The sequence below is a fragment of the Vulpes lagopus genome, chromosome 4, assembly GCF_018345385.1.
Source record: "Vulpes lagopus strain Blue_001 chromosome 4, ASM1834538v1, whole genome shotgun sequence".
Taxonomy (NCBI): domain Eukaryota; kingdom Metazoa; phylum Chordata; class Mammalia; order Carnivora; family Canidae; genus Vulpes; species Vulpes lagopus.
The window spans coordinates 50,744,909-50,861,141 of record NC_054827.1 but is presented as its reverse complement, the minus strand read 5'-3'; the positions used below and the strand labels follow the sequence as shown (position 1 = coordinate 50,861,141).

The window sequence follows — 116,233 nt, the reverse complement described above, 5'->3', positions numbered from 1 at the left end:
AGATGGTGGAAGGAAGATTATTTTTGTTTGTTTGTTTTCTGTCCTTCTGAATGTTTAACTGGGCACCTGCACATTTTCATTAAACATCCACTGACCAAGTCTCACCTTTAAGTTGCATTCAGAACATCTATGTTAGGATTTTTGCCTCATAGCCACCGGAGACGATCGCGGGGTGCGTGTAATCTGTGACCTGGCTGAGATTTTGATTGAGAGGCAATTGGCCTGGGATAGCCAAGCTTGGGGGCCACAGACCAGGAGCTGGGCAAAGCAGAGCTAACTGTCATGTGCCTTGGTCAAGAGAGGGAAGCAGAGGGCTTGGCTCTGGGAGCTCAGGGTGGGGATTTTACTCCTTTCAAGAAACAGGGGCCTGGATCTGGAATCCAAAAGGTCTCTGGAGGGATCTCAGGCAGCTGCAAGCCCACTGGGGCATTTTTTTGGCACCCTGGTCCCAAGGATGCCCTAGAGGTGCTTGATTTTGCTTTGGCCATTAACACGACTTACCAAGAGGGTGATTAATGTTTATATCTAGTTCACACTTATCAGAAACATACCACAAATCACCAAGACATGTCACATCAACTCCATGGTATTGTTTCTGGGTCCAGGGAGGGTGTCTGTTGCTATGTTAAAACCTCACCAGTTGCCATGTGGGTGGTCAGGCTTACAAACCTTACAAAATGGGGAGCCTGAGGCACAACCCTGACTCACCACCCAGGAACTGCCAGCCACATTCTCAGACACCCTGCTTGCCCGCCCTACATGAAAATCAAGTCGACAGGAATAAAAAAATTCCTCCTTAAACAAATTCATTCAACAATTACTGAGCATTGGGGCATCTGGGTGGCTCAGTAGGGGATGCATCTGCCTTCGGGTCAGGTCATGATCCAGGGGTCCTGGGATTGAGTCCTGCATTAGGCTACCTACTCAGTGGGGAACCTCCTTCTCCTTCTCCCTCATCCTCCCCAGCCCGGATCATGTCCTCCCTCTCTCTCTCTCTCTCAAATAAATAAAATCTGAAAAAAAAAAAAGAAAGAAAGAAAGAAAAGAAACTATGGATCATCAGTGACCTGCTGGGGACCGTGTTGGGTGCTGGGAATACAGAGGTTGACAGTCTACCCAGTCCTGACCCTTAGAGCTTCCTGATGAGGGTCCCACCAGTGGGTGGAGGCTGAGCCTCAGTGGTCTCTCTTTGCCTTTAGAGGTTCCTGGGTGCTCTCATCCACCACAAGGGTGAGTGCCCTGGGTACCAGCTCGGAGAGTGACCAAGGCAACTATGTTTAGCATTTCCTGATGGAACCAAAATCTGCAGGCAAGAAAAGCTGGTCCTGGCCAAAAGATTGACTTTTGGATAAGAATGATGTCTTCAATAATAATCCTGCCAAAAACCACTGCCTCATGCATTAGCCCTCTCCCTAGAGGGTAATAGGAACCCGTAAGTGACAGAAAACTCAATTTGTACAGACTAGGGAAAAAACCCAATCTGATTTCGTGTCTTTTTTCCTACAAGGACAAAAATAAACACTTCTTTTATTGCAAAATGAATGCATAGGATGTTTTCATGCAAACAATGTATACATTTTAAAGATAAGTTTTCTTTAGTGTTTGTATGCACATACATGTATGCACATACAGTATGTGCTCCTAAGCACTTCTAAATATATATAAAATAAATGACTATATTTTTTTTGCAAAAGTAGATCTAATACATTCTGCAACTTGCTTCTTATGTCATTTCATATAGCTCTATTGCATTCCTTGTCAACACTAACAAAGAATTACATAGTGTGGAGGTATCAATATTTTTATTCCTTCATTATTTGTCTACTGGTGGACATGGAAATTGTTTCTAATTTTTTAATAGTACAAACAACACTGCAAGGAACATTCTAGCACATCTAATTTTGTGCCCTTGTAGAAGTGTTTCTGTGCAAGAGATTTCTAGAAGTGGAATCAGTGGGGCAAAACTTCTCCGAGATGGCTCAACTTGATTTTGAGGTGAAGAATACTGTCTAAGCGAACGTCTGCAGATCAGAGAGTTATCAAATAATAGACAAGATTAATTATTCAGAGTAACCTGGAAAGTTTGCCCAAGGGTATGCTTTGGGCTGTTGGGCTGGCCGGGTCAGGAATGTTCCAATCCGTTTTCTCATGAGGATAGAAAACCAGCAGCACAGGATTCCTGAGTCAGCCTCCCTCATCCCCCTGACATGAAGTGGAGAAAAGTTTTGCTGTCAGCATCAGGATTAGTCATGAACTGAACACATCCGGAGACCCCACGTGAGGACGACTCACACAGAGGGAGACAAACCCTCAGACTAGAGGGTTCTGGAGAGAGAGCAGCGCCGGGAGGCGCTTGGATGTCAGCACCTGCGCTTACACAACTGAGACTGATCCCCGGCCTGTTAGACAATAAGCTGGGGGTCAGTTTCTCGCTTATTCTTAAACTCACCTAGAAATATTTGCTATCTATCTATCATCTATCATCTATCTTTTATTTATTTATTATTTATTTATTTATTTATTTATCTATTTATTTATTTATTTAGGAATATTTGCTGTCTAAACCTCTTAGGGGCACCATAAGAGGGTGGCTCAGTTGGTTAAGCGCCTGCTTCCGCACAGGTTATTATTCCAGGATCCTGGGATCGAGCCCTGGGTCGGGCTCCTTGCTCAGCCGGGAGTCGGCTTCTCCCTCTCACTGGGCCCGCTGCTCCCCCTGCTTGTGCTGTCTCTATCAAATAAAATCTTTTTAAAATTTTTAAATAAACTTCTTTTTAAATAAAATTAATACAATATAACACAATAAGACCCTGAGTAAGTCTTAGTGTTTTCCTCTTATGAGTGACCCAGAGGTCTATGATAAGCAGTCACGTGTGACTTTTCAGGGAACCGTGTAGAACCTTCACCTGATCTAGGGGTCAGGGCCCTGCAGTTTTGCTGTTGTCCCAACATCACTGAATATTCAGCAATGCTCCAGAAACCATAGGAAGTAATGCAACTGTTTGGAAGAGGGTCATGAGGTAAGAATAGGTGGTTAACTTATAGAATGAGAATAAGCACAAGAACAGCTCTGGACTGAGATTTCTTTAAAAGATTTATTTATTTTTGTGTTAGAGAGAGCGAGCATGAGGAGGGGGAGGGGCAGAGGGAGAAGCAGACTCCCCCATGAGCAGGGAGCCCGACAGAGGACTCGAGGACTCGATCCCAGGAGCCCAGGATCATGAACTGAGCAGAAGGCAGACAGTTAACTGACTGAGCCACCCAGGCACCCTGAGAATTCTTTTTAAGGAGCAACATAGGAACCGAAGAAACATTCCCATGTTCCAGGGTTGCGCGACTTCCACACTGTCAACTTTTTGGGCCAGAGAGTCTTTGTCATGGAGGGCTGTCCTGCACACGGTCTACCCACCGGATGGTCACAAGCACCTCCACTCGGTTGTGACCATCGTGATGTCTCTAGAACTACTGCCATGTTGGAACATTTGGAGATCCTAGAAGCTCGAGGGAAGTCTCCTGTTCGGTGTGTTCCCTGGTCCAGACCAGAAGCCGAATCCAGCTACCACGCGGCGGAGCGGCCGGCGTGCAGGAGAGCGGCTCGGAGGACCAGAAGCCCACGACAAGAGCCCCTACCTTGGTCCGGAGCCGCAGTGCGCGCTCGCAGGGAACCCTTCCAGAAAACTGGAAGCTCCAGGGCGGCCCTGCCCGCAGCGAGACCGAGGGCGGAACCCCAGGTGAGGGGCCGCTGTGGGCGCCGCAGGCAGCTCGGTGCGCCGCCGAGTATTTACTGAGCGCCTGCGCGGGGGGTGTGAGCTGGGGGGGGACAGGCCTATCAAGGTGGGGAGTGCGGCCGGATCGTGCAGTTCACGCACAGCTCCCCCCTTGGCGTGGCCTTGAGCCCCGGGTCCGTGCCTCGGGGGCTCCTGCCCGGCCCGCGTGCTTTGTGTCCCCGCCCCCCCGGGCTCACATCCCGCCCGACAGAGCGCTTCACCTAAAACCCGGCTCCCCACCCAGCGCTGCGGACGGGAAGGGGATAGAGCACGGGGGAGGCGGGGGGGGGGGGGGGGGGGGGACGGAGGGTGGTGGAGAAGGCAGGGGGAGGCAGGTGGGAGAGCACGGGGAGGGGGAGGGGGCGGAGCACAGGGAGGGGGCGGAGCACAGGGAGGGCCCTGGGCGGGGGGAGGTAGGGGGCGGGGCACAGGGAGGGCGGGGGAGAGGGGGAGGGGGCGGAGCACCAGGCAGGGCGGAGGGAGGGGAGGGAGCACACGGGAGGGCGGGGGGAAGGGGGCGGAGCACACGGGAGGGCGGGGGAAGGGGGCGGAGCACACGGGAGGGCGGGGGAAGGGGGCGGAGCACACGGGAGGGAGGGGGGAGGGGCGGAGCACACGGGAGGGAGGGGGAGGGGGCGGAGCACACCGGAGGGCGGGGGAAGGGGGCGGAGCACACGGGAGGGAGGGGGAGGGGGCGGAGCACACGGGAGGGAGGGGGAGGGGGCGGAGCACACGGGAGGGAGGGGGGAGGGGGCGGAGCACACGGGAGGGCGGGGGCGAGGGGGCGGAGCACACGGGAGGGCGGGGGGGAGGGGGCGGAGCACACGGGAGGGCGGGGGAAGGGGGCGGAGCACACGGGAGGGCGGGGGAAGGGGGCGGAGCACACGGGAGGGAGGGGGAGGGGGCGGAGCACACGGGAGGGAGGGGGAGGGGGCGGAGCACACCGGAGGGCGGGGAAGGGGGCGGAGCACACGGGAGGGAGGGGGAGGGGGCGGAGCACACGGGAGGGCGGGGGGGAGGGGGCGGAGCACACGGGAGGGCGGGGGAAGGGGGCGGAGCACACGGGAGGGAGAGGGAGGGGGCGGAGCACACCGGAGGGCGGGGGAGAGGGTGGAGGGGGCGGAGCACACGGGAGGGAGGGGGAGGGGGCGGAGCACACCGGAGGGCGGGGGAGAGGGTGGAGGGGGCGGAGCACACGGGAGGGAGGGGGAGGGGGCGGAGCACACCGGAGGGCGGGGGGAGGGGGCGGAGTACACAGGAGGGCGGGTTGAGGGTGGAGGAGGCGGAGCACACCGGAGGGCGGGGAAAGGGGGCGGAGCACACCGGAGGGCGGGGGGAGCTCCGTGCTCAGCCCCGCCCCCTGCTCGACCCGGGCCCTCCCTGTGCTCCGCCCCCTCCCCCTCTCCCCCCTCCGGGAAGGCGCCGGGCGTTCCCTTTTCCTCCTCAGGCCGCCTGCGGGGCAGCGCCGAGTGGCGACGGGTGCGCCACCTTGACACACGTCGCCACCTAGTGACAGCGGGATGCGCTGCGGCGTCCGGACGCGGAGCCGCCCGCCCTTAGGGGCTCGGCCGGTCGGGTCAGTGCGGGAAGGCGTCGCGGTGGGCAGGGGCCACGCCCAGGCCCTGCGGGGGCGGCGGAGGGTGGCCCTCGGCTCGCCCGCTCCCCGCTCCCCGCTCCCCGCTCCCCGCGGCCCGAGGACGAGGACGAGGACGGCGGCCTGGCCAGGGCCCCGCGTTGAGCGCCGGGTCTTCCGGGGGACTTCCGGGGGGCTCGCCCACGGCCGCGGGACACTGCGCGAGCAGGCCTGGCCTGGGGGAGCTCGCTGTCGTCGGAGCCGGGAAGGGGCCGGGCCCGGAGGAGCTCCTCAGGGTCTCCGAGCCCGCGGCAGGCCTGCCCTCCCGAAGTGCCAGCGCCCGGGGACAGCCCCGGAGAGCCCGCCCCCCGCCCCCGCCGCGCAGACGCAGCGGACACGTGCCCGGCCGCATGGTTCGCGTGGGCAGACCCCGGGCCCTGCTTTTAGACGCCCCCTGGACCTCACGACGGGTTTCTCGCATGCCCCGGGCTGGCTTCGTGGAGGGAAGCTGCTACCGGCAGAGAACCCGGTGGGAACTCAGCTTGGGCCGCTCGCTGCTGGATGAGGGGTGGAGGGAAAGGGAAGGTCGCTTTATTCTGGAAGCCGGCAGCTGGGCCGCCGCTGGGCTAGTCAGCACCTTCGCCATCCCCTGAGGGGTGAAGCCGGGGGGGTTGCAGGGGAGGGAAGGCGGCTGCACGCTGGAGAGGAGGTGACCTGGTCCTTAGTCCCATGTTGTCGGCACGACCCCGAGCAGACTTGCTGGTGGCTGCGGCCGCTGATCTTACCTTCCGAGGTGGTCTGGAGCTTCACCCCCCCCCCCCCCCCCCCCCCCCCCGCCAAGCCCTGCAAATCTCAAAGTTCTGCGGCCGACCAAGGGACTTCGGTCCGCAAGCACCGAGGCCATAAGCTTGAAGCGAGGTAACCCTTAGGACTGGTTGGCATGCTGATACAAAATCACCCACACCCTTTAAGGGAGCAGCTGCATTCCAAGCACTGTCCTCCCAAGGGCTGATGACCCCCTTCCCTGCGTGAACTTGAACTGAGAGAGAAAGAAAATTCTCAATAGGCACCACTCAATAAGCCCTGCAGAGAGAGAGCCTTGGCCTGACTGCTGGGGTTCCTCAGATTTAGAATATGGGGTATTCAGCAACTCTTACCCACAGCTTTGGACCTTCGCTGCCATTCTTGGGCAACAGGAGAAACCCCCCACCCATATAGGAGAAGTGCAAGTAGATGCAAAGATAGATGCAAACTGAGGACAGAAAGGGCAGTCAGAGCTGCCATGGCTGTTTGTGCAAGTTGCTCACTGCACAAGGGCACCTGATGGGGGGTGAGGGGTGAGAGGTGGGTACCCGGCGCTCGGATCTGGATCTCAGCCCTTACCTGACCACAAAGCCCCCCAGCCTGGCAAGGGCTGTGGCTGCCCAGAGGAGGGTGAGGACTCTTCAGATGCCCCGAGGGTGTGCCTTTTCCTTCCTGCCACCCTTGGGGAGTTTCATGACTTCTTTGGTGAAAAGGCTCCTGCGTGGAGCCCCAGCCCAGGATTCTTTGGTTTCTATGGGCCACAACTCACGGCACTTCTCCCACAAGTAGTAACTCCCTTGGAGGTACACAGTGTGTTAGCTGGGGGTGCAAACTTTTCCAGTGTTTGTGGTCTTCATCGGGGGCACTGCTGAGGAATAATGTCAGTGCTTTTGTAGAAGCCTGGTATTTGGTTATGAGGTTTTTCAGGTAGAAAATATGTATTTGCACTGTTCTCTTGATTCTGACCTGGTTCCTTAAACCAAGCTGTGAACAGCTTGCCCTCATTTCTCTTGTTCCCAGAATACTTTTCTTTAAAGATTTTTTTTATTTTTTTTTAATTTTTTTTTTTAAGATTTTATTTATTTATTTGACAGAAAGAGAGAGAGTGTGTGTGCGCATAAGCAGGGGGAGGGGCAGAGGGAGAGGGAGAAGCAGGCTCCCCGCTGAGCAGGGAGCCCCGATTCCATGGGAGGGGGTTTCCGTCCCAGGACTCTGGGATCATTACCAGAGTCCAAGGCAGACCCTTGGCCAAGTGAGCCACCCTGGCATCCTCCCAGCCCCCCACCCACCATAACACTTTAGGCAAAGACACTCCACTAGACTAAAAGGTCATGATAGTCCCTGTGGACAGAGATTAAGGTGGGCCCAAAGGTGGATTTATATTTCTTCCATCTGGTCTATAAAATCTGAGTGCTTAAGCACTTTTTGATGTTTGAAATGGGTGAGGTATTTCCCCCTGACCTACCAGAGGACCAGGTAAACATACGCATTTCCTAAGGCTGCTGCAGGAAAGTACTAGGTAGTCCCAGGTGGTGTGGACCACAGAAACGTCCCACCTCACACAGCTGGAGTCTTGAAATCCAGGATCAGGCAGTCACCAGGGATGGCCCCTTCTGAGGGCTATCAGGGAAAACCTGCTCCTTGCCTCTCTCCCAGCCTCCAGTGGTTTCCTGGTAATCTTTGGTGTTTTCTGGCTGTAGATACGTCACACCAGTCTGCCTTTGTGTTCACATGGTGCTCTCCCAGTACGTGGGTCTGTGTCCAGATCTCCCCTTTGTTAATTTACAGTTCTACTGAGTTAGGGCCACCCTAATGGCCTCACCTTGACTAATGGCATCTGGGTGACCCGATCTCCCAATCAGGTCACATTCTGAGGTTCCGGGGGTTGGGATTTGCACATAGGAATTTGTGAGGACATAATTCAGGTGACAACACCAAGAACTGCAAACAGGACAGCACTAAGATCCGCATATTCTACTCACTGCCATGGTGACAGGAAAAGGGATGTTGGAAGGAAGGGCAAGTTCAGCTCATAAAAGCTGTGAGCAGGATGCCTGGGTGGCTCAGTTGGTTAAGTGTCTGCCTTCAGCTCAGGTCATGATCTCAGGGTCCTGGGATTGAGCCCCATGTTGGGCTCCCTGCTCTACAGATAGCCTGCTTCTTCCTCTCCTGCTCCCCGAGCTTGTGCTCTCTCTCTCTGTCAAATAAATAAGTAAAATCTTTAAAAAATAAAAGCCACAAGTAAATTTTTCTTTCTGCATTAGGTTTGTATCAGGATTGTGTCTTATCTGCAGGTAACCAATAAAATCTCCAAGTCAGACAGACAAGCCAAGCCAGTCTCTTACTCCTGTGTTCCCAGACTGTAAAGAAGAGGAGGGGTTTCAAAAGGCAGGATAGAGGATCCCTGGGTGGCTCAGCAGTTTAGCGCCTGCCTTTGGCCCAGGGCGTGATCCTGGAGTCCCGGGATCGAGTCCCATGTCAGGCTCCCTGCATGGAGCCTGCTTCTCCCTCTGCCTGTGTATCTGCCTCTATTTCTCTCTGTGTTTCTCATGAATAAATAAATAAAATCTTAAAAAAAAAAAAAAAAAAAAAGCCAGGATAGAGCCTGAGCTGCCTCCATGGCCAGGGAAATGTATGTGTCTAGAAGGCCTGGCCAATCTGGACTGCCTGAACCATCATGGACCTTGCAGATCGTTATCCCTTTGGCTTTTCAAATCATAAGTTTTCTTAATCATCATTGTGAAGTGTCCTTAAAGTTAACAATAACTGCTTGTTGTAGTTTAGTAGGAGTTTTGCTTGCAGAAATAACTCTGGCTGCAAATCAGTGTTTATTTTTACTTTTTTTTTTTTAAAGATGTTATTTATTTGAGATAGAGCACAAGCCAGGGGGCAGAAGGAGAGGAGAAGCAGACTCCCCACCAAGCAGGGAGCCCGACATGGGGCTCGATCCCAGGACCCTGGGATCATGACCCGAGGGCTGACTCTGACCCAGGCACCTTTGCAAATCAGTGTTTAATTCTTGAGCATGTGGCCAGAATGACTATCATGCTATCTGAGTCATGGTGTTTGAGTCATTTAAATCTGTCACATATAAAGTCATCCATAAACCCAGTTTGGGGCTCTGATGACACAGATGGAGAACAATCCGCCACCAATGGCCTGTGAAAGCTTCATGGGCAAAGATGCGGTGGAATCAATAAGCCACTAGTTAGAGCTTTGTCCTGTAGACCAAAGGTCCTTGCGTTGCTGTTCGTGGGTGGCCTTCAGGGAATTTGTGACCCCCCTGAAAACTGCAAAAATACACGTATTTTACTACAGAGAGGAAAAGACTCCCAGCTTTCATCAGACTCTCACAGGAATCTATATACAAATCAGTTAAAAACATCCAACCTTCCTGACTGTCATGCCCTCACCCATCTTTATGCTAAAACAGTAAATCCAATTTTCTTCTAATGTGTAGGTGTTCATCATGAAATTTAGAATTGTTAGCGAAGGGAGCAAGACCTTTAAACTTGACGGTGGTCAGTCTCCCGGTTTGGACCTTGAATTTCCTGTCAGGGTTTTATATATATGGATTTATAATTTAGAATGTGCAGGGTAGGTTCTTGTGGACGTGAATTGGCATATGATGTGGTCCCCTGTGGCCTGGGATCTCTGATGGGTCCCCACTAATAGAAATGTCTATTCCTTTAGGGAGAAGCAAGGACCTTGATGGAGCCCGTGGACTTGGTTCCAAGACTGTCAGGGACATAAGACCCTTCCCCAAGAAGTTTGCGTCTGTAGAGGGTTTTTGTTCATGTCAGCTAGAGTTGTGTGGCAGACGACTTCTGCTTGGCCAAAGGATGCGTATGTTTGTAATTAGGACAGAAACGCGTCCAATATAATCTGTCTCTCTGTGTCTCTCTCTATCATGCTCTTACTTGTTTGACCCTCCTCCACCAACTCTACCCTATTACATATGTATGATATTATATGTATGTATAATGGATAGTATTCATGGTACACAGTAGAGAAAGTTCTGTCTGCATTATAAAAAGGACAACCAAATACCAACTTTTAAAGAAACAAAATAGGAAATTTTAGCAAACTGTTTTAATTATTTTCTTTAGTAGATTTCCTTCACAGCCAGAGATCTTCAATAGCCTCCCCATCAGACATTACTTCTTAACTAATGGGTTTGACTTTTACTTTGGGGAGAGAAGCTTCTTTTTCTCTACTTGCTTGCATTTTTACTTCAATGTCTTCTAGAAGGCTTGGGTCATTTTGATGCACGTGTACAGTTTCCCAAGATCTCCGCCTTACTGTGTGCTGTGACTGTCTCTCTCTGGCCTTCCCTCTCCTTGTGTTTGACAGGCTGGCAATCATATTAGGCTCATTACTATGCAGAACTGTACACCATCTGCCCAAATATTCTAGCTGTTTGGGAAGCGTTTGCACAATACCACCAACAGGCAGTATGGCCTAATGACATGCCCGTCCCTGGCCAAGCCTTGTGCAGCAGGGTTAGCATCAATGTTCTTCCTGTTGTGTGCTCCTGGTCTCTGTTAAATGCCTGTGTTGTTAACCTGGGCCTTGGAAGGTCCTTACAACTCCCACTTCCAGGGCAGTGAGGGGACTTCAGGCTCTTTCTGGGCCGTGGTAGGTCAGATATGAAGAGTCTACACCTTGAGGGTGGTCACAACAGGTGCAGGAGAGGTTGGCCCAAGTGTCCATGGTCGTGCAATGTCCAGGCTGTGGGTTTCCCCTGAGGGGGAACGGCTCGGTCTGTGGGTCAGAGGTGGGGTCAGACTCTGTCAGACTCCTCAGGCCCTAGGGACACATGCTTTGGATTAAAGCCTGAGGGAAGATCTGGCTGTGAGGTGTTCTGGTATCAGGACTGGCAGGGAGGAGTGGCCGTGACGTGGGGACAGCATGTGGAGAATCCCTGAATTCTGGGGCTGTTCCCTTGTGAGGGGAGAGGGTGTCCCTGGGGAGTCACAGTGCTCATGCAGGACCCTCCTTTCTCTCGCATGGACAAGTCCTTGAGTGTTCGAGGCCCTTCAGATATCTGAGACAAGTGTCGGGAAGCAGGCCCACCTATCCTGAGGTGAGCAGAGGGGGTGGAGGGGACGTTTAGAGGCAGGTGAGAGGGAGCCATCACAGAAGCAGAACAGGACTGAGAAGGACCAGGGCCCAGCAGGGCACGGAACTCTAAGCTTTGGGCAGGCGACCCCACACCTCAGACAGGGACCCCATGCCTTGGACAGGCAGAGGCAGCCAGGTCAGTTCAGTTCTGATAGAGCCAATTTCAGCCCAACCCAGGGGAGACCGACCCCCAGCTGGTTATGGGGTTGCCAAGGCCTTGTGTCTGGTCTTTCATCCTGAGCAGCCCAGAGCTGCCTGTCGGCTCCAGCGCTGCTATCTAGCCTGGCATCAAGCGGCCCTGCTTCCCTGGGGGCACCCCCCTTTTAGATCCAGGTGGACCCAGAATCAGGCTCTTGTCCTCCCTGAGCTCTGCACAGTCTAGCCTGGAGTGGGTAGTCAGGGCCGTGCAGAAAAACCCCCTCACATCTTCTCCGTAGCGAGTTACCCACCGGGGCCCCGGGCACAGGGTCCAGTAGAGGGGCTCTTGACCAGGGTGTGCCCCAGCAGCGCCGGCTCTGAGTGCTTAGCCCAGGGGCACACTTACCTAGACTGTACTGTGAGGACTGAGCCCCCCTGGAGCCGAGCACCTCCTCATGCCTGCTCCAGCCAATGGATGGGAATAGTCTGATTCGCGGTTAGCCATCTTACTCTCCTATTGACTCGACACCAAAAAAGAGGATTTTCTGCTTCTTTCTCTTCGCAGGACAGTTGGACTTTTTGTCCTGAAAATGACAGTGTTCCTAGCCCCAAGGGAGAACTGAGTGTCTTATTTTTAAAAGCCTTGATTTATAAAATAATCATAGCACAGGAGATTTGGGATAGAGGAGGGAGGACTTGGGATTGAGTCCAAATAACAGCCCAAGGCTGGAGGATACTGGGTGAGGACAGGTGTTCCCACAGTGCCAGAGACCTGCTCCCAAAGGGCGGGGTGGCAGCAGGGCCTTCCAGGGGCAGGAGGGGGCGTGGGGGGATGAACAGGCATGTGTGGAGGCTGCCTCTGCATCGTGCAGCTCGGGAAGGCGGGCCAGGAAGAGGAGTCCATGACACTCACACACAAAGGTTGTACTAGGGTTCTTTAGAGAAATAGACTCAATAGGACATACCTTGGAATTTCTCAGCCTCTATCATTGGGTGAGCCAATTCCTCATACATATTGTAAAGGATTATATTTATTACAGGATATTAAAAGAAGTAGCTCACCCAATGATAGAGGCTAAAAAAAATCCCAAGATCTGTATTCAACAGGCTAGAGACCCCGTAGGCCAAATTTAGGGCCTCCTCACCAAGGTGCTCCTGGGCATTTGCTCTCAGACCTGGTGATGAGGGTCTCCCCCCAGCCCATGGGAGTCTTTTACACACTTGTGATATGAGGTGATGGTTGCTGCTTCTCTGAGTCTCATGTCCCCTGCCTCCCCCTAGTCTCCCGGTGCTTGCACCTGCCGGCATCCAGATTGTTTCAAGTGCTGAGCCCAGATGCATAGAGAGTAGCCACGGTGGGAACCATGGGGCTGTTATCCACAGGAGGGTTAGGTCCACCCCAGATGTTACCGAGGGCTGTGTATTCACACACACACACACACACACACACACACACTAGTTGCTCATGATCCAACATGCATGCACTGCTTTCCATGGGAACATTTCTAGGGGTGGAGCTCCCAGCAAGAGAGGATCTTTGTTTTGACTTGCAAGCAGGTAGCTGATGACTCAGGGAGATGTTTTCCTGCTCTTCTAGAAGTCTCCTTGGATGAGTTTGCGTGCATCCAGGTGGAATGTTTTTTCAGTCCCCGTTGCAGCTGAACCCACACACCTGACTAAAAGGCACTTTTGTCCCTCCATCGGAGCCATGTTAGGCTCTCCTCTGCCCAGCCTAATGCAGGCAGATCCTCCCCTAAATGAGGCACAAACTGGACTGCCTGTCACTCCCAACTGATGGCTAAGGTCTCAGAGAGCAACAGAGACAAGGCCAGGGCTGCAGAGTGGGTGTGCGGCCAGAGGAGCTTGAAAGTGAGCCTGCTGAGTAACTGGGCCAGTACCTCAACCTCAGCCCATCTCCTGACTCACATGGACCAGATCAGTGAGAGTGGGGGGTGAAGCCTCTAGGGCACTGAGGTGTGGGGTTAGGCCGGCCAGATGCGGGGAAGGAGGGAGAAGAGATAACTTTGGGAGTCAGAGATGCGTGAAGGCATCCTGGGCAAGCTCCTCCAGCTCTCCAACTGTTTCCTCACCCCTACAGTAGGAATTCTAGTGCCTTCCTCACAGTTATGACACAGTAAACAGACACAAGAGCTGAATGCGATGTACAAACTTGATTGCATCCTGGTTTGAAAAAAATTGGGGCAATTTAAATATGATCTCTTTAGTATCGTCTAGTATGGAGTATTTGTTCATTTGTTGGTTCGAGAATGGTATTATACTCATATACTCATTTAGGAGAACAAGAATTCTTTTCTTTTTTAAAAGATTTTATTATTTATTCATGAGAGACGCACAGAGAGAGGCAGAGACACAGGCAGAGGGAGAAGCAGGCTCCGTGCAGGGAGCCCCAGGCGGGACTCCATCCTGGGACTCCAGGATCACACCCTGGGCCGAAGGCAGCCGCTCAACCACTGAGCCAGCCAGGCGCCCCGGAGAACATGAATTCTTAGGAAATGCATGCTGAAGTATTTAAGGGCGAAGTTTCCTGAGGTGTGCAGTGCACGGAGATGGTTCAACAAGCAAAAGCGTGTTTGCAAGGAGACAAAGACAAAGCAAATATGGTGAAATGCTACCTGCTGAAGCTAGGAAGAAGGTATTCAAGGGCTCACTGTTTATTCTTTCCATTTTTTTCTTAATGTTTAAAATGTGTCAAGAGTTGGAGAGAGGGACGCCTGAGTGGCTCAGTGGTTGAGCGTCTGCCTTCGACTCAGAGCCTGATCCCGAGGTCCTGGGATCGAGTCCTGCATTGGGCTCCCAGCAGGCCACCTGCTTCTCCCTCTGCCTGTGTCTCTGCCTCTCTCTGTGACTCTAATGAATAAAATTTGAAGAAAAAACAGGGGAGAAAAAGAATAAATGAACAAGGTATGCCAAGCAGCCTACACAGCGCCCATTCGGCAGTATTGTATAAATATTCACTAAGCCACTGGGGGTGACAGCAGCCAAGAACCAGAGACGAACATGCCAAAGTCTGTTCTGGGAATACAGCAATGATTTCTAGAAGGCCAGAGACAAACGCTAAACAGCAAAACAAGTTTGTGAATTTGTTAACTAAGCTAGTGCTGAAGTGCTCTGAAGACAGTCCCCAGGTGAGGGACAGGGGACCAGGGGAGTGGGAGTGCCTCTGACAGGTGGAATGTGAGCTGAGGAGAGACTGTGCCAGGGAGCTGGCCATGCAGAAACTACCCCCCCGCCATCTGTGTGTCCAGGAGCCCTAGAAGGGCTCAGAATGTCGGAGGGGACATCAGCCAAGAGCCTGTGGGAGGGGGGTGTTTGCTTCCTCCCTAGGAGAAACCAGCCATGCTTTAGTTTATGCTTTTATAACTCTTGGGTCTGTTCAGACAAGTCAGATACCATCACTGTCCCTGGCCCAGTGAACTCCATGGTGCGAGGGCAGGAAGGAGTGACAGGGTGCCTGCGGAGCCACTTCCTGGAAGCCGCCCATGATCTGGAACTGGCCCCACAGGCAGTCTCAGTGGCCCTTTACACAGACCATGAGACTGGTAAAGACACTTCTCGGTAACACGATTAACAAATGGAGGTGTGGTCAACTTCATAACTAAAGAAATGCAAGTTTTGTATTTTCACCCAGCAGATTGCTAAAGACTGAGAAAAATCATATCAGAGCGCCTGGGTGGCTCAGTGGTTGAGCGTCTGCCTTTGGCTCAGGGGGTGATCCTGGGGTCCTGGGAGTCTTGCATCGGGCTCCCTGCAGGGAGCCTGCTTCTCCCTCTGCCTGTGTCTCTGCCTCTCATTCTGTGTCTCTCATAAATAAATAAATAAATAATCTTAAAAAAGAAAAGAAAATTGATAATATCCAGTGCTGGGGTGGGGGTGGGGCTTTGGGGAACAGCCCGTCATCTGTGGTTCCTTTAGTTTCTTATATAGAATTTGGGGAATTTTGACCACACTTGGGCTCAGCAGTTCCATTTTGTTTTTTGTTTTTTGTTTTTTGTTTTTTTAGCAGTTCCATTTTGAAGAAGCTGTCCTGAAGATGTCATCAGTTGAATTTTTAAAAACAAGGCACAGGGATGGCACTGAATTATAACTGTAGCTTTTGCAGTGATTTTGCAGAAACAGGACTGCCTGTCCAAATGTCCGCCGGCAGGAGACTGCTTGAATACATGATGTCTGCGTATGGATTTAATATGAGTAAAGTTTTGGAAATATATGTATAGGGCAGCCCCGGTGGCTCAGTGGTTTACTGCCGCCTTCAGTCCCGGGCCTGATCCTGGAGACCCCGGATCGAGTCCCACGTCGGGCTCCCTGCATGGATCCTGCTTCTCCCTCTGCCTGTGTCTCTGCCTCTCTCTCTGTGTGTCTCTCATGAATAAATAAATAAAATCTTAAAAAAAAAAAAGGAAATATATGTATATATAATAATGACATAGGTAAGATAGGCATAGAAAAAATCCGGAAGACTCTATATTGAAATATTAATAACAGAGATGTCTGGGGCATGAAATCACTTTCCATAGCATGTATTTCTGTAATATTTAAATTTTGTATCACAAGCATGTATTGCTGTTATAAGCAGAAAAAAAAAAAAAGGCTTTTGACGTGGGAGAGAAGGATGGAAGGAAGGATGACGACAGCAGACAGTGGTTCTCCTCTGGGGGCAGCCAGGATCTGACCCCAACTTGAAACAGCTGGAGAATTCATCTGCCTTAGGGCCTCCCACCAAAGTTGTCAGTGGCCTTCTGACGACAGCACCTGCAAAGCTGGGCCTTCTCCCCAGGGAGCCCCGCCAAGCCCAAGGCAGCCAGTGGTTGAATTTGGGCTTTCTGCCACTTGCAGTCGGGAGTGGCCAATGATGTCCTAACTTGAGGTAAAGAACGGAGGTAGGGGGAAGATAGTCCAGGGGCTCTTGGAATCCAGACCTGTGGACAAGCAGGCTCTAGGAAGGGCTGAAACCAGGGAAACTCCAGGGACCTGAGGAGGGGTTTGCGGGTCCTCTCCCCAGGGAGTGGCCCTACTGGAGTTTTGACAACTCCTCGCCCTGGGTCTCTCAGATCAAGTGTCAGAATTCCTTCGAGGGACAGTCTGATTGGCCTGGCTGTGTCGGCCACAGGATGGGGGTGCAGTGGGGGCGCAGAGACCACCTGCATCCGTCCAGGTCCAGGGCAGGCAGCCATGTGGACGGGTGACTTGTTTGTTGTGGCTGCCTGCAGTAACACGGTGACACAGACGGGGCCGCATAAACAACACAAGCATGTTATCTCACAGCTCTGGAGGCAGGAAGTCCAAGGTCAGGGCGCAGGCAGGGTTGGTTCCTTCTGAGGTCTGTGGGAAGAGAATCTGTCCTGGGCCTGTCTCCTGTCTTTGGGGGCTTGCCAGTATCTTTGGCCTTCCCTGGCTGGTAGACACATTGCCCTGATCTCCACCTTCATGTTCTCACAGCGTGCTCCCTGTGTGTGTGTCCCAACATCCCCTTTATATAAGGACACCCCTCATAATGGATTACGGAACCAGCCTACTCTGGGAGGACCGCATCATCAGTCACTGCCCTAATTTCAAAGTCACATTCTGAAGCTTGGGGGATTAAGACTTTAACATATGAATTTGGGGCAGGGCAGGGTGGAGAGACAAAACTCAACCCATACGTAACTGTTGTGGTCCAGGTCCAGAGAAAGATTTGGGCTGCAGGGAGAGCTGGAGGAGAGTCAGTGACCTCCTGGAGAGTGAGAAGCCTCTGGGAGCAGATGGGAAACCAGCAGAGTGCAGTGTTAGGAGAGCCACAGACCTGTGGCTTCTGAAGAAGAAATCCGCTGGATTTGGTGATGCGTGGTGCCCTTCACAGGGAACATGTGGGTGGACTCGCCAGGGCAGAAACGCTGCAGTGGTGTAGGAGGGCTTGGGATATGATGGAGTGGAGAAAGTGAGTGTTAAAGTATGTTGGGTGTGCAAGGAAGAAATAAGTGTTACCTGGAGGAGATAGGGACCAAGGAGGCATTTACAACCTGCTCGTGTTTACTGACGATGGGAAAGAAGCTGTAGAAAGGGAGAGACTAAAGGGGAGATCATCATTGTGCCAGCTCACCAGAGTGTGCCCAAGCTGTGAACCCACAGGCCAGGGACCCTGCTCAGTAAATATTTGTGAAATGCAAGTGTGCCTGCACACCAGAGGAGACAGGATCCTGAAAACAGGTTCGAAAGACTGGGCAGGGCCACATTTTGAGTCCACTGTAGCTTCTGCTCCCACTTCTTGCTGCCAGTGTTCACTTCACTTCCAGTGCTGTTTGATGCCAGTGCCAACCGTGGTCCAAATTCAAGATGGAATGTAGATGCCCTTGGGCGCCTCTGAGTCAGGAGCCCAGCCCAGTTCAGTGAGCTGTGGCCAGGGGAGCCAGGCTCTGGGGTATCCCCCCACAAGGTCACAGTAGCGTGTCTAAATTTTAAGCACATTGTGTTTTCCTCACTGACTCTTTCTGAGTCCAAACACCTGGAAGGTTAGAGATCCTTGATTTTATAAACTATTTGATAATTATTATCCCAGGAGGAGATACGTAAGGAGGAAGGCAAGTCAGGGTGCTCCTCTCCTAGCTCCAGGTCACACGATAAATAGACAAGCAGCCAATCTCAGCTTGGACAGTGACTACCTCTGAGAGGTAAAAAGGAGAGTAGGGACCTTTCCTTTATTTTTTATACTTTATATACTTGTGAATTAATTTTTACAATAATCTTTATCAGCTCTAAAAAAACCTTATAATATGCCATCTTTTTAAAACTGGATTTTTATTTAAGAATACACATAAATACATTCTCTTTCTAGAAAGTGGAAACATTACTGATAAGATTAAAATCTACACTATCTCCTCTGCCAACCCCCCAATCTGCAGCAGAATCCACGATTATTATCACTTTGATGCATATCATTTCACACCTTTAAAATGTATTTTCATGCATGGATATGTCCCCACATTAAATATATAGTCCAGATTTCTGAAGGGATGAAACATATTTTCATAGAGTACTTTTTTTCCACTGGACTTTTTCTCGCAATTACTTGTCTTCAGGGGCCATCCTTTCCTAGTATTCCAACTCCCGGTCCTCCTTCCTTCCTTCTCCCCTAGGAGTAACAAGTCCATGGTCTTAACAAATGCTGCTCCTAAAACCAATCCAATAGAAGTCCTCGGGGTAAGGTGGTCAGATTTAGCAAATAAAAATATAGGATGCCAGGGGCACCTGGGTGGTTCAATCAGGTAAGTGTCTGACTTGATTTCAGCTCAGCTCATGATCTCTGGGTCATGAGGTCGAGCCTCATGTCCTTGGGCTCTGTGCTCAGCAGGGAGTCTGCTTCTCTCTCTCTCTCTCTCTCCCTCTCTCTGCCCCTCCTCCACTCTCTGTCTCTCTAAAATAAATATCTTAATAGGTGGTAGATTGAATTTTAAGTTCAGATAATAATTTTTTAAAAGATTTTATTTATTCATGAGAGACAGAGACAGAGGGAGAAGCAGAGAGGACTCCATGTAGGGAGCCTGATGTGGGACTTGATCCGCGGCCTACTGGATTACGCCCTGGGCCGAACGCAGGCGCTAAACCGCTGAGCCACGAAGGGATCCCAATGAATAGTTTTTGTTTTTTTTTTTAAAGATTTTATTTATTTATTTATGATAGTCACACACAGAGAGAGAGAGAGGCAGAGACAGGCAGAGGGAGAAGCAGGCTCCATGCACCGGGAGCCCGATGTGGGATTCGATCCCGGGTCTCCAGGATCGCGCCCCGGGCCAAAGGCAGGCGCCAAACCGCTGCGCCACCCAGGGATCCCCCAATGAATAGTTTTTAAATAGAAGTACACACAGTGCTTGGGATATACTAAAAAGTATTGTGTTTCTGAAATTCAGAGTTAACAGAGTGTCTTCTGTTGTTTTCAATCCGACCTTAGGGTGCTTGTTAAAAATACCACTGGCCTCATCCCCTTGTGAGATGCAGTAGGTCCAGGTGAAGCCCAACCAGGAGTATGTGTACTTTTAAATGGTATTCAGGTCACTAGGCAGGCTTGGGAACCCTGTCCTGCACCACATCAGGCTGACTGGCCACCAGGCTCCTCTCCCTGTGAAAATACATCTTCATGCTTATTTATCCCTACTACCCTAACTCATTAAAAATGAGTTTTTAGTGAGTTAGGGTAATAGGAGTCATGCCTCCAAGAGTGGCTGTCCCTAGAGCTTCTGTGGGTGGGGAAGGCCTCTCCGCTGTGGTGCCTCTTCTGCACTGCACGGTCAGGACAACCAGCTCTGCTGCTGTTCCTCAGGCCGCCCAATTTCTTTTGGACCCGCTGATTTTCTTTTTTTTTTTTTTTTTAGGTCCCAGGATCTGTTACAGACTTGGCCAACAGCTCTCAGGCTATAACCCTCAAAATCAACAAAATGGCAGAGGGCCGTGGGGCTGGGGACAAAAGAAGAGGAAGGAGTCAGGCGGGGCTCTGGGTTCGCCCGCAAGCGCCCGATTCCCGTTCTGTGACCCCCGACGGCCCGCCCTCCCCCCTCCCCCCTCCGGCCCTCCCCCCTCCCGCCGCCAGGTGCGGGCGGCCCCGGGAGCCCGAGGGGCGTGGCCAGCAGAGCCCGCCCGGCCCGTCGCAGCGGGGGCCCTTGGGTGGGCGGGGGAAGCGGGGGGCGTGGCCTGGGAGCTTGACCCGCCTGGACCAATTCCGACCCGGGAGGAGAAATTGACTGGCTCCGGGGCTCAGGTGCGCTCGCTCGGCATCTCTCGGCCGCTCCGCTCGCCGGATGGAGCGGGCCCAGGCGGCTGCCGGAGGAGACCGAGCCGGGGCCGCGCTCCCAATGGAGCCCTTGGGGCGCCAGGTGCCCGGGCCGGAGCCGCCGCAGGTCCCCGCGGAGGAGCGACGGCCCGACAGTCCCGAGAGCAGCCCGAGTCCGGCCCGGGCCGCAAGGCAGGCGGCGGGTGCGGCCCAGGACCTCTCCGGCGGGAAGCAGGTGCCGTCGCCGCGTCCCGCGCGCCTGCGGCTCCCGCCCCCCGGCCTGGGCTACGGCGCCTTCCGCCGCCAGGCGTCCGCGGGCTCCGAGCCGCCGTCGCCCGGCCCCGCCGCGGCCGAGCCGGTGCCGGGGGAGCCGCCGGGCGTCTGGGCCCCGGTGGAGCTGCAGGTGGACGTGCGCGTGAAGTCCGTGGGCGCGGCGGGGGGCAGCCGCGCGCCCTCGCCCGCGCCGTCCACGCGCTTCCTCACCGTGCCGGTGCCCGAGTCCCCCGCCTGCCCGCGCCGCGCCTTCCCCGCGCCCCCGCTCCTGCAGCGGCCGCCGGCCCGGCCCGAGCGCGGCCCCGACGCCGAGCCCCCGGGCGCCCCCCCGGGCCGCGGCCGCTGCCGGGAGCCGGGGCCGCGCGGCAAAGAGGACGCCGCGCTGCTGCCGGGCGCCGACCAGAAGCTGCCCCGGGCGGTGGAGCTCGTAGGTAAGCGCGCCCCGCCCCCCGACGGCCCCCCTGCGCCCCGCCCCCCGACGGCCCCCCCGCGCCCCGCCCCCCGACGGCCCCCCCCCGGCGCCCCGCCCCCCGACGGCCCCCCGGCGCCCCGCCCCCCGACGGCCCCCCCGGCGCCGCGTCCCCCGACGGCCCCCCGCGCCCCGCCCCCCGACGGCCCCCCGGCGCCCCGCCCCCCGACGGCCCCCCGGCGCCCCGCCCCCCGACGGCCCCCCCGGCGCCCCGCCCCCCGCCCCCGACGGCCCCCCGGCCCCCGCCCCCCGTCCCCCGGCGGCCCCCTGCGCCCCGCCCCCGTCGGCCCCCCAATGGCACCCCGCCCCCCCCGACGGCCCCCGGCGCCCCGCCCCCCGACGGCCCCCCCGGCGCCCCCGCCCCCCGACGGCCCCCCCGGCGCCCCGCCCCCCCGACGGCCCCCCCGGCGCCCCGCCCCCCGACGGCCCCCCTGCGCCCCGCACACACCCCGCCCCCGGCGGCCCCGGCGCCCCGTCCCCCGGCGGCCCCCTGCGCCCCGCCCCCGTCGGCCCCCCAATGGCACCCCGCCCCCCCCGACGGCCCCCGGCGCCCCGCCCCCCCGACGTCCCCCCCCCCCCCCCCCCGCGGCCCCCGGCGCCCCGCCCCGCTGCCCGGGGTCCGCCTGGCCCGCACCGCCGGAACTGCACTGCGTCATGGCGATGAACAGCTAAAATCTCTTTCCACCGCCCCCCCCCCCCCCCCCCCGCGAGGACTGTCACCTCCCCTCGGAGTGTGCGTGCTCGGTGGAGCAGGAGGGGGGAGGTTTCCAGGGGCCGGGCGCGAACCCGGGCCCCGGACTCCCGGCCCTCTCGCAGACCCCCGGCTCCGTCTTCCCCCGACGGCTGTTGAGGAGCCTTTGGCCCCAGACACTCCCCGAATCACTAGCTGCTGCGCGGGGGCTCGGGCCCAGGCTGCTGGGGGCGGTGTGGCGTGGAGGGGGCCAGAGGAGGGGGGCGCTGGGGGAACCAGGAGGCCGGAGGGGCGCCCGGGGGCTCACTTGGTTCTGCCTCGAGTCTTGACTTCAGCTCAGGTCATGAGCTCAGGGTCGTGAGATCGAGCCCCTCCCCAGCTCTCTGCTGGGCGTGGAGCCTGCTTAGGATTCTTTCTCCCCCTGCCCCTCTCCCCTTAAAAAAACAAAGAGAGAGAAAAAGAGACTGGAAAAGAGGTAAGGAGTCCTGGACAAGGAGCCAGGAGGGAGCGGTGGGTGGACTTGGAGCCATGGGCAGCCTTCTCCGAGTAAGCGTGGAAAATGAGTGGGATTTGGGGGTGGCGGAGGCCACTTCTACCTGGAAACCTCGGGAACAGAGGCCAGGACACAGAGTGCCAGAAGCTGGGCCAGGTGAGGGGAGGACCAGGCCAGACAGGCCGCAAAGCCCAGGGTCTCTGCTGTGTCTTAGTCTTGTGTGGCGTTCGCAGACACGAATCACTTGGGCTTTTGCAGGGTTTGATGTGAGCGCATTTTCTGAATGATGGTATAGTGTCCTTTTATTTTTATTTATTTTTAAAGACGAGAGAGAGGCAGAGGGAAAAGGAGAGAGAATCTTAAGCAGGCTGCACGCCCAGTGTGGAGCCCCCCATGGGGCTCCATCTCACCTCCCTGAGATCGTGACCTGAGCCAAAACTAAGAGTCGCAGGCTCACCCCACTGAGCCACCCAGGCGCCCTGGTGATGTGTTTTCTATCGCTGCCGTAACAAATTGCCACAAACTTTGTGGTTTTAAACAACGCAGATTTATCATCTCACATTTCTGTAGGTCAGAAGGCTGATGTGGGCTCACGGGTGTAAAGCCAAGTTGGCAGCAGCACTGTGTTCCTTCCCGGGGGCTCTGGGGGGAGATTCTGTTTCCTTGCCTTTTGTAGCTGGAAGACTCTGCATTCCATAGTTCATGCCTCTCAGAATATTCAAAGTCCGCAATGTTTGGCTGATTCCTTCTCCTGCCCTCTCTGGCTCTCCTCTTCTGCCTCCCTCTTCTGTTTATAAGGACCCTTGTGGTCCTGTGAGGCCTACCCAGAAGATCCAGGAAAAATCTCTGATAAGCAACCTTAACTCCAACCAGAACCTTAAGTCCCCTTTGCCACGTAACCTAACTTACTCATAGGTTACGGGGTTTAAGACATGGGTGTCTTTGGGGGGAGGACATGATTCTTCACAATGCATCTACAGCTCCGTGTCCGATTAATTCAACCGCCTAGGGGACACCTGGGTGGCTCAGGACATGATTCCAGATTCCTGGGATCGAGTCCCACATCAGGATCCTTACATGGAGCCTGCTTCTTCCTCTGCCTGTGTCTCTGCCCCTCTCTCTGTGTCTCTCATGAATAAATAAATAAAATATTTTTTAAAAATTTCGGGGATCCCTGGGTGGCTCAGTGGTTTAGAGCAGCCTTCGGCCCAGGGCGTGATCCTGGGGTCCCGGGATCAAGTCTCACATCAGGCTCCCTGCATGGAGCCTGCCTGCTTCTCCCTCTGCCTGTGTCTCTGCTTCTCTCTCTGTGTCTCTCATGAATAAATAAATAAAATCTTTAAAAAATAAAAATAAAAAATAAAAAAATATAAAAAATAAAAAATAAATTCAACCGCATAGGACTAAAACAGCCCAAGGACAGGTCAGCCTGCGATGGAGCCAGGAGGGCTATGGGCAGGGAGGACTCTGGAGCTGAGAGGGAGAACAGAGGCTCCGGGAGGAGGTGTCTTTCGGAGAAAGTGGGGCGGCCTAGGAACTCCAGAGGTAGTTAGAATCGTGGTGGGATTGGGCAGGAAGCATGTGCTCAGTGCTGGGTGCATGGGGGAAATGGGACCCAAATGGGAGGGTGATGCCCAGCATGGTCCGGTCCAGCTGGAGGAGCAGGGGTTTGTGGTAGACTGCTCTGGAGGCGATGGCACGAGAGCAGACCCTCACTGGCACGAGCCCTCTGAGTCCACCCGTGCCAAGCTTTTTATTTGGAAGTTTCCATTATTTTTTTTTAAGATGCCTCCCCTCACATTGAATAGCCTTTAAGTCCTACAAAACCTGGTTCCACCCTGGGCCACCGGATTTGACTAAGAGGAAGCAGTGTTGCAGCCACGGGTAGAGAATGTGGCAAATTTCAAGATGGACTGGCAGCTGGAGAGTAAACAGGGTGTAACATCAGGGATGTCATTCCAAGATTTGGGAAGGAAATTGAGTGGAAGCCAGAGTGGGGCTGAAGGGAGGGTGCTGGAGAGAATAGGGAATGTGTGTTATTCTTCCCATGTGGGACCGGGTGTGTTCGCAGCCACGGAGATTGGAAGCGGGGAGAAACAGGGTTGAGAGGGGACTCGAGCTTTCTCTGTATTGCCATGCTTATGTAAGGAGAATGTCTTGGCCTCCCTGTGAAATTCGGAATTGCTTTTGCAAGGGGGCAGGCGGGGCTTCCTCTGCCTGGAGGTTGGCAAGGTGTGTGGGGCTGCCTAACCCACTGTATTTCTTTTATCCATTCTTTTCTGAAAGGCCAGGGCTGAGTTCAGTGTCGGGTCACGGTAATTCTACTGACCGAGGTGATGGGTAGATTTGTTTTCCTTTTCTTCTCCAGGCCTTTTAGTTCTGCTTTTATTTTAAGACTCTCAACTTCTATGTATCTTTTATTTATTTATTTTAATGCTTTAAAAAAAAAAAATTCATTAGAGACACAGAGAGACAGAGACCCAGGCAGAGGGAGAAGGAGAATCAGGCTCCATGCAGGGAGCCCGATGTGGGACTCGATCCCCAGACTCCGGGATCACTCCCTGGGCTGAAGGCAGGCGCTTAACCACTGAACCACCTGGGCCTCCCTGTATCTTTTACTCCAAGCAATTTCAAATCCCCTTTTTTTGGTAGCAGCTCCATCGAGTTGTAATTCATATAATGGTACAATGCACCCCCTCCTAGTGTAGCATCCAGGGGTCAGCAGTACAGACACAGAGGTGCACAATCATCCCCAGTGTTCATCGGGTTCAGTGTGTTTTCAACAACCTGAAAAAAAATGCTGTACCTTTTAGCCATCGACCCCCCAACCTCTCACAGGCAACCCATCTGTGCACTTCCTGTCCCCATGGGTTGGCCTATTCTGAACACCTCCATAAATAGACTCCTATAATGTGTGTCCTTTTGTGACAGGCTTCTTTAGGCCTTCTTTTAGGCCTAAAGTTCTCAGTGTTCAGCCACGTTTCAACATGTACCAGCACTTCCTACCTTTTATGGCTGAATATTCTGATGGATATACCACATTTTGTTTATCCATGTATCAGTTGATGAAGATTTGGGTCAAATCCCTTTAAGAAACCAATTATCGGGATCCCTGGGTGGCGCAGCGGTTTAGCACCTGCCTTCAGCCCAGGGCCTGATCCTGGAGACTGGAGATCGAGTCCCACACCAGACTCCCTGCATGGAGCCTGCCTGCTTCTTCTCCCTCTGCCTGTGTCTCTGCCTCTCTCTCTCTGTGTGTCTCATAAATAAATAAAATCTTAAAAAAAAAAAAAAAAAGAAAAAGAAACCGATTATGTATTTAAAAAAAAAAACAACAAACTCCAAAAAGGTCACAGATGGAATGTGACTCTTCATCTAGCAGCATAACACACTTCCCTGTTCAGTCTTTGAAGCAAGTGTTTTTTTTTTAATGAAAATGGGAAATCAGGGACTTCAGAAGTGCCTATGCTTTGAAAGTTGAGTTATGATTGAAAACATGTTTTATGAAAAACCTTGGAAATGTGTCCCAGCTCTTTTGATGTGTGTGTTGTATGTATTCATGTGAAGGTATATATGAATATGCATGTGGTTTTAAGAATGGAATTAATCTTTTCAAAATAATAAAGTGTTTGCTGGAGAAGTAACTTCTGCTGTTTCAGGCTTTGGCAAAACCATGATGATTGAGTTCTAGGGACCCTTCCGCTGGATATGTGGCATACTCAGCCTTCATCCCTGAGATGTGGGTCCTACATGCCCTGGCAGCCAAGTGTCTGGGAAATTTAAATTGTACCTGAATCTAAAGAGAGGCCTCGGGGCGCCTGGGTGGCTGTCAGTTAAGCATCTGCCTTAGGCCAGGTCAAGATCCTGGGGCCCTGGGATTGAGCCCTGCATAGGAGGAAAAAAAAAATCCCTGCTCAGCAGGCAGCCTGCTTCTCCCTTTCTCTGCCTGCCGCTCCCCCTGCTTGTGCTCTGCTCTCTCTCTCTCTCTCTCTCTCAAATAAGTTTAAATTCTTTTTTTAAAAAAGTAAATAAATAGACTTCCTCTTGCATTAATTGATTTCATGCTTCTGTGTCCTGGTAGAGATCAAATTCAGAAGCGCTCGGTTCCCTTAGATGTTTCCGGGTGGGTAGCTGCTTAGAACTGCCGATGGCCGGGATTAACCATTTACTGTGTTTTCTTCTCCTTGTTCTCGCCTCTGGGCTTCCTGGTTCCTCACTCCATCACCAGAGCAGCATCTGGCATTCGAGTATGTTCTCTCTCGGAGCCTTCACCGGCGCCTTTCCTTCTGCCTGTCTCTGGAGATCCTTTCCTCTCTGCAGCCTCATTCCAGCTCTCTGGTCCCCAGGCCCTTGAGCGGCTAGTGACTGCCATCTGTCTACTGCTCTGCCACCTGCAAAGCCCGCCCGGCCAGATGCCTATGTACAGTGGCCCCCCGTGATCTGGAGAGATAGAAGAGGCAGGTGATTGCACTGTCAAAAGGGGCAAACACCAGGGCAGCCCAGGTGGCTCAGCGGTTTAGCGCCACCTTCAGCCCAGGGCCCAATCCTGGAGACCTGGGATCGAGTCCCACATCGGGCTCCCTGCATGGAGCCTGCTTCTCCCTCTGCCTGTCTCTCTCTCAATCTCTCTCTGCCTCTCATGAATAAATTAATAAAATCTTTTTTTAAAAAAAAAAGGGCAAACACCAAAACGTGTGTGGGGAGGCCCCCATCGAGTCAAGACTTGAACCCAGGTCTATGGAAGTTTAAACTGGACCTGCAATCCTCTCTTGTTTGGAACTTCATCTCCTGGCACCGTTTTGAGTTCAGAGGCCTTGCCCTGTCCTGGGTGGTGTTTGTTCCTTGTGTCTGCTGCATGTCAAGTGCTCAGCAGATGGTTGTCAGCCAATCGTTTGTTCTTTTTCTCGAAACAGACTCCCAGGTCTTCTGGTTATTTGAAAAGCCGAGTATCTCCTAGCATTTTTCTCCCAAATAGGAAGGTCTAGCCTGAATTGAGTAGATTTTCATGGTGTCTTGGGCTGGGGGTGGGGGGGTGCTGGTGTATGGGCAACCATGGTTCTGAGTTGGGTGTGGTTGGGACTGGCTCCCTCTAACCTGTCTCTCCTGGTTGTCCCCTCCCCCAGGGCTGCCTATGTACATGAAGTCCCTGCGCTGGGCCCTGGCGGTCATGGCTGTGTTTCTGGCCGTGTCCGCAGTCGCCATTGTGGCTCTGGCTTCTAGAGCAGGTATGGTGCCTCCTCTCCTGTCCTCCTCTGTCTACCACCAGGGCATCTAGTCCTTATAGCGGCTTGGTGACAATTAGAAAAAGACATCCCCACTGGGCAGATGTAACATGAAGACATGGGGCTCGGTGAGCAAAGAGAAGGAGAGAGAGCTCCTGTCTCCCCCGGACATGGCCCAGTGCCCTGACAAGCAGAGGTTGACAGCGGCCTCCCCGGGGGCGGGGGCCTTGGTGCACTGCACAGGCTCTACAGCCTGCCCAGGGCTCTGCCCACCCTGCTTGCCATCCCGTGGCTTGCCAGCCCCATGCTCCAGATTTGCCCCCTCACTCAATACGGTAGTCAGATTTTGATTTTTTTTTTTTTAACATGCGTACGTTCGGCTCTTCAGAGTGGTCTGTGTGCTTGCAGGGGCCAGGTGCCAGCCTTGCCCCCAGGGCTGGATGTGGTCTGAGGAGCACTGCTACTACCTCTCCACCGAAGCTCAGGCCTGGGAGGCCAGCCAGGCCTTCTGCTCGACTCACCATGCTACCCTCCCACTGCTGAGCCACACCCAGGTGAGGAGGGAGCAGTGGGCAGGGGGAGGTTGGAGGTATCGGTATAGAGCACAGATTCCTAGCGAAGATCTAGTCCAACTCCGCATTACAGAAAAAATCACCCAGGCCTGGGGAAACAAAGCAACATGCAGGAAGACGGGACATCAGGGCTCCAAGGTCTTCAACTTCCTCTTCATTCTAAGCAGTAGAGGTGGAGCTGGGCAGATGGGAGCAGGGATGCTCCCACCCAGCCTGTGGCCACACAGTAAACAGGGAGCAATCCCTCAGTCAGTGGTTCCATAAATATTTATCGAGCACCTACGCCGTGCTTGGCACTGGGGATTCAGCGATGATCCAGATCCCCCAGCCTACATCTCACACGGCTCACAGAGCAGTGAGTGAGGCAGACGTTAAGCAAGAAACCAGAGAGGGGCACCTGGCTGAGGGGCTCAGTCGGTAAAGCATCTGCCTTTGGTTCATGATCAGGTCATGATCTCAGGGTCGTGGGATCAAGCCCCCTTCTGCCTCTCCTCGTGCTTGTGCGCTTTCTCTTTCTCTGTCAGACAAAGAATCAAGTCAGAAAGAAAGAAAGAAAAAAAAAGAAAGAAAGAAAGAGAAAGAGAAAAATAAAGAAATAATAGAAATAGGTGTTCAATCATGATATTGATCTGTCCTGTGGAGAGGTATGTGGTGCTCAGGGCACATGACAGGAAGATGTGATCTGAAGGTCAAGGTGGGCCAGGGCAGCCTGGACCTAAAATTAACAAGAAAACCACAGAAAACATGTCAGGTAGCTGGCCAGACAGCCTCCTGGAGTGCTCCTTTCTTGGCTCCAGTCAGGACTGGTTTCTAACTAGGCCTTCTACACAGCTGTCGGCTTGGAATCTCGTCTCCATCCTTGGTATGTTTTTGCCTCTTTCCTGTGTGGGATGCCCATTTCCTACACCTTAAGACTTTTTCTTGGTTTATAGCCTTTTCTTGGTGGAGCACATACACTGTAAGTTTCCTAGAAAAAAAAGCGCATGCCTGGTAAATTTCTTGAGACCTGTCATATCTGAAGATACTCTTATTCTAGGCTCTTTTGACTGATAGCTTGGCTGGGTATAGAATTCTGGGGTAGAAATAGTTTTCCCCAAGAATTGTGCCAGATTCGCTCCATTACTTTCCAGCGTTCAATCTTACCATTTAATAAGTCTGATCCCCCGATCCTTTGTATGTGACCTTTCCCTCCTTAGCCCCCCACCCCCACATTTAGGGCCTTCACTTCTGTTCCCCCTCTGTTCTGATATTGAACAGTCATATCCCTTTGTCAGTCCTTTTCCTTTTCTTCTGCGTTGTTTGTAATTTTGAGAAGTCTTCTGGGTTCTTCAGATGTTCCTTGTTTCTGGTGCCCTGTTCGATTCAAGGATGCGATATCCTCTCTCATCTCCTTATAGATAGTACTTATATCTAACTTTGTTTTTGAAATTCGTTCTGTATTTCTGTATTCGTTCTGTATTCGTTCTGTATTATGTCTGTTTTTTCTGCAGTTACCTTTCATTCTATGTATTGGGTTGTTGTGGGGTGGGGTTTTTTTGTCTTTTCATGTTAGAAAATTTCCTAAAATATCTGATGATCCTTAGCTGTCATAATCAAGAGGAAGACACTAAAGAACAGATTGGAAGCTCTATGTCGGGGATGTCCAGGTGGAGGTGAGGGGATGCATTGGGCTTTCTTAGAGGCAGGCTTTGCAGTGGAGGAATAGCTGGGGCTCAATTTTTTTTTCTTTTAAGTGATGCTAAGATGTCAGCATTCCAGGAGCCGTGAAGAAAGAGAGCCAAGATTTCAGTTGTAAGGAGGAAGCACTTAATTCCTCCCCCTTTTTAGTGTGAGTATCTCTAACCCTCAGCCAAACCTGGTGCTCTGGATTCCCCAGCCCCCTATGGTTTCTCTCAAAGTTTACTGTGCCCTGGCTGTATGGGAGGCATGAGTGGATTTTGTGGGCAGGGGGAGCAGAGAGGACTTAATTACTCCCTTTATAGACTTTTAACTAGAGCTGTCTTTCCAGGCCCTTTCCCTGTACCTTGACCTCCAAAAGGACCTCTTTCCTCTAATATGTGAGCATTTGGGGGCTTTGCAATTCCAACTGGCATCTTTCTTGGCTTCCTTTCTACCTTTTCCTTGAAAAACCACCGAGCTTTCTTGGATCTGCTCAGCAGATTACAGTTGTCTGGCTACCAAAGTTTTGTTGACATTACTCATATGCTGTCATCTTCTCCCATTCTTGTCTTTTATTTTCCCCTTTGTGATCATTTAAAGAAACTCCTGGACAGCCCAGGTGGCTCAGCGGTTTAGCGCCACCTTTGGCCCAGGGTGTGATCCTGGAGTCCCGGGATCGAGTCCTGTGTTGGGCTCCCTGCATGGAGCCTGCTTCTCCCTCTGCCTGTGTCTCTGCCTCTGTGTGTGTGTGTGTCTCTCTCATGAGTAAATACATAAAATCTTAAAAAAAAAAAGAAATTCCTTTCTATTACTATTTTATTAAGAGTTTTAAATATGAATAAGTTTAATTTCACTGGATGCTTTTTTGTGTGTCTACTGAGAATACCTTTTTGTTTACTCCTTTTTATGTGAATTACATTGATTTTATTTTTTTATTCTAGGCCTCCTGTAATAGTTAACCGAGCCATGATTTTTTTATTCCCCCAGTACTTCTGGATTTGACTTGTTAATATTTTTACTTAGGATTTCTTATATCTGTTTTCTTGGACTGCTCTTGCTCAGTCCTGACCCCAAAGCTATTCTACACCGTACAGTAGGGAAGGAGGTTCCTGCCTTTTTCTTTCTGGGAGAGTTCCCTGGTGGTGGATATAAACCTGTGCTGGAGAAAATGTTTACAGTGGCTTATTTTATTACCAGGAATAGCACTTATGTTTCAGAAAACATGGGGAAATGAAAAAGTTATGATGTAGATTGAAAAACATCAAATCTGCAATTTCAGTATGGTAAAAATATACATGCAAAGAAAACACATGGAAAGGAAATATGTATATTAATTATTCTAATCCTGGTTACCACTCGGGCCAAGATTATGAGTGATTTTTTTCTTTGTTTTAATTTCTTTTAATGTGCTAAACGTTCTGTAAATGTGTGCTGTGTATAATTGGGAGGAAATGCCAGGGGGATGGTAGCCTGAGGAAGATCAGTATATAGGGTTTTGCTAGGGCCCCAAGTTTGTTTGTTTGCCAGTTAAGAATGGGCAGGGCTGGGGAACCTTACCAGGCCCCTGGTTGCATCTGCAAAGTGAAGGCCAGTGGGAATGGGAAGGGAGGTGGGTCCCTAGACAGCAGGGGAGCTGGGGGGTTGCCGAACTTGGCAGGGACCCACTGAGCACAGCAAGTGTCCTCAGAAAGCCTGTCCCTGCCCTCTAGCCTCTAAGTACACAGGTTCAGTCCAGAATGACCTCAGCCCTCAGAGCAAAAACCTCCCTGTGGGCTGGTGGGTCTTCCAAGGGGGTGATGGGCTTAAACTATCCAAACTGCAAGCTTGAGATGAAGAATTCCTTTAAAACTAAGCATTACAGGATCAATTATTTGGAACTTAAGTAAGTATATAGAAAACTCTGGGTAAGCTCCTTGCAAAACGATCAAGGTGAAGATTTGAGTCCTGGGCAGTTAAAATCTGGAATAGGATGACTGTAGAACTCTGGAATCCTTTCAAGCTCTGGAAGAGAGCCAGACACTCCAGGAGGCACTGGGGTGGGGGTGGGGAGGAGCAGCTGAGGACAGGCTGGCCGAGGGAGCTGGGACACACACTCCCAGGGACAAACCACAGTGCCAGTGGTACGCACAGCCCTCGGAGGAGCAGGTCTCATTCCCCCCAAGAGCTGGTTTTGCTCAGGGTTAGAGAAAGCGAGAACCTTTAAGTGCTGTCTGTGTCATCAGACTCCCTCCACTGGTTCCAGAACAGCTGTGTTTTCAAGGGTGCAGGAACAAGAAGCCACCGTAAGTGTCATACACTGGAAGCCACACATGTCGACTGCAGAAAGGTGGAAAAAACACGAAGAAATGCTCATCATAGGATTAAGAAAATTAACTTGGCCATTTAAATATTAAGGTAGAAGCGTATGAAGGCAGAAAGCAGGGATGCTTGGGGGTCGCAGGAGTGGTGGGTGCACATGAGGTTTCTGTCTGAGCAGATGGAAGGGTTCTGGAGGCAGTGGCAGTGATGGGCACACAACAGTGTGGCTGGCCCTGATGCCACCAACCCGTACCCCTAAGAATGGTTAAAGTGCTGAATTCCATGATAGGTATTTTACCACAATTTTTTTTTTACTACAATTTTTTAAAAAGAAATGTTTGAAGGCAGAGCAGATAATTTCCCTCCACTTGAGATTTTAAGTACATTCTTCTCATGGCCTGGGACATCAGTGGCATCACGACAGAGCAGTTCTTGGAACCCTAAATGACTCACAGATTTCTAGAATTTAGGTCTCTGGATGATGCTTTTCCCACGCCGTCATTTCTGCCAGCCGTGAGAGTAAGTCCATGGAGTTGGAGGAAAGAGGGTGGAAGGAGCGAGTGGGCAGGGACAGGCCATGCCTCCCATCAGTGGGCCTGGAGGTAGGGGGGGACAGCCAGGCGGCCTGGGGCCAGGATGGACAGATGGCTGGAAGGCAGGAGCCCTTGGCAAGGCTGGGCACGTCTGTGTGTGCACAGCCCCCGGCCCAGAGCGGCAGGTGCCCACTACTGAGAGCGGACCACAGGCCCTTGGCTTTCTACACACCCTCTCAGGCCTCCTAGCCGACATGCCCTGTCTTGGAGGAAAGCCTGGGTGCTGGCCTAAGGCCGCCCAGACCCGGGGTTTGAATACGGGGTGGCCCGGCCAGGGAGAAGCCCCGGACCCTGCTCTGCCTTCCTGCATAGGCAACAGGGCTCCCAGGCGGAGGGTGCTGCTGGCAGGCGCCCAGCTCTGCTGCAGCCCCTGCCCAGGGCTGGCCCACCCTGCCGCCGCTGGCCCTCGGCCTCCCCCAGGTCCCCTGCACAGCCCTGCTCGCGGGCCCCGCCTCCGCCTCCACGCTCGGCCTGCCCTCCGGCCTTTGGGAAGGGGTGAGCTCAGCAGCCCCCCGGCCCAAGGTTCCTGGGTCTCCCTCTGCTGCTCCCTGGCCGGTGGCCCCTTGAGGACGGGACATGGGACCCACACTTGGCCTGAGCGCTCACTGGGTCCTGGCGGGGAGCAGGGGGCCGCTGCGGGGCACTGGCTGGCTGTGCAAAGGGCTGTCACCGCCGCGGTGCACAGGACGCCCCAGCCTCACCTCGGTCACTGCCCCATGTGGGAGAGGGACAGGCCGTGGGCTTCGTGCACAAGCTCCCAAGGGCGGCCACAGCCCTGGGGGTGCGGGGGGAGCTCACCCTAGACGGGTCAGCACTGTGTCCCCGCAGGAAGGGACCTTGGCACGGAGACCCAAGGGACGGTGAGGAGTGGCACCAAGGGGACCGTCATTACTTGTGCTTCCTTTCTGATAACCAGGGACAGATATTAGAGGTTTGGCTTTCCCAGCTTTCTAGGGAAAAGCTGGGCGTGCATTGAACTCCCTTAGGCCGGCGTACTTCTAACTTTCTCATGAATAGAGGCTTCTGGATGTTGTGAGCAACGTGTACTTGCTGGTGTGATCGTTTTTCTTCACTCAGTGTAATTATCTATTTACACTTTCTTAAATTTTCTACGTTACTTGGAATCTTTTGTTTAAACCTTTTAAAAATTTTTTTAAATTTAAATTCAATTAACATATAACGTATTACTGGTTTCAGAGGTGGAGTTCAGTGATTCATCAGTTGCACCTAACACCCAGTGCTCATCACATCACGTGCCCTCCTTAATGCCCATCACTCAGTTACCCCAACCACCCCCCGCCCCCCCGCAAGCAACTCTGTTTCCTATGATTAAGAGTCTCTTACGGTTTGTCTCCCTCTCTGGTTTCATCTTGGTTTCATTTCTTCCTCTCTTCCCCTGTGATCCTGTTTTGTTTCTTAACTCCCACATGGAAGTGAAATCATATAATAATTGTCTTTCTTTAACTGACTGACTTCGCTTAGCATAATGCCCTCTGGTTCCATCCACGTCATTGTAAATGGCAAGATTTCTTTTTTTTTTTTTCTTTTTTGAATGGCTGAGTAATATTCCATTGTATATACAAACCACATCTTTATCTTTTCATCTGTCAATGGACATCTGGGCTCTTTCCATAGTTGGCTACAGTGGACATTGCTGACAAACACTGGGGTGCAGGTGTCCCAGCATTTCACTGCATCTGTATCTTTGGGGTAAACACCCAGGAGTGCCATTGCTGGCTCATAGGGTAGCTCTATTTCTAACTCCGTGAGGCCCCTCCACACTGTGCTCCAGGGCGGCCGCACCAGCCTGCATTCCCACCCACAGTGCACGAGGGTTCCCCTCTCTCCGCATCCTCACCGACATGCCGCTTGGCGTCTTTATCAGCAATGTGACTTCCCGTCGTGTTGCTATCTTGTAATTTGCCCAGTTAGTTCGAGGCCTGAGCATTTGGGTGGTTTCCATTTTTTCTTTCTAGATAACACTGTGTTATCTTGGGGTAAGTTCATTTTCTCCCCTTTATGTTCTTGGGTTTATTCTCCAAAGCAGCATCACTCGTCCAAGTGGTAGCCAGGATGTTAGGGCTCCTGTGCTGTGGCAGCAAGTCGCGGTCTGGAACTGCCCCAGCTTTGCTGCCCCACAACTCATCTTTTTACAAGTTAAACATTTTTAAATACCGTTTTCTGCTTTAACTTGTTGCTAAAAACAAGATGATGTCAAGGACAAATATTTAAGAGAAAGGTCATCTCTAGAAGCTCTCTAACATACTTTTTGGTTTTTGTTCCATGTGTGTCCACATTCTTGTGCGAGCACATTTTGTCGTCACTGTAATCATGCCACAACTCTGGTTCAGCGTTTTTATTGGCTGTAACCCTTTATGTGCCATAATGTTCCTCTTACTGCTCCACGGTCTCCATACTTGTCTTTTTTTTTTTTTTTTTTTTTTTTTTTTTTAATGATCTAATATTGGGCACCTGGGTGGCTCAGTGGTTGAGCGTCTGCCTTTGGCCCAGGGCGTGATCCCAGGGTCCTGGGGTCGAGTTCTGCATCGGGCTTCCTGCATGGAGCCTGCTTCTCCCTCTGCCTGTGTCTCTGCCTCTTTGTCTCTCGTGAATAAATAAAATCTTAAAAAAATAAATAAAGAAAAGGCCTAATACTGTGCTGTAACTGGCAAGTGCACTGCTGACCCTCTGCTCAGGCCACGTCTGCAGCCCTGCCCCTCGCCTCCGGCCCAGGCAGGCTGTTGGCTATCGGCTTACCCGGTGCGCTTTCTCCCCTCGTCTCTGTCCACGCAGTACCCATCACACGCTGCTCGGTGGGGACCGGCGTTAACAAGCTGTCTCCCTCGAGGCTGAGATGGGATCACCCCGGTCCCCAGGCCCAAGCATCGTGTCTGGCACCCAGCAAGCAGCCGATAAGGCTTTCCAATTCCCGGTGTGCTGGTAGAGCTGGGTTGAGCGCAGGCAGTTCCCTGGCGTGTGAGCTGGGAACTTGCTGGACGCAGGGCAGAGAGGGGGACAACACAGCCCCAGGTGGGAGGAGGGGTGACCAGCTGCTTTTCTCCTTCAGGACTTCCTGAGCAGATACCCAGTCAGCAAGCACTCCTGGGTGGGAGCCCGGCGAGGCCGCCACGGCTGGCACTGGATCGACGGGGCCCCAGTATCGCCCCAGCTGTGAGTGACTGTGTGCTTGGGTGGGTGGCCCCTCGGGCTCTGGTATGACCAGACCGACATCACAGCAGATGCCAAAGAAGGGATGGAGGCCTTTCCCTCTGCGGACACCTGCCCCACTGTTGATGTGATCCTCCATGTGTTCCCCCACCAGCCTCGGGTACCTCTTGGGAGACAGCCTACCCTTCTCACCCCACCTGGCTTGGGGCCTTAGTTTCGTTTAGTCTCGGTCACCCCATCCCTGTTTGGGCACAGTGTGTCCACCCAAGCAGGATTGTCACCCTGCTCCGTAGATAAGGGGAGCTGCACAGAGGCGTTGGGGTGGTGCCCTTGAGCTATAGGCATCCTCGTGACCACTGCCCCTGCCCCAGAGCCCTCTCCAGACTCCCCCGGCCCCGTGCAGCGTCCACGCGGCCAGCAGGCTCTGTCATCCTGAGCCCCGTCCCCTCTTCTCACCCTCGCAGACTCCCGGAGGACGATGAGGACCGGCTGGATCCCCAGTGTGGAGGCCTGGAGGAGGGCAAGCTCGTGGCCCTGGACTGCGCCTCGCCAAGACCGTGGGTCTGTGCCAAGGGGGCCAAGTGACCTGGGGGCCGGCGCCCGGGGGCAGCCAGCTGGCCGGCTGGGGCGGCCTCTTGCTGGACCCAGGCTTCCAGGTCTCCCTGCCCAACGCCCGGGGGGCCGGTCCTGACGCGGGCAGGTCACGTCCAAGGGCAGGGCGGCTTTCCAGGCCCTGAGCTCAGTGTCCAGCTTCTGAGGCAGATTTGTTGAGTTACCCGGGGATGGTTTCTTAGCATTTTGAGCCGATGTTTCTCCCTCATTAAAGTGGCCGTTTCCTATCCTCTGCGTCACCTGCTTAGTCACTCGTGCAAGCCCCTGGCCTCAGGGGCCCAGGAGACCCCAGCACCCACGGGTGCTGCCCCCTGGCTGTCATGATCACAGGGAGTGAGGCTTCGCCTGGGGCGGCAGCGACAACATCCCAGCAGTGTCTGGGGGACAGCAAATGTGAGGTGCCCCCCGGGGGGTGAGGGCGGTGCTGGGGGGCTTCTGAGCCGCTGAGGCTGGAGGCTGGGAAGATGCGGAGGGGGGCCCTGCCCAGGCAGGGGAAGCCCAGGGAGCTGCAGCAACAAAGGAAATCAGAAGCGTGGGAGGTGGGGATCCAGGGGGCCCCCCGGTTTAGGGCCTGAGCCTGGAGCCCCCGGGGTCGAGGCCTGCTTCTCCCTCTGCCTGTGTCTCTCATGAATAAATAAAATCTTAAAAAAAAAAAAAAAAAAGCGTGGGAGGCTGGAGGCAGCTCTTCTGCCCACGGGCGGGGCTCCCAGGCCAGACGGGGTGGCCGCGGGGTGGCCCGGAGGGCTGCTTTCGCCCAGCGGCCCCTCCCGGTGACCGCCCGGGGCTGCACCCCGCACCTGGCCTGGGCGCCCGGCACCCCGCGCGGCGCTGCGCCGGCAGGACGGGCCGAGCCCAGGCACGGCAAGCGGGACAGCGGCCCCTCCACCTGCGGGAGGCCTCCGGCCGTGTGCGGCTGGGCCAGGGACCCTGGGGAGCACCTGTGCAGGTAGAAAGACACGGGCGGCCGCGGTGAGGGGCTGGTGCACCCCGAAGCCCAGAGTGGGTCAGCATCACGTGGCGAGGAAGGGGAAGAGCCGGGAACTTCCGATGTGCGGCCCTGGGAAGCCCCCAGCCCTGTCCTGGGGGGGCCGGGCAAGAAACAGCAGTGCCAGCATGTTATTTAGAAATACGGAAGCAGGGCAGTCCGGTGGCCCTGCGGTTTAGCGCCGCCCTCAGCCCCGGGCCTGACCCTGGAGACCCGGATCGAGTCCCACGTCGGGCTCCCTGCACGGAGCCTGCTTCTCCCTCTGCCTGTGTCTCTGCCTCTCTGTGTGTGTGTCTCTCATGAATGAATAAAAATCTTAATAAAGAAAAATAAAAAAATAAAAAACCTCAGTGTCTCCAAGGAGCAGGAGTTAGATCACTGAGGGACCAAACCTGTTTAATCCTGTGTACACTAGTATTACTAAAGCCACATGCGCGCGTGTGTTTAAGAACCCGTATTTATGTACTACTAGGATTAAAAGAGGAATTAAGGGGCGCCTGGGTGGTGCAGCGGTTGAGCATCTGCCTTCAGGTCAGGGCAGGATCCTGGGGTCCTGGGATCGAGCCCTGCTCAGCAGGGAGCCTGCTTCTCCCTCTCCCTCTGCTGTTCCCCCTGCTTGTTGGCTCTCTCTCTCTCTCTCTCTGTCAAATAAATAAAATCTTAAAAAATAAAATAAAATAAAGGATTAGACTTTTTAAAAGGTCCACAAGATTCCGATGCGCAGCCCAGCTTGAGAATTGCAGGCTTCAAGGTGAGCCTGGGCCACCCCTTCTCACAGCCTGTGCACACCCCCTTCGCCAAGGGGCATCTTGCCTTTTCTACGAAGCAGGAGCTGGGGAGGCTACAGTGCAGTCGGTCTGCACAGAATTCCTCTGAGTAATTGCTCTAGTCTCTCCTCCCCCCGGGACTGCCCGCTGCTCGCGTGTGACATCCACACGTCACCATGGCACTGCCAGCACTGGCTGGTGGCACCGGCAGGTCCCTTCCATGGTGCAGGAGCCGCCTGCGGCAGGTGCACATGACTCTTCCACCCAGGCCTGAGCTGCTGATTTTTACCAGCTTTCCTGGTGATGCTGATGCAGAGGGTCCAGAAACCACATTTTGAGAAACCCTGTCTAAAAGAGCCCATGGAAGGGAAAAAAAAAAAGTAAATATATTTTATTTTTTTTTAAAGATTTATTCATGAGAGACACATAGAGAGAGAGGCAGAGACACAGGCGGAGGGAGAAGCAGGCTCCCTGCAGGGAGCCCAACGTGGGACTCAATCCCAGGACCCTGGGATCATGACCTGAGCCAAAGAAGACACTCAACCGCTGAGCCATCCAGAGATCCCACGTAAATATATTTTAAATGCACTTTATTGAGATATAATTTACCCAAAGGAAAATGTACCTGTCTCAAGAGGACCTTCTGACAAATGTAGTTATGCGTGTCATCAGGGCCACACACAATATGGGACATGTTCTCCAAGCCCCAGAAAGTTCCCTGCTGTCCCTTTGCAGCTGATCCTCTCTGACCTCCAGCCCCAGGTAAATCTGTGTTCTGTCTCTATAGGTAAGTTTATTTTATTTTATTTTTTAAGATTTAATTTTTTGAGAGAGAAAGAGAACACAAGCGAGGTGATGGTAGAAGCAGCAGACTCCCCACTGAGCAGGGAGCCTGACGTGGGGCTTGATCCCAGGACCCTGGGATCATGACCTGAGCTGAAGGCAGAAGCTTAACTGATTGAGCCACCGCAGGTGCCCCTCTAGATAAGTTTAGCTTGTTCTAGGATTTCATGTGCCGGGGCGCCTCGTACATCGTCCTTGTGCCTGCTGCCGCTTGCCGGCTTGCTGCTCAGAGCCGAGCTGCCTGCCTGCGGTGTAGCCCAGTTTAGCTTTACTCCAGCTGGCGATCTAACGGTCATCTCCAGGTTTGGGCCGTTGTGAATCCAGCTACTATGAACATGGGAATCCAAGCCTTTGGAGGTAGGTTTTGCCTACCGTCCTGTAATCCCCACACCAGCACACCACAAGAGTTCCCGCTGCTCCACACCTTCCTACCCTGACGTTGCCAGTCTTCTGGGTGGCCGTTCTCGTCGGTGTGTGCATGGCTAGCTCAGTGTGTTTTTTTTTTTTTTTTTTTTTTTATTGGGGATCCCTGGGTGGCTCAGCGGTTTAGCGCCTGCCTTCGGCCCAGGGCACGATCCTGGAGACCCCAGATTGAGTCCCACATTGGGCTCCCTGCATGGAGCCTGCTTCTCCCTCTGCCTGTGTCTCTGCCTCTCTCTCTCTCTATGTCTATCATGAATAAATAAATAAATAATTTAAAAAAAAGATTTTTATTAATGAGAGAGAAAGGCAGAAACACAGGCAGAGGGAGAAGCAGGCTCCATGCAGGGAGCCCGAGGTGGGACTTGATCCCAGGATCACACCTCAGAGTGAAAGCAGCCGCCAAACTGCCGAGCCACCCGGGCTACCCCCTCAGTGTGGTTTCTACTTCACTTTTTTTTCAGTCTAGTGTCACTGATACACATATTACATTAGTTTCAGTGCACTACAGTGATACCACAAGTCTATCAATTACATTGGCCTTTTTTTTTAATATTTTATTTTTTATTCATGAGACACAGAGAAAGGCAGAGATATAGGCAGAGGGAGAAGCAGGCCGAGGGGAGCCAGATGTGGGAGTTGATCCCAGGACCCTGGGATCACACCCTGAGCCAAAGGCAGACACTCAACCGCTGAGCCACCCAAGAGCACCGCCCCCCACACTAAGGTATTTTATTTTATTTTATTTTATTTATTTTATTTATTTTATTTTATTTATTTTATTATTTTATTTTTATTTTATTATTTTATTTTATTTTATTTTATTTTATTTTATTTATTTTATTTTATTTTATTTTATTTTAAAAACTGTATTTATTTACTCATGAGAGACACACAGAGAGAGAGAGGCAGAGACACAAGCAGAGGGAGAAGCAGGCTCCATGCAGGGAGCCCGACGTGGGACCCGATCCCGGGTCTCCAGGATAATGCCCTGGACTGAAGGCGGCACTAAACCACTCAGCCACCCGGGCTGCCCCCGACTAAGGTATTTTAAACAAAGATCCAGTCAGGGTCTCGCACTGTTATTGGTCCCTTTCATCTCTTTAAACCTAGAACTTATTTTCTGCAACACTGACTTTTTGAATGGACAAAGCCAGGTGTCTCGTAGAGTGACAGATATTCTGGATTTCTTTCATTTCCTGTAAGCTGCGGGAGTTAGGCTCAGTATAAATACATTTTTGACAGGAATGTGACACTGGGTACTTAATTTTTTAAGATTTTATTTATTTGAGAGAGAGAGAAAACACAAGCGGCGGGGGCAGCAGAGGCAGAGGGAGAAGCAGGCTCCATGCAGGGAGCCCGATGTGGAGCTCAATCCCAGGACCCCAGGATCGTGACCTGAGCTGAAGGCTTAACCGACTGAACCACCCCGGTGCCCCGACCCTGGGTACTTCTTTATTTATCACTCGATAGATTTTTAACACTGATTTCAGTAATTGGACCAAAACTTTCTCAAAAAATTCCGGGGACTAAATTTATGTATCCCAGTTTGGACACATATGGGCTTGTCATCTGTTCTTCTCAGCTACAGGCAGGGTAAAAGTAGGGTAAGACTATGAGACTTTGAAAAGCGCTTTAGAAACAGTGCAGTACCATACACAGTGCTGCACGTCATTCCACCTGCATTTGATTGGGCATTGGGCCTCCTTTGCTCCCTCTTGGGCTGTCTGTTCGTTCCCTCTTGCCTCTCCTAGCCCAGGACATACCTGTCATAAAGTTAGGCCAGTTAGAGCCTTGGGCTCACTAACAAAAAGGTATACACTTTGTTGTGACTTTTTTTTTTTTTTTTTTATGTAGGCTCCACACCCAGCATGGAGCCCGACATGGGGCTTGAACTCACAACCCTGCGATCAAGTACTGAGTGAAGCTCAAGAGTCGGGGGGGTTTTGTTGTGTTTTAGGATTTTATTTATTTATTCATGAGAGGCAGAGAGAGAGAAGCAGGCTCCCTGCAGGGAGGCCGATGTGGGACTTGATCCCAGGACCCTGGGATCATGACCTGGGCCAAAGGCAGACCCTGTTGTGACTCTGGTTAGTCACTCCGCATGGCTAGGTTTCCTACCATGTACAATGGGTGTGGTGATACGGATTAAGGGATGTCTGAATCCACTGAAATTGTGATTAATGAGGCACTTCTTTCATTCCACATTTCTTGAACATCGGCTGTGTCTCTACCAGGCTCATGGGAGGATGCAGAAAACAGGGTCTAGTCTCTGCACTTGGTCTGGCTGCCACCCCACAGTGGGTGCTCAAGCAGAGGAATCGCTACGGAGACTGGGGTTGTCTCTCCCCCGTCCACTTCACTCCCCTATCCCCTCCACTGTGCAGCACCTGTGTGGTCTGGCAGTGACCCCAGTCTGGGAGCAGGAGCAAGTGGGGGGTACAGTTTGGGAGGCACCTGATACTCCTAAGCCAGTCCTGCCAACCTTGCGATCCCAGGCCCCTGGCCAGGGTCTGGTTCAGAAGCCCTGGCCTCATGCAGTTGGGGATGTCACTGCTCTGCTCACTTCAGTTCCCAGATGGGAACACAACCCAGTCTGGGGCACAGAGATGGGAGGGAAAGCGTGCCCAAGGCTTCTGGGAAAAGGTGCCTTGCTCTTTGAGATACGAAATGTAATGGTTTCTCCCCATCTGGCTGTCAAAGCTTAGGTGCCAACCACAGTTGGAGCGGTCACATGGAACCCATCACGGGAGCCAGCAGAGACCAGGGTCAAAGCCCACTGGAGTTGAATGTAATGTTACAGCCGTAACATTGGTATCCAGGGACAGGAGCGCACGGATTTGTGCCCTTGACAGCCACTCTTCCGAAGCAGTATCGGAGCAGATTCTGGTGCTGGTGCCAGCTTTTGGCTTCTGTGTGGCCTTGTGGTGCTGGACCCTTGACCGAGAGCCCAGTTCTGCGAGGCTGAGTGCCCTGCTTTCAGCCTAAGCCCTGCCCTGCTGGCCAGTAGCTTGGTCTGATCTCCACAGGTACCTGTAGACCCAGAACATCTGACATCCCCTGCTCGAGCCAGTTCCCCACAAGGCCCTCCGCACCGCGGCCCCTGCACCACTCTGCTGGTGGACCTGTCTGGTTGGGTCCCCCAGGCCGGCCTCCGCCATGAACATCCAGTCCTCTCAGCCCTCTCCTGCCCTTCCTAACTGCCCTGAAGCTGGGGTTTGGTTTGGTTTGGTTTTTCAAATTAGAACAAGCAACAGAAAGGAAAACAGAGGGCGACTTTGTATTGCCTTATACTCTGGGAAAATCTCAATTACCAATAGTCAAGGTATTAATAGAATCATGTTGTAAATGGCTTTGTTTTTTTTCAGATGGGAAAGACAATGTTTTTCAAAATATTTGTGTCGGTAGAGCGTGTTGTGGTGGACCAAGATTCTGCAGATCCTCCGCTGTGCCAGACATCAACCTCGAGAGACGGGAGGACGGGCTTCGGGGTGCGGGCAGGGCATTCAGGGTCAGGGCAGCCGCTAATTACCGGTGGGAGGGACGTGCTTCCATGGTGTATCCCCACCAGCACACACCAGCTGAATACCCATCGTGGATATGTATATATCTTTTAAACTATATAATATTTACTTGGATTTTTAACGTTAGAAAGCCTAAAATGAATTCTGATTGTTAGAACTGTCACCAACATTTATAAAAACTTAGCATAATAAAGATGGGCCATTACGTAAAACCATCATTTTACAAGATACCACGCTGAATAATCTCATTTGTCACACTGACAAACGACCACGCGGACAGAGGTGCTGAAACGGCAGTGCACACTGGCTCAATGGGATAATGCTGAAAGCTATTATTAAACAGTTAATAAAAGCAGACTCTTGAAATGAGACTTGGAGAGAAAAAAACAGGAACTTGGAAACGATAAAGTAAACTTTAGTTTTAGGGTTATCAAAGGAGTAAGAAAGTCTTTCTTGAAAAAAAAAAAACAACAAAGTTTTAGGGTTACCAGAGGATTAAGAAAGTTTTTCTTGCAAAAAACAAAACAAAACAAACAAGTCTACTTAGAAACAGAGGGGTTTTTTTCCTTGAGTTTCAGCTTTGAGGGAACTGCTTGATGACAGCAGAACAAAGGCCTCGACAGAGGAAACACGCATGATGTCCCCAGGGGACCAAAGGCTTTTAACAAAGGTGACCAAACGTATCCTCTCTGCTACAGGCACCAGATACACAGCAGTGCCAGGAATGTACAGGAGAAAGACGGCGGAGGAGTGCCAATGACACGGACGCCGTCTGCGGCCCCTGGCACAGGGCCACCCCGAAGGTAACCACCCCGGGGCCTCCCCCGCATGCTCCTGGGAGGGGGGTTAAGGTCTGGACGGCTGTGGGGGGCGAGGCGCAGAGAGCAGCAGTGGCGCACAGCTGCCCAGTGCTCTGCACAGCCGTCCTGTCCGCAGAAATTACCTTGCGTAAAACTCAGTGGCTGGCTTCGGTTTTCTAGAAGTCCCTTCTGAGGCTGGAGGATACGTTAGTGACCCTCCTCCACCTTTTAACAATTGGTGTGGTCAGCAAGATACTGTAGACAAAGCAAGCTTGGGTCAAGGCCCGTGCTGGGGGAGAGCAGGTGGTCTCTGGGGAGGGCGGGGGAGGGGCCGGCTGGGGGGCCCCACGTCCCAAGGTGGCCAACCATGGCCACGTGGGGAGAGATGGCCGGGTCTCTGGAGCATTTCGGGCCAGTGCGTGAATGCGGAGACGCGTTAAAATGCCCAAGGAGTTGTCATGTATGCTACCTGAGAGGCGGAGGAAGCAGAAGGGTGAGGGCGATGGCAGCTTGGGTGTTAGACTGTGGGATACTGGGGGGACAGTACCATGTTACATGGGTTTCCTATGTCAAAAAAAAAGGCCTTGGTCACTGCTCAACCCGCCCTGCAACGAGGATTCCATGCCTCTGGCACTGGTGAGCATCGCAGGCGCTTAGCTAATTTGACTGGATAAGTGCTGGCATTAAGACAGCCTGGCTTCTGTCGAAGAACTACGAGAAATTACACGTGAACTGGTCATGCAACGTGCCGGTTACGTCCAACATTCAGAGGCCTGGGGGGATGATGCTCTTCCTTGGGCTGGAGCCCTGAATCTGCCAGTCAGCCCCCGTGGCGGAGGACCTGGGTCTGTCCTCGCGGCTATGCTTGATCGGCCCATTTCTCTGGTAGCTACGTGGTGATTTAAGCAAAACTTGAAGATTCCCTCCTAAGGGAAATAGGGTGAAAAACAGAGGCTCCTGCCCACGACAGAGTGGTGGACAGGGGGCCATCTGGGCTGCTTGTGAGTAACTGTGGCAGGGTCTGCTGTCTGGGACCCCAAGAGAAAATACAACCCAGTTCAGTCTTGCTGAGCGGCTGGAAGGCATTGCCTAAGGCAAAGTAGTTACTCCCTTGAAGGAAGTTCAAAACCTCCAGGTGTGTCAGCAACCAGCTGCCTCTGCTAACCCCCATCCCTAGAGAGGAGGGGCAGGCGAGTGTTGTCCCCTAGTGCATGCAATCAAGAGGCTCTGGGCAGAGGCCCCAGGCTGAATTAACCATTTACTGGTCTCGCACTAACAGACTGTACCTGCTCTAACAATGTGCTGACTACACACTGATCTATGGAAACCCCTCAAAATTTGGGGGAGAAGGTCAAGTTATCAAGGTCAGACAAGTTGGTCTCTACCTACAGATCAGCAGGCTTCCTCCCCAGTGTTTTCTCATGCATATTTCCCCCATTCCTCAGTGTATTGGGAGGGGTCTACAGGACCGGGGTCTAACTACAACCGGTGAATTCAGCTTGTGTAGCTAAGTAGTGAAGCCTCTCCTCGTGGGTCACACAAATTGGGAACCTATACAGCTGCTGGTTCCCTAGATGAATGCTGCTGGAGGCAACGGTGCTTTATCATTATGTAGATGATGTTAACACGTGTTGACTTGTCCTTGGTCACTAGGATGGGAGGGAAATACCGACAAGATTCAAGGTCTGATTCAGTCAGTCAAGTTCCTGGGCATCATCTAGTCAGTAGACAAAAGTAATGCTGAAGTGGTCACTGATAAAATACAAACCTTCCCATTCTCTCAGTGAAGGGATTACAGGCTTGGACATCTTTTATTCTCCATCTACTGCGAATGTTAAGACCTTCAAGGGGCACCTGGCTGGCTCAGTTGGAAGAGCATGTGATTCTAGATCTCGGGGCTGTAAGTTCAAGCCCCATGTTGAGTGTAGAGATCTTAAAAATAAAAAACCTTTAAAAAAAAAAAAAACAAAGGATCTCTATATGCCTTGGTTAAAAAGGGAAGCCAATTGGGTTGCTAACCAACAAGAGGCATTCTTTTCTTTTTCTTACTTTTAAGTAATCGCTACACCCAACATGGGGCTTGAATTTACAACCTCAAGATCAAGAATCACATGCTTTACCAACTGAGCTAGCCAGGCGCCCCCAACAAGGGGCTTTCTTTAAAAAACGGTAGTAGAACAACTACAGGCCCTGGGGGGGTCCTTAATGCCAGGTGTGAGTTGTGAATTACAAGGAATTTCATATTCGGAAGGGTTTGGCTGCAGCTTGCATCAATGACAAAATGGGAAATCAACTGAAGTTACTTGAATAAACCCCAGAAGATTCTGTTCTCCTTGGAACAGGACACCATTGGAAACACTGGTTATATTACCAAGGGTTTGACTGGAATGTCCTATTTTTTTTAAAGATTCATTTATTTATGATAGACATATATATATGTGTGTGTGTGTATATATATATATATATATATAGAGAGAGAGAGAGAGAGAGAGAGAGAGAGACAGGCAGGGACACAGGAGGAGGGAGAAGCTCCATGCCGGGAGCCCGACATGGGACTCGATCCTGGGACTCCAGGGTTGCGCCCCGGGCCAAAGGCAGGTGCTAAACCGCTGAGCTACCCAGGGATCCCCTGGAATGTCCTATTTGAGAGAGACGTGCATAGGCTCAAATATGACCATACAGCATGAAGGAACTACGGTTGATGTTATGGAGCCCAAGAAGCCCTGTGGAAATAATCAGTCTTACCTTGCTTACAAAGACTCCCAGGAGCCCTACCAGGTGAGTAAGGAGGGTCATTTCCTGGCAGCCTCAAGAACTTCAGGATATTTTAGGGACCTTGAGAAGGAAGTAACCCAATTCTACAGGTATCCATAGGCAAGTCAAGGTGGCAAGTACTTGGCTTGGCTCTTAGCCTTGAAAAACTGTTATAGGCTCAATCTGAAATTGCTTATGAGATGCTTTAGCAAAGTGGGTTTAAAAGAACCTATACAGCCAATAACTACTCTTGCTGCACATATGTAAATAATTGGACCAAGTTTGTTAAAACTGGATTTGCTTTACAAACAAAAAAAATTTTTTTTTAAAGATTTTATTTACTTGACAGAGAGACAGCATGACCAGGGGGAACAGAAAAGGGAGAAGCAGGTCCCCTGCCAAGCAGGGAACCCAATGTGGGGCTCAGTCCCAGGATCCTGTAGACAAGCCAAAGGCAGACACCCAACGAACCGAGCCATGCAGGCACCCCACAAACATGTAACTCTTAACTTGGCTACCTTTGACAGAGCGATTTTAGAGAGGGAATAAAAAAGTTTCCGTAACACATCTTTATGGGAGCTACATTCTAGTCCTGATCATCCTTGAATGACTGTTTACCTATAAAATAGGCTGGATCCTGAATTCCTCTGGTTTCCTTGCAGATCTGGCTAATTTTCTACTGAACTGCACAGGACAGGCCTGACTTTGAGAACCCACTGGCAGGACAGCCTTCTGAAAGGAGACAACCCTTTAACTGAACTGACTTAACTGACCACATTATGAAATACAGAATAATGGGATCCCTGGGTGGCGCAGCGGTTTGGCGCCTGCCTTTGTCCCAGGGCGCGATCCTGGAGACCCGGGATCGAATCCCACGTCGGGCTCCCAGTGCATGGAGCCTGCTTCTCCCTCTGCCTGTGTCTCTGCCTCTCTCTCTATCTCTCTGTGACTATCATAAATAAATAAAAATTAAATAAAAATTAAAAAAAAAAAAGAAATACAGAATAAGATGCTAAGTCTATACACCAGAGCTCCAAAATAATGGCTCCATGAAGGCTGAGGATTCAAGTTGGTACTAGGGAATGTCTGCAATTAGATGCAAGGCACTTTCATCCGTCAGATCTTATCTATGCTGCTTTTCAGCAGGAAGTAGCTAGAGTGGTCATCAAAAATGAAGAATGTTGAAAAGCCAGGGCGGGTATTAGCTAATGAGGACCGAACACCCACCTGTTGTCTGTGGTCTATAAGAAAGATTTGCCATGTCTGTGGTCTATAAGACATTTGTATTATCGTCCCTAGGCTTGCATTCATGTCCCTTCCTCCTACATTGGGTAACGTCTTCCTGTCATGGACCACCACTTATGCTGAAGTTCACAATCCCTCCAATGGCTGGGTGAGGAAAGGACCTCTTTACTGGGTGGCTGGGGCATTTCCTGTTGCAGTTTATATTACAACAGCCCTGCTGTGGCTTAGGGCTGCAACTCATTTCCCAGTATCGGGCTCTAGGGTCAGAGAGAGAATGGCACACAAATGTTACATGGGCCATAAAGATATAGGGGGTGGAGTGTAGGAGTGCTGACAACACTGACTCCATCTTTGGCCTTCCATCTTGTGCTACCTACTGGCACACAGGTGGTGACACTTTTTAAATTTAAATTGAAGTTAACATGGGGTGCCTGGGTGGCTCAGTTGAGCATTTGACTCTTGGTTTTGGCCTGGAACATGATCTCAGAGTTGTGAAATAGAGCCCCACTTCTGGCTCTGTGCTCAGTGTGGAGTCGGCTTGCAGAGTCTTTCTCTCCCTCTCCCCCTCCCTCCTATGCATGCTGTCTCTAAAATATGTAAATCTTAAACAAAAAATTCCAGGGGCACCTGGGTGGTGCAGTCAGTTAGGTGTCTGACTCTTGGTTTCGGCTCAGGTGGTGATCTCAGGGTTGTGAGGTCAAGATCCTTGTCGGGCTCTGTACTCATTAAGGAATCTGCTTAAGAGTCTCCTTCTCTCTCTGCCCCTCCATCCCTACTCGCTCTAAGGTAAGTAAATCTTGAAATTCCAGTCAACATACAACATAATATCAGTTTCAGGTGTATAACATAGTGACTCAACATGCCAATACATCACCTGGTGCTTCTCAGAAGGGTACTCCTTAACCCCATCACCTATTTAAACCATTCCCCACCCCCCTTCTGGTAACCATCAGTTTGTTCTCTACAGTTATAAGTCTATTTCTTGGTTTGCCACCCCTACCCCCTACCCCCACCCCACCCCCATGCTGCCCTATCCCGTTTATCCTGTTGCTTGTTTTTCCTTAAATTCTACATGAGTGAAATCATATGGTACTCATCCTGGACTGACTTAACTTGCTTATTAGCATTATACTCTGGATCCATCCATGTTGTTGCAAATGGCAAGATTTCATTATTTTTTATGGCTGAGTACTATTCCATTGTATCACATCTTCTTGATCTGCCAATCTATGGACACCTGGGCTGTTTCCATAATTTGGCCAACATAGTACATAATGCTCCCAATAGGCACTGGCTACATGTGTCCATTTGAGTTAGTGTACTTGTATTCTCTGGGAAAATACACAGCAGTGTGACTGCGGGATCCTGGGATAGTTTTATTTTTTAACTTCTTGAGGAACTTCCATATGGTGCACTTTTCCACAGTGCATCAGTCTTGCATTCCTATCAACAGTGCAAGAGAAAAAAAAAAACAACAAAAAACAGTGCAAGAGGATTCCTTTTTCTCCACACCCTCACCAACACTTGTTTCCTGTGTTGTTGACTTTACCCATTCTGACAGGTGTGAGGTGACATCTCCTTGTAGTTGTGACTTGCATTTCCTTGATAATGAGTGATGTTCAGCATCTTTTCATGTGTCTGCTGGCCATCTTTGGAGAGAAATGGTCTTTGAAGAAATGCCTGTTCATGTCTTTTGCCCATTTTTAAATTGGATTATTTATTTTTGGGGTGTGGAATTAAATAAGTTATTTATACATTTTGGATACTAACACCTTACTGGACAGGTCATTTGCAAATATCTTCTCCCATTCAGTAGTCTTTTTGTTCTGTTTCCTTGGCTGTGCAGCTTTTAATTTTGATGTAGTCTCAATAGTTTATTTTTTTGTTTTTCTTTGCCTCAGGAGACCTCTCTAGATAAACACTGCTATGGCCAATGTCAGAGAGATTACTGCCTGTAGTCTCTGCGAGGCTTTTTATGGTTTCAGGTCTCACATTTAGGTCTTTAATGGATTTTGAGTTTTTCTGTAAGATATAAGAATGTGGTCCAGTTTCATTATTTTGCATGTTGCTCTCTAGTTTTCCCAACACCAGCTGTTGAAGAGATGTTTTTTCTCCATTGGATATCCTTGCCTCCTTTGTCGAAGATTAACTGACCATATAATTGTGGGCTTATATCTGGGTTTTCTATTCTATTGATCTATATGTCTATTTTTATGCCAGCACCATACTGTTTGATTACTACAACTTTCTAATACAACTCAAAGTCCAGAATTCTGATGCTTCTGGCTTTGTTCTTCCTATGACTGTTTTGGCTATTCAAGGTCTTTTGTGGTTCTATACACATTTAAGCATTGTTTGTTCTAGTTTCATGAAAAATGCTGTTGGTATTTTGATAGGGATTGCATTAAATGTGTAGATTGCTTTGGGTAATATAGGCATTTTAACAATATTTGTTCCAATCTATAGGCATGGAATGTCTCTCCATTTCTTTGTGTTAGCCTCAATTTCTTTTATTGGTATTTTATGGTTTTGAGAGTCTTTCACCTCTTTGGTTGTTTATTCCTAGGTATCTTACTATTTTTGGTACAAATATAAATGAGATTCCTTCTCTTTCTGCTTCTTTGTTGTAGGTGTACAGAAATGTAACAGATTTCTGTATGCTGATTTTTGTGTCCTGTGACTTTACTGAATTCGTTTATCAGTCTTTGTTTTAAAGTCCAGTTTGTCCAATATAAATATTGCTACTCCTGCTTTCTTTTGACATCCACTTGAATGATAAATGTTTCTCCGTTCACTCCATTTTTTTTTTTTAAGTTCTAAAATTTAATGGTAAAGATCAGGCAATGGTTATTGGTCAAGTGAACCCACATCAAGAGCTGTGAAGTGTGCAGACACTAGTTCTTAAATAAAGGTGACAAGTACCAATGAGATTCTTAAAACACTGTTCAGGATCTAAATAAATGTGATTCTGGACATAATTCAATCCACAAGGCTAATTGAATGATAATGAAATAATTAATAATTAAACCAAAGGCATAATTTTCCAAATCACTTTTAGTTAAATGGAGTAAATTCTAGCTTTTTTAAAGTCTAAAGTTACAAAAAACTCAAAGCAACCTATTTTTCTACCTGAGATTAAAACAAGTTTCTTTTTTCCTGTCTAAACATAATTCTTGGCATTGAGGTAAATCTGAATTCACACAGTATACTTTGTCAAGCTTTTCCAAAAAATGTTAAGCCCTGCTTTATAAGCTCTCATGTTACAATACATATTTACATTTTTTTTTTCTTCAAAGACTGACAAATTTACCAGGCTAACAGGCATGTAATAGGACCATGATACTACTATTGTGAATAGAAAAAAGCCGTTCATTTATACAAAGTGTTCCTATATGGTGCAATATGAAATGAGATTACTATGTACATACACAAATCACCAAAATTCAGAAACTGAGCTTTGAGAAAATTCTTTTTGGAGCAAAGGTGGTCAGGTTGTGACCTATAACGAAAATATTGTGTATAAGAGTTCTGAAACCAAGTATTAGCCTAAATTGGCAATAACTGCAACTTAAAGTAAAAACTAAACTTGGGAGTCCCTGGGTGGCTCAGTGGTTTAGCACCTGCCTTCAGCTCAGGGCAAGGTCCTGGAGTCCTGGGATTGAGTCCCGCATCAGGCTCCTTGCATGGAGCCTGCTTCTCCCTCTGCCTGTGTCTCTGCCCCCTCCCTCTCTCTGTGTCTCTCATGAATAAATAAAATCTTAAAAAAAAAAAACAAAAACCCAAACCCAACTAGATCTTTACTGTGGCTATGCAACTTTTGCTTTGTGGCCTGCAGGAACTTTACTTTTTTTACTGTTTACTTGTTTACTGAGGTAACAACCTCTTATTTCTTGCCTCTCTTCGCACTCCACCCCTGCCTCCAGCCTCCTCCTTCATGGCTGTCTTTGGCACTGCTTCCAAATCTTGAAAACAAAAGAACCTGCTAACGTAAATGTGGAGGGAGAATATGAACCAAGAAAAAAAAATATTACAAGGAAGTCTGGGCGGTAGTATACCTTTCAAGGGAAAGGGAATCTAAAAAAATAGCGGATCAGTACTCCTGGCCCTTCTTGCATTGTCTCCTGATTTAGAAGAGCATGAAACCAAACTGTCAAACTCTGTAAAGGTAATGACTTTGAAGGACGAGCTACAGAAGTGAATATAGGATAAAGAATACAGAAGTGAATATAGGATAAAGAAACCAAACTGTCAAACTCTGTAAAGGTAATGACTTTGAAGGAGGAGCTACAGAAGTGAATATAGATAAAGAAATACAGCAGCAGCTTTAGCTGTCAATGAGTTTCTTTGCTCTGGCATTGGCAACATCAAGACAGTCTTTGTTGGTGTCAGCCTTTTCTGTGACCCAGTCTACATGTTCATTTTGAGTGTCAATCTCATTGGCTAATTCAGGACCATGTTTTTTAGGTTTCCTAAGATACTGCCCATTTGAGTCAGGTTCTCTTCCATCTCATCTTTCTGGCATCATTAGTTATAAGTAATGTATCTACCACCAGCTGCTCCAGAGGTTGGTTGTTGAGGCTGATTGTCGCTTGGCTGGCTGCTTATATATTCAATTACTAGAATATATTCATTACTAATATTCTTCAATTACTAGAAGAGTTGTCTCCACAATCTCCCCATGTTGCCTTGTAGGCCTTACCAGATTCAAAGTTCTTTGTCCTACTAAGGGAGCAGACACAAAGGCCACAGAACTTACTGAGTTCCATTAAAGTCTTCTCTGCTTCTCTCGTTCTTTATTTGGTTCATGCCTTCTATGCGGTTTAGTTCCCCTTGTTCATCCAGCATAGTGATAATCTTGATTCCTGTATCCTAAGACTCAATAGCTAAACCCAGGATTCTCCTGGTACTTTCCAGAAACTCATCAATAACTTGGTGGGCTCTGAGCTGAATTTCTTCTGATGACAGATTATCCATGATGAATTAAAACTTTCAGTAAGCACAGAAACTGAAATGCAGATATTCAAGCAGTTTGGCCATGCCTCTTTGAGCCGCAGCTACTTGTACACTGCCCAGACTGGACCTGGAGTTGTGTACTCCTAGCACCTATGCACACCAGATCCCCCATCCTCTAACTTTGAACCTGCAGGTGTCTTTAGGTCTAAAAGTCTCTTGGGGCACGTGGCTGGCTCAGTCGGTGGAGCATGAAACTCTTGATCTTGGGGTTGTGAGTTTAAGCCCACTGTTGGGTGTGGAGATTACTTCAAAGTAAAATCTTAAAATTTTTTTAAGACTCTTGTAGGCAACATTTGGATGGGTCTTGTTTTTTGTTTTTTTATCCATTCAGTCACCCTATGTCTTATGATTGGAGCATTTAGTCCATTTATATTCAAATTATTGATTGACAAGCATTTATTGTCACTTTATTGTTTTGTGGTGGTTTATGGGATTTCCTCTGATGCTTTTTTTTTTTTCATGCTTTGCTGGTTTTCTTAAGCAGTCTGAATTTCTCCTTTGCATATTTATATTATGATTTATGGTTACCATTAGGGTTGCATATAACCCCTTTTGCATATAGCAGTCTAATACATATTAAGTTGATGGCTTCCTGTTTGAACCCATGCTAGACTCCTATCCTGCCCCACATTTTAGTATGTGTTGTCATATTTTGCATCTTTTATTTTGTGAGTTCCTTGAAAGATTTTAATAGAAAGTCACTTTCACGCTTTTGTTTCCTACCTCCACAGTTACTTTAGATCTCTTCTATGAAGAGTCTCCTTTAGTATTTCTTGCAGGGTTGGCTTAATGGTCCTGAACCTTAATTTTTGTCTGGGAAATGCTTTATTTCTCATTTTGAATGCTAGCTTTGCTGGGTAGAGTATTGATGGCTGCATTTTCCCCTTTTAGCACTTGGGAGCAGATCATGCCTTCCCTTCCAGCTTGGAGACTGACTGATGAAAAACCTGATAGCCTATGGGTTTTTCCTTGTAAGTAACAGATTTATTTTGTCTTGGTGCTTTTAAGATTTTATCAATATATTTTGCAAATTTAATTACAATGTCTTGGTGTTGGCCAGCTTCTGTTGATTTTGATGGGTGTTTTGTGTGTCTCCTGCAACTAGATGTCTGATTCCTTCCCCAGAGTAGGAAATTTTTCAGCTACTACAAGCTTTGTGTCCCCTTCTCTCTCTCTCTTTTAAAAGATTTTATTTATTCATGAGAGAGGCTGAGACATAGGCAAAGGGAAGCAGGCTCCCCACGGGGAGCCCAGTGCAGGACTCGATCCCAGGACCCTGGGATCACACCCTGAGCCGAAGGCAGACAATCAACCACTGAACCACCCAGGTATCCCTGTCTTTTCTTCTGGGACTTCTATAATATGAATGTTATTACATTTGATGGAGACAAGGAGTTCCCTAAGTCTTGTAGAATTTGTTTTGTAAAATTTCTCTCTTGTTCAGCTATTACTTGAAATCATTGATTTGTTGCTCTTTTTCCAGCCTGTTCATTAAATCATGCATGCTTCTAATCTCATTTATTGCACTCATCTTTTATTCTTTTTTAACTACTGTGTTAAGGGTCTCACTGATGTCTTCCAGCTCAATCCCAGTGAATATCCTTATGATCCCTGGTTTAAATTCTTCATCAGGCACGTTACTTCTTTTACACTTAGAGGTCTCTGGTCATGACCTGGCCTTGTTCTTTGATTTGGGATAAATTCATCTGCCTTCTCATTTTCTCTAAGTCCCTGCCTGGTTCTCTGGGTTCGCCAATTATGTCTCTTACTCCTGAAAGTAATAGCCTTATAAAGAATTCATGTAGTGCCCAGGGCCTGGTTGGTGCTTCACACAGTGCTGTGTGCTGTGTTTTGTACTTTTGTGTTCTGGCTCAGCTTTCCTTTAGGCCCTTTGTCTGAAGAAGTTCTCTTTGCCTGCTGTGGGCAGTGTTTGGCCCCTGGCCTGAATGTTTTGGTTGGAGAGTTTTAGGTGTGCTTCGATCAGCTTGTGAGATGAAACTTGTCACCACCTTCACTGGAAATGAGGCCCTGTAAAACTGGTTGGGAGACGTGGTATGGACAAGGGGTTGTGCTGGTCTTCTGGATAAGGGGGGCCCACTCCACTTGGACTAAAGCAGGCTTGACTGAGAAGAGCAGTTCTACTGAAGCACAGGGGTGTGGGGCAGTTAGGCAATCAGTGTAGGTGCCGCACTGGTTCCTGCAGGTGTTTATACTGAGGGGTGTGAGCGGGCAAGGGCCGGCCAGCTTCTCTGCTCTTAGAGAGATAGCTCTGTGAATGCTGTCTTCGGTCACACTGTGAGAAGATAAAATAATCTCCCTGCTGGGTTCCACCGGTTCAAACTCTTCGGATTCCCGTTTCCACAGTGTCCGTCCTCAGGTTGTCTGCCTTCTTTCCAAGAGAAGCTGCAATGCCTCCAGACTGAACTCTCTCAGAGCCCCACCTGCTAACACAACTTCTGGCTTTAAGTCTTACTGGTTCCAAGAACTCAAGAAATTGAGTGGGAGAAATTTGTGGGATGAGGCAAGCCTAGGGTCTTCTGCTGCCATCTTTCCCCTCCACACTTTAGATAACTGTGACCTCACCATCATGTTCCTTGCTCCAAAAAATTGGGAGGATTAAGGTCCAGATAGCTGAAAATATGGCTTAGAAAATAGGGGTAGAAGACAGCTGCCCAGTGCCCGGGATCATCTATCCACCCACCCAATTGCCTCTGTCAATAAGTTGCCCTGAATAAAACTGTGTGTAAATAGTATATAACAGGTTTGATTGTTATTTTAGTCTTAAGGTCCTTCTCAGTATGGAGGATGTGGTACTGACCTTCTAAAGGATAATGAGATTTTAGGGTTATTCTAATTCAGAGTAGCCGCCCTGGCTTAAGAATGATTAAAAATGTAGATTGTTCATTCCAAATACTAGAAGTACCTAAGCAACAAAATTGTTCTAAAAGGATTTTTAAGATGGGATTGTTAGAGAGCCAGGCAGCTGAAGTTATCTAACATGGTAGCCTAACCCCAAGTGATGTCCTTCACTGGCTACTGCTGTCCTGTAGATGGTCATGTAGCCTGTACTACCTACAAATGAGAACTGCATTAACAGCTAATAAACATTTATATAATTAGGCAGAGAAGTATAAGCTTCACTTAAACAATGCTAAAACATTTCCCAATGTTTTAGAGTTTGGTCAGTCTTCTTGCACATACCAGCTCAACCTGTTTGATCTTACTCCATACCCCAAGGTATTACATCCAAAGTAGACAGATACAAAATAATTTTTCAGAAACCAAGATTAAAAGAAAGTGGGCCACTAAGGGAGATGGGTCTCAGATTAAACTCTGCATAAACTGGAGTGTGTGGAACTAAATACGGCAAGAAACCTTCAGTTATTGATGCACAACTTAGTAAACTTAGAATTAGTTTACCTCTGTGGCCCACGTACCTGAGTCATACTAAATTTGTCACACTCGCGACCAAAGACAACTCTTGGAAGGTGAGGGGAGGTTAGTTTACTGTAACACAGATAGTAAATATTTGTTACTAGATTTTCTAGAATCACAAGTGTGATATCTGCCAACTACTGTTTAAAATCACTGGTATAGGGATCCCTGGGTGGCGCAGCGGTTTGGCGCCTGCCTTTGGCCCAGGGCGCGATCCTGGAGACCGGGGATCGAATCCCACGTCGGGCTCCCGGTGCATGGAGCCTGCTTCTCCCTCTGCCTGTCTCTGCCTCTCTCTCTCTCTCTCTGTGACTATCATAAATAAATAAAAATTAAAAAAAAAATAAATAAATAAAATAAAATAAAATAAAATCACTGGTATAAAATGACTAGTAAGTACGTAGCTCTTCAGTGGAGAAAGTGTTATCACACCATGTTTGCTGAATGAAAAAAAAAAAGCCCAGAAAAACTCCATTGCTTTTGCAGGTCTAGTCCTTCTCCACAGCAATTGTTACAGTCCTGAAGAGGCTAGAGTACAGTCAGCAAGGGGCCCAAGTGGACCAACAGTTCATCTTGGCAAGTATATGTTTTATTTCCTTTGGTGCCTTGCACGGTAAGGCACTAATAATGATATAACAGAATAGAAGAAATGCCCACAGCAAATAGTTCTAGTGACAATTTACTAGACAAGTTACAGTTTAATGACGGTGGTGGTGATTGTTTCATTTTATTATTTTTTACAATAAGGTTGTAACCTTTATACTCCACACACACAAAATAAAACAAGTGCTTATGAAAGAGTCCCTGCCCCCACCCCCCTTTCCAAAACATCCTGAACATAGCAATAGAACAGAAAAATCAAGACATGTTTGATTTCAAAATTTCAATAAAAAAGCAAAGTATGTAATGCAACAGCTGTTCAACTTCCAACTCTAAATAGGCACCGTAAAACAAAACAAAACCTCTCAGTATTTAAATTTCTCCAGCACACTTTCCAGTATAAATGCTCTGTAATCAGCTAGTAATAAATGAGAACAGAACCTTAGAACAGAAGTTATATTGCTTCCCTGCTCCCCCTTTCTCTTATAATTAGAGGGTGGAGGTATTAGGGGATACAAAAGTCAGAGGAAGAAGAATTAAAAAGAAAAATTCTGAAAGCTGTTGTTTGTGGACTAGAAAGGAAGACAGCATTTTACAAATGTTCAAAAATTCCCAAGGCAAGCAACACAATTCGTTCACTATCACTCCTACTAGAAAGAATAAAGATATCGGCATCTTATTATATAAAACTGTACTTTCAGAATCGCATTACAGGTTCACCAGAAACTATGGATGTAGTTTTTAGGCTTCATCAGGGAAACAAGTTCAGTTCAGATCAAGTTAGATACTGTGCATCTAGCCTATTTGGATCGGAGTCTGGAACTTCTCACTGTTACCCCCAACAGCTGTAAACTAAACAATAGTATGTAACTCCATAGGAAGCTTAAGGATTGAGGATATGTACACAGCTAATTATATCTCCCCTGCTTCGCGCTCTTCAGAGCTCCTCCTGTCTTCTGATCTGCCATTAGCGCTCTCATAGGACCGCTTCTTATCTTTTCGATCTCTGTCACGAGGTGATCTGTCTCTTGAATTCCTGTCTCTGTCACGTGATGCTAAGTCTTGGTCTCTGAATCTTTCTTTTGAGGATCTGAAAAATATTAATTTGAGGAGCAAAATGTGTTGGGAAACCCAATATCCAAATGAAAGAATCGGATAAATATTAAGGTACTGATAGCTGAAGTTATACAGAATACATCCAAGAAAGACAAGAGGAGCCAGTTTTCTGACCGAAAGGAGCACTCACTACCTACCCATTCTGACAAGGGAGATGGGTGAAAACAAATAGCTAAGGGTCAGAAACCATAAGCTAAAATAATGACTTAATGGAGGATATTCTCATTATCTGAGGCAATCATAAAGGTTTTCCAATTAATGGCAAATATATTTGATATAAAAATAGTATAGAGACAATACCTTAAAAAAAAAATCAAAGTGTTAACTAATTTTTTAAAAAACAAAACAGAGGTTCCAAATTGGGTGGAAACTAAGGATGTAGAATGGGGGGGGGGGGTCAGCAGACCTTTTTCTCTTTGCTGTCTGGCCAGAGATTCAATTATTTTAGGGGGTATTCTTCTTCCTTTTCTTTTTATCAACCCTTTAACAATGCAAAAACCACCCATAGCTCCCTAGCTATTCAAAGAACAGGTTATGAGGCCAGATTGGCCTGCAGGCAACAGTCTGCCAATACTTGACTTGGATAAGAGAACTAATCAATGACATGGCTTTAAATAACCCTTTATTATTTTTGCAATCTTCTTTATTCTTCCTGAGTGAGCTTATTCAACCAAAATAAGAATGGAAGACACAGAAAGATGATCATCTTATATCCTGATTAACCATAATGGTTTCTTCATATCATCTCTCCATTCCCATATTCAATTTCATTAAGAAAGGTAAGTGATAACAAGCTCATATCAGAGATTCAATCAGAAGGAAAAGCAAAGGATATTATGGGATCAGAATATAAAATCTATACTTTCAACATCTAGAATGAATCTGAATCTGTAATATATAATACATTTATTTGGTTCTTAAAGGTGACATAGTACTTTTTATATAATCATCTCACTTAACCAGGCCTCAGATCCTAATTCTGAACACGGGTCAAGTAATACTTTGAACTTCTAAGGCAGGAAAAACTTTCTCAACATTATTTCTAAAACTGAGTATAGATTAAACCAAAATTGTCAACTTTGAGTATTCTACTTGTTTTTTAATAAGCATGATTTTTAAAAAGATGTGTGTGTGTGGGGGGGAGTCACAGTGCATATCTGGTTATACTAATCCTCTCCAAAATCTTTCTAAGAATGGAATACGGAGAGAGATGATGCCTAAGAATTAAGGACACAGTTGCAGGTAAGTCTCAGGTCAGTACTAACTGGAAAATAACCATGAGATGAGCATCAACTAGGATTTTGTGAGAGATTACAACATCCCATCCATAAGCAGTTTACTTACACTATGTCAATCAAATTACCACTAATCCTGATAACACAGGTACTTCAAAGATGGGGAAAGGACAGGATAATGATCTTTGGCCAAAGGCCACTGAACCCAAGTAGTCTCTCAAGTCTGCACTAGGTGTTTGAACAGACCAGGAAGTAGAAAAATGCAAATAAGTCCTCATTTATTAAGATAGCTGTTGCCAAGGAAATGTCACCAACAGAATTATATCAGACCAGTATTTCACAGTTGGGGAAAAGCATATAGTAATAAGACTTGTAACTTGGACCTTTACCTTGAAAATTAAACTCAAATATATAGCAATTGGCTGCTAATTTTTGGTAAAAACACAGAAGATTGCTTTGAAAGAGAGTAAGTTGCCGAGATTAGAATTGCTCTTGAGAAAAGCAAAAACTTTTAATAGTTATACAAAAATAAACCTGTTTATGAACATGCTGAAAATATTAAGGGTGTCATGTAGGATAATGAAAAACTGTCCTATACAACTTCAAAAATGCAGGAATCATTAGGGACTAGGATAACACAATCCCCAGTGAGGAGACATGCCTCTCCCTTCCATCCCCACCCCCATTTAATAAAGACATTTAAGAGTTCACAGATACCAGAAACAATGACCAGTGGGCAGGTTCACAAAACAAACTCCCTAGGCCTTCCATCAACCAGTAGGGTGACTCTTAAAATATACAGTTCAGGTAAACCACAGGGGAAAATTTCTACATTGATCTGTGATATTCAGTCCATCTCAAATATCTTTTTACTACCTGGTTTTACCTACTAGCTGAAGCCATTTTTATTTCTCTGGTATTTCCCTCATCTAAACTCTTGTATTACTCTGGATGTACACAGTAGCACTTTATATGTTAAAAGATGTTAGTCTTATGTTCTAACTTGAATAAAGTTGCTCAACTATGGTATACTTCTTGGGTTATTTTTTTACTAGGCCTAGTATAGAAGCAAGTATATAATTCTTACTGATTAATGTTACTTGAACTAGTTTGCTAACAAGAGTAGAACAAATGTTCTCACCAAAAAAAAAAAAAAAAAAAAGGATAAACACCTGAGGTGAAGGATGTGTTAATTAACCACTGGTGGGACCCCTCTCATAATGTGTGTGTGTGTGTGTGTGTGTGTACACATACACACACATCTCAAATCACTACAATGTACACCTTAAATATCTTTTAATTTTGTCAATCATACCTCAATAAAGCTGGGGGAGGGGGGAAAAGAACTACCTGGAACAAGGCAAAAATATAAGGAAGAAAATATTTAGTGAAAGCCTATTCAACAACTCCACCTATGAGTGGTTTTAAGGAAAGGCTTCCCTCTCCTCCACCCCCTCCCCCAAAGACTCTGTGAATTCTACCATGGGCTTTATGGAGAGTAAGTGATAGAAAATTTAAGACTAGTAGGTGCTAGGCACTCAAAAAAGGTTTATTACATATATGCTCAAGAAGAATTGACATGAAAAAAGCAATTATAAGCATGGTTCATGTTCCATAGAAATAACCTGGCTTAAGGACCATCTTGTGACCTGAGAAGTTTTGGGAGCTTGTGAGTGCTAAGGCTCTACCACATTCCAATCCTTTGTCCTGACATTCAGGTCCTTCAACACACCACACTCTAGATCTGCCCTCCTTGCACCTTTCAAGTTTTCATGCCAAGAAAGTCTAATCTCAAATTCTGAATCCACCCCACCAAGCTAACTATATATAGCAATGCATACCTATACTGCAGATAAAACAATATACCAGAATGTGTCTGCTCTGAAAAAGTGCACCAGCTCAAAGAGGTTTGGAAAACAGTAAGTCAAACAAAGCTAAACTCTTTAAATGAAAGGACTTCTCAGAACTCCCAATCCGCCAATACACACTGAAAAACTGAGTACTGGTACCTAAAATTGCCCACAAAGTACTTTTTTTTTTCCAAAATACACTGAGCAGAGAAAAAGCAATAACCTCTGCAGCACATATTGGTTCCAATTTCTTACTCTGGCTCCTAAGTGTATTCTTTAACTACCCATATAATCAGGGAAAAAAATGTTATACACTCACAAATGTGTACATGTGACCAGATGCAAGTTTCAAACCAATAGTATTCCAACTCTAAACCATAAAGGTAGTTCCATATCCTTTTATGGACACCTCAGTACCTCCTCCTGGATCGCTCTCTGCTCCTGTCTCTAGAACTGTGCCCACTTCGCTGGTGGCTGCGGCTACGGCTTCGGCTGCTAGAGCGGGATCTGTGGCGATGGCGTTTCTCCCGAGATTTGGATCGAGTTCTCCTCTTCCGTTCCCGTGACATGGAGCGAGACCGATGTCTGCGATGCTCTCTGGACCTGGACCTACAAAAAACATTTGCTTTACTTTTTAACTTTCTCAGCAATGCATTTCTCCTTTACTTAAAGCCTCTTCTTTTAAGACAAATGATTTCTCAACATCCTGACTTAATGCCATTTCTATTTCTAGTTCGCTAAATCTACACCAAAATAAGATGCTGACATAGTAACTACATACTAGAATTTCAAAATAAAAAAACACTAATTTCAGAGTCAATCAATATTGTACAGATTTAAATCAAGAATATCATAAAAATGGGATCCTTGGGTGGCTCAGCGGTTTGGCGCCTGCCTTCGGCCCAGGGCATGATCCTGGGATTGAGTCCCACATAAGGATCCCTGTGAGGAGCCTGCTTCTCCCTCTGCCTATGTCTCTGCCTTTCTCAGGTTCTCTCATGGATAAAAAAGTAAAATCTTTAAAAAAAATAAATAAAAATAAAAAGGTAAAGGTCAACAGAGAAATGAGGTGGTCATCTTTTATAAAGAATAGGTAGAAAAACAAATAGGTAGAAAAGGCTTTTCTGGTAAAATGGCATTTAACAAAGATAAACTAAAGTAATCAGCTAATCAGCCATCTCAAAATAAGGTGCTTCAGATAGAGGGAACACAGGAGCAAAGGCCCTGAGGTTGAAGAAAGTTCAGAATGCTAGAGAACCTAAAAATACCTGTTTGCCTAAAATGAAGTGAGCACCAGGAATAAATCAGGGGTCTTACAGGCAGGATGACCACATACCTTTTAATGCAAACCAGGATGCTCTCTCAATGATAAATTATATGAAGGGCAGGGGGAAGCTATTAAATATGCTGACACAAAATATAAACTGGTACCTACCACCCCATTCTTAGACTGATCACTCTACTTTTAAAAGCTATAGTGAGGATTTCCACTTCCCCTAAGTGAAATGGAAAACCTTTGGAGAATTTGAACAGAGGGTTGATATAATTTACTTCACTTTTTAAAGGGTTCATTCAGGCTGATTTGTGAAAAACAGAGGTAATGAAGGGGATTGGACAAGTCCAGAAATGAAGAGACAGCAAAGAGACTATGGTAATCACAAGAAAAGTGGCTGGGAATGGAACGGTAGAAAATAAATTCCTAGCTTCAGTATCTGAAGATGTTCTATGTACACAGTTTAAGTAACTTTTTTTTTTTCAACAAAAGGACTAATTTGCATTGATCAACCAGTAAACAAGAATAGTATCACCAAATAACATTTCCACTTCTCATCCTAGATTTCAGAAACAAAATAAATTGGCTGACACAACTGGGCATGTTTTTCTTTTATAACAACAAATGCTCTAGTTTATAGAGAAAAGTTCTCGAGAAATAGTTACTCTTTAAACTTAAGAGTACTTAGATTCTGACAATAAGAAAGGGCGTTCTACGTGGGGATGGACTCATGGGAACTGCACATGAAAAGTTAAAAATGAGATAAACCATGTTTTCCCCACCTTCCTCAGTTAGCAAAAAACTGTCAGCAGCTAGTGAATACTAAAGCCTTCTAAAAGCCCTAAAATTTTAGTTCCAAAAGTCAACAGAAAGTGTTTTCTTATCCTCTTTAAGGATTTTTTTTTTATTTTTATTTATTTATGATAGTCACAGAGAGAGAGAGAGAGAGAGAGAGAGAGAGGCAGAGACATAGGCAGAGGGAGAAGCAGGCTCCATGCACCAGGAGCCCAATGTGGGATTCGATCCCGGGTCTCCAGGATCGCGCCCTAGGCCAAAGGCAAGCGCCAAACCACTGCGCCACCCAGGGATCCCCCTCTTTAAGGATTTAAGCACTCTTTAAAGTTTTTGGTCATCTCTGTACAAAGGGATAAGTAATAATAAACTTATATAAAGTGAAAATAAAGATATAAACTAATAAAAATTTTAGTTTCCCTTCAATAACCCACTCCCTTTCAAAAATGTATTCAACTAGGGGTGCCTGGGTAGCTCAGTCAGCTAGGCATCTGGCAGAGTTGGGCTCCCTGCTCAGTGGGGTCTGCTTCTCCCTCTCCCTCAGCCCCACTTCCTACTCGCCCCCGTGTTCACTCACTCTCTCACTTGCTCTATAAATAAAATCTTTAAAAAAATGTATTCAGCTATTTAACCTTATATTTTCAACATTTTTAACCTCTTCAACCTGTATTTCTGACACTTAACCACCCAAAATCATTTTTAAAATAAATTCTGTAGTATATTTAACCTGCACTTTCCCCAGTAGGCTCTATACCCAACATGGGGATTGAACTCACAACCCCAAGATCAGGAAGTCACATGCTCCAACTGAGCCAGCCAGAGCCCCAGTGTTTTTAGCTTTAACTCCAGGGTACTGTATATCATTTTACTCTAATAAAATTAAGTTGAAGTTCATGAGTATCTTCTGACCAATTTCATCTTTTTTTTTTTTTTTAAAGATTTATTTATTCATGAGACACAGAAAGAGAGAGAAGGAGGGCAGCAGAGACACAGGCAGAGGGAGAAGCAGGCTCCATGCAGGGAGCCCAAAGCAGTACTCGATCCCAGGATCTCCAGGATCATGTCCTGGGCTGAAGGCAGGCACTAAACTTCTGAGCCACCCAGGCTGCCCCAACCAATTTCACCTTAAACCATAATGCCCAAACTTGAACTACAAAAGAATGGAGTACTAATCTAGTAATTCTCATTCATTTTTAAAAGATATTTAATCTATAAAAACTACCTCTGAAAAAACCTAACTTCACTACTTATATTTTGTGTAACACTTACCTTTTGGGATTCTTGCTATGTGATCGAGACCTAAAAAAAGAGAATATCTATTTTTAGAAAAAAAGAAGTGAGAAAAAGTACAATGTACTATTAAATTTACATCCTTCCTGATTTCTAATCTTTTTATTAATTCTATAAATATAAGGCACATATAAATGCACACCAATTTTTCCAAAATATACCATAAACCATACAGACTTGCCCACCATGGCTATGAGATCCCCTAACTAGGATACCTGACTCTTAAAAAAGAACAGGCTCCAAGGAGACTAAAACATGGTACATCACCACTCAATAACTCTACAGAAATGACTTCCCAACCTGGAAAAAATTCTGTGTTATTTTTATCTCTGTCATTTCTTCTTTCTCTCCAGAAAGAGAAAATTTTCCATAATCTGAGATGTATTCATTTTCAAACTATAACTTCACATAGCATTCAATCTTACAGCATCTGTTTCTTAACAGGACACATGATAACCCTTATTAAAGCACTCTTTACATTTCTTAGCACATACTTAAAAGTCAATAAATAGTAATGACTAGTACTATGGGCACTAGGAAACTACAGTTGTCTCGTGGGGAATATACAGCACAACTGAGGGTGGCTTGGGACTCAGCCTAATTTGAGTTTTAAAACTCCGGCTGCACCACTATCTGTGACCTGGACAGATTACAGATCTCTCAGCTTTGCTTGTCATTTGCAAAAGAAGGACAGTAATATAAATTTCACAGGCAGGGGATCCCTGGGTGGCGCAGTGGTTTGGCGCCTGCCTTTGGCCCAGGGAGCGATCCTGGAGACCCGGGATCGAGTCCCACGTCAGGCTCCCGGTGCATGGAGCCTGCTTCTCCCTCTGCCTGTGTCTCTGCCTCTCTCTGTGTGACTATCATTAATTAATTAATTAATTAATTAAAAAATTAAAAAAATAAATTTCACAGGGAGATCGTAAGGATTAGATGAGCTAATATAGGCAAATTCTTAGCACTGTACCTGATACATAACAGGCACTTAGTGACATTTTTATCATTATCCTTTTCAATACCATAGTTAGAATCCCACCTTGTGTAACCATGTACTTGCTTGTCATTTCTTCATCTTTCATTCTTGGTTACATTTCCTCAAGTTCACAAAGGGATTAAAAAATTGTGTTTTTTATTTACCGGTTTATTTTTAAACACATTTCTAAATCTCATTACTTTTTTTTTTTTTAAATCTCATTACATTTTAAAATCAATCTTAAATTTGTCAGTTGGCAACAAAGGAGTAGGAGGTTATCTACAGATAAGAAAATGTAGTCATGGCAAAGAATTTTTTTCTCATTTGACTATCACTTCACAGTTGAATTATATAAATCAGTGGCACTACACTCAGAATTTTAACAGATTTCTATATGGTCTTATATTACAATGCCGGGCAATATTCCCATAGAAACTCAGTGTACATAAAAGAGAATAGTGATAAAACTATGAGACAAAATTTATAGTAAATGAACATTCAGCAATGGATTTATGACAGCACTTCTCCTAAAAAGGCAAATATCCACATGTACTTTTCATTTTTTTCATTACAGTGCAAAAATATTACTGCTATAAGCCATGTAACACAAAGTCAGTTTAAATACTTTGAAATAGACCAAGTATAACATGCTCAAAGCTTAGGGGAGGCTGGCATGACCAAGTCACATATTATAAAGGGTTTTAATTAGGCACAAAATCTGCTGTAGATAAAGGATTTAAATTTCAGAGATGTGTAAGATAATTAAAGGAACACTATAAATTAAAACTACAAGTAACTCTTTAGTGACATACCTATCATATACATTGTTTAAAAAAGTTATGTACGTAAGTTCAAAAAAGGTTGCTACCAGGATGAGACACAATTTGTTGCCAATGGGTCACTCAGAACATTTTAACATTCTAAATATGAAGAATATGATTTTATCAACTAATGAATACCAATATAAAAAGAACTGCATATACTTAGCTATTATTAATACAATCTTAATAGTTTATAGCTCCTAGGGGTAAAAATTATAGAATCAAAATTATAGCTGAAACTGCTGAACCACCCGGGCTGTACTCTTCCATACTTTTTGAAAGAAATCACTTTGACTGGGACTCCTGGGTGGCTCAGCGGTTGAGCGTCTGCCTTTGGCCCAGGGCGTAATTCCGGGATCCAAGATCGAGTCCTACACATCAGGCTCCCTGCACGGAGCCTGCTTCTTCCTCTGCCTGTGTCTCTGCCTCTCTCTCTCTCTCTCTCGCTGTGTCTCTCATGAATAAATAAAAATTTAAAAAAAGAATCACCTTGACTTAAATTGGCTGTAACTTAACATATTTGTATAAGCATTTTCACATGGTAACATTTTCAAAAGTAAACAAATCTCTCATGTCTAGATTTATTAACACCTAAAATCTTGTATCAATCACCTCTCTTTTTAGAGCCAGGGAGATTCAACTTCACATACTTGGACTATTCAATTAATTACTCCATACCTCCTCAGCTTCTCCCTTTCTTCTCTCTCCCTTTCTTCTCTTCGTTTCAGGCGTTCCTGATTTCTTTTCTCCTGTTTCTCAGCTACAACTCTCTTAAAAGACAATGACAGTTCAAATAATAAAAAATGAGGAGCATTATTTACTGGGTCCACTCTTAACAAGAATTATCCTAAACTCTACCATATCTGGTTCCCAATACAGTACAAGTAACATCAAAATCTGTTTAGTAACAATTAAAAGTTCTGCTGCGTAAAATCACTACGCTTACAAGTCTAGTTTCCAAAATCTTTCGCCCTTCTGGGGAACATTTGTAAAATTTTTTATTTCTTCATGACTTAATATTTCAAAATCATTTCTACAAGATTCTTCTCCTTTGTTTTCTAACATTATTTTGTATTTTTCTTAAAGTTTATTTTTTTTTAGTAATTCCTACACCCAATGTGGAGTTCCAACTCATGGCCCTGAGATCAAGAGGCACACACTCTACCAACTGAGCCAAGATGTGCCTATTTTTGTATTTCTTTTATTTTTGTATTTTTTAAAGGACATTACGTATTATAAATCACAAGTTCCCATTCTCTAATTTCCAAAATAAAATGTCTTCTGTCACTTCCAATTACCATCCCAATTTTATTGCTTCAAAAAAAAAAACCACACAGTAAAGTGCCAAACAGTCCTGTTGCTATGTCTGTATCTGCAAAGATTCCCAAATACGTAGCATTTTTGAGTTTTAATTTCGAGCTCACTAACCATTATATAGTGCAACTTACTTTGTCATTTTAAATAAAAATTTACCCAAAATCATCCTAGCTGCTCAGAATACTTAGAAGAGCTCACTGTTAATTATGAATATGGAGATATCCCTAAGTGTTTCTGACTCCACATTATTTTAAATGTCAAACTACAGATCTTGGGTTAATTTGAGCAAAAAAAGTCACTATCCAGTGTTTGCTACCTCTGAACCTATCTTCTATTCATGACAAAATGCTACACTGCCATAATTTTTTAAAGATTAGCCTCATGAGGGGCAGCCCTGGTGGCTCAGCGGTTTAGTGCTGCCTTCAGCCCAGGGTGGGATCCTGGAGACCTGGGATCGAGTCGCATGTTGGGCTCCCGGCAAGGAGCCTGCTTCTCCCTCTGTCTGTGTCTCTGCCTCTCTCTCTATGTCTCTCATGCATAAATAAATAAAACCTTAAAAAAAAATTAGCCTCATGAGACTGATGGAAAGTAAACTGATTATATACATTTACTCTGATTTTATTTACATCTTTAGAAATACCCTATGTTTGCTGTTTCCTTATCTTCTCAAAATAATTCACCACATGAGTAATAACTGTATTGCCTTTCTCACGATAGCCATGTATGTGATGGTAACTGTCCTTTTTTAAAAGATAGATTTCATCGAATTCCTTTCTGAAATGGGAGCAGGAGCAAAAAATAAAACTAGAAATCCAACAAGCTTGCTATTTAGTGAAGAACTGCAAAATATTTCAAATAAATACTAGTCTCATTTTCTGTCTTCCTTTAAACTTGTATGAAAGAGTTAGTTTAGAACTCAGTTTGCAAGGCCCATAATTCAATGTCATCATCAAAACAAAATACTACCTCCCAAAATAAGGGGACAGTATTAATAAGTCTTGTTTCTCAGACATTATCCATTAAACCAGTTATTTCCATTTGTAATTCTATACTATCTGGTATGAATTTTTAGCAAGAGCACAGTCAAGAATATGATACAAAAAGATAACTAATACACATCAAAACAATGAGTGGTTAAATAAGATTAAGCACATAGTATTAATTTACCAATGTACCTTTAATTCTTCAAGCTTCTCTCTTATTTCAATAAATCCCAGGTGCAGTTTACCCCCAAAATGATCAGCCAGTCGTCTGTCATTATCATGAAGACCTAAATAGGCAGAGCAAACTTCACAGACTCGAAGTTTCTGTTGTTGGAAACTGGAAGCTGGCATAGAATTCCGATAAACTTCCTAAACAAAAGTGAAAAAAACAATGTTCATATAAATCTGAGTCATACCATTACACAAAATACACTGTTTATACAAAAAAAAAGTTTTCTAACGAATACATAAAAGAATGGCTATTTTTGTCATAAAAAAGATGGCTTCCAAAAAAAAAAAAAATGGCTTCCACATATCCCTATCCTCTGTCCTTGGGACTTCTCCACTGGAGGTAAAAGATGGAGACTCAACTGTATTTTGCCAAGAACTACTCTAAGAATTCTATCATGGTAAAGAATATGACTGTCGGAAACCGTTTTCTGTGTTCTACTATGTTTTGTTTTCTACAACTTTTGTTAAAAATGAAATGTAGTGGGGCACCTGGGTGGCTCAGTGTTTAGTGTCATTATCCTAGGGTCCAGGGATCAAGTCCCACATCAGGCTCCCCAGAGGAAGCCTGCTTCTCCTTCTGCCTATGTCTCTGCCTCTGTGTTTCTCATGAATAAATTTTTTAAAAATCTCTATTTCCACTAAGAGAAATAGTTCTATATGACAAGCAATGAAAAGTGCCTTAATGAGAGTAAATGTCTAACACTCAACCATTTGATTTATAATAAGTTCATTAATGAGGGATGCCTGGGTGGCTCAGTGGCTGAGCATCTGCCTTCGGCTCAGGCGGTGATCCCAGGGTTCTGGGATTGAGTTCCGCATCAGGTTCCCTGCAGGGAGCCTGCTTCTCCCTCTGCCTGTGTCTCTGCCTCTCTCTGTATCTCATAAATAAAATCTTAAAAAAAATTTTATTAATGAAATAATAATTAGTAGGTTTGTGTATCTGCTGTATTCTTTTTTCCCTTTTATCTGAGGCCAACAGCATGTTCAGCTAAAATACATTACATTTCAAAGTCCCCACAGAGCTTTGGCTAAGGCTCTTCAAGTGGACATTGCTGGATGGAATCTATAGAAAAGTTCTTTCAAAGGGAGTCAATAGACTGAGACAAAAAATATCACCAATAGCTGCTATCATTTGTGGATCAGAAACTAATGGAAAGCAATGTTTACAGTTTTAAAAATGTCTCAATACCAACACATTTATTAATTACAAAAAGAAAGCACTGTAACTTCAATTTTCCAGTGGAAAAATAGACCAATCACCAGAAATGGGACAAATCACTAACATGTGCCTTCTGATGGGATGTAACATTACTGCAATGGTACTGTCAAAAATATAACCAGAAAGAAAAATCAGAAAAACCCAAACTGAAGGACATTTTACAAATGAGCCTGTATTTTTTCAAAACTGTCAAGAATATGTCAAACAAAGACTGAAGTTCCAGACTAAAGAAAACAAGAGGGACAGTAACTAAATGCAGTACATGATCCTGAACTGGGCCTTAAACGAAGAAAAAAAATGTTTCAGTAAAGAAGATTTTTGTTTTTTTAAAGATTTTATTTATTTACTCATGAGAGACACAGGGACGGAGGCAGAGATATAGGCAGAGAAAGAAGCAGGCTCCATGCAGGGAGCCCGATGTGGAACTTGATCCCGGGTCTCCGGGATCACACCCTGGGCCGAAGGCAAGCGCACAACCTCTTTAGCCACCCTAAAGAAGAATATTATTGAGTCAACTGGAAAAATCTGAGTAAAGATTTCATTAACTATATCAGATTTCATTAACTCTATCAGTGTTAATTTCTGATTCAGATCATTATACTGTGGTATATCCTTGTTTTGAGAAAATACGCATTGGAGTATTTGGGGTTAAAGAGGCATCATACAAAAAAAAAGGGGGGGGGGATGCCTGGGTGGCTCAGGGGTTGAGCATCTGCTTTTGGCTCAGGGCATGATCCCAGAGTCCCAGGATCGAGTCCCACACTGGGCTTCGTGCATGGAGCCTGCTTCTCCCTCTGCCTATGTCTCCTGCCTCTCTCTCTCTGAATAATAAAATGTGTCTTCATGAATAATAAAATCTTTAAAGAAAAAAAAGAGGCATCATATCTATAACCTAATGTCAAACAGCTCAAACACACACACACAAGAAGAGAAAGACAAAACAAGTATGATAAAATATTAACATTTGGAGCCTGGGTGAAGGATATAGGGGAATTCTTTATACTATTTCTTTTACCTTTCTGAAAATATTTCCAAATAAAAGTTTGTTTTGTTTGGTTTTTTAAAAAACAGGGTGTCTCGGTAGCTCAGTTGGTTAAGTGTCTGCCTTTGGCTCAGGTCATGATCCTGGTGTCCTGAAATTTGCCTCATTGTCTCCCTGCTCAGCGGGAGTCTGCTTCTGCTTCTCCCACTCTGTGTCCCTCCCCACCCAGCTCATGCTCTCTCTCAAATAAAGTTTAAAAAAAAAAAAAAAAGAAAAACAAATGTATGACACTAGGAGGCAAGTTAACTCAATTTTTGTGCCTTGTTATTCTTCTTCCTCTTTCTAGTTATGTACAGAGAAAAGGCTTTAGGCAGATAGCCATATTGCCACCACAAATTGATAAGCATAAAGATGAATCCATTTAGTATGGATGGCTGAATATAAAGCCAGAAATAGCCTGTGTACTTGATAGAATCATGGAACTGCTGTACCAGCTCCAGACTCCCTAACTACAATTATTTATTAAATGAGAAAAAACCGGGCAGCCCAGGTGGCTCAGCGGTTTGGCGCCGCCTTCAGCCCAAGGTGTGATCCTGGAGACCAGGGATCGAGTCCCACGTCGGGCCCCCTGCATGGAGCTTGCCTCTCCCTCTGCCTGTGTCTGTGCCTCTCTGTGTGTGTGTGTCTCTCATGAATAAATAAATAAAATCTTAAAAAAAAATAAAAATAAAAATAAATAAGAAAAAACCCTTTCTTGGTTAAGTCATCATAAGTTTTCTATTATGTACAGTTGAACACAATCTATAATGAGCAAGTAAATTTTTTAATGCATTGTCCCTAGTAAAAATCAACTATGATAAAACATAACAGGCTAAAGATGCCACTGTGTGATACTAGAAAATCTTCAAAAACATATATATATGAAATTTTATGAAAACTGCAAAATAGGGGCAGTCCCGGTGGCTCAGCGGTTTAGCACTGCCTTCAGCCCAGAGCCTGATCCTGGAGACCCAGGATCAAGTCCCACGTCGGGCTTCCTGTGTGGAGCCTGCTTCTCCCTCTGCCTGTGTCTCTGCCTCTCTCTCTCTCTCTGTCATGAATAAATAAAATCTTAAAAAAAAAAAAAAAGATTAAAAAAAAAAGAAAACTGCAAAATATATAACCAATAATAGTTACTTAGGTTCATTACTTGAGTCTTTTGGGGAAATAAGCTATAGAATACTAAGCATTTTAAAATTCATAGTGTTTATTTTCTAGAATGGTATTAATTAGATTTAAACAAATCCTAAGTATTTAGACTTCAAAATTAACAAGAATGGCTACACGGTATGTCTTTTTCCATCCTATTAATGTCTCTATATTTAAGGTAGATTTCTTGTAGCTAGCATATAGTTAAGTCTTGCTTTTATTGAAGATTTGAGAGAGAGCATGTGCACACAAGCACAAACAAGAAGGAAGGGCAGAGGAGGAGGGAGATACAGGCTCTCCACTGAGCAGGAAGCCGGACATGGAGCTCAATCCCAGGACCCTGGGATCACGACTTGAGCTGAAGGCAGACGCTTAACCAGCTAAGCCACCCAGGTACCCTAAGTCTTTCTTTAAAAAAACAAAAAACAGGGGCGCCTGGGTGGCTCAGTGGTTGAGTGTCTGCCTTTGGCTTAGGGTGTGATCCTGGAGTTCAGGGATCGAGTCCCACATCGGGCTCCCTGCGAGGAGCCTGCTTCTCCCTCTGCTTATGTCTCTGCCTTCTTTCTGTGTCTCTCATGAATAAATAAAATTAAAAAAAAAAAAAAAAAAAAGTCTCACGATCTGCCTTTTATGTCCAATCTGGGGTTTGTTCCTTTCCTCCTTCCTTCTTTTGATTAAGTATTTTTTAGGATTCATTTTATTTCTATGATTAGTTATACTTTCCTCCCCCCACTGGTTTATCTAGAGTTCACAGTATTCAACTTTAACTTATAAAAAGAAGCTAGACAGACTTTTTATTAATATCAAAGGAGATTTCTTTTTTTTTTTTAAGATTTTATTTATTCATGAGAGACAGAGAGAGAGAGAGAGGCAGAGACACAGGCAGAGGGAGAAGCAGGCTCCACACAGGGAGCCCAACGTGGGACTCGATCCTGGGTCTCCAGGATCAGGCCCTGGGCCAAAGGTGGCACTAAACCACTGAGCCAACAGGGCTACGCCCTCAAAGGAGATTTCAAAGCAAAAGACATTACTAGGACAGTTTAAAATAATAAAGGGTTTAATTATTAAAAAAAAGACACAACAAACCTAAACGTGGATTAACCTAGTAACAGAACTTCAAAATACACAAAGCAAAACCTGACAAAATGGAAAGGGTAAGTAAATAAATCCACAGTTCGAGATGAAGACTTTAATACTCCTCAGTAAACAGAACAGAAAATCAATAGGATATGGAAGATGTGAATAACCAATCAACTATCTTGACTCAATTAACATTTATGAACACTCCACTTAGTAACACAGAGCATCATTCTTTTCAAATGTAGAGTGGACATTCACCGAGACCATGTGCAGGCACAAAACAGGTACTGATGTAGCTAAGAGACCTGAAATCACACAAATGTTCTCTCACTGCAACTGAACTAAATTAAAATCCAATCAGAAAAATACTTGGAAAAAGCATCAAATATACAAAAATACACACTCCTAAATAATCCGTAGGTCAAAGAAACCACAAGTAATTAGCAAATATACAAATTGAAATGAAAATAACATATTTAAAAAAAAGAATTAACGTATGAAAATACGTGGGATGCAGCTACAATTATGTCTAGAAGAAAATCTGTAGCATTCAATGGGCTAAAATCAATTATCTAAGCTTCGTCTTTAAGAGGGCAGAATAAGAATTAAACTGAGGTGTGATACAGTTAAGAGCAATGGAGACTATGGCAAAACGGGAGAATACAATCCCATATGAAGGTATATGATTTTCTAACAAATATCAGATGGTCCGAACAAAATAGAACTTTGTCTGCAGGGTATGAGATTTTGACCTGTGCTATGGAGATTTTGACCTGTGCTATGGAGAAAGAATGATAGGAGGCTCCTAAAGTACCAGCAGACTGTACTGAGATGGGAAGAGAAGGGAGAATGCTACAGGGGTAAAATCAAAGGAGAGAAGGGTACCATAGGAACCACATTTATGCATTGTGTGTGTGTGTGTGTGTGTGTGTGTGTGTGAGACTGTTAATGACAAACTGGTTTAATTTCATTCACTAGTTATACATTTCAACAGATCAAAGCCTCTAAAGTAAAAAAAAAAAAAAAAAAGACCACCCACAACTTTGATGCACGATCCAGTACTATGGTACAGACTAAATTTTTTTTTTCTTTTCTTTTTCTTTTTTCTAAATTTCTTTAAATTGGTTTAAATTGTCTTTACTAGCAATAACTTTTCAATAATTTTCAATCTAATATGTTCTGACAGTAAGGCTATACATATTACCATTAAGAATCTTCTCACCTCTGCTTCTCTTTTTTTTGCCCGTGCTTTCTCTACTTCATCCATTACTTTCTGGGATTCTTCGACATTTCCTTCAGCTCCCAGTTGTTCCACCTTGGCCAACAACTTACCAATTTCTTCATTTAATTCGTGAACACGTTCTGCCTAGAAAGAAACAGAAAAGAAGATCACGAATAAAAAGCAGAATTATCCAAGTTCAAAATATTTCATAAATGCTTAGAAAAAACAAGTTATCTAAGGCAATAGAGTATAACTAATGCTTTCTGAGTATATCATAAATGAACTGATGGAATATGAGGATGTTTTACGCCTACCTGTCCTCACTACAATGAAGTCAGGAACATAACTGAACTCAATTTAACTATTACTTTATAACCTCTACTTTGGCAGTGTATTCCAAATATAAAATACCACTTCTTCCATAATCTACCCCTGTGTACCTTCCCAAACTATCTTTTGCTGTTCTCTCATTCATAACATAATCTATATCTAGTTTCCCAAATTTACTGTTTTTTGCCTTTGTGACTTTGCAGAGTGATGCCATCCCTCTTCCTGGGCTATCATCCCTTACCTCCCCTTGCCTGAACTCATGTATATCTATTCATTCAGCAAAATCCAACTATTCTGTGAAACATTCTTAATCAATCACATCTAAACTCCACTTAAACATAAGAGTGCCAAAACCTCCTTTGTGTCATCTTTTTATTTTTCATAACATTCTTATGTACATACCATACTTTTAAATATATACTTTAAAAAAAAAGATTTATTTATTCATTCAGAGAGAGAGAGAGAGAGAGAGAGGGGCAGGCAGAGACACAGGCAGAGGGAGAACCAGGCCCCATGCAGGGAGCCCGATGCGGGACTCGATCCTGGGTCTCCAGAATCACGCCCTGGACTGCAGGCGGCGCTAAACCGCTGCGCCACTGGGGCTGCCCTAAATATATACTTTTCTACACACATACACACACACTTATGTATATACTTTTATATACATATCTTAACACTCTGTAGAGAGCGATTTTTATTTCCCATCTTTAGGGACACCTAGGTGGCTCAGGGTATTATACCGGAGTCCAGGAATCAAGTCCCACATCAGACTCCCTGAGGGAAGCCTGCTTCTCCCTCTGCGTGTGTCTCTACTTCTCTGGGTCTCTCATGAACAAATAAATAAAATCTTAAAAAAAAAGAAAAAAATATGTATGTATTTCTCATCTTTTATTTCCAACGTCCAACAAATAGCATAGGCTCAAACAGGAGTTATAGGAACGAACTGGCAGATCTTCTTTAAGACAAATATATTACTTTAGAGTCCAACAAGCCTGGCTTATTGCCAAACCAATTACCAGCTATGTAATTTTGACCACAATTGCTTAACCTGAATCCACTTCCTCATCTGAGAAAAAAGAATAATACCTATCTCACAAAGTTGTGAGAAATGAGAAAATGTGCCTTACACACACTGCACAGCACATTACTTTCAGTACACTACCATAGCACTCTGTCTCCCTTAGCCTTAGTTCATGTCTTTCCCTTGGGATTACTTTTTGCCTTATGATCTCTGTCTTCCTCCTCCTCACCATCATCCTGAGAATATAGTTCATTCCTATTGTTTTAATGGCATGATACCTATAGTCTTTTTATTGGCCACAAAGTAAGTATTCAGGCTGTGTAGCCAATCATATTAGCAAAAATTTCAATTTCTATGGACATTCAATCACAACAAACTAGTGTGCTAATAATCTTTAATTCTCAAATACCCTTCAATCCAAAATATTCATCCCTCAAAGAAATTTTCAATTCTATTTTCATTTTATTTCTTTAGCAAGGCGGTATTTTTCTCTCAATATCTGTTACAGAATGATTGGATTATGCCCTAAACTCTTCACCATTCCCTATATCCATTTCTTTGCTATATAATTAGTACTATCATATTCTGTTCTGACTTCGGCCATGTAACTGACTTTAGTTTAATAGAACAGTAGCAAACATGACAGAAGGAAAGGCTTAAAAAGCACTTGTGTGGCTTTTTTTTTTTTTTTTTAAATCTCTTCCACTACCATAAGAACATGGCCAGGCTAGCCTTCTAGGTTTAATGGCCTTTGATCAGAAGACATGTGAGTTAGCCCAACTGAGATAGCAGTAACTTCTCCATCAAGTTCAACCTAAACTCATGGGCTAATAAACACTTAATTGTTTTAAGTCACTGAGTTTTTTTTTTAAGATTTTATTTATTCATTCACAAAAGACAGAGAGACAGAGAGAGAGAGAGAGGCAGAGATACAGGCAGAGGGAGAAGCAGGCCCCATGCAGGGAGCCTGAACCAAGACTCAATCCCGGGACTCCAGGATCATGCCCTGGGCCAAAGGCAGACGCTAAACCTCTGAGCCACCCAGGGATTCCCTAAGTCACTGAGTTTTGAGGTAATTTGTTAAACAGCACTTTTGTAGTGACAGATAACCAACTATAATGCCACATAAACCAAGATAGCACTTGTGGATCTTTTTCAACCATGACATTAGATCTCCACACTTTAGGATCCCATCTTTAGAGAACTTTTCAGAAAAAGTTGATTAAAAATAACTGCTTCCTCAGAGCACCTGGCTAAGTCGGAAGAGCATGCAACTCTTGATCTTGAGGCTATGAATTCAAAGTCCCATATAGTGTGCAGAGATTGTTTAAAACAAAACCACATCCTTTCCACAAAGGAATCCACTTCCCTTTGTACATACATCTCTGAGAACTATATTTAATGTTGTCATCCAAACTCTATCTGGGTAAACTCTTTGTCTCCATTCTGCATTTGCATAAAATGTACAACCTATACTGAACAGCACAAAATATTTCAAAGTATTAAGTCATCAAATCAACAAAACACAAAGTATGGGTTTTTTTGTTTTTTTTTTTTAAGATTCTGATTAGAGGGATGCCTGGGTGGCTCAGCAATTGAGCGTCTGCCTTTGGCTCAGAGCACGATCCCAGAGTTCCAGGATCGAGTCCCACACCAGGCTTCATGCAGGGAGCCTGCTTCTCCCTCAGCCTATGTCTGAACAAACTCTGGATATTAGATAATATTAAATTGTTAACTTTATGGATGTGATTTTATGGTTCTGTTTTAGAGGTGATAAGATGTGACATCTGGAATTTGCTTTTAAAATAATCAAACGAGAAAAAAAAAACTGATTACGAACCCTTTGGGATTTATTGTTCCTTTCTTTCTAGATTTCTTAATTTGTATTTTTAAAGTTTATTTAAGTCATCTCCATACCCAACGTGGGGCTCAGACTCACAATCCAGAGATCAAGAGGTGCACGCTCTACTGACTGAGCCAGCCAGGCACAACTCTTTCTACTTTTTGCATACTAAGTTTACAACAAAACCAAAATTTTTTTAAGTAGGCTTCACACCCAGCTTAGAGCCCAACTCAGGGTTTGAACTTATGACCCTGAAATCACGACCTGAGCTAACAGATCAAGAGTTGGATGCTTAACCACCCAAGTGCTCCCACAACAAAATATTTTTTTAAAAAGTGGTGGGTATAACAGAACATCTAAAGATCACTCAAAACTCAACATTAAAAATAAGCAATCCATTTGGAAAATGGGTATAAGACATAGACATTTTACTAAAGAGAGAACATGTGCTGAGTGAAATCAATCTCAAAAGGATACATGATTCCATTTATGTAATATTCAGTAAAATAGCATAATTATAGAACTGGAGAATACATTAGTGGTTGCCAGAAGATAAGGAAAGGACGAATTGATATGGCTACAGAGATGTAAGAGGGAGTCTCATAGTGATGCTAGAGTGAAATAATTATGGTGGTAGTTACTCAAGTTACTTACATGTGATAAAACTGCAGAGACCTACACATGCACACACAAGTACACAAATAACTGGTAAAAGCTAAATAAAATGTTGTGATCGAAAGTGTACTACCGTTGTATAAAATATGAACATAAGGGGAGCCTAAGGAAGAGTTCAGAGAATTCCCTATATGTCTTTGCAATCTGCGAATATAATAATTTTAAAATAAAAAGTTAAAATTAGTGAGCTGAAATTATATTTTGTAGTACTAATGAAATGACTGAAATTCTTACCTTTGCTGCCACTTCAGCACTAATCTCTTCTTGAGTTTCTGCTAGTCTTTTCTTAGCCACTTCTGTTCTTCGATCACAATCTGCAATGAATGACTGCAGATGATCCATAGCCTGCAAAGTTTAATTAAAAGACAATTATTGCCAGAAAAACCAACTTTATTCAGAAATATCTTTACTCTACGGAACACTTGGGTGGTTCAGAGGTTGGGCGCCTGCCTTCAGCTCAAGATCCCGGGATCGAGTCCCACATCAGACTCCCTGCATGGAGCCTGCTTCTCCCTCTGTCTATGTCTCTGCCTCTCTCTCTCTCTGTTTGTGTCACTCATGAATATCTTTACTCTAAAATTATACTTAATTTTCTGTTTTTTTAAAGTAGAGGAGCCCAATGCAAAGCTTGAACTCACGGCCTTGAGATCAAGACCTGAGCTGACATCAGGAGTCAGACACTTAGGAACGCCTAGGTGGCTCAGCGATTGAGCATCTGCCTTTGGCTCAGGGAGTAATAGTAATTCATCTAAAAGGAAACTTTTTAAGATTTATACCCGAGTCAAGCAATTTGGACTTTCGTATCTTACTGTACAGAAATATAGCTAATTTAAAATACAAATGTTTATTTTATTTTTTTTTAATTTTTATTTATTTATGATAGTCACACAAAGAGAGAGGCAGAGACACAGGCAGAGGGAGAAGCAGGCTCCATGCACCGGAAGCCCGACATGGGATTCGATCCTGGATCCCCAGGATCGCGCCCTGGGCCAAAGGCAGGCGCTAAGCCGCTGCGCCATTAAACATTTGTATCCCAAAATACAAATGTTTAATTAAAAATACCAATTTATTTAGCACATAGCAAATTCTAAGAATTTCTTGAAAGTGAAAAGCAACAGGCTCATTTGAAAGCTCTTATCTGTGATGACAAATAGCTAGTTAGCTCTTTTAATTTAAAATTAAACTTTATGGGGCACCTCAGTGAGTCATTGGGTTAAGCATCTGCCTTTAGCTCAGGTATGATCTCAGGCTCCTAGGATGGAGCCCTGAGTCAAGTGGCTTTTTTTATTACAGTTTTTTTTTTTTTTAAAGATTTATTTATTTATTCCCGAGAGACACAGAGAGAGAGAGGCAGAAACACATAGGCAGGGAGAGAAGCAGGCTTCTCAAGGGGAGCCCAATGTGGGACTTGATCCTGGGGCTCTGGGACCACCTATTGAGCCAGAGGCAGATGCTCAACCGCTGAGCTACCCAGGTGTCCCAAAAAATTGTTTTAAATAAAATTCATCTTTAAATTCACAACATTAATCTATTAAAATTTCCTTATAGGAAGATAAAAGTGGCATTTCAAAGCAGTGAGAGGAAAAAGATGGACTAATCAATAATGCTGGGTCAACTAAACAGCTATCTTGAAAAAGAAAGTTAAATCTATACCTCAATTCCTTAGACCAGCACAAATTTAAGTTGGTTCAAAGATCTAAGTGTTTAAAATGAAGCCATAAAAATATAAGAAACCATGAGAACTCTAATCACCTCAAAATAGGGAAGAGCTTTTGAATTAACACACTAGAAATTTTTAAAGCATTGATAAATGAAACAACTATAAAAATATTCTGCCAAGGCCCACACCAACTAAAAGAAAAACTGGGGAAAAAAATCCAATATATTATCTATGAGAAGGAGCCGATTTTCATAACATGTAAAGTTAGACAAGTTAGAAAAATGTAAATATCCAAGATTAGCCAACAGCCAAAAACTAATTGTACATGAATAGTTCACTAAAAAAGATATTAAATATAATAAGTATGTTTAAACTCACTCATAAGACAAATGCAAATTAAAATTACATTTATATTCCACATTTCATCTACCAAAGTTGCAAAGGAATCTTTGACAAACACACCATGTCACCATATAGGAAATAATTTCATGAATTACTGGTAGAAGTATAAATTGATGTCTCATAGAGAATAACTTGGCAAAACTTTTCTTGGACTTGGTTATTCTATTTCTAGAAATTTATTCTATAGGTACTTGATATGTAGAAATAATATATTACCATACTATAATGGTAAAATATGGAAAATGACCTAAATATCCATACCCTTAGATCTAGATGATGGTTTCTGCTGTATTTTATGCCCAGAATATATTAAATCAAAATCCAATTAATTTAAGATGTCTCCCACCCGACTATTTAGCCTCATGTTAAATTATGTTTACATAGATTTTTTTTTTTTTTTTAACAGAGAAAACAAAGAGAGAGAACGTGCAGGGGCAAGGAAAGGGAGAGAGAATCTTAAGCAGGCTCCACGCCAAGCGTAGAAGCAGATGTGGAGGAGTTGTCTGGCTGGCTCACTCAGTTAAGTATCTACCCGCCTTTGGCTCAGATCATGATCCTGGGCTCCTGGGATCCTACCTCACATTGAGCTCCCTGCTCCGCAGGGAGTCTACTTCTCCATCTGCCCCTCAACCTCACTTGTGCTCTCTCTCAAATAAATAAAATCTTAAAAAAAAAAAAAAAAAAAGCCAATGCGTAGCTTGATCTCTTGACCCTGAGATTATAACCTGAGCTGAAATCAAGCTGAACACTTAACTGACTGAGCCACCCAGGTACCCCTGATTTTCATTTCAGTTAGCAGAAATTCTTAGAAAAGAAGTAAATGGGGGTGCCTACTGACTGTTTTATCTTTCAAAACAAGTAAAATACCTATCACATCTTACTAATAAAAAGTTATAAGATGTATGCTCATTGTTCATGTAATGCTAATTGGTATGTTCTATATAAATTTTTAAAAAGTTATTTAAAACAATTATTTGTATCAACAATCAGATTTTGAGCCTTTAAGGTACCTAAATGGTACCTTCTGAGATTTCTTCTATTAGTTTCACTTAATATCACCCCCATAAATACATTTACAGATACAAAAATAAAAATGAATGTAAAACCTCAGTAGATTATTTTTTAACTCAGTAGATTATTAAAGGGCCTTAAATACACCAGAAATTTGTTGTTTACATGTGCTTAAACTAAGGTTTCCTTAATCATTACAACTTTACTGGAATACTTTAATTTTCAAAAGAATATATGTATTGCATGATTTTTACAAATTTTCTTAAAATACTGTTTCACATTGTATTTTTTTAAAATGTTGTTAGTCAAGAAAATATATGACCTAGAAAAAAAAAGATCTTAATTTAGTACTGTCCTTCATTTAACTACAAAGAAGATAATTTGCTAAGAGCCTTTTCCTATAGAAATATTAATCCACATTCAAAATGTTTTACCAGAAAAAATAATCTAACCCATTAAAGCAAAAGACACATACATCAAGTTCAAAGAAAAAATCTTGTTCTTTGGACGCAATTTCATAATCTGCTCTTAAAGCCAGGTCATGAACTTTCAGACATTCTCCAAGATCCATTCTCTGGGGGGGAAAAAAAAGATGTATTATTGAAACAGTAAACACATTTTTTTCAAAAATTCATAAACAACCACAGTTCTCTTCAAAATACATATTAAGTCTTATTGATGTTATTTACAAAAATTTCATAGACAAGTATAAAACTTGGTGCCAGAAAAATAAAAAAAGACAACACACTGATTCTGTCTACCAACAAATGGGAACAGTGATCACTTTTGTACTTAAGAAGAGATGAGGAAAACTAAAAATCTGAGGAAAAAAAAAAAAACTTCTAGCATCTGTATCAAAACAAATTTCACTTAGCCCATTAACAAAGATAATGTTAGCTTAAAATCAAACTAAAAGAATATGTAAACCAAATTGCTGAACTATAGTCAATATTCTTTAAAGAACATTCTAATTTCCCAATAAAGATGGGAGTCCTGAAACATTAGACCAGTTATCTTGATAAGCATTCCAGACAAGACTAGGTGAACTAGTAAAAGGACTGGATAGAACTTCACAAAAACCAAGTATCAAACCCTATTTATAAGCATGTATTAGGAATAAAAATATACTCCCATTTAGCCTAGGATCCTCCTACTTGGAATTTCAAGTACACATTATTTATCAAATTAGAGGTTTTCGCCTGAGACAAAAGTTCCTAAAAACCTGTCTATTTTACGTGTATCTGGGAACTGATAAGATCTTTCAGGAACTCCGTTAGGGGTAAATGGGAAAAATTTGGGCTGGACGCAAAGATATTTACAAATGTTATTAATGGATGAGTCAAGTAAAACAGATTTTTCCAATTGGAAGTATGCTATCCTATCAATAGAATGTCTGAGAATTGCTGAAAGGTTGGTAAAAAGGGAATACAATAATTTAAAATAGTAAATATCGCCTTTGGTTTTGTTATACAGACTAAGCATAAAGTTAAAATATGACAACCATTATAGTAGTAAAGCCATTCTGTTAATTAATGAATGGTGTACCCACTTGTGCCAAAGCACTATGCTAGGGGGTAGGGACACAGAGTTAACCGACACAGATACTCAGAGTCTCTGACCTCATGGAGCTGACATTTAGAGGAGGGGAAACAAATAATTAACCACGATTGTGTCTCTGAATACAGTTAAGTGGTTTAATAAAATGGGAATGATCCCATTATGATGGGAGGCTACTAGACAATCAAAGAAGGTCTTTCTGAAGAGGATATATTGAAATTGGATTTAAAACATGTGAGGAAGCAAATTAACCTTAGGAAAAGCTAAGAAAAGAGTGCTTAAGGTTTTACAGAAGATTTAGGAGGCAGATCTTAAAAAAGCCAGTGTTAGGCAGAGGGAAGTTTCTAGAATCAAGGAACAGACTACAATATCAATAGCACATAGGTCTGGGCCTTAGCTTTGTTTTTTTTTTTTTGTTTTTTTTTTTTTTTTTAATTTTTTTTTGGGCCTTAGCTTTGTATATAAGTACCTAGAAATGAGTTTGTCTTAACTTTTTTACCAAAAACCTGGATATAACAAAGGATATCAACACCAATTTTGTGCAATATCTCAAGCTAAAAAAAAACCCAGTGAATTCACTGGATTAAGATTCAGAAGAACTGGGGCACATGGTTGGCTTAGCTGGAAGAGCACATGACTCTTGATTTCAGGGTGGTGAGTTTGAGTCCCAAACTGGGGGTAGAGATTACTTAAAAATAAACAAAAAAAAAAAAAAAAAAAAAAAAAAAAAAAAACCACAAAAAAACAAAGATTGAGAGACGCCTAGGCGGCTCAGCAGTTTAGCGCTGCCTTCGGCCCAGGGCATGATCCTAGAGACCCGGGATCGAATCCCAAAATCCCACATCGGGCTTTCTGCATGGGCCCTGCTTCTCCCTCTACCTGTGTCTCTGTCCCCCCTCTCCCCCATGTGTCTCTCACGAATAAATAAAATCGTAAAAAAAAAAAAAAAAAAAAAGAATTGATAAATCATATAAAATTTAAAATAAATATCAAGTCTTATAGTCCCATCTAAGAAGACAAATTTACAGATAACTTAGCTATGAGTAGAAAATTAAGACAAACAAGAAACATACTAGTCAAAAGTAAGGGTTACAGTGTGCCCTGACTGAGATAAATTAACTTACAGGGCATGGTATGAACAAAGTGAGAAATCTCTTGCTGAAGGCTAGCAAACACCGCTCTTCCAAAAGATACATTCTGTGTGCTAACACATTTCGAAGGGATATAAGTAAGTTAGACCAAGTGTTCCAAAACCAAGCTGTTCCAAAAAAAAACCCAGGACAGATGTGATTAGTCAGGGAAAATCAAAATGTGAACCTAGTCTTCAATTAACTAAAGAACTTTTCAGTATGAAACAACAGATGTTTTTTTAAAGATTTATTTATTTATTTATTCATAAGAGACAAAGAGGCAGAGACACTGGCAGAGAGAGAAGCAGGCTCCATGCAGGAAGCCCAATTTGGGACTCGATCCTGGGGTTCAGGGATCACACCATATGCGTGAAGGCAGACGCTCAACCACTGAGCCACCCAGGTGTCCCCAGAAACAGATATTATGGTCCCAAGGCAAGGGACTTGAGTCAGATTTTAACTTTCTCTAAAATTAAAAAAAAAATTAAAAAACAAAACAAAACAAAAAAAACCCACACAAAAATACCAACTTTCTAATGATCAAAGCTTTCCAAAGATAGAATAGACTTTCTCAAATTTTAGTGAGTTCCCAGATGACTGAAAGATCCTCAAACAGTTCTAGGATATTGAGGAAAGAATTCAACTATCAGGTAGCTTCCTTCTTCCAACTGTGACATTTTAGGACTACCTAAAAAAATAAGTTTCTCTGTAAAACTCTATTACCTTGGTTATCAATTACATAAAAGAATGAATGGGAAACTACAGACAATGTCTTCAAAGTTATCCTTTGGAAAATAATAAGGAATAGTCACCAGTCTTGTAAATCCTCATCCCACTAAAGGCTCTCATGTATCACTGCATTGCTGAGCATGCTTAGATTTTTCCAGGCCCCACTAACTCTCATTCATAAGCCTATGGATTAACTATGTCTTTCAGGGACAATAAACAGCAACAAACTTGACATTGATGTGTGGAAATTCAAAACTGCTTATTAAAAGCAACATTTTAAAAATGCTATGGGAAAAAACGTAATGCTCCTAAAATATGCAGGAAAATAAGACAGTAGTGAAAAAAGTAATTGTAAAAGAGCACTGTTACCATCACTGCTACACCTGTGTGTGTATTTAAGTAGGCTCTATGCCCAACATGGTGCTTGAACTCACAATGTCATGATCAAGAGTTGCATGCTCTACCAATGGAGTCAACCAGCCACCGCAGTGAGTGTGTTTCTTAATTGATATCTTAACATTAATCTCTCTAACAGCTCCCTTTGTATGTGTATTTCTATAGCTATAGTTGTTAAAGGGATGCTATACTTATTTCCTAAGATGTTATGATGCCACAGTTGGGAATGCCATTGATCCAATCAGTGGTTTTTAACTTGGGTAATATTGATGCAAGCTTTTGAATATAGGTCCAAGCCCTACCCGCCAAAGACAGAATTGTAAAAGAGCCCCAAGTATTTTTAATGTACAGTGTTGGGAATCACTCACTGATCTAATTTTACTCCCAATCTATAGACAAATGAACTGAAGCCCAGACAGACTTATTCCAGATACTAGAAAATCTGGCTAGATTGACTTCTAGTCTAGCCTCCCCCTTTTGTTTAACCATGCTAGTGATCTGCACACAGCAGAAAACCAAAACTACTACTACTGCCTTTCCTCCAGTTATCTCCCTTTTCTTTATCCTCTACTTAACTAGATTTCCAATCTGTTCGCAATAAAAACCTCAAATTACTATATAAATCTTGTCTCACTGTTTAACCTAAACATCTCTGTTGCCTACTCATACTACCCATTGGCAGGAATTCAAGGCTTTTCCTCTACTCTTTCTTTAAATTTACATCATACAACCAACCAAAGGAAAAAAATTATGCGGTCAAGAACAAGATGACCACCAAAAAGGACACAATTATACCACTGGTGTAAGGGAGGAGTTTTGTTAAGAAAAGGAAAGTTGGCGGGAGGATATGCCTTGGAGGAGAATTTGTGGAAGGGGTAAATTTTTACTACCTCACTAGGCATGTGAGCTCCACAAGGACAAGTATTTTCTTTCTGTTTTATCTACTGTGTAATTTGCCTCTTATATAGGAAAGTTTAAGAAACATTTGTGGAACGAATCAAACTGGTAAAATAGGACAAAGAACATTTGGCATGGGGGCCCTGAGCTTTATCAAGGGTGGTCAAGATAAAACCAAGTAAAAAACTGACCTGAGCTCTGGAGGGAAGGTCTTTTTCACCTCTCCACTGATTATCAATTTTGCTAGAACTCTCTTCCTTCCTAGGTATTTTATGCTACTCTTCTCTCTTACTCCCTATGTGCCTTACTGTCCTCCAGGAGGTAGACTGCTTGGACTTGAGAGTATCCTGGGCCATAAACTCTGCAGCTTTACAGTCTAGTCTAGCTTACAATAGTAGATTGAGGGGGCCAAAATCTTAGGAAGAAGGGGATACCTGTAATTGGGGGCAGGGAGGGGGGCTGGAATAGCCTCAGTGCTTATTCTTCAGGGATCTAGCAGGGCAGTAGGTATATACAGATTTCCAGAATTCTAGAACTAGTCACCAATTTTCTTCTGTCCATAACATCATGACTAAACATGTATTCTGGCATTTCATACACACAAGGAGTATTTAAAATAAAGAACAAGCAAGCCAAAACAAACTCAACAACTACCTGCCAACATAAAAGTAAGTGAAATGCAAGTATGCCCATATTAATGCTCTCCAAGATCACAGTCATCTAATTTAAGCCACCAAAAAGGAAACCATGACAGAACCACATCATGACCTCTGGACAAATCCTCAAAAGCTGAATCAATCCTGACTTCACCTCTATAGTTTCAATAGTGCTTTGAACACTCAGTGCAGAGATACACTTGCTGCTTCGCTAGTTAAATAAATGAGCTTCAAACTGAACAAAATAAAATGCTTGGTTATTTAACTTATAATGGCTCTATTTGTAATGAAAGCCATAGGAAGCATTTTTGAATTTTTAAATTTAATTAGTAATTGACTTCATAATTCCATTCTTCCCACAAGTTGATCCCTGGTATTTAAAAAAAAAAAAATCTAAATTCTTAGATTGTAAATGGGAAAAAATGCTTACTTTTAATAGGAAAAATTCAGCTCTGGATTTTGTCTTCTCCATCCTAAATCCATTTCCTCTGTGAAGTCTTGACTAAATCACTATATCTAATTCTGTAACTTCTTACAACTTGTCAGCATTTTATAATTTTATATTTTATTTTTTATAATTTTATAACTTTATAACTTTACTACTTAACAAAGTTGATTCTGGCTTTTCTAGGTGTTCTTTTGAAATTTCAAAAATGAGGGCTCCTGGGTGGCTCAGTGGTTGAGCATCTGCCTTTGGCTCAGGTCACAATCCTGGGGTCCTGGGATTGAGTCCTGCATCAGGCTCCCCACAGGGAACCTGCCTCTCCCTCTGCCTATGCCTTTCTGTGTGTCATGAGTAAATAAATAAAAATCTTGAAAAAAAAATTTCAAAAATGAACACTGTCTCCTCAAATGGACTTTAAGCTTCACAAGGAAAATAGTTTCTCTTATTTTTCCCCTCCTACATAAAAAAGCAGGTTTTATACAATTGAATAAATGTGATGATTTAAGGAACTCCAAGAACTTGCAGAAACAAGGAAATAAATACACAAAGTGAACAAAATTTTAGCAATGATAATGATGTTTTTTTATGTAAAAAATTAGAAACATTAAGAGCCTAGCAATGGGGTTTTGGTTAACTGAGTTACAGAACAGTCATACAACATATTATATAGCCATTAGAAATTATGAACTTGATACTAAGTGGAGAAAAGAGATGGCAAAGAAAATTAATAAAAATGCCATTTTTATAAATTCATGTAGACAGTGCTGTGAGAACTGGTTTGATATTGGTTGAATTAAACACAATGAATTATTATGTATTATTCTTAAAGGCAGAAAAAAAAAAAAATCAATGAAGCCACTTTAATTTGGAGGGAAAAAAACCAGGAACAGAGGCATGCAGAAATTACATCAAAATCAATAAACATGGTATTATAGTAGAGCAAATCAAAGGGTTGACCTACACATCTGCGTGTACTGCCAGCTATAAACTGATGGTAGTAATATGTTAATGAAAAAATCAGTGATAGAAACTAGGCATAGTAATCACTTCAAGAATTGTAAATATTCTTGCTTTGTTGTATTTACTCAAGATCAACGAGCTAGATCCTAAAGGGAGTTATAAAACAGTATCAAAATATAATTCCTGCTATCAAGAAATTTTTATTCTCAATGAAAAAATGAAGACATTAAACTAGAGCAACAGTTGCAAATATACAAACAGATACACATGCAAAGATTTCATTGTGACACCATACACCAAAACCAAAAACTATTCAAATAGTCACTGAATGATTTACGGAATAGCCATATTATGAAATATTACGCAGTCATGTTTTTAAAATATAGACCACTATTTGGAAACTTCTCCAAGTAAAGTGGGGGAAAAAAAATCAACATAAATGCCATTTGTTAAAATACACAAAGGGGAGTGAAAAAGGTACATTGTTGACAGGCTTTATGTCTGGGATGAGAGCTGATATATAATGGGAAATACTCATGTTTTATGCTTTTTCCACTTTTACTTGAAAACTATATTGTCTAAAAAATAAGACACACTGGGTACTCAGCAACTTAGAAGACCTCCCCCTTTGCATTTTATTATCCATTTAACTCTGAGAAATTTACTTAATCTCTCTGAACTTCTCTTTTCTCAAATACTTCAGGATTGCTTCATCAATCAAATTACAGACTCTGGGGATCCCTGGGTGGCTCAGTGGTTTAGCGCCTGCCTTCGGCACAGGGCGTGATCCTGGAATCCTGGGATCGTGTCCCGCATCAGGCTCCCTGCATGGAGCCTGCTTCTCTCTGCCTGTGTCTTTGCCTCTCTCTCCCTCTCTCTCTGTCTCTCATGAATAAATAAATAAAATCTTAAAAAAAAAAATTACAGACTCTAACTAGATTGTGGAAGATTCTGAATGTGAATCAACATGCAGATTTTATAGGAAAAAAAGAATGCCTGACAACCTGGACAGAAATAGGATATGATAAAATCTATATTTTAGAAGCATTAATACCACACTACTGGATGGACTGACAAGAAGAAAGAGGTCAAGGGTGGGATACACTATTATAAGACAGAAACAAAGTCATAGGGTCAAATTAGAAAAGAGAAAGCAGGTGATGGAGATAAAATAGGGTAGTACAGAAGAATCCATTAAGGATCTCTGAAATCATCAGTTCCATCACCACCTGCCTACAACAATGACATCGAGGGTCAGAGAAATTGTAAAATCATAAGCCTAAGATTATAAACTAGCAGGAACAGTAAAAATTTAAATCCAGTCCTCCATATAGCTCACTATTCTTTCCATAACACAATGACTTCCAATTAACTAATTAAATGGAACTATCAACTAAACAATTAACTAAATGGTAATGAAGCATGGAGAGGAGAAGGTAAGGAGTCTCATCATGGCCTCAAGTATTTCAAGCATGAGCAATGACGCCACCAAGACAAATGACTAAATCAAATGGGAAGAGTTGGTCTGTAAGAGGAAATACTGTGTTCTGAACATGTTAAATGTGATGTAACAACAGGAAATCTAAATAGTAGTGTCCAGTATGGCACAGATGTAATACTAAATTCACTAAAGGCTTTCTTTATCCACTTAAGTCTTCCAAGCACAGCTTTACATATTCCTCCTTAGAATTACAGCTCAAGTATTCTTCTAAGAGACCTTCTTTAACAAATTATAAAGGAACGCCGTTTCTGGAGCACCTGGGTGGCTCGCGTCATGATCTCAGGGTCCTGGGATCGAGCCCTGCGTTGGACTCCAGCTCACAGGGGGGCCTGCTTCTCCCTCTGCCTCTGCTTGCTGCTCTCCCTGCTTGTGCTTTTTCTTTCTCTCTCTCAAATAAAATCTTTAAAAAAAAAAAAAAAAAAGCCCCAAATCTGACTTCCCTAAGTCAACCTATTAACAACAAATATACTGAAAAGTACTTCTAAAGAACAGTGCCACCTGCAAGATCATAATATATTATCACAAGAAAATTTAATATTAAAGAGGGAGAAGATGAAGAAGAATGCTTAATAACAGTATAAATTTCTATTATCATACTTAAAAATTAAAAACAAACGCTACTGCTTGGTAAATTTAACTTTCTAAAAACCACCTTCATTAGAGCAATAGTTTCACTGTTAACCTAAATTGGCTTTAATTCATTTATTTATTTACACTGCTTAGTTTAAAATAATTCTTCCCATGTGTCTTATTCTTAGGTTTTCTAATACTATTTTAGGAGTTTCAAGACAAAGGTGAAAGACATCAAAACCTAACAATAATTTAGATATAGCAGAAAAATAGAGGGAATCAAAGAATAGACAGTGATATTCATCAAGTACTAAAAGCAATACATACCAGCTGAAGAAAAAGTGACACAATGGCATGACAGCAGGACAGAGCATGGGAAATAAAAAGCTGTGGACCACGTGAATCCTTTTACTTGCCCTCCAATGCCAATGCTATTTTCTGAAAGACAAATCACCTACACTTTCTCACTTCTCACACCTTCGCTTTCTTCCTTCCTCATATATATAAAATCTCTCTTCTATCCATGTTCAACATTTGATTCAAGCCCCAGCTCAAAAACAAGAGAAAGCCCAGTATAATACAAAAAAACCCTTGAAATAATAAAACCGGGGTATGCACTCAAGTTACACCATATTGCCTTAAAATAAAAATTAAGGTTTTACTTTCTTAATTTCAATCCTGGTATTCAAATTAAGTCCAACAGAAGTGACAGGTGAAGAGGAAAGGGACACACTGCATGCAGAGTAGATCCTGCTTTTTACCACTTCCTATTTATTAACTGCCCATTCCCACTCATATGTTCCACTTCCAAGTCCATTCTTCCCTGAGTGGATAAAGAAAAATAAAGCTCGTCTCCCAGCTTTTAATACTGTTTTTGAAAAACATAGCATGAAATAATTTCTTATCCATTCCAAATCAAGATATGCAAAGATACCTAGATAATATTAAAAGAAAAGTCCTTTGGGCGCCTAGGTGGCTAAGTCAGTTAGGAGGCTGCCTTCACCTCAGGTCATGTTCCCAGCATCCTGGGACTGCCTTGCGTCTGGGCTCCCTGCTCAGTGGGGTCTGCTTCTCTCTCCCCCTGCCCCTCTACTCTGCTTCCCACTCTACTCCATTCGTGCTCTATTGCACACTCTCTCTCAAGTAAACAAAATCTTTTAAAAAACAAATTCCTTGACCTAGAAAGAATATACTATCTAATTGAGAAGATAGGAAGAGAGAACATGTATATAAATAAGATAAACTAAAACGCCTACTCAGTAGTATGGAGAGCAGGCACCACACAGGGGTTCAGAGGCTAAATAAAAGGCTATAAGCTCAGGCAATCAAAAATAGCAAGCCAGGCAGGATTTAAGTGGGTAAAGGAGAAAAGGTATTCCAGCAACAGAAAAAGAGACAAAAATGAGAATCATGCTGGGGAAGGAAAATAGTGAGAAAATGAAGAAGTCAGTCTGGTAAAAAGAAAGAACCAAACCAATTTATTATTCATTCAAGGAAGAGGTAGACTGGGCTAAGGATTTTAGATTTTTGGCCATACGTACAATAGGAAAACACCAAAAGCTTCTGTGAAGAAGCAACATGTGCTAAGTTCATTCCCACTCAAAAATGACTGGCTTAAGTTTCTGAACATATAGATCTCTTCAAATGTCACTTTATCAAAAGTTTTCTCTAAACACCCTGAGTAGCCCCTGGACCACAGTCTCAGACAGTCTAAATTATCACAGTCTAAATTATCTAACTATGCTTTTTTTTGTCCTAGCAACTTAATTTAAGTCCTAGGTAGCTAGGACTACCTGAAATCACATTATTTTTCACTTAGCTGTATGTCTCTCACCATGAAAGGAGAAACCTATGTTCACTTCTGTATCCCCAACATAGCAGTAGGTCCTTAATAAGTACTTGTTAAATGAATGAATGAATGCTTATCTCAGCAATCAGTACCACTCTTTGGGAGCACCAAAGAGATGAAAAAATAAATTACTTTTTGAAGAAAAATTTTTTGTTGACTTTTACTGTAAATTCTTTCTCTATTCAGCCCACCTTCCTCATATTTTTCTACTTCTTCTTCTTCTTAATTTCAAATATTACTTAAATTTCATTACTCCAAACGCTATTATAAATACCAGAAAAGGGAAAAAACATAAAAACCTAAGTCTCGAAATTTTACAAACTATGTTATCCAAATACATTAATATACATGCCTATATTTTTGATCCTGTAAGGACTATGGGACAATATACATCCAACATGTTTTACTGTATATGGGTCAAAATAAAATATCAAATGCTTTTACTATCCCCTTCATGAGTGAGAATCATCAAACTAAAAAAGATTTCAGTAAGTCATCTGTCTTGCCACCTGCACATTAAGGTAAAACTCATCGGTTTGAAAAATATTTCCAGTGACAGAGAGTCTGTGACTTTGCTTGATATTTGTGGTTAATCCCCTGGCACAACAAAAATATGCGTTTCAAGTTTTCATTTATTATCATGTATCTGCTGCTGTATTCTGTGTTCATTGTTTATACCCTCCAAATGATGCATTTATAATGCCATCTTCTCTTTTTCGCTGAATAGCCTCAAAGACACACTAATTTCTATAGACATCTTAAAACACAGTTTATAAAACCGTACATCTCTCTAAAACAGATCTGAGGAGTTCAGGGAATACTCAGAGGATGATTTGAGGTTCTCAGATAATAAGCATTGAGAATCACTGTACAAAAAAGCAAATATGACACCGAAATATGTTAACCAAGTACAAGACTATGAAAAACAATCCACTTTAACAGTAACTTCCAGATCTCATTCTACTTTGCCTGGTCTTTAAAACTTTCTATTTTTTCAAGACTCATTCTATCAGATAGGTCCAAGATTTAAAATTTGTTTCAAAAAATCAAACAAGGGCAGCCCCAGTGGCTCAGCAGTTTAGCGCCACCTTCAGCCCAGGGTGTGATCCTGGAGTCCTGGGATTGAGTACCGCATCGGGCTCCCTGCATGGAGCCTACTTCTCCCTCTGCCTGTGTCTCTGCCCCTCTCCCTCTCTCTCTCATGAATGAATAAATTAAAAATAATAAAAAATAAAAGCATTTTCTCTAAGCTTACTTTAGAGTAAGCTTATTTATATACTGTAAGAATACAATATATAAATACATATATACAATATAAACAAAATATTATCAATCAACTAAGTTTTCGGTAACACTTGTGGTCAACAATAGGCTCAGCTGTTAAGCTTTTTTTTGGGGGGGGGGGTTAAAAGTTGTAACAGAGGGGACGCCTGGGTGGCTCAGGAGTTAAGTGCCTGCCTTCCACGTAAGGCGTGACCCTGGAGTCCCAGGATCGAGTCCCACATTGGGATTCCTGCAGGTAGCCTGCCTCTCTCTGTCTCTCATGAATAAATAAAATCTTTAAAAAACAAAAAGTTGTAAGAGGAAAAAAAAAGTTGTAAGAGGGATTTATGTTTGCACAGAGCTTGGCATCTCTAGCCCTGTATTGTTCAATGGTCAACGGTCAACTGTGTATTTGTATTCAACCATTAATATAAGTAACAGATAAATTTGCTGGGTAACAAGATGCTAAAATCCATGGTCTCTGGGTCACAAAGAAAAAATCACTTCCAGGGACGCCTAGGTAGCTCGGTAGTTAAATGTCTGTCTTTGGCTCAGGGCATGATCCTGGAATCCCAGGATCAAGTTCCACATCGGGCTCCCTGCATGGAGCCTGCTTCTCCCTCTGCCTGTGTCTCTACCTCTCTCTGTGTCTCTCATGAATAAATGAACAAAATCTTAAAAAAAAAAAAAAAAAAAAAAAGTAAGAAGAAAAAAAAATCACTTCCATAAGCCTCAAGTGTATTACTTTAAGTATATAAAATGAATGACTACAAGATTATTTAGTATGACAGAAAAAAGTTATTTCCCAAGGGCATATGCACCCCACGTTGAATAGTTCAGGGTATGTGTGTGCCAATTTGCCAAATATACTACAAACAACATTGAGAAAAAATAAAAAAATAAAAAAATATATATAAATAAATAAAAAAAAAAAAACAACAACATTGAGGACTTGGTTTTTAAAGTTTAGTAGCAGGAGGCTTGGGTGGCTCAATGGTTGAGCATCTGCCTTTGGCTCAGGGCCTGATTCTGGAGTCCTGGGATCAGGTTCTGCATCGGGGTTCCTGCATGGAATCTGCTTCCCTCCCGCTGCCTGTGTCTCTGCCTCTCTCTCTCTCTCTCTCCCACTCTCTGTGTCTCTTGTGAATGAATGAATGAATGAATGAATGAATGAAGTTTAGTAGTAAAGTTTTAATTATTCACTGGGAAGCTTTTCATGTGCCTCTGACTTCCTAGGCACCAAAGGTGTTTTTGGTTTAGGCAATCTCTAGAAATGCTTGTTGAAGGAATGCACATTTTTATAACTGACTGAAGAATAAAATGCAAATAGCAAAATCTGCTTAATACGAGGACACAGTGTAAGATATACTTTGAGAGCCAAAACTGGTTAAACTTAAGACTGGAAAAACTGGCATTTTCACAAATTGGGCAGCTCAAGAAATTGACCTGTCATAAATTAAAAAGAAAAAAAGTGAAACCAATAATCTGGGCTATTGCTAAGAAATGTTAAAAAAAATACCAAAATCGTCCTAAACAAACCATTTCTGGGGAAGAAATTTTGAGTTTAAAATATCTAAAGACTAACTTTTTCACATCTGCATGTGGAGCTACTACTATCATATTCTGATAAGCAACAAAACCAAGATACTCTCCAGCTCCTTATATGTTAAAAGATAACGCATTTTCCCCTAATAATCATTAATTTTTCAAACTCAAGTTAGTTCTGTAACAGACTATTTAGTGTTTTGCTTTGGGTGGATTGATAATTCATTCAACACAATGGAGGGACACTGTTCTAGATGCTGGGGACATAACACTGAACAAAACACCCCTGCCCTTATTTTGAAACTTACATTCTAGTTGCTGGTTGAGAAAATTTTATGGTTTCATATCACTTATTCTGTTTCTCCATACTTTCATGGCACTTTTATATATGTACTATCAAAGGGACTTCAAGAGTTTTAAAGTTCAGGCTTGGATGTACCTAAGTAACTGATTTAAGACAAGCCCTTAAACAGAATAGTTTAGAGATGCAATAAAGGACTTTCAATTAGTAAAAAAGTACACTTTAGATAAAAACCAGAACCTACTGGGGCATCATAAAATCAACTCAGTATTTTTGACAATATTCCTACCTAATGACTTCAGAAAGGCAGAAAAAATTTTTACTTTATTCCTGTCTCTAAGTATTTCTCAATTTTAAGCTTTAAATTCTATTTCTGGGAATGCCTGGGTGGCTCAGCGGTTAAGCGTCTGTCTTCAGCTCAGAGCGTGATCCTGGAGTTCCAAAATGGAGTCCCACTTCGGGCTCCCTGCATGGAGCCTGCTTCTCCCTCTGCCTAGTCTCTACCTCTGTCTTCTCATGAATAAATAAATAAGATCTTTAAAAATAAATAAATTGATAAATTTCTGAGGAGAACCATTTTTTTCTAAACAAAATTTTGTGGAAAGTCCCTTTACTTAAAATGTGCAAAATTCCAGTTAAAATAGAAAAAAGACTGGCCTGTCCCTATATCCTTAGTTCATGAAATTCCTCCAAGGACACTTCAAAAACCTCTGAAAGTCACTGCCCTAAATGTGCTATCTATAAAATTAACAAAAACATTTTTTTTTAATTTTTATTTATTTATGATAGTCACACACACACACAGAGAGAGAGAGAGAGAGAGAGAGAGGCAGAGACATAGGCAGAGGGAGAAGCAGGCTCCATGCACCGGGAGCCCGACGTGGGATTCGATCCCGGGTCTCCAGGATCGCGCCCTGGGCCAAAGGCAGGCGCCAAACCACTGCGCCACCCAGGGATCCCAACAAAAACATTTTTTAAAGTATTTAATTAACTCTAAGATTCCTGTGTAGTATAATGTACTATATAGTTCTCTGTGAGACCTGTGACAAGCACAATTTCTCTGAGCCTTAATTTTCCCCATCAATGAACTGATGGCCTTACACAATACAAAATGGCCTGTCAACCCTAAAATTGTACTAGGATGAAGGCTACAATCAGTAGTGGTCATCTCTAATTTTAGGACAGGCACATCATGACAGTATACATTTTCATCTCTGCAGATCTTAATATTGTTTCTGTTATCAACTCTGCTTTAAATTTAATGCCTCTAAATTATTAGCACTACACATCTTTTTCCCAGATCACAAGAAGGCAGATGGAAAGATTTTTGTAAGCACTTTAGTGTACTCTCTTTCTTCAGGGAAGATCTGTACTAGAAATAACATGTTCTGGGGAAAAAAGGACAACTCTGCTTAGGTGTTTTGTTTTGCCTAAATCTCAAAGGGGATGGCTGCCTATTGTTTGCACAGTGACTAGAACAGGAAGAAACTATGCCAGTGGGGCGCCTGGGTGGCTCAGTGGTTGAGCATCTGCCTTTGGCTCAGGACATGATCCTGGGGTCCTGGGATAGAGTCCTGGATTGGTGTCCCTGCAGGGAGTCTGCTTCTCCCTCTGCCTATGTCTCTGCCAGTTTCTCTATGTCTCTCATGAATAAATAAATAAAATATTAAAAAAAAAAAACTATGCCAGGAGGAGGATAAGAATGAGACTAAAACAAGACAATATTCTCAACAACTAGGAGAATAATCCAAGCCTTTGAAATAAAGCAGCTTCGTCAGTTACAACAGTAATGCTCACAAAAAAAAAAAATCACAACCCCCCAAAATATATATACAATTACTTTGAGTCTCTATTCTACATTTAATCTCATCTGACTGACTTATTAGCCTATGAATTAGTTATACCACAGTAGAAGACTGATGAAAGGTAAAATGTTATGGAGCATTTTTCACCAAACCGAATTTCAAAAATATTCCAAATAGTCAGTTGTGAGTACATATTTAGAAATCACACTCTCCATCTCCAAATACATTTCTGTGTATTCTTCTGCTAAATAACCTAGAGTATTGGTGAGTCATATTCTGCTGGAAGTGACAGATCTGAGGAAAAGGGCAAACTTCAGTTATACAACAAAGAGCATTATAAAATCAAGTTACAATTCAGTTCTTTTCATCTAACATGTTAAAAAAAAAAAAACAACAGGCATTTCAACATAAAGAGATATGAACTGTTCCAAAAACGTTATTCTACAGAGATTGGTTGCTAAAGAAGTCATAACTCTGTAATTATAAACCATTTGTACACAGGATGAACTGTTACAAATAGCTCTTTTTCCTAATAAGGGTAATAAGAAAGTCACACTATGGATGGTTTTGAGTTCTCAAGGAGACCTCCATATGATAACCCTGGAGTCTCACAAAGTTCCACAGCCACCTGCACCAGCTCTGCTTAAATTCTCACAGAGATTCACAGCTACTTTTTTTTTTTTTTTTTTTAAGATTTATTTATTCATTCAGAGAGAGAGAGAGAGAGAGAGAGACAGGCAGAGACACAGGCAGAGGGAGAAGCGGGCTCCACGCAGGGAGCCCAACGAGGAACCCAATCCGGGGTCTCCAGGATCACGCCCTGGGCTGCAGGTGGCGCTAAACCACTGCGCCACCAGGGCTACCCGATTCACTGCTACTTAATCTCATCCTTACATAAAGCCATGTCTTATCTATTATATTGACAAAAAGGAGATATTTTCACCCAGAGTTTCCCTGGCAAGTGCCTACAGAAGAGCTTTCTTTAGCTTTTTAATATAACCCAAGTACCATCAATTTTAAAGCCTCACCATTCAATTCTGTACCATAAGAAAATGCTAAGATTTTTCTATCAACTTTTTTTTAAATTTATTTATTCAGGAGAGACACAGAAAGAAAGGCAGAAAAACAGGCAGAGAGAGAAGCAGGCTCCATGCAGGGAGCCCAACGTGGGACTAGATCCCAGGTCTCCAGGATCACGCCCTGGGCTGAAGGCGGCACTAAACCGCTGAGCCACCTGGGCTGCCCTCTATCATCAATTTAAAATTTGTAGTTCAGAGATGTTAAATAAAATTTGAGAAAATGTGCATCTTATAAATCTTGTAAGAACTTTAGAAGAAGGGAAGTTCAAAACCAACCACACATCCATTTTAACAGAATAAAAAATTAAGTATTCTCTACAAAGTAGAAAGCGTGTTAAATAAAACTTGGGTTCAATCCCAATTTTACTTGAAATCAGTAGAACTATGTGATTTCGAATACCTTCACCTATTATCTTTAAAGTGAACTGTGGATCATAAAATTGTTTTATAATTTTTTTATTTAGAGAAAACAAGAGTGCAAGCGCACGCGCGTGTATATATACACACCCGCAAGCACACACATGTGCATGAGCAGATGGGGGGTGGGGCAGAAGCAGAGAGAGAATCTCAAGCAGACTCCTCACTGACTGCCCCAAAATAGTTTTAAAAAATAAATGAACATAGGGGGATCTGGGTAGCTCAGCTGGTTGAGAGTTTGACTCTTAGTTTCAGCTCAAGTCATGATCTGTGTCTTGGGATCAAGCACTGCACTGGGCTTGATGCTCAGTGTATACTATGCTTAATCACCCCCTTACTCCTACTCTTGCTAGCATACTTACTCTCTCAAATAAAATCTTTTTAAAAACAAAATAAATGGGGATCCCTAGGTTGCTCAGCGGTTTGGTGTCTGCCTTTAGCCCAGGGTGTGATCCTGGGGTCCTGGGATCAAGTCCCACATCAGGCTCCCCGTATGGAGCCTGCCTGTGTCTCTGCCTCTATTTCCCATGAACAAATTAAATCTTTAAAAAATTAAAAATTAAAAAAAGGAAATAAATGAGCATAGCTGCATATGTACATTATAAAATGTAAAGCACAACTGTGATGTCAGATTTTTATCAATGCCATACCGGAAGAATATAACACTATGTCCATATCTTGCTATAGCTGGGTTTAGAGTTTTAAGAAATAAAAAAACTAATTTGTCACTTTGCTAATTAATCCTGTTCCCAAGTATTATTTGAAGTGATAATGTAGCCATTAAACACAACTTTGTTAAATTTAATCAATAGTAACTGTAGAGAATCAAAATATACTATAGATAATTAGACATTTTATTGATTCACAATCTTTTTTAAAGATTTATTTATTCATGAGAGACGTGGAGAGCCAGAGACATAGACAAGAGAGGGAGAAGCGGGCTCCTTGTAGGGAGCCTAATGCGGGACTTGATCCCCAGATCCAGGATCATGCCCTGAGCTGAAGGCAGACGTTCAACCGCTGAGCCACCCAGGCATCCCTTAAATGTTTTATAGCACTGTAGAAAATACTTTATGGATATTCTAAAGAGTATACATGAGGGTTAATTATCTGTCATAGTTCTAATTCAAGTGTTCAGAATCTAGATTATGTTACTACACTGAAAAAATATTCAAGTATCATATACATATTCTTAAATGTAGGCTCTTTTTTCCCCCTTTTAATGTAACAGTTTCAACAGTCTTTCCTACTGGAAAAAAGAGTTGTTTCCTATTGTATATGTCTTAATGTCTGTTAAAGGTATTTAATTCTATCCAAAAGAAACCACTTGGGATGCCTGGGTGGCTCAGCAGTTGAGTGTCTGCCTTCAGCTCAGGGCATGATCCCGGGATCCGGAATCAAGTCCCACATCGGGCTCCCTGCATGGAGTCTGCTTCTCCCTCTGCCTATGTCTCTGCCTCTCTCTGTGTGTCTCTCATGAATAAAGTCTTTTAAAATTAAAAAAAAAAAAGAAAAAAGAAAAAAAAAGAAACCACTCATTTAAACTGCCTTAAATACAGGAACTCATCAAGTCAGAAATCTTCTCTTTATTTCAGTCATTTCTGGCAAGTGAGAAATAAAGCCAGCTAAATATTTATCCCCTACTAGTCCTCCTCTGCCATCAAATGTGGCCTGTGAAAGGAAACTCTTGCAGTGAGTAATCATTTCAACTAAACCCCAAAGTAAGAAAATCAGATCCTTTGTTCCATTTATTTAAATAGGTCCATCATTATGTGATTTCTTTCAAATTAAAATGATGAAACTCCAAGGTCAACCAACATCACTAGCTATAGAATCTAAATTAAGTGAGCTTTATATTATTTAAGAGTCAGCAACATAAATGCATTTTAAGTGACAACACTACCAGCAAATTCAATTCTGTGACTTTAAGTATTTACTATTAGGTTTTCCTCATGATTTCCATGATACAATGTGTACAAATCTAAACATATAATGCCTTGGATAAAAGTCTACTCTGCTCTCAACAATAAAGAAAACTATTTTAAAAATCATTTTATAGAATTGCAGAAACTGAAAGTGCAATTGCAGTATAATTGCCTCTACGTTCCAAATAAGAAATACTGTCTCAAAAATTACCCTGAAGAATGGAAAAAATTATAAAGCGAAGCACAGTAAAGACTTTTCAGAGAAATCTCATTTTTGCAGATTTAAATCATCAGCCTAAATAATATAAGAGATGCAAATCCCTCCTCTAAACTGCCTTAAAAAATGAGTGCATAATAATCTGACAAGAAATTAAGTCTTCATCAAGTTGGGATACCAATAATTAAACAATAAATTTAATAATACGTACAGTTCCAGAGAGGACATCATGGGGGCAACAGTTGAGAAGGTGACTCTTGCATACTCTGTCATCGCTGAATTTGATTCGTTGACGAGTAGTATCTCCTGTAATATAGAAAAGTTAATAACATTCAAGGTTAGACAACTGGAAAATACTTATTTTCTGAGAGCCCTACTATCACTAGCTTTTTCCTGTGTGGCTACACGCACATACATTTATTTATATAAATCAGCTCAAGAGGGATTAGTTTGTATAATATCCTACAGAAAAACTATTTTAGACATGCAATTGCAGTATGTGTACTGCAAATGTAATTCAAATAGTCAAAGTGGGAAAGCAATGCATTCTGTTAAACAGAGTACTTCAGAAAAGCATAGGATATAGAGCAGGAATGGACTTTCAAGATTATGGAGTCCAACTCCTTCATATTGCAGATGATGAAATCGAGGCCCCAAGAGGTTAAGCGACTTGCAGCAGACCCACTAGGAGAGTTTCTACTGGTATACAATGTTCCCTACTTGACGCTAAGCATAGATTTATTTTGTAATTATTTACATTAATTGAAAAACATAAAAAGTAATCTTGCAAACATTGCATACACACTGCGAATCCCCACTGAACCCCAGACGCCATTTCTTCCACTATTTTGTTCCAGCTGAAGTGTCTCCCTTTTGCTGCTGGGATGAGTTAGAGAGGGTAGAATAGCGTGTTTAAGAGTGTACAAACCTGGAAGAAGGACTTACACACCAGTCAGACAAAGGCACAATGCCTAAATGAAACGTTAACTTTAATGCCTCCAAAGGTACCATACCTTCAAATTTTAGGTGGTCTGGGCTACATATGGCCATACTGGGTACATTTAAATTTATTCTGTCTTCATATAACACAATACACCTCCTAAGCAACAGAAGCATCCAACCTCCTAATCAGATATGCCTATCTAACTCAAACTTTAAAGAGTCTAAGAAAAAGAAAAGTAACTAGCTCTAGGAACAAAATATAGACGTTAGTTACAATTTTTTTGCTTAGAATCTCTTTGGGGGAAAAAAAAGAAAAAAACTCTTAAGGACGTTTTTTCTATGTAGAATGCTCAGATAAGCCCTAAGAAATGTTCGTGTTTTATTTTAGTCTTAAGTTGATATCATCATTGATGAATGAAAACCTACTGATGAATTACTGAAGCGAGAACTGTTGGTACCAAAAGAGATTGTAAACACCTTTGTACTTCACATGATGCTTTGGGGCACTCCAAAAACTCATCTAGGAAGTGATTCAATTACTTAAATTAATTTGTTTTTCACATGTGAGTCACAGAAAGGTTAAGCCTTTACCCCTTTTACATGGTCTTATTTTGAAGAGCTTAATGCAAAGTCAACTAAATATGTCATTTTTAAGTGGGGTAAGATTTTGTTCAAATTGTTTTAACTCAAAAAGACTTAAAGAATATTCTAATTCAGGGTATATAAAATTTAAGAAAAGTAATTTATAGCTAAAATGATAGCTTCAGAGCAGTTCAACAATAGGTTTTCTAGAGGCTAGTCTCTAGTTCAAGTAGGTTATTTTTGACACCACAATTTGGAATAAATCATTTAGTGTTCACGCCTGCTACTATAATAAAGGTTATTTTGATGGTTCCTTTTTTTCCTTTGAAACACAACTGCTTTTGTTCCACATTCATTAACACATCTGAAAAGTTAGTGATAACTCACGGCTCGGCGAATGCGGGGCCTTTCTGACACTCCCTTGCAGATTGAAGTAGGCAGGCATAGATACATTGAACCTTTACAAATAAAACAAGGGGCCAGATTGTTCAGTTTGTATAGAATAGACTCTGCCAGCAATTTCAATACAGCATCTAGAAGTACATGTTGACTGTAAAGATTCTTGTATATGAAAACAAAAGTGAACAAAATCAGGGTGTTTTATTTTTCAAAATATTGACTTAACAAGTGTAACCCTACAGAAGAATATGATTGACCACAGGAAAAAGTCCAATGCTGGAACTCTGGGAAATGGTCTCTGGGCCAACTGGGGTTTTAAAAAATGCTTTTTAAAAGATTTTATCTCATTAAGACTTTGGTGAAGGCCTAAATTCACGTTAGAATGATACTATGATAAGCTAGCACCAGAAGGGCAATGCTATATATTAGACTTTTTTTTTTTTTTTTTTTTTGCTTACTGGCATGTAAGAAAAATGTCTTATTTTTAATCTGTACCCAAAATGTGCTAAGGAATTTCAAAGATGATGTAGCTTTTCTGAATAGGGAAAGAAAAAAAAAAAAAAAAAACCAAACCCTTACATATCTAGGATTCTCCCTACTACATACCTAAGCTTTTTAATATGCAACAAAAGTATTGTTTCAATGCTACATAAAACTAATGGTTCAGTAATGCTACAAACCAGGCCTTACAATAAAAATCAAGGTTCTTAGAAGTTTTACTAATCAAACATTTTGTGAGGTAGGGCTACTGTTTTTGCTTCAGAAATCACAACATTAAGTCTAATATTAAGATACATGTGCCCTGAAGACACAGCTATAAGGTAAAATATAAACAATTCCAAATACAAATTTAGCAAACATTATCTCTGATGAGCTCTTACAAAAAGTCTATTTCTATAAATGCCAAAAAGTGTTTTAAAGTGCATAAGAATGGTTGCTCTATAAATTTGATAACTGCAAACGCAATAAATACAGCTATCAAATGTCAATTACACATTACAGAAACCTATAAAACAATGAAATAATAAAAACTCTAATAATTTCAGATACAGAAATATCCTGAGATGGACTAGCAACTAGGTATGTTTATTGGTATTTTAAAAGTTTTACTTAAGAGACTTTAAGGTTAACATTTTAAAATAACTTGGCTACATTACCATGCAGTATTTAATACATTAATTTGGGCTTATGCCATGAAAGTGTAATTTAGCTAAACCAACAAAGAATTTTAAAATAAAAATACTGATAATTTTGGTTTCTGTCAACATATCTGGCCCAAACCATGTTTTTCAAAAGAAACTAGGTATAACAGCACCCATGTGAAAAAAAGGGGTGGGGGGGCAGACTATGAGTAATAGAAAACAAGTATGAACCAAATCTTATAATACAAAGAATTACTTTGTGGAGTCAACATACTGTATCTTTGGGCATATATTCATATAAAAATAACCTGAGTTAAAAAACAAAACAAGACAACTACCCTCTTACACTAACACTGGATCCAAATCATAGAAACAAACCTATTAGTGCACATATCCTCTGTGCTGGTCAATGGGGTTACAAATAGGCATATAACTACAAGCTCTGTACCCTCAAGGAGTCCATGATGTTGATAGAGAAATAGGACATTTAAATAACAAGTAATAAAGGTAGCATGACCCGAGTGCCAAATGGATTTCTCTAATAGTAGTACTTCAGGAATTCTAAAGCTAGAATGGCCACCAAGGATGGAGAGGTTAGAAAAGGCTTCGTATAAAAAGGTAGAAGCCAAAATTTAAAGACAAGATAGGACTTAGATCACAGGAAAGAAGAACATTCCAAGCTGGAGTATTATCTTTGACAAAGCTTATAAAGGCAGAAATGTTTAGGGAATAGTAAATACTCCAAGTCAAATTTGGCTTTGGCAAATGGCTACATGTAGGGGAAGAGCAAAGTTGGGGCCAGAGTAATATTTTCTGGGTAAAATCCGATTTCCTAATTTTTTCACTTTTTCAATCCAGATTTTCAGTGTGTAAACAAAGTTTAAAAAAAAAAGTTTAAAAATAATGGGGCACAAATTAAATCATGTTTAACAGCAACACAATGTCTATCCATAAAAACATGGAGGTTTCTCTGCCCTATAACTTCTACATTAATTAGGCTTTGTACATAACTATGATGCCAAGTTTTTAAAATTAGCAATTTGGCTTAAAACTTTGGTAGGCAAAGTGTTCTTCATTTGAATGGAAGCATCAAAATTTCTATTAATACTTACTACCAAGCAACTAACTTCAGAGTAAAAACTTTCTCTTTGGTTCAACCCTTTTGTGAGTTTCATGAATTCTAATTTGTATTTGGGAATATCTGAGTTGCAGGTGTACAATAATAAAAACTGAGATGCCTATTACTCTTCTCAAAGTTTCTCAGCAAGTTAACAGGGCCTAAAGCGGTAGTGAAGCAATGTCATGTAGGGAATATGGATAGGCCACTCTACAGGCAGCTCCCATCCCAACTATACTCAAATACCATTATACTCAAAATCCCCTTCAATCTGTTGGGAGGGAAAAACGAGCCCACTGTAACCCCAACACCACGGTTTTATGGTCCTGCCTCTTCTGAAACTGCCTTAGACTTAAATTATAGTAGTAACACTTAAAACTTCAGTCTAGATGGTATCTGACATCATTTTACATGGTGCATGCTATTTTTCCCAATACCCACCCCCTCCCCTCCAGGGCTACCCTCCCTCTCCCTCCCATACAAACAATAAATAAACTTTCATAGATTTAGGTGCTATTTTAAAAACATCAAAATTTTACTTTACCCATTCTCTCCGATGCTCCCTGTATTTTTTTAAGCTGTGAGTGGATGACCATGCTATGTGATCAACAACTGTGAAGGCTAAGCAAAAGTGAACTGAGTTTAGTATTATAATTAAAAGAACCTTAAAGTTTGTAATATTTGACATATATAATGGTATGCGGAATCCTTATTTTACTGCATATTATCAGGCATTAATGACAAGCAATTTATAAAAACAACTAATTAGTATTTCTCTTATATAGAATTAGCTTAGAACTTAGCTTAGGGAAAACAGAAGAAAACTCAACAGCACACAAAGCAAATGGAAGCAACCCCTAGCTTATAAATGGGGCCAGGAGAAGAAAAGCCCTCCCATATTCTCCAATGTGACAACCAAAGCCCTCCCCACAGATACACTTGTTAGGGGCCAAGTGTGACCACTGGCTTAGGACAGGACAAGCACATTCCCTCTGAAATGAAATCCATATACCTTCAGTAAAAGGAAAGCAGAGCAAAAGAAAGAGGTGTATAGCTGACAGCTTAAAGCTACTCATTTCCCTGTGCCCTCAAATCATCAAATGCAAAGAAATGTTTCATCCTCTTATTACCAGCCTTATATTAGCTACTAAGTCCACATAGTAACATATAAACTATATAAAGACCAGTGGCCAATTTCTAGTCTAGTACAGGGCAGGAAGAAGTCTGCCCTGTCCCAGGAAACCCTCATCTTCAGAGGTAAAAATAGGTGATTCCTGCTGCACAGGGAGTACTACACTGAAGAACCATTGTGATTACTTTTACATTCTTCTCCAAGTGTCTCATCAACTCTACTAAATTCTCCCACCTACCTTTGCTGTTCCTTTAGAATTCAGTCTAAAGCTCATCTATAAGAACTCTTCTGTAATTATCCTTTTTTAAAAAATCTTTTACTTCATGTAATTGTTAATACAGTTTAATTCACTGTATGTATGTATGTATGTGTGTGTGTGTGTATATATATATATATATATATATATATATATATATACAGTTCAAAGTACAGAATTTGTTTTGTAAAAGTACTCACTACCATGTCTTAACATATTATGACTATGGGTGCTTTGAAAACAGTTAACAAGACGTGATACATGCCAAACTTGTCAAAATTTTATTTATTACATAAGAAAGAGTACTCAGCCAAAGGTGGCAGTGGGAAAAACCAATTATGGCATCGTCCCTTTCAAATGTAATAAAGTCACTTCTATCTACTAGAGCTTATAAAGTCATACCAAGTAAGTAAAATTTCCCTTCCCCCAGAAAATGCAAAAATAAGGGTACGATATGGCTCAGAAGGGCTATCCGTCTTAAATCTTTTCATAGGGTCCCATAGGTTTATAATTACAAATAGACTTTTACTCCTATCAGAACCCCCAAGACAAGCCCAACATTTAAAAACTTCAAAGCCCATTGTAGAAATTGCTAGAACAAATTCATTCTTACCGAATATGATCAAAGATTAATAAAATGTGAAAGTAACTTTTTAAAATCTACCAGCCTTGTCTGTGAAAATCCATGCAACAAAACTATAAGGAATGAGACAGGGAAACAGCCTTGTATTAAGTGAAAAAGCTTACAGGATATTTAAGAGCTAACAGAATGGTGATGGAAATGTGAGAAGAGAAATATTAAAGTAGCTACATTCCAAGGGCTCTATTCCACCCCTTGCCACCACCCTATCTCCTCTCAGTACACAAGCGTAGTCTTGGCCACTGGCAGGTGTGGTGGTGGAATATATGCTTTACGAAATCTATCAATATGTTTCTTTTAAATTTAAGAAATACATTAGAAAAGCTTGAATAGACTGCTACCTAAATATTAAGTTCTAAAAGATTATATGGAATTTGTTTTATAGGTTATAAAAGAAAGTCAGTTATTAAAAAGTTGCAGCCTGCTAAATTTTCAATTTTGATACTTACTTGCAGAGCTGCAATTCTGATACAGTAACACCTGTACTGGGGATATCTGGTGCCTTCTATCATCTAGAACTTCCTATACACAAAATTAGAAGTAATGAAACCTATCTCTGGCTAGGAAGAATTTGCTGAAAAGAACCAAAGAAAAAGTAATTGGCTGATTTACCAAAAACACAAATTCTCATTCATTGACTACAGCTTTAAAAGCTAAGCAGAGCCTCCCCAAATCAAAAAATAGTGAAGGAAAGAAATAAAGGAAAAGAAATGAGAATATCAAAGGACAGAAGTGACAGACAACTCAATGATAAAGTTAAAATGGAAAAACAGAGATTACCATGAAGGAGACTGAGCCTTACGACTACTGAAAGGACACAGCAGAAATACTGTGTCATGTTGGTTATACACCAAATGCACAAGGATTACCTTTGGGGAAAGGATTCTGACTGTGAAGGGAAACAGAGGGACTTCGTTTGTAATGCTTTTTTTTTTTTTTTATAATTTGAAAAAAATATACATTTGCTCACTCCTACCAGTGTTTGATAGTCTTTTGTATTTTTTAAGAGTTTGCAAAATTAGGCCCCTATAATCAGCATCACAGAATTTATGATTTAAAAATAAACATAACTGCTCATGTGTAAATCTTCATTTCCCACTAGACTTTCAGTCCCTCTAAGATTAGAGTCCTATATCACTACTTTATTGCAGAGACAAAAGACAATAGAAACAAATGTGTCCATAATCTCTAAGGAAAGGAAGAAGTAACTAAAGCAACTCAGCAACCAGGGGATAGTCAGGAAAGAAACAGTTTACTCCTATCAACAATTACTATATCCTAAAGCACATCAGCCAATAAATAATACAGAACACCATGTCTAGGGAAGTATCCCTTTAATACTATGAGGCAAATTAAGTAACACGGGATTGTCTCAAAACAAGAACACATGGTTCCTAGATTCTGAGATGAAGCAACTATTTTCCTAGCAAAGATGTTCTGCTGTTTCCCTATACAACATAAAATCATAGCCACTTGCCCCACAGTTTCTAGTCCAGGGATTTTCTTTCATTAAGTAGCCCTTCCCACAGCCAGGCATCTTTTCACATTCCCATTGTTAAACAGGTTGGTGAAATCCTGCAGAACGCTGGCCACCATGGGAGCGGTGGGAATTCAAGCTAAATGAGGTAATTTCATTGTTGAGGTCTAGATGAACCTAAGGACTCCTAGATCTCTCTCGATTCTCTCTCTCTCTCTCTCTCTCTCTCTCTGATATGCATTTCTTCTGGTTAGTCATTTTTGAGGACTTGGGTATGTATAGTTCAAACAGCTTTTTCTTTCACATGAATAACTACAACAGTATTTTCCAAAGTATGAGATTTGTACAAAAGATGATTTTAGGTATTATCCAATTTCATAAACAGGATTTCATCAATATTTTAAACACCATTCAGTAATTATCATGATTAACTTTTTTTAAAGATTTTGTAAAAAAAAAAAAAAAAAGATTTTGTTTATTTATTTATGAGAGACACAAGAGAGAGGCAGAGACATAGCCAGAGGGAGAGGCAGGCTCCATGCAGGGAGCCCAATGCGGGACTCGATCCTGGGTCTCCAGGATCACGCCCTGAGCTGAAGGCAGACGCTCAACCGCTGAGCCACCCAGGCAACCCTCATGATTAACTTTAAAAAAATACATGATAAAGTCCATTTGGTGCTTAACATCTAACAAGTTCTAATGCTAAGCACATGTAACAACATAGCCTAAGTTACTTTTTTTTTTTTTTTTGAGTCTTAAGTTATTTTTCAAAATATCATGTTGTTCTCACTATATCTTTCTGGTGACAAATTTTCATTTTAAAATTAACTTAAATTTTTAGAAAGTGAGTTGACGTGAAGAAAATATTAAACAGAAAACAGGGTAAAAAGGCGGTATGTGTGGCTAACACTTGGGAAACACTTATCTAGAACAGAGTTTCTCAAATTTTTAATGTGCATCGGAGTCATGTAGAAGGCTTCTTAAATTACAGATTATTGGTCCCAGTCCCAAGAATTTCTGGAGTCAGCCCAAGAACTTACATTTCTAACAAGTTCCCAGGTATTGCTAAAGTCTGAGGACCACTCTTTTTTGAGAATCACTCACCAAAACAGTGGTCAACAAGCTTTTTCTTAATGGGCTAGATAGCAAATATTTTAAACTTGCCAGCTAAAGAAAGAGGTCTCTTGCAATTACTCAACTCTGCTGTTTTACGGCAAAGCAGCAATAGACAGTACGTACACAAGTAGGCGTGGTTGTTTACATATAAAACTTTACAAAAAGCAGGTGGGCCATAGTGTCAATCCTGATCTAAAATATACCTTCAAATAACTTAAAAAAAAGGGTATACTGCATAATCTAACAGTAGGACAAAATAAAGAAGCAGTGAACAGCTAAGTATACTATAGATACTATCCAATTTCTTTTACTGAAAGGCAAAAATTCTGGAAAAGTCTAACTCTGAAAGAGAAAACTGAGGTCTCAAGAAGATAAAAACAAAACAATTTACCATGCATTCAGGAGACATGACAAAAGACTCAGCAAGGGCAGCTGGTTAAATTCTTTTCATGTTGAATCACACAGGTCAAACATCACTGCACATGGTTCACAACTAAATTAGAACATATGGATCAATATCTAGTGAGAGTTTTTTTGTTTTTTTTTTTTAGGAAAAAAGTTTAAAGACTCCTTTCTCTAGCCCATGTTAAATAGCAAAATGTGACATTTACTCAATTTACAAACTACTTTTCTCTATAACCTCAATCACCTTAAAAATTGATGCATTTTGGCCTTGCCTTTCAATTTCTACCCTAGTCGCTACTAGTGCATGAGAATTTAAAACAAAAAGGAAGAGCGACTATTCTACAGGTGAATTCACAAGATTCCTGTCAGAAATGTACCCTCTCTCTTGCTCCCTCATTCATTCTCCAGCAAACTGTCCCACCTTTCTTCATCTTCTTAGTAGACTGATTAAGCTGGTTAGTACAATTATGTATACTTCCTCACAGACTATACTAATAGCCCTGGGCTTTTTTAGGATTCAACCCATTTCATTCAATTTCTGGAATTCCATTCTGGAGGAGCATCTGCCTCATTTATCTAGCTATGTCCACACTTAGTGATCTTTAGTTTTGTTTTGTTTTGTTTTGTTTTTGCAACCCCACCACTTGCCTGAAGTCTTAGCAACTTCAAGCTTTAATGTCTGTATGAACCACCTGGTACTGAACACCAATATCTGACTCACTAAAAGACTATTATATATTATAATCCATGACACCTTTCCTGCTACCTATCTTGAACATGCAGCTCACCATCATTTTTCCTTATGTGACATATTATCCAAACCAAATCAAAGCATTTACTTGCTTATTATAGAGCTTATGCAGTGATAAACAATATGATTTTTCTTTGGTTTCAATGCATTTCTTTACCCAAAGTAAAAATTATCACACAAGCATAGGCCTCCTTGAGGAATGCTAAACTATAGAGAATCCAAGGACAAAACAAGATTATATGAAATTATACTATTATGTTTTCTACACTGTTTTGCAGACACATTCAGAGTTTAAAACACAAAATGAGTTAAAGTTTGTTCAAAACGATTCAACATATGGATGTTAACAGAGCTTTTGGTGTTTTGATATGCCTGGACCTCTTGATGAAGTATTTACTAAAACTCTAATTTAGCCTTATGTTTACTGTTTAACCTTACTTTTGCTGTAATTTCTTATGTTAAAAGAATTTACAAGCTCTGGAATAAGATATACTCCATTACTACTTTTAAAAATGTGTGCTTGTACATTAAAGGCTATGCCTCCTTCACTTAAAATGAACAATCCAAGTGGAATAAAATGGCTTACAACTGACCAAAAAATAAATATGGCTCATTATGCTAATGAGAAAAATTAAAAAAAAAATGCTCTCAATGTTGATGACAAGTCAAGGAACACAGATTACAGTAAAGATGATTTTATGAAGAAAATCCACTGAAGAAAACACTACTTCAATCTTTGATTCAATTATTTATTTTGCAGAAAGACAGCAATGTCATCCTATCCTACAAGTTCAACAGTGATGTATCGCTAAACTTCTATTAGGAGCAAGTAAATTATTTTCTTAACTCTATTTTCCTGGTTACCTCCTAGAATGAATAGTATACCCTTTTAATTTTACATTCTGCAAAACTATTGTAATATATAATTGATCAGCAAAGATACCAAATTATGACTAAGTGTATTTCTATTAACTGAGGAAGTACATCACTGTATGTTTAGAAAGATTACCCTCAAAAATAGGCAAAATTATCTGAAAGCTTTAACTTGCCCTAGACATTCCCTAACCATAATGGCCAACTAATGATTATATAAAATTCTATTCTATATTCTACATTCTATTTATTAGTCTACTTGTCCTTTGGAGTGTAGGGGGGAGGTGATGGCCATTCCTGGCCTGTTTTAACCTTTCAGAGATGATCTCTACTCCTTTTTAAGCTTATAAGTAATTTAAAAATACGGAGTCCTCACAACTACTTCTGTAAATTCCCTAGTTTCTAAACGTAAAATATAATCTAAATTTATACCCTCAATTTTGTTTAATTCCTATCCCTTGTACCATTCCAGGACCAGAGGCTTATAACCAAATTCTATTTGTTGGCAAAAGAGCTCTAGCGAAGGGCAAATAACCCAACTCAGAAAAAAATAACTACAGACTGTGCAAGGACAGTGAGTTCCTCCAACTGTCACACAGACAATTCTCATACTGCTGCTTCAATTTTTCTCTGCTGCTCTTCCCTACTTTCAAATGGACTATGTTCAGGAAAAACACATCATCCCTCTCCCTTCAGTTAACACTAACAACTGAAACAAAAAGATATTTATAAGGTTTAATTTACCTCAAACTTCAGATAAAATAACATACTGATTTATATCTACTTATGGTTCCTCTTTCCTAAAAAAAATTAAGATATACTTATTTTTCAACATTTTTTGAGTGTAACATAGGAAATTATTTGGTTTCCCATTTAACAAATTATTGATTTAACTTGAGGCAAAAAAGGTTAAGTGACTTACCCAAGGTTACAATTAGAGGTACAGCTGGGGCTAGAAACCAGGTCTCCTGAGTCTCAGCCCAGGGCTCTTTTCCTTAGCCCATGATGCCTTATCAGAAAAATCCAAATACAGTCAGACCCCCAGTTACATGGGTATGAGTTACACTGATTCACATATACAAACTTTATATAGTGTGACCAATGTTTCAACTCACGCGGTACCCTGCTTCCATTTATGCAGTATGCCAGGCATCGGCACGATTTTCAGTGGCACACAGGCGGTTGCCACCACCAGGGCCCTAGGCAAAATTGCAAAGAAGGCAAAGTTTGTCTTTGGCCCTCCCACCACCCTTGTGCATTCCTCTCCCACCTCCTGATCATCCCCCTGCCCAGCCTCCCAGCACCAACATGCTGCCCTCTGGTTGTCCAAAGCCCCCCACTTCCACCACTCACCCAGGACTGTCCTTTCTGGAAGTGCCCAGTGACCCAAAATTACCTCTCCAATTCCCTGACACTAAAATTCCTAATGCTGAGAATTTCAATTGAACGTAGGTAATCTAAATGATTAACTGATTTAAGTAACTCAAAATAAGGTACTTTTAACAGACTTACATTTCCAAGGAGTTTAAAAAGGAACTAATTAAAAACTGATTTGGGAGAGGGGAAGAAGGAATAAATACTTTTACTGGTGGAGAGGGAAAAGTGAAAGGAAAACAAGGTTTTCCCAGTACCCTAAGCCTCTCGTGCCACTTGATTCCCTCACAGAACACTAAGGGTTGGGGGGAGGTTACTGCGACCGTTGAGTCCCACTATCCCAGAAAACAGTAGTTGTTTTATAGTCAGTTTCTGGGATGATTAAAAAAGGACAGAGCTGCCTTAAATACGCCCTCCCCTACCTACCTTTTCCATATCTTTCCCACCTCTTGGATCCCCATTTCCACCTCTTAGTGCCAAAGACACCCAACAGCATTCCCTGTAAGCTGTTCCTTTGTCCAATACAAAGCTTTCCATTATATGGTTTCAAATTATATGGTGTTTATTCAGGAACGTATCCATGTTCCCCTACCCCTGGATAACGTGAAGTTGACAGTATGCTAAAAAAGAACAATCCTAATTATTTAAAGGTCCTGAATCAGAAGATGAAATATGTAAACTCATTATCTAGTAAGGAAAAGAATGTTCTGATTCTTATCTTGTATACATAAAAGAACTAATATGGGTATCTAAAAAAACATTCATTTCTTTTCCTTGAAAGTAGTATGCTTCTTACTTCTGGCCCAACACAGCAGTGAAAATCCAGTCATTTCAGTTAAATAATATCGTGGACTCGTTAACATGAGTTCATTGGTAAATCCTTAGTCTGGAGGCAAAAAAAAATCCAGTAACATACACATAAAAAAATTTAAATTTATTTGTATACAAAGCAGAATGGATTTTAAGAAACCCATGTTTCTGCTGTCTACACACATAGGAATATATTTTTTTTCTTTTTTTTTTTTTAATGTAGCTTTGCAATACTAGATTGGCTACCTTGTTTGGAAATTTATCAGGTGATATTAGGTGACAATAGTTTTTTTGATCCAATTACCCTTCCAGCAAAATTAGAAAATTCAATCCATGCAGAAGGTACCAAAAATGGTATCCATCTAGGACCAAAAGATTCATGTAAAATCTTAAATGATTTCCATAACTTTATTACAAAAATTATTCTGTCAACTACAATACTGAATTAGGTCCCTTGCCAATACCATCTTCATTATGGAAGAAGAGCAATGTTAAGACATGCTGCAGCTATAAAATAACCATTCTTATCTAACTGAAAAAATGAACAGGTAAAAGTTTCTTCAGGGGCATTTTTAATTAATGTTAACTTTCCAGGGTTTACTACACAAAATTCATCTCCTTCCCAATCTTCCCCTCCTCTCTACACAACCACAAATAGATTTGCCACCTCCACCTATTTGTCTGTGTCCTATGTAGACAAGTTCCCAATATGGGTATTTTATTAAAACTGAACTGTGAACCCTGAAAAGCCATTCTCAGTATGCACTGCAAAAAATACTTTAATATACTTTTTTAATTCACTCACATATTTTGCTGCAAAGTATTCAAGAAAATTACAAGAGCAACTATTAAAAATATGTGTGCCTCTTCTCTTACGTCAAGCAATTTAAATAACTTTTTTGAAAGAAAAAAAGCATTTCTTTAATGGCTGAGAAACGATCTGCCTAAACAAGCAACATATAAAAATAAACGAGTATTTTGCTTTTTAAAAGAGAAAGTAAACTAGACCTTTCCTCCGTATTAACACGGACTTCAGCTCAATTTGAGAATACATGATTATCACCAAAAAAGCAACAGCATTTCATCTTTTCATTTAGAAATTCTCTTTATGACAAAAAGATATCCAGGATTAGTGATCTTCTACATCAGCTCTAACCTAAGTGCCTAAAAGGATCGTTTTTTCCCCTCAAGTCTACTCCACTGGGCACCACATTTTCAAAATGGTTCTATTTGGGGACATGCGAGATTTGTCAATATTTACTGAACAAAGCTTCTATTAAATTCTCTAACAAAATGGAGGTCTCTCGGAAGGAAAAAAAAAAAAAACCAGGCCATAACATTTTTCTTTTCACAAAATGGGGCCAAACACACCCACTTCACGAAACCATGGTTTGGGTCAGATTTTCTCCATAAGCAGGACCGTGGGGACCGAGAGTGCACTGCTGGGGCGGGGCTCGAGGGGAAGGTTTCCTCCGGACCCAGGTAGGGCGCGGGGGGCGGGGGGCGGGGCGGGGGGCAGTTCTGTCTGGATGCTCTGGAGGGCGGCGGCGAGGGACGATCCCACAGCTCTGGCTCAAGGAATCAGTCCAGGGGGCGGAGGCTTTAGCGGTCCACCGGCACCTAATCAGCCACAGAACCGGACGACCGACTACGCCAGCAGAGACGTGGGCTCTCCCGTCCCAGACAAGTCAACACTGAATCTCAAACTCTCCTTTCTGCCTCCAGGCCCCGCCTGACCCCATTGGCAGCGGTTCCCGCCAATCCGCTCGGTCACCGCCCCCCAAGCCCGCCTGCCCGGCCCTGATTGGATGGGACGGGAGCCGGGCCCTCGTGTTACCAATCTGGGAGCCCCTTACTCAGCCACACACGCAAGCCCAGGTACGCCCGCGGAGCCCCGGCCCGTCGCCGTCCCCGTCCCCTCCCCCACCCCCAGGGCACTGGCAGACACTTACCGTCCCGGGAGGTGCCCATCAGCTGGTCCAGCATCGCGCGCATCTGGGCCTGCGCCGACATGGCGGCGGCGTAGCGAGCGGGCGGGCGGGGGTGGGGCGCAGACCGGGCCCTTTCGGGCGGGGGGGACAGGGGAAGGGGTGGGGGAAGGTGAGACGCTGTCTCAGCTGCCGCCGCCGCCGCCGCCGCCTCAAGGCGTGTGGAAAGGGAGCCGGAGGGCTTGCAGGAGAGTCCGGGCTGCGCTCCTCACGACGGTGCGTCAGGGGAAGGCAGCAGCCCCCGAAAGCGACCCTCGCTCCCTCACTCTCCGTCGGGTCTTGGGACAGAAGCGTTACGGGCTAAGCAAGCGCTCGCCTCCGACACCGCCACCCGCCAGAAGCCGTCAGCCCCCCCTTCGAGCTCTGACGCCGCTCGCCGCCACCGTCGCCGCGACGTGTGCGCGCACGCTCCTCGCGCTCAGTTGTTTCCCGCGGGGGCTCCACCAACTGGCGTCCAACTGTATCTGCTCCACCCGCCCCGCCCGGGCGGGGTTCCACCCTAACGGCTCTCGGGCGCGTGCACGCGGGCTTCTCGCGCCCCTTTCCCCCAGATCTCGCGAGACTCTGGTTATCGAACGACCCTCGAGCCGGATCTGCCCGAGGCGCCAAACCTCGCGCTGCCTGCTGCGAGGGGGCTCGCGCGGCGCTGGGTGCTGGCGAGCCGCGGCCAGATTGGCAAACGTGCCAGAGCGTTACCCCGAGTCGGAAGCAAGTGGAGGCCTTGCCCGTCGCTTCGACCGAGGTTAGCAGTCTTCGTAGCTCCTTGCAGGCGTGTTTCCAACGCTCACTCCCTGGCCCGTTGACTCCCTTTCAGGGGCGCGCCTAGGCTGCCGTGCGCTCAGGCTTTTCCCCCCGCTGCTGCCCTGACCTACA

General features: G+C 43.6%; 2 protein-coding genes and 1 pseudogene across 7 annotated transcripts; 1 reads left to right on the top strand and 2 right to left on the bottom strand.

Annotated features, from left to right (window-relative positions):
* The first annotated feature begins 5,195 nt into the window (after positions 1-5,195).
* Positions 5,196-37,782, top strand: KLRG2 (killer cell lectin like receptor G2). 2 transcript variants are annotated; one of them, XM_041751252.1, is made up of 6 exons: positions 5,196-5,343; positions 19,770-20,868; positions 27,214-27,315; positions 27,721-27,866; positions 35,502-35,605; positions 36,067-37,782. In XM_041751252.1, exons 2-6 carry the CDS (start codon positions 20,193-20,195, stop codon positions 36,185-36,187), a joined length of 1,149 nt encoding a protein of 382 aa, XP_041607186.1. In that variant the 5' UTR covers positions 5,196-5,343; positions 19,770-20,192; the 3' UTR covers positions 36,188-37,782. The 2 variants fall into 2 exon arrangements, with proteins under 2 accessions (XP_041607186.1, XP_041607187.1); XM_041751253.1 differs by lacking the exon at positions 5,196-5,343 and adding an exon at positions 5,761-5,869.
* Positions 37,783-50,323: 12,541 nt separating this feature from the next.
* On the bottom strand, positions 50,324-52,729 carry LOC121490097 (annotated as a pseudogene).
* Positions 52,730-56,567: 3,838 nt separating this feature from the next.
* Positions 56,568-115,867, bottom strand: LOC121490094 (putative RNA-binding protein Luc7-like 2). 5 transcript variants are annotated; one of them, XM_041753706.1, is made up of 12 exons: positions 115,325-115,867; positions 112,304-112,387; positions 102,268-102,338; positions 100,568-100,662; positions 81,590-81,688; positions 78,276-78,386; positions 74,173-74,316; positions 68,443-68,619; positions 66,629-66,720; positions 64,136-64,165; positions 61,219-61,410; positions 56,568-57,690 (listed from the first exon to the last, which is right to left on the bottom strand). In XM_041753706.1, exons 2-12 carry the CDS (start codon positions 112,339-112,341, stop codon positions 57,513-57,515), a joined length of 1,227 nt encoding a protein of 408 aa, XP_041609640.1. In that variant the 5' UTR covers positions 112,342-112,387; positions 115,325-115,867; the 3' UTR covers positions 56,568-57,512. The 5 variants fall into 5 exon arrangements, with proteins under 5 accessions (XP_041609640.1, XP_041609644.1, XP_041609641.1 ...); XM_041753710.1 differs by lacking the exon at positions 102,268-102,338 and having other exon boundaries at positions 115,325-115,351; XM_041753707.1 differs by lacking the exons at positions 102,268-102,338; positions 112,304-112,387 and having other exon boundaries at positions 115,325-115,852.
* Positions 115,868-116,233: the final 366 nt, after the last annotated feature.

Excerpts from the sequence above, each read along its gene's own strand:
- KLRG2 (XM_041751252.1), top strand. The coding sequence starts at position 20,193 with ATGGAGCGGGCCCAGGCGGCTGCCGGAGGAGACCGAGCCGGGGCCGCG. Across the intron at positions 27,316-27,720 it reads GGCTCTGGCTTCTAGAGCAG|GGGCCAGGTGCCAGCCTTGC; the intron begins GTATGGTGCCTC and ends GTGTGCTTGCAG. Across the intron at positions 35,606-36,066 it reads GCCCCAGTATCGCCCCAGCT|ACTCCCGGAGGACGATGAGG; the intron begins GTGAGTGACTGT and ends TCACCCTCGCAG.
- LOC121490094 (XM_041753706.1), bottom strand. The coding sequence starts at position 112,341 with ATGCCTGGCATACTGCATAAATGGAAGCAGGGTACCGC. Across the intron at positions 68,620-74,172 it reads CAAAAAAAAGAGAAGCAGAG|GAAGTTTATCGGAATTCTAT; the intron begins GTGAGAAGATTC and ends ACTTTTGTTTAG. Across the intron at positions 61,411-64,135 it reads CATAGCAAGAATCCCAAAAG|GTCCAGGTCCAGAGAGCATC; the intron begins GTAAGTGTTACA and ends TGTTTTTTGTAG.